This window comes from Haliotis rubra, unplaced genomic scaffold (genome assembly GCF_003918875.1).
Source record: "Haliotis rubra isolate DU_JTF1 unplaced genomic scaffold, ASM391887v1 Scf401, whole genome shotgun sequence".
Taxonomy (NCBI): Eukaryota; Metazoa; Mollusca; class Gastropoda; order Lepetellida; family Haliotidae; genus Haliotis; species Haliotis rubra.
In genome coordinates this window covers 865355-1009533 of record NW_025767082.1, presented here as the reverse complement: position 1 = coordinate 1009533, position 144179 = coordinate 865355, and the positions used below count along the sequence as shown (strand labels likewise).

At 42.0% G+C, this 144179-nt stretch overlaps 4 protein-coding genes and 1 non-coding gene across 5 annotated transcripts in view; 3 read left to right on the top strand and 2 right to left on the bottom strand.

Moving 5' to 3' along the window:
- Positions 1 to 8062: 8062 nt before the first annotated feature.
- Positions 8063 to 76795, top strand: LOC124287571 (midasin-like). The gene is given in 49 exon segments (XM_046724060.1): positions 8063 to 8232; positions 9096 to 9416; positions 10931 to 11058; positions 13144 to 13251; positions 13893 to 14064; positions 15015 to 15224; positions 15530 to 15676; positions 15678 to 15766; positions 15878 to 15992; positions 16421 to 16581; positions 17168 to 17345; positions 18190 to 18302; positions 24963 to 25114; positions 25614 to 25674; positions 26029 to 26143; positions 26976 to 27060; positions 27656 to 27759; positions 27849 to 27985; positions 29073 to 29177; positions 29802 to 29928; positions 29961 to 30022; positions 30755 to 30830; positions 32644 to 32909; positions 33602 to 33780; positions 34539 to 34630; positions 34980 to 35096; positions 35255 to 35401; positions 35615 to 35762; positions 36368 to 36647; positions 37762 to 37897; positions 38264 to 38539; positions 39160 to 39356; positions 40218 to 40384; positions 40954 to 41160; positions 41884 to 42089; positions 42410 to 42523; positions 42810 to 43007; positions 43600 to 43707; positions 44461 to 44649; positions 46319 to 46552; positions 47089 to 47217; positions 62111 to 62270; positions 66148 to 66267; positions 68428 to 68596; positions 68849 to 68965; positions 69309 to 69393; positions 74634 to 74906; positions 75464 to 75668; positions 76682 to 76795. Coding segments are annotated over 49 exon segments (7395 nt in total). The 5' UTR covers positions 8063 to 8124; the 3' UTR covers positions 76684 to 76795.
- Positions 76796 to 96628: 19833 nt separating this feature from the next.
- Positions 96629 to 105677, top strand: LOC124287570 (midasin-like). The gene is made up of 11 exons (XM_046724059.1): positions 96629 to 96639; positions 96808 to 97112; positions 97505 to 97812; positions 98525 to 98671; positions 98778 to 98983; positions 99255 to 99651; positions 100682 to 100867; positions 104058 to 104315; positions 104647 to 104706; positions 104831 to 105024; positions 105410 to 105677. Exons 1-11 carry the CDS (start codon positions 96629 to 96631, stop codon positions 105675 to 105677), a joined length of 2340 nt encoding a protein of 779 aa, XP_046580015.1.
- LOC124287569 (midasin-like) lies at positions 105553 to 136251 on the top strand. The gene is given in 40 exon segments (XM_046724058.1): positions 105553 to 105668; positions 106054 to 106341; positions 107622 to 107875; positions 108291 to 108481; positions 108948 to 109065; positions 109218 to 109362; positions 109580 to 109689; positions 110305 to 110409; positions 110788 to 110928; positions 111575 to 111778; positions 113401 to 113497; positions 113627 to 113729; positions 116875 to 116971; positions 117220 to 117335; positions 117642 to 117717; positions 118787 to 118978; positions 120171 to 120238; positions 121351 to 121709; positions 122048 to 122151; positions 123050 to 123286; positions 123570 to 123582; positions 123585 to 123706; positions 123992 to 124124; positions 124699 to 124841; positions 126825 to 127010; positions 127133 to 127280; positions 127452 to 127573; positions 127778 to 127882; positions 128168 to 128338; positions 128712 to 128810; positions 129198 to 129440; positions 129669 to 129878; positions 130325 to 130378; positions 130597 to 130712; positions 130968 to 131142; positions 131374 to 131562; positions 131719 to 131931; positions 132717 to 132764; positions 135600 to 135647; positions 135649 to 136251. Coding segments are annotated over 39 exon segments (5568 nt in total). The 5' UTR covers positions 105553 to 105668; positions 106054 to 106121; the 3' UTR covers positions 135742 to 136251.
- On the bottom strand, positions 133930 to 134036 carry LOC124287589. Its single transcript, XR_006901288.1, has one exon. It is a non-coding gene; the product is annotated as a U6atac minor spliceosomal RNA (small nuclear RNA).
- A 6608-nt stretch (positions 136252 to 142859) lies between the features above and the next one.
- LOC124287586 (vacuolar protein sorting-associated protein 13A-like) overlaps positions 142860 to 144179 on the bottom strand; it is a 26597-nt gene continuing 25277 nt past the window's right edge. The window contains exons 17-18 of the mRNA XM_046724073.1: positions 142994 to 143481; positions 142860 to 142914 (exon numbers count right to left, since the gene is read on the bottom strand). Of these exons, the coding sequence (XP_046580029.1) occupies positions 143362 to 143481 (120 nt within the window). The 3' untranslated portion in view covers positions 142860 to 142914; positions 142994 to 143361. The remainder of the gene's footprint in view (positions 142915 to 142993; positions 143482 to 144179) is intronic.

Sequence of the window (144179 nt, the reverse complement as noted above, 5' to 3'; positions counted from 1 at the left end):
AATCATCAATACGGAAAAATAAATTCATATAAAAATAATATAATAGATACTGGAGAGTATGGATTTATTTCTGTGACACTATGTAAGTCTTACATTTATTGGCAACATGAAAAAAACGTATTCGCTAATGATTTACATAATTTAAATATGTCATTAGCTTGAAGTTCAGATATATTAGAAACATTTATGTCATTGTGATTAATATATGTGTATTTATAAAGTTGATTACTGACATTTGTACATTGTCAATCAGACAACATCCTAAACATCTTATACAAATAAATAGACAACAATTTTACTCTGAATTCTTTCTGAAAACTGGTTCAGAAGGCTGAGTTGTCCAAGGCATCACAGTGCAGAGTTGCTTCCCCTTGGGCTTGCCAGAAACCTGTGTTCATTGGTTTGACTCCTGGTCATGTGTCTTGGTTTGTCAGCTTCATACCAGTCCTTGTGCGTTTAACCAAAGTCGTCAACAGCTGAGATATGTATCACTTCGGGCTTCCTCACACATAATACTGATACGGAATTATATATCTGGGTGAGTGAGTTTTGTTTTACGCCGCACTCATCAATATTCCAGCTATATGGTGGCAGTTTGTAAATAATAAAGTCTGGACCAAACAATCCCGTGATCAACAGCATCAGCATCAATCTACGCAATTGAGATACAGTGACGTGTGTCAACCAAGTCAGCAAGCCTGATCACCCGATCCCGTCAGTCGCCTTTTACAAGAAGTATGGGTTACTGAAGGTCATTCAAACCCTGATCTTCATGGGTATTATATATCTGGCGTACAAACAGTTTTGTTAAAACCCGACACTCACTCACCTACTCTTCTTGAACAGTACTGGATCAATACAATAAATAAACAGAATTACTTAAAACGCTTTTGATTTGATGTGCTGTTGACAAGTGCATTTCAACTACTTTGCTCTAACAAGATAAATGTACTGCAACCAGTACTGAATGTCCATTAAAAAAAACCCCCAGAAATCCATACCTTATCTGTCTTCACTGAAGCTCTTCTAAATACCACTGGAAGGCACAGTAGTTGTTTGCCCTGTATGTCACACTGAAGGTTCCCTGGAACTTGGTGAACAGATTGTTAAATAATTCACTGCTTCACCTTGGGGCTGACCTGTCCATACAGTTGTATCCTTTGGAGGAACAGCTATTTTGCCAAACACACAGGGAACTATTGGTCTCACAAGCAACAATGATTGTATCCCGTTCCAGACTGGCATTATGCTGAGCTTTGTATCTTATTATTTAGCACCAGCTTTGCAGTATGTGTCTGGAAGGGTAATGTCATTGGCTTCTGCACAAGCTGTGGCACTGTGTCTGATCAGGCCAACAGAACAAAACACCATGTCACATTGAAACCACTTTTGAATTCTGTTAAAAGGTATTTTTTCATAACATGAAACTGTTTTACTAAGATTTAAACCATGTGCAGTGTTTGTTTGTCAGTACAGCCTGGTTCTTGTGTGAGAGACATTCACGAATTTCCACACCTGAGCCCTACTTGCACTGGTTTTACTGTAATTAGCTCCAAGTTAGATGTGATGACGTTTCTCTGGGTCTGACCTAGGACGCTGATTAACTTTATATGTTGTTAACGTCTTGATTCCGAAGTTGAATCTAAACGTTAACCGGAAATCAGTAATAGAACTTGGTGGGAAAACAACCACATATACAATGTATTACACTTTGGATTTTCTTACATAATAAATAAATAACACTGCCACTTGATAGCAAAAGCAAGACACCATTATCGCACACACGAATCTTCAATGTGTCATGGCATGAACCTTCAGCTATCTTAGTTAAAAAGCATGGCTGCTAAAAGCTGATACGATTGCCGATCAGAGGTATGTGCTCAAATCTTTGAAGGGCATTTAGAAGTGGAATGCATAAGAAAAGCAAGATTTATGCATGTCAAATTCTTTATTGTGAATAACACAAACGTCGGAGGAAAAACAAGATGAATGAACAAGAATACACCCTGAAATGTGTTATTCACAATAAAGAATTTGACATCCCAACATCATGCTTTTCTTGGCTACATGCTGCCCACCTTTGAGTCTACTCAGACCTGTATTTCTTGAATGTCATCAAGACCTCTTAAATGTAATTGTTCAAACAAAACAGCAAATAATCTTACCCATGCATGGTAGTTATGGTCATTTTGTACAACGGCATCCAGGCCGTTAATGGCCCAGTCTAAGTAAACTTAGTCTCAGTATTATTCGTTACCCTACTGTACTGAGTAGAGGAGTGTAACGAATAGTACTGAGACTAAGTTTACTTAGACTGTTAATGGCCAAAATTATGCTAATCAGCTTGACAATATCAGGCTTTAAGTAATGGAAACGTCCCTTATGATGTGTTTTTCCACCAGGAGAATACATCCATGCAAAGTCTTGTTGCTATGCTGTTGCAAAGGATTATTTTGCCTTTGAACACCTTGAGAACCCTCTCATGCTGTCGATCACTGGATTGTCTGGTACAGACTCAAATACTTACACACTGCTGTTACTGAATGCGGCGTTAACAACAAACTAAAAGACTTGAACACCCTTCCTCTTCACCAGATTGGGTTGATTTCTGTCTCCCTAACCCCATGAAACTGTCTGGCCAGGATCGTTGTTATGACGTCATTTCTGCTGTTGTTTTCTCCACTTGTTTTCTCATTACTGTCAACCCATGATGACAAAATTTGGATGCTTATAATATTATAATACATTGTCATGATGCGTCGTAATAACAACGACAAACCCTTATCTTTGACGGTAGAAGAGTGACAGTCAATATAACAATTCAGTCCCGATTATGAGGATGACTTTATCAATCACCATCAAATATATTCATATATAAGCTATGAAGTGAAGCTCAACGCTCAGTCAGAATGTTCGGCCGGGAGTAGAAGACCTCTTTTGTCCTGAATACAATGCAATCCATTACAATTACAAAAAATGGAATATAGTTTGATCGCCATCATAGCAAAATGCATCATTAAACGTCATGGGAAGTGAGTTAACGTGTGCCCTTCTTCACTCCCCACAGTCTCAAGTGTATACTCAGACTTATATAAGGTCAGTCGACCCTCCTGACGTTGCCCACGTCGTCAGATCCACTAAAACAAAGATTCGTGGACTATTGTTACATCCACCCTGATAACACACGTGTACATTGCCCATATGTACTCCCTAGCCTAGTGTTTCACTTAGGTTTCGTGTCCTCACGGGTAGGTTCCGAGCCTTCGCTCTTGATCAGCCCCAAACTTTAGCCTTCAATGTTCAATGCCAGTGTCACTTAACAAGCCTATGCTCCATCCTGTACGTAACGCCAGAAGATGATAAGGCAGAATTTGCTGGCCTTGGTTAATGGAGTGCAGGGTTCAGGGCAAGAAAGTTTAATCATCCATGTATGGTATGGAACAATAACATCATGTTATAATATACAGATAAGTATGTTCTTATCTATCCTCCAACTGCTGGTTGTAACGCATATGTTCACTTGGCTCAATGTGTTCAACAACAATCAACATTGAAATGTGTAACCTCTTCAACCTATAAGTGATTTAATGGGCATCAACACGTCTATAAACACTCGTGATTACACAGAAATGATTTACTGTAGATTCTTCCATCTATTTAATTCTCACCTGTGCTTCTCAGACCCATATTGCAAAGCTGGTCAGTCGTTGCAGGTGCAAAATAATAAGAAAGGTCAACTTAATGCCAGTTAGCTGTCTGAGACGGGATACAATCATTGTTGCTTGTGAGACCAATCTGTTCAAATGAAATGACATTCCCTACATAACCACATCATTTGCACAGACGACCTTGGGATCTGAGGTCCACAGTCCGATATGGATGGTAACGTCCTCTCAGCGTGTCACAAACCTCTAATTGTGAGTTCGAATCCTAGAATCCGCTGATCACCTTTCCTGGACTGTCGGTACCATGCCCGTGCTCTCGAATCTCCTCCGCCTGAACCATCACATCAAGCTGGCACGCTTTCATACAACCGAATATTGTTCAAAGCGGTATCGAATTACACAATGCCAATAAAACTATATATATATTATTTTCAAACTCTCAGAAGTACATTGTACCCGTGAAGGTCCGGGTTAGAATGAACCTTCAGTAACCCATGTTTGCCGTAAGGCTCGATGGCATGGTTGACTCATGTCATCGGTTCCCAATTGCACAGGTCAATGCTCATGCTGTTGATCACTGGATTGCCTGGTCCAGACTCGATTATTTACAGACCGCCGCCATATAGCTGGAATATTTCTGAGTGCGGCGTAAAACTAAACTCACTCACTCACTCACTCAGAAGTGCATTGTCTATTTCTGAAGAAAATATAACATTCTCACTCTTAGTTTTCTTATTATTCAGTCACAAATGTAGATAATAGATTAATACGCTTTGTTTTTGTTTCATTGGTGGATATTTCTTTGCTCTGTGGTTAATGTCGACGTAGTTTGGTATGGGTCCGTGTAGGTTAGTTTCGGCGTGGTTCCGTTCACTACGTCCCAGTAACCAAGAATGTGAGGGGATCTAACTGGTTCCGGCGCGGATTTCTCTGCTATTTCTTTAAAACAGACAGAATGCTGCGAAGTCCGTTTGAGTCTGTATTCGTGGCAGAGTAGAAATACATACAGACAGAGATATTTCACACCAGAATATCTAAACAAGTAGATAGAGTAAATAAACTTAACAAGTAGATATAACATAAGCAAAATGACAAAATGTTATTTGGGTAAATACGGTACGATTAAGGTGACAGACTGGTACGTATGACTGGTATGAACGTTGTTGATTATTAGGAAAGTTACAGTAAGATAATTACACGGTGGATCGTGTGTGATAATAGACAACAGCTAATAACCAGTCATCGTCACAAAATCATCGACAACTAGAACCATGTGACATGTTATATTAGGGAGTACCCAACACAAGTAGCCTACTAGAAGCTGTACTATACTGAGAAAGTGTCATCCCATAACATATGTTACATTTGACCACTTTCTAAATGGCCGCTTAATTTAGTGTGCATTCATAACTAGAACCATACCCAGCAAAGTCCATATAATCGTGAACCGCCTCCGTGGTGTAGTGGTTAGAGCGTCCGCCCGGAGAGCGGAAGGTCGCGGGTTCGATCCCCGACCGCGTCATACTAAATGACGTTAAATATGGTACTTGTTGGTCCCTGCCTGGCGCTCGGCATTAATGGGTACAACAAGGACTGGTCGGCTCGGTGTCAGTATAATGTGTCTGAGTGGGGTATTCATGCTTCACTGCGGCATGGTATCTCAGTGGGCTAGCACTATAAAACCAGCTTAAGTCTGGTCGTCATATGAGCGAAATATTCTCCAGCACGACGTTAAACCCAATTTCACCTCACCATATAATCATGTGGGTACAGCAAGAGCATCATCAAGATCAAGTTGACCAGTGTCAACATTCTATTGAATGTGCTTCCCGATCTTTGTAAATATACTCTCCCAAAAAAGTAACGCATCATGAAAATAGCGATTTCATGTAGCAATGAATTAAAACGTGATTCATTTTACAAAAGGTTTTGGTCTGTTTATGAGTCCTATGGTGTTTATATTTTGAAACATCACAACAAAACGCACCATCCGTAAAATACCCGTATTTTACAGCATGATTTGCAATTTCGGCGTGTAGTGACACAGAATACACAATTCACATGCAATGCACGTGATAGTTGGGATCAGATAGTCTCAATGATGTGTATAAAAGGTTGATCGCTGTCTGTGGATTATTCACTGCATTTGGAATATTGTTGACGAACGCAAAATGCCACGTCTAAGTGAAGCCAACCGTCATATCGCCATTGGTTTGCTTGAAGCTGGCCAACGTGCAGTTGCCCGACGCATGAATGTTCGTCAAAGCACCATTTCCCGGTTCTGGGAGAGATATCGCCGGCAGAATGCGGTAGCAGATGCCCCTCGTAGTGGGCGACCTCGAGCGACCAATGCGGCGCAGGATCGCTACATCCGGGTACATCATCTGCGTCATCGAACAGCTACTGCGACCAGTACCGCTCGACAAATACCCGGATTGAGGAGGCATTCTGCACAGACCGTCAGGAACAGGTTGAGAGAGAGGCTGGTTTACGTGCCAGAAGACCTTATTTTGGCCCTGTGCTTCGACAACAACATCGTCAACATCGAGTTCAATGGCCTGAAACGTTCAGGCCTGGAACCTACCGAATTGGGGTAGAATCTGGTTCAGTGATGAATCACGATTTCTATTGGAACGACGCGATGGAAGAATGCGGGTGTACAGACGTCGACGCGTGAACGTTTCGCCGACGCTTGCATTCCCCAGGTGGACAGATTCGGCCGGGACAGTGTTATGATGTGGGGGACGATCACCTGCCGTAGGAGAAGTGATTTGGTGATGATCCAGGGCAACCTGACAGCTCAACGGCACTGTGACGAAATCCTACGCCCACTCCTCCTTCCAATCATTGATCGCCAGAGGGAGTTGTTTCAACAGGACAATGCCAGGCCCCACACAGCACGTCACACTAGAGACTTCCTCCAGAACCACAACATCAATGTGCTCCCCTGGCCCTCAAGATCACCGGACTTAAACCCGATCGAACATCTGTGGGATGCCCTGGACAGACGGGTGCGACGCCGTAGCCCTCAGCCCCAGACACTTCAGCAACTCGCACAGGCACTACAGGCAGAGTGGGCTGCGATTGGGCAACACGAGATTCTGAGACTTATTCGTTCGATGCCGAGGCGATGCCGTGCAGTTCTGGATGCCCACGGTGGTCACACGAGGTATTGACTTCAGCGCCACCACACGTCTCCATGTGACACTCAAACTGACTTTCCTCGAGTTGGTGCCAAAGACGGATAAGTCTGCATTCCCAGGGTGCAATTTCGCTATATTTCATTGACTCATAAAGCCTACAAGATGTTTCAAAATAAACATAAAAATACAGTTATGCTTTTCCTATATGCGTTTCTTTTTTGGGAGAGTATATTTGTTGGAACATAGAACTGAGAATATATAAGTTTTGGAAACCAGTTAGGCTCTTTCTCCACTACATATCCCTCGCTTTACGCATTTAGTGCAGATCCAAACTGTGTTTTATGATCTCTGGCAGTGTATGAAATAAGGCCCGTCCGACCGCCCGAGACGGGCTAGATTTCTGAGGACAGTCTAAATTTACAGCTAGCCAGCCCGATGGTCTGATAAATTTTTTTCGTAAATTTGAGTAAATTCACCATTTCTTGGTGTTTGGTCTGCTTAAATCCATTTTTGGCTGGTAACAATTTGAAGTTACCAGCCCTGACGTCTGGCTGGATTTTTGGCTTATTTCATACACTGTCTCTGGCACCCAATATATGATTCGCTAAAATATCTTCCATCCAGTTTCACTTGAATTACTTTTTTTTCGGTTTAGACGTTTAAAGTTGGTTAGGGATTTTCTTCATACCCATTCTACTTTTAGCACAGCCAAGCCCACTGGCCTGACACCCCAATCCCGTTAGTGGCCTCTTAATGACAAGCATGGACAATTGTATTCCGTAGCCTATCGCGGATTTAGTGGAAGCATGTCATTGTGATTGATGCTCATGATGAAAGTCACTGGACTGTCAAATCCAAACAGTCGTCATATACACAGAGTATTGCCGAGTGTGGTTATTAACAACAAACAAACAATCCCATCGGATCAAGTCCGTTTTGAAGCTGATGGTCGTGTTGGTATTTTATGTGCGCATTTAGAACTTGATTGCCAGTACGGAGTAGCCTCCCCTTTTCCTCACGTTGTCCAACCACTGATCTCATACGTAGTCTTTGCATGTGAAAACAAAATCATTGTTGCAGATAAATTCATTACAAGATACTAGAAATGATATTAAATCTTTAATGTCACGTCTAAATAACTCATGTCTCTTTTTGGTTAGTTATGTTTTTTTAAATATACATTTACTGCTGATCTCTACCCACGTGGTTAAGGAAAACACATGTGGGACTGAAATGAGTGAGAGAAGACGGTACCGTTACACTGTGATACCGTTATACATAAACTGACGATTCTGCTGAATGTGTCAAACGTGACGATGGAAGACAGCAATTGCTCAGAGTATTCAATGATCAATGCTGTTCATTCATTATGTCAAAAGAACGCAAAATGCAATTCCAAGTTGAAATGGCTACTGTCAAAACAGGTGAGCACTAGCTGTTAAAGTCAGGGAATATTTTGATCTGACATGTTGATATGTTTTCATGCCATTAGAGAGGGGGACTTTGGGGTCATTTGGTAATGCGAGAAAACCAAATCGATCTTACACCACATTGAATGCATACTGATATCAGCTTTATCAAATACGATAGTAATTTACGTCTTGGTTTTGTTTTATATTAATATATATATACACGCGCATATTGCAATCAGTGAGCCGGATGAGTTAATGATAACCCTAACTGCACAGAGACAGTGCCTAAGGTTCACACTTAACACAAATGACAAGGTTTAGAATTTGGTTCAATACATAACTGACCGCCTCCACTGGTCCAGTGGAAAGAGCATCCTAATACGGAGAGTCAGTGTATAAATGTGTCACCTCATCATTGATGGTACATACTGTTACGCTAGGTGTGCTTTTGCATTGAGACATAAAGCAAATACTGGCTGGTTGGATGTCTGTATGTGTCTGAGCTAGTATTACAGAAATTGACAAGTATGTAAGAAGACATACAAGTACCCCCACAGTGCAGTAATCTGAGATGTGTCATTTTACCTCATCTGTTGTCAATGCTCATGGCAAAACTGAAGTATATAGATAACAGTTATGCATACTACATCAGAGACCATGTAGAGATTATATTACATGGTCTCTGATTACATAGACTGACAGACTTACACCATGAGTAAGCATGTTATGGCATCAGTGGTAATATTTTGATAATATTGTATCCAAAAGTTAATCACTCAGCTTCCAGTATATTTATAGAAGTTAATTATAAGCAAGTTGACATATAAAACAAATAAGAATTCATTTAATTGTCTTTTTGTATTCCTACCTGACAGATTTGGCCCCCCTCTGATCGGACAGCCTTGTTGGAGGGTCTGTCACAGCTGTTCCTTGACTTCCAATGTTCCGCTGACATATGCACCAGTGTCCGACCTCTCATCCTCGATATAATTGAGAGATCCAAGACTTCAGTGCTTCTACATGGACATGAAAACAATATTTATATTACCAAATTTGCAGTTGCTTTAAGTTTAGGTATAGGCAGTACACCAGATCTCAGGAACTTTTCTGTTGAATTTTTGAATACATACAAGCCATTTTGTCAGTCACCTAATTCTGATGGAGAGCCAAGGAAGAAAAAGAAGAAAAAAGAAAAGGTAATGGTAGCACTTTTGGCAGACATTATTGACAGTGTACTAAAGGAAGTGTTCTGTAGGCAGACACTATATGCAGAGCACAGCACAGATTGTATATTTGATTTTGATATGGATATGAACTGTTTAGGCATCTGCAGTGATGCTTGTGCTTATGAAGAGAACCATTTAATTTTAGATTGTCATAAACATGATAAAGATTTCATAAAATTGCTCTGAAAGCTTACATGATGCTATTTGCGTCACTTTTGCAGATAGCTGATTTTTTTTAGACTGTTGTCTTTATATTTTAAACAATTCATGAATCATGTTCACAGAGTGCATGAGTACTCCTGGTTTCACACAAGTTGGAATATTTTGAACATATAACATTCATCCTAATAAGCACCCAGGACATTAGAAGTTGGCAGATGGGGACTTTTATCAAAATCATGTTCAACAAATTAAATTTGCTGTCGGAGATCAAGTAGTAGAGATAAAACGTTGTTGAAACATTAGTGAAACTAAAACTTTTGCAGTAATAGTATCTCAGCAAATATGTACCCCTTCTTTTCAGGTGTTTAGTATTTGTATTCAAATTCTCATCATGATATGGCTGAAATATTGCTGATGTGACATTCAATTTTAACTCACTTACTCTATTTGGGGACCGCCTCCGTGGTGTAGTGGTTAGTAGCGTCCGCCCGGAGAGCGGTGAGTACCCAACAAAAGTGGCATACTAGAAGCTGTACTATACTGAGAAAGTGTAATCCCATAACATATGTTACATTTGACCACTTTCTAAATGGCCGCTTAATTTACTAGAACCATACCCAGCAAAGTCCATATAATCGTGAACCGCCTCCGTGGTGTAGTGGTTAGAGCGTCCGCCCGCGGAGAGCGGAAGGTTGCGGGTTTGATCCCCAACTGCGTCATACCAAAAGACATTAAAATATGGTACTTGTTGGTCCCTGCCTGGCGCTCGGCATTAATGGGTACAACAAGGACTGGTCGGCTCGGTGTCAGTATAATGTGTCTGAGTGGGGTATTCATGCTTCACTGCGGCATGGTATCTCAGTGGGCTAGCACTATAAAACCAGCTTAAGTCTGGGCTAGTACAAGCAGCTGCACATACACATGCATGCATGTCGTCATATGAGCTAAATATTCTCAAGCACGACGTTAAACCCAATTTCACCTCACCTCACTCTATTTGGGTGTGTTTTCTGTGAAAGGCACAGTGCACATCTAAGGGTAATAGATTATTTACACATTGGTGAGAGAGTCCTTATTAGAGTAGGGCTCGTTGAATAAGATAATTCTGTTATTCACTGCAACCATTATAAAGAACTGGGCATGTTCATTGGTAAGCATGCCAGGAATAGGTTTGGAAGACTTAGTGGTATGGCATATGCATTGCAACAGTTCGTGGCTCAATGGCAGTGTGTTTTTGTGAAAGTGAAATATGTAACAGAGTTCATTGCCTACTTGAGCATGTTGAGTATCACTATCAGTAGCTTCATATATTATTATTTCAGTTGAGCGATCTTGAGTTGTGTCGGGCAATGTGGACCTTTGTAGACGTCCTGGGAGAAAGTGTGGAGGGCTGCATCACACTGGACCTCCTGGTGGCCTATCTGTCTCACCATGAATCCCAAGTCAGATGGTGAGTCTGTCATGTCTGCCGCACCATAAACCTCAAGTCAGGTGGTGAGTGTGTTGTATCTGTCTCACCATGAGCCTCAAGTCAGTTGGTGTCTGTTATATCTGTCTCACCATGAACCTCAAGTCAGGTGGTGAGTCTGTTGTATCTGTCTCACCATGAGCCTCAAGTCTGGTGGTGTGTCTGTTGTATCTGTCTCACCATGAACCTCGCATCATATGGTGAGTCTGTTATATCTGTCTCACCATGAACCTCAAGTCAGGTGGTGAGTCTGTTGTATCTGTCTCACCATGAGCCTCAAGTCATATGGTGAGTCTGTTATATCTGTCTCACCATGAACCTCAAGTCAGGTTGTGAGTCTCACCCGCCGAGACCTCCGATGAGATCTGTTGTATCCGTCTCTCCATGAACCTCACATCAGGTTGTGAGTCTGTTGTATCTGTCTCACCATGAGCCTCACGTCTGGTGGTGAGTCTGTTGTATCTGTCTCACCATGAACCTCAGCGTCAGGTTGTGAGTCTGTTGTGTCTGTCTCACCATAAACCTCACATCAGATGGTGAGTCTGTTGTATCTGTCTCACCATGAACCTCAAGTCTGGTGGTGAGTCTGTTGTATCCGTCTCTCCATGAACCTCACATCAGGTTGTGAGTCTGTTGTATCTGTCTCACCATGAGCCTCACGTCAGGTGGTGAGTCTGTTGTATCTGTCTCACCATGAACCTCGCGTCAGGTTGTGAGTCTGTTGTGTCTGTCTCACCATAAACCTCACATCAGATGGTGAGTCTGTTGTATCTGTCTCACCATGAACCTCAAGTCTGGTGGTGAGTCTGTTGTATCAGTCTCACCATGAACCTCACATCAGGTGGTGAGTCTGTTGTATCTGTCTCACCATGAACCTCAAGTCAGGTGGTGAGTCTGTTGTATCTGTCTCACCATGAACCTCAAGTCAGGTGGTGAGTGTTGTATCTGTCTCACCATGGGTCAGGTGTGAGTCTGAGCCTCAAGTGTCTGTCTCACCATAAACTCCGTGAGGTGGTGTGTCTGCCTGTCACCATGGTGGTGAGTCTGTTGTATCTGTCTCTGTTATATCTGTCACCATGAACCTGCATCATATGATGAGTCTGGTGGTGAGTCTGTTGTATCTGTCTCACCATGAACCTCACAGGGGGTGAGGTGTGTTGTGAGTCTGGTGAGAGTGTATCTGTCTCACCATCTCACCATGAACCTGTCATATGGGTGAGTCTGTTGTATCTGTCTCACCATGAACCCTCAAGTCAGGTTGTGAGTCTGTTGTATCTGTCTCACCATGAACCTCACATCAGGTGGTGAGTCTGTTGTATCTGTCTCACCATGAGCCTCACATCAGGTGGTGAGTGTTGTATCTGTCTCACCATGAACCTCAAGTCAGGTTGTGAGTCTGTTGTATCTGTCTCACCATGAGCCTCACATCAGGTGGTGAGTGTTGTATCTGTCTCACCATGAACCTCGCGTCAGGTTGTGAGTCTGTTGTGTCTGTCTCACCATAAACCTCAAGTCAGGTGGTGAGTCTGTTGTATCTGTCTCACCATGAACCTCAAGTCTGGTGGTGAGTGTTATATCTGTCTCACCATGACCCTCAAGTCAGGTGGTGAGTCTGTTATATCTGTCTCACCATGAACCTCAAGTCATATGGTGAGTCTGTTGTATCTGTCTCACCATAAACCTCAAGTCAGGTGGTGAGTCTATTGTATCTGTCTCACCATGAACCTCAAGTCAGGTGGTGAGTCTGTTGTATCTGTCTCACCATGAACCTCAAGTCTAGTGGTGAGTGTTGTATCTGTCTCACCATAAACCTCAAGTCAGGTGGTGAGTCTGCTTCCCAGCCTATAGGTGACTGCGGATGTCTGGTTGACGTTCTAGAGGAGATGTAGGAAAGGATACACTGTCACATGGAAACTAACTACTTTAAACATTTAAACTAGTTGAAATTTGAGCTAGTCCCCATGGTAGCTGCACCTAAATGTTTGTGTTGACATAACCAATGCTGTTATATGGCTATATGTTCCACTCTGCAATAAGACAGAGTAAGAGATGTGAGATGTGTTCCAGGTTTGCTGCGGAGGCTGTGTCCCAACTGGTCCGGATGTCAGAGAGTCAGAGGGAGATGTTCCTGCGGAAATACTTCACTGAAGAAGAGATCAGAGAACTTTCTGTTAGGTAATGCAACAATACTTGCCTATCATGCAATTCCTTCAACAGGTAACTTGACATTAGCTGTATTGATACCCTGTCCAAAGCTTTGTGTATTGTTGGACCATCCTTCATCTCCCCATTAACTTTCATATATCATTAGCTGCATGATGATATGGGTTGTTTCTTGTTCATTTCATCACTGGTTTGGCTGGTCCAGACTTGCCTGTTTACAGGCCAAACATATCCCCAGAAATATGTGCTGGTCGTTTGAGGTCACCTAATGGAATTAGTGACTCGGCAGATAGTGTGTCATCATACCTTGAAGGTTTGGATTGTTACTCTCAGATGTTGGATGTCTGGTTCGCCCTGATCGTGTATCATGCCTCCAGACTTGTGGTACTGGTAAATGTCTGACTTGCTTCACTTTGGGATTTCCTCACACATTAAGTGAGTGAGTCGGGTTTTACGCCGTTCTTAGCAATATTCCAGCAATGTTACAGCGGGGGACACCAGAAATGGGCTTCCCACATTGCACCCATCGCACATTAAGCTCACGCACACTGACATAACTGGAATACTGTTCAAATTTTGGGTGAACCAAACTCTCTCACTCATTTTGACTCAATTTGTTAAATGAAAATAATGCATATTTTGTTTCATTTCAGATATTTATTAGAAGATGGTCCTAAAAGGAAGGCTGAGTCTTTGGTTGTCGTGACAACAGATGTGAAGAAGTTGAGTCACACGATGCAGGGCCTGGTCAGCATGGACTTCAGTGACAGTGTTGTGGAAGTTGCTGGCCTCCTGTTGCCAAGACTACAAGGGGAGACAATCATGGTGAGTAAAATTTCACAAATGGCAACTTAAGAGCCCAGGGTATCACCCTTCAAATGTTTTAGCACTGGGGCTGTTTCCTGTGAGGTGAACAGACTTGGATGGTTAAAAGGTTTGACATAATTGATCAGGTGATAGACTCTGTGACTTAGTTGATTGCATGTCATCTAGTGAATTGTTGCTGATATCAATCACTTGCTTGTCTGGTCCAGACTCTATCATGTGCCATCATTGAGATAGACTATTGCTGAGTGTGTGGAGCTGGATCACAGCATGAAAGAGAAAAAAAAAAACATATTTTTTCTGGATTGCTGGAGGTGTACTGTGGTCAAAGTAGAAACTAAGGTGTTCAAGGTTCAGCATCCCATAATGTACCAAATAGGTTTAAGTCATTCCCTCTGTCAGCTGAATTGTTCATTAAAATTAGTACATTCCTTACATAGCTGAATAATTAATTCAGTTAACTGAATGCCTGACTATATCATTAAGTTTCTCCCAATACATAATCTTTCAAACCAGTTAGTTCCCTTCATATTCTGAATTATTTGCTCAATTCATTTTTGCTGTTCATTCATTTCTCCATAGACGGAATCATGCATTCAATTCATTTACCTGTATACTGCATAATTTATTCAGTTTATTCCCTCCGAGACTTGTAATTCAATTTAATTCATTCATCCATCCATCTCCATAGACTGATCATTATGTTATTATTATTATTATTATTATATTATTAGGATATCATATCCACACTAGTGCATGCTCAAGACTGGCATTTTTTCCCTCGATCATTGGATGTCAATATCAACTGCACATCGTATTAGCAATCTCAGCTCCCTGGGGAGTATACAACTCTTGCTGCTACTAGGTGCACCGAGTTATTGTGGCTTTCTCATCCTAACGAGGTTATTCCCTCCGTAGTCTTGAGCTGTTTCATTTCATTCCCTTTCTAGACAGCGTCTGTGGAGCTTGTTCCCGTGCCCTCCATGCTCAGCAACCTCCGCAGCCTGGCACTGGCGGTCGTGTCGGGGGCCCCGGTCCTGCTGCAGGGGCCAGTCGGCAGTGGGAAGACAACTCTTGTCCAGCACCTGGCTGGCCTGACAGGGAGACACACTACACCACACCTGATCAAGATACAACTAGGGGACCAGACTGACAGCAAGGTAGGCAGATAACACAGGGGTGTAACAGCTGTTGATAACTGTAAAGGTTGTGTGGAGATATTATGAAATGTCAATGTTTGAATAATGCATATTTGTTACTAAGCCTCCTTCAAAATGGGAATTAGTGAAATTTGATAATTATTTGAGAAAAATAAGTTTGAAAAAATATTTTGCCTGCATTAGTAATTGTAAAACTTGATAACAGGAGTGGGATGTCAGGAGATAAAACTCACTGTTATCTAAACGTAGTTGTATGTAGGGACCGATGTTTGTCTGGTTGATCCCACCTGTGTTCGTGTGTGCAGGCACTGCTTGGCACCTACAGATGCACGGAGGTCCCGGGGGAGTTCGTGTGGCAGCCAGGCATCCTCACGCGGGCCGTAACTGAAGGATTCTGGGTACTTTTGGAAGACATTGACTTTGCACCGATGGACGTTGTGTCCATACTCCTGCCCCCTGTTGGAGACCAACACATTGACCATTCCAGGTCATGGGGACAACGTCAAGGCCAACCCTGGCTTCAGACTGTTTGCCACACAACGGTGAGATTTACAACCATGTGTGAATAGTAAATGTGTCAATAAGCAAAGATTCAGTTGTCAGTCTGGTCTGAACCTCAACAACAGGTTCTGATGCTTCTCCCTCTTCTGTAGACTTGTAGGAAGCAGCAGTGGGTGGCATCGTCAGCGCAGCGGTAGTGCTCTCCTCCTGGAGAAGATGTGGACCAGGATCAATGTTGAACCCCTCTCACGCTCTGAGCTGGAAAAGGTTTGTTGACTGTAATCACCTCGAATATCAAGTAGCCTAGTGGTTAAAGTGTTGGCTTGTCACGCCGAATACCCGGGTTCGAATCCCCACATAGGTACAATGTGTGAAGCCCATTTCTGGTGTCCCCCGCCGTGATGTTGCTGGAATATTGCTAAAAGTGGCGTAAAACCACACTCGGTCAGTCAGTCGAATATCAAGTGTAGTGTATCTCAGTTCCACAGTGTCATATTGCTGGTAGTTTTGCGTAATATCAGATTAAATAACCTATAACCTCAATGAATTTACATGCACAATTATATCACCTTGAAGTATGTGATATGATACATTAGTTACACACATTGTGGTACATGCAGGTGATAGTGAGCCAGTTTCTTCACCTTGAAGTATGTGATACGATACATCAGTGATATACATTGTGGTACATGCAGGTGATAGTGAGCCAGTTCCCCCAGTTGGCCACCGTGGTGGAGAAGCTACTGGACATATACCTCATGTTGTCAGCCGGCAAACACGACTCCGATACGTCTATATCAGACACCGACAGTACAGGAAAGTTCCTGTCTTTAGCAGGGAGACTAGTGTCTACCAGGTGAGTTCAACATTACCCTCAGTGAACAAGGAGGTGATTGTTGGAGCGTCAGTTGAGTTGTGTGGATAGCTTCCATGGGTCTCTATGTTAGTCAACTGACATGCCTACACCGAATACGTGGTTCTTGATTTGACTCTTAGACATATCACTTTATCCGAAATATGCTTCGGTTCACTCAGCAGTGCAAGGTTCCTGGTACAATGAGATGGTAATGTGCCTGTTGATCTTCTAGTGCTTGACAGGCAGATTCTGCTGTGTTCACCCTAGAGAGCCAAGAGTAAAATCGAATGCATGCTGATCCATGTAGGATTCTAGAATGCCCCTTTATGAAATGGAAGTATAGAGCAATATACATGTCATTGTTATTGGGTTTGTTTGGTTTTTTTTGTTATCATTATTGATATATTTATACCTTTCAGTGAAAAATTTGTAATTCAAACAATTCATACCTGGCTTTGAAAATATATCTGCCTCATGTTTTGTTAGAGATCCAATTCTCTGAGCATAATCTTCAAATTATTGATGTTAGTTGAAAAAAACAACAATACTGCCTGTTTTCGATTTCACCGTCTGTGTCATGTTGCAGGGATCTCATGACATGGATCAACAGAGTCAGTTCCGAGTTCGATATATCATCCACCGAGGCTGGCACCAAGGTGTTCCAGGAAGCCTTGGACTGTTTTGTGTCCTGTCTCCCCAAACCAAGCAAGAGGATGCCATTAGCAGAGGCCATTGGCGCCAAACTCAATGTATCAAAAATAAAGGTATTATTGTTAATGTTATTGTGTGATATATGAAATATTGGCCAAAAGGTCATGTGATCACAGAGAATGTTTTGTTAATATTACATTGTGTTACTAGAAATTCATGAACAAGAAGAAGATGGTGCTCCAGTTCTGTTTTCTTTTATGAATAAGGATGTTGTTGATAAAACCTTCGGATCATTGTAATTGTGGTATAGATAACTACTTGACTTGGACATAAAGAAAATCAGAAGATTTAATACACTGCAACATTATTAGTGTAAATAAGTGGATGCAATGTGTTGTAGTTGTGGAGTGTGGTAACAGTTACTTATATGTAGCTGTTTATAACTCAAGGGATTCAAGGGGCGGTGGGGTAGCCTAGTGGTTAAAGCGTCACGCCACGCTGAAGACCCGGGTTCCAATCCCCACATGGGTACAATGTGTGAAGCCCTTTTCTGGTGTCCCCCGCCGTGATGTTGCTGGAATATTGCTAAAAGCGGCTTAAAACCAAACTCAGTCAGTCAGTCAAGGATTCAAATAAATCTTCATCAATGCAAACTGTACCAGTGCCTGTTGTTTACGTTATGTGAAGAACAGATGTCAACCCGGCCTTGGTGCATGTTGCATTTGTGGCGTGTAATGTGACCTCTCATGGACCACAGTGTATTCACAAGCAATAGAGGAATACATGAACCCAGTGAAGTATTGAGGTTGACTTGCCTGAGAATCATGACTGTAGTGTTGCTCCCCGGTATTGTTGATTGATACAGAGTCTGTAGCCATCATACTTTATGCCAGTATTACAGGCCACAGTCAAATATTTTCAATCTTCTCCTCTCACATGTTCCTGGTCCTGTTTCAGGCTGAGTTCTACATCTGTAAGTACAAGCCCAACATTGAAGTGAGTGAGTCATCCTTCACCGCTGGCCGCGTTGTCCTACCCAGAAAACCAGCAGACATCATGACAATGAACAGGTGAGTTTCCTCTCAGATGTCACCATATGGTGTTTGATATTGTAGGTTTAGGTTTTCTGTATATGACTTGAGAAGTTAAACTTGACAGGTAGTCAGTATGGTTCCCTGTAGCGTGGAGATCAGAGTGATCCTTTATTCTTCTTCATAGAGATCGTCCTTGGGGTACATATTATGCATTTTCCAAGCTGAAAATGTCCTGTGACAGTTGTATCAATGTTTTTTGAATAAAAAGATTGTACAATAAATAAACTCTTTTATTTACTATACGGCCCCTACCTCACAGAGTTACCTCCCGTTGAGCATGCGCACCAACTGGGTAAGCTCCTAGACCCGTATCATCATTCCTTCTGCTGTCACTGCCGTGAACAGACGTCCATGAGCATTACAGCTGAACTTTCTGAATAAGAAAACTATGTCTGATACTATACCACCTGTATGTATGGTCTTTATTTGCCTATGAAAGGAACAGTAAAGCTTTACAGTTGGTTGTTTCATAATTGTGACTTTGTATTAATTCTAATATGCTCACTTTCCCGTGGTTTACGCACATGTTGCTCTGCCATGGCGGGAAGTTTAGCGTGCCATGTGGTCGTAATATTGCGTATTGAACCCACTCTTACTTCCCGTGGTAGCCTTCACGTATTTTTCAATGTTTTCTCACGTGTATATATGTTGCTGAATGCGCCCGTTAGCTACATGCTTGCGTGTTTGCTTTCAGGCCTTTTCGTCCTGTTCGGTCTGTGGACAGAGTATTCCACGGGCCGACAGGCATGACCAATGTGTAGCCTGTCTGGAAAAGACCGGCCATGACGCCAAAGTGTGTCCAATATGTCTTGGGTTTTCCCCCCGTGCCCAAAAGAGGAGGGCGGCTGACACTCTCTTTTACAAAGAGATCTGCGAGGGGGGGGGAACTGACCCAGGTCCCCGTCTAAGGCCCAAAAGCGGTCGTAAAGGGAAAAATCCCAAAGCCAAGCCCCCTCTCCTGCTTCTACTGGTGGGTTTGACATGTCTTTAATGGATAAATTGTTTCAGCAACATATGGACTCCGTGAAGTCCCTCGTCCGTGAGTCTGTTGGAGGGCTCCGGCAGGAGTTCCTCGCTCACTCCGGACGGGGGGCGGAGAGTCAGGGGGTGGGATCGCCGGGCTCGGCTCGATCCCTTAGCCTTGGGCGTCTGTAGACCCGTTGCCTCTGGCCGGGTCGGGCATGCCTGGCTGCCCGGAGGGAGGTGCTCCCAGTCCCCCTCGAGAGTTGGGCGCAGGGACCGTTGAGTATTCCTGGGGTTCCGATCCCTGCGCCCTCCCGCCCCATGAGAGCGGAGGCACCAGTTCTGCCTGGTCTGCCTCCAGCGTCTTGATCCCTCAACCTTGAGGCGTCTGTAGACCCGTTACCTCTGGCTTCGGGTCCGGACGCCTCGGCTGCCCCGGAGGGGAAGGTGCTCCCAGTCCCCTCTCGGAGTTGGCGCAGGGACGTTGAGTATTCCTGGGGTTCCGATCCCTAAGCCCTCCGCCCCATGAGGCGGAGGCACCAGTTCTGCCTGGTCTGCCTCCAGCGTCTCCGGGACGGGGTCCGTGCACTCTTGCAGGCACTGGCGGGGCACTCTGTCTGCTCTTCCCTCTCTGTGGTTCCTGAGTGCTAGGCCACCCACGGGTCGGGGGTTAGGGTCCTCTTTCAGAGGAGACCCAGCCTCAGACTTCGGGCTCGAGGCCCGAGTCGATGGAGCTTGGGGAGGTAGAGGAGCATGGCCGGTGCTCGTTTTGCCGGCTCTGCGGGAGGTCCGGCAAAGGATTGCCAAGGGCCTACCCAGGCAGCGGTGCCTGTTGGCAGCTTCGGACTCGGCTGAGTTCCGCTTGCCAGGCGGCGTTTGCCCCTAGGCAGCCCTACGCGGAGCGCAGCTCCGCATTCTGCCCTCGTTGGTACAGGGCGTGGTTGATCCCCTCTTGTCTGGTTCCGTGTCGGTTCGACTTGCGGGCTTATGCGGAGATACCAGCTTGGGGAGGAATCCCTGTTCGTGGTACCCATCGTGGGCGAGTGTGTTTTCACTTCCGTCGCCCTGGGGAGGCTCGGCTTCCTCGGAGCAGCTCCGGCTGCTTTCGGCAAGGCGTGTGACTCCACCGTTTGCCCTGGCGAGGCCCCTGTGACATGCGTGCGGACCTACGAGGTCTACGGAGCGCAATGCAGCAGGTCAGGGTGGTGGTCCATGAGGCCTACCTCTCCCCTCGATTCAGAGGTCGGCCCTGGAAGCGGAGGGCATGCTGGTGACGTTTACGCCGCGTGTCGTGCTGCTCCGTCAGCTATCGGAGTACAGGCCCACCTCGCGCGACTCTTTGCGGTCTGCTGCGTCGGCGGTGATGTCGCGCCCAGTCATGGGGATCGCAAGCTGTGGCTGTCGGCGTCTCGGTGCTTTCGGCAGCGGCGCAGCAGACCTTGCTGGCCCTCCTTCCGTCTGGGAGTGACCCTCTTTCCAGGGGCACAGCAGGTCATTCGGGGAGGCTGCGCTGCAGCTACCTCCTTCAAGGACTCTAAGGCCTTGTTGGAGCACCAGCGGGTGTCGCCCCAGCGCTCCGTTCCACCTTCCTCCGCCGGGGTGCAGCCTACACCCGAGTCTGCCGGCTGGCCCGGCCCGCTTGGTAGGGGTAGGGCGGGAGGAACAGGTCCGCCAAGGGTAGGGGCAAGGAGCAGTCCTCGACTAGCTCCCAGCCTTTTCGCAGCGGGCGGCGGGAGGTCTGCCCGACCTCCCGTTAACCCATCAGGCTGTCGCTCAAGCCGTGTGTCCGCGCCCAGTCAGCTCCGCTGCTTTCGGGACAGCGCCGCGCTCCTACCCCATATCCCAGTGGGAGGCCGCCTCTCTCTATTCCTGCGGAATGGGAGAAGGCTACCAACAATGCTTGGGTGCTGGCCACCCGTCAGCATCGGCCATTTACCACTGTGGAAGGCGAGTCCGCCCGACTTCACGGCATCGCGCGCGCACTCGGTGCCGTCATGTCAGGCAAGGGGCGGACATATTAGCGGCGAAGTTCAGGCTCTGCTGGACAAGTCCGCCAATCGAGCGCATTCCACGGGAGAGGAACGAGGCGGGATTTTACTCCACGTGCTTCCTCGTCCCGAAGAAGGGCGGCGGGTTCCGTCCATTCTCAACCTCAAGGGGTTGAACCGCGTACTAGAAGTACCATCCTTCAAGATGGAGACACTGCGCTTCGGTGATCTCATCTGTTCAGCCCGGCGATTGGCTCCGTCGTCAATGCGACCTAAAGGATCGCGTATCTGCATGTGCCCATACATCCATCGTTCAAGCAGTACCTTCGGTTCTCTTACGGCGGGATGTGTTACCAATTCAGGGTGCTCCCCTTGGCATATCGACTGCCCCAAGGGTGTTCACCAAGCTCATGTTAGTCCCAGCTACCCTCGCTTTCGTTCCCAAGGGAAGGCGTTGTTACCCTTACCTCGGCGACTGGTTGCTCGGAGCACTAACACAGCCAGCGAGTCTAGATGCTACTCACACAGTGATAGACATTCTAACTTCGACTGGGGTGGATAATCAACCTCAAGAAATCCGACCTGGTACCCACCCAGGACTTGGTTTTCTTGGGCGCGATTCAAACAAACAAGGATCTCGTTTCCTTGTCGCCCGACGGATCACCAGAGTTAGGAGATGGTATCTTCGTTCCTCTCCCAGCCCCAGGCACCAGCGGACTTGGCTCCGTCTACTGGAGCCATATATGGCGGCGGCGATCTCTGTCGTGTGGCGGTAGCGGTTGAATCGCCCTATACAGCAAGCTTTGGCTCGGCTGTGGGCTCACGGAGGAGGATCTGGGCGCAGTCTCACAGTCCCAGTGGTTGACACCTCACCTTCAGTGGTGGACAAATGTCGGGGAATCTCACCAGGGGATCCCCTTGGAAATCCCGCGCCAGCTCTCACAGTTCAGACCCGATCGTCCCTCACGGGCTGGGGGTGTTCTGGGCAGTCTGTCGGCGTCAGGACTCTGGTCGAAGCGAAGCCCACCTTCACATCAAGGTGTTGGAACTGAGAGCTGTGCGGTTGGTTTTGGCTTCAGAGAGCATGTCCGTGGCCAGGTAGTCCGTCTTCAGTTGGACAACCAGGCGGCCATGTCGTACATCCTGAAGCAGAGGCGACGCGGTGTCCCCAAGCGCTCCTCCGGGGCGTGGGACTTTCTCCTCTGAATGCGACCAGTGCGACTGTCAGGTACTCCCTGTTTATCTCCGGGGCTGGAGAGCGTCGCGAGCAGATCGCTCTCTCGCGGATCCTGGCCCGCCGCAGTGGATGCTTTCGACAGGCAGATTTTCAGAGTAATCTCCCAGTTATGCGGATTGCGTTCCAGGTGGATCTGTTTTGCGTCCGGCGGGGGCGCATCAGACACCGATGTTCTGCTCGAATACGGACCCAGAGCGTTGGCTGCGGCGCCTTCCTGCTGGATTGGGCGGGCAAAGTGCTCTGGAAGCGTTCCGCCGTTACCACTCATTCCCGTGTCCTTTCACAGCTGTCCACCCAGCCAGCTCGGCTGCTTGTGCTACTGGCACCGCTTTGGCCATCCACAGAGCTGGTTTCCGGTAATTCTCAGGTTTCTGGCTCAGCCTCCTGTTCTATTACCTTTCTGACCGGACATTCTCACTCAGAGCGGGCCCACCCAAATCCGCGGATTCAGTGGGTGGCTTGGCCTCTGTCAGTTCTAACCTCGAGGACGCAGCGAATTCCTGCAGCAGTTGCAGACACAATTCTGGCCGGTGAGGATTCGACAAGCGTTCAGTATGAGGATAGGTGGTCCGCTATGCGCTGGTGTTCAGATAGGGGATTGCAGATCCCTTTTCTGCGGATTTAGTCCGGTATTGGAGTTTTTGCAAGCTCGTTTGGAAGAAGGCCTGGCGGCCCGACCATTAAGTGGCTACTCCACCACTATTTCCACTTTTCACACCTGTCGATGGTGCTCTTCTGGGGCAGCACCCTCGTCTGGCGCTTTCTTGCTGGCGGAGCGGATTCGACCTGCTCTCAGGCGAACCAGTCCACCTTAAGGATTTGTCAATCGTGCTCGATTGGCTGTCGATCCAACTTTCTCACACCTATCGGCTATTTCCATTCAGTTGTTAACTTGGAAGGCTGTTTTCTGGTGGCGGTAACATCTGGGCGTAGGGTCGGCGATTTACATGCTATGTCGTCCGACCGGCTCTGACTGTGTTTCACACTGATCGTGTCAGCATTAAGCCTCCCAGATACCTTACAGCCGAAGGTCGATCCGCGCTTTCCATGTGACAGCTCTATCGAACTTCCCACTCTTACCCAGCCTTCCACATCGGGGACCACTCCTCTGAGCACTCACCCGTTGGATGTCCGTAAGGCGGCTCAAAGTCTATATCAAGCGAGCGCGGGGAATCCGTCACGGGTACCCAGCTGTTCTGTTATTCGGTGGCGGGAAGGCTGGTCTGCCAGCGAGCAAGCAGACTTTGTCTGGCTGGCTAGTTTCGTGTATTTGTGCGGCTTATCAGGCTAAGGGCAAGCCTCCCCTGAGGGGTTGAAGGCTCACTTTCGGTCAGGGCGTAGCGCATCAAAAGCTTTTGCATCGGCACTCCCCATTGAAGAGATCTGCTCTGCGGCTATTTGGAGCCGGCCAAAGCGCGTTTATCTGGCACTACCAGCTCGATACACATTCCCGTAATCGTGCGAGCTTTGGCCGTTCTGTTCTCTCCAGTGGACAGTGTCCTGCCACCCTGACCGAGTGAGTCTTGGTTTATTGGTTTGTTTATTGACGCTGCTGTACAATAATTGTGTATTATTGACATGTCTGCTACAGTGAGTTAAACTACCCCCTTTCGATTCTCTCAGGAGTAATTAGTCGATTGTGGCGGTATTGACATTCCCCCCTACGGTGCTCACTAATCGACACTGGGTGGGTGGGGTTTTGTTGACATTCGTACATGTGCGATTGCCTATGCTAAACGTATGGAGGTCGTCTTTGAGCACAAATCCTCCCTGTCAGTTCCCTTCCCATAATGCCTCTTGCGGAAGCGCAACTGGGACAAGTGACAGGTGAGTGTTATGGCGTCTGTTCAGTTTTTTTCCATGATACGATCGCTATATTTTGTGTGTGCTTGGACAGAATTCCCTCCTCCCTGACCTCCGGTCTTTGGGAGTCTGTGTTTATGCATAATATGTACCCCAAGGACGATCTCTATGAAGAAGAATTAACCAAACCTGAAGAGGTTTTCAATTCTTCGAGAGAGTCGTCCTTGGGGTAGGGCCTCCCGCCTCCCCACAATTCTGTTCACTGATATATTCAGCAGAAGGAATGATGATACGGGTCTAGGAGCTTACCCAGTTGGTGCGCATGCGCAACGGGAGGTAACTCTGTGAGGTAGGGGCCGTATAGTAAATAAAAGAGTTTATTTATTGTACAATCTTTTTATTCAAAAAACATTGATACAACTGTCACAGGACATTTTCAGCTTGGAAAATGCATAATATGTACCCCAAGGACGACTCTCTTCGAAGAATTGAAAACCTCTTCAGGTTTGGTTAAGTTTTGATGGCTACTGTAAGACAGAGATGTGATCCTGTGGTTTTGTTGGTGATGTGTATTTGTATTTTCTGTAAAATTGAACATCTCTGAGTGATCTGTTCCCTCAACTACTGTGTTCCCTGCCATTTCAGAGTGTGCCTGCCGACATTTGCATACACCCGTCAGTCTGTGTGTCTGCTGGAGAAGGTGTCGGTGTGTGTCAGCCGGAATGAACCGGTGCTGCTTGTTGGTGAGACGGGGACAGGCAAAACATCATCCGTCCAGTTCCTGGCTCATCAACTGGGTGAGTAGATCATTGCTACTTGTAACCATCAGGGAGTTTAGTTTAGCCTTGAACAGCAGCCATTATGCTCATGACACACTTCATGGAAGATTACCGTGGAATCCACTGGCATGGGTGTAGGGAAAAATCTGGGATTCACACTCTAGCAGCTGGTACTGACATGGTAGAGAGAGGCAGTGTCTGTGGACACCTAGCCACTATGCAGATTACAGGTAAGACATCTCCCAAGAAAACCAAGCTGGCTGTATGGAGACTTAATGGATCCAGTGATCAGGCTTTATGACCTGTCATCATAATCTAACGGCATGGACTGCACATAATATTCAGGTTCATCTATCCAGCTGGACTGACTCTGTCAGGATATAGCTTGAATATTGCTGCGGCATTATCAAATGAATTACATGTTCATTGGTGTGCCTCGTTCTTCTTGATGCTGATTTTCTGAAATCACCTGATATCCTTGATGCCAATAGGCTGAGTATGGTGATTTGGTTTTCAGGACACAGGCTGCACGTAATCAACCTAAACCAGCAGAGTGACAGCACAGACCTGCTGGGAGGGTAAGCTTGAACACATGTTAGGACTTCTATTGTACGTGCCGTCATACAAGATAAATGATTTAGGCTTTTGGATGGAGATCTTTAATTCTGTATTGTTTTAGTTGAATAGCTGACTGTTACCTGAACGTTAATCTATGTTGTTGATTTGTGTAGTGAGACAACAACTCAAACTTTGACTAAATGCAGACAGACAGTTTACGATAACAATCAACCGAGCTTGGTCTGATAGAGGATGCTTGGTATTTTCGCTGGAGAGAATTCTAAATAAGCTTTTTATACAAATGAATTGTTCCACCAATATCTGTACTTGAGTTGTGCTGACCATATATAATATGGCCTCGTATATGTTTGCAGGTTCAAGCCGGTTGATCTGAAGTTTGTCATCATGCCCTTCAGGGAGGACTTTGAGATGCTTTTCATGAAAACTTTCTCCAGGAAACAAAATACAAGGTTTCTGGGCCACATACAGGTTTGTAGTTGTGATAAAACTAAATTACATCGTATAAAGCTGAAAATATATAATTTCATGGTTTGGTTATTCAAAGTGTGAGTGCCTCTGTTGGCCTGTTAGATAGAGCACCTGCCAGTGAGTGGAAGGTTGGTGGTTCAGTCCCAGTGTTATACTTTAAAATATGGTATGTGTTGTTACCCAGCCTGGTTCTTGAAAATGAATGAGAAAACAATTGTGGGCTTGGAGTTAGTGTGCTATGTTTGATTGCTGTTTCCGTGTAAAAATTGTGGTATTGTTCACCTTATGGCAAATATTCCTTGCAAACTGAAAACTTTAGACATCGATGTTCAACAAGTACATGACAATGAAACTTTCCTAATAATATATTTATAATGGGTATGTACTAATGATATGTATTAGATGATTACACAGTTGTATCTTGTATCTGTCAACCTCCCTCTTCGTTTAACAATTTACAAGGATATCTGGGAGCACTGGGCAAGTTTGTGGTCTTTCAGCCCACTCATTTTTCATGTCACATGATTTGATCCAAGATGTCTGACAGTCAAAATGTACAATCAATAATGAACTATGGTAATCATATAATAAGGACGGTGGGGGTGGCCTAGTGGTTAAAGCTTTCACTCGTCACACCTACGACCCGAGGGTACAAATCCCACCTGGATACAATGGGTGAAGCCCATTTCTGGGGTCCCCCGTCTTGGTATTGCTGGAATATTGATAAAAGCAGCGTAAAACCGCTCACTCACTCATATAATAACATGAATGGTCCCTCTGAGTTCATTGTAGCAGTAATGTCTAGTATATCATGTGTCATTTCCTATGCCAGGATTGTTTCTCTCGGAGAAAGTGGGGTGACTTGCTGACACTGATGGACCACACTCAGAAGTCTGCTGCCAAGAAGTTTGGCAAGGGTAGGACTTTCTCTAAATATGTTCAACATGTGTGAGCTGTTTTTGACCCCCAAAGCACTAGTACACCTGTTTCAAGGCTACCTGTAAATACAAAAGTTGCAGCCACTGCACAAGGGCTCTGTGTCTGTGGGAGTTTACAGTTCATTATGTGTGCTGTAATCTGATAGGTCACAAAGCTTTAAGTGAAGCTTAGAAAATGTCAAGATGGGAATTTGAAGATGAGGCTGTATGCTTTACAGAGTTGTCTCCCTTTTCCAGGACCAGCTTGTGGTGGGCGTTAGTCACAAAGGCACCTTGTTCATATGTATACATGGCAGGGCCATGGGATTGAGGGATTTGTTCATCTGATTCCCCTCTTGGGTGCAGTCTGTGAAGCTCAGATCCAGTGTCTGTAGGTGTAATATTGTTGGAATATTACAAAGTAGGGCAAAACACCATGCTTGTGAATGTGTGTTCCTAAAGTAACTACCTGTTCCACCTTTTGTTTGATTGCTACATTCATCTGACACATCTGTAACAGAAATACTGCTGTAAGTGGTATGTTGAGTCTAACTCCCTGGAAATGTTGTTGTCAAGTTGTGGTGGTTTGTGACAGGTACAGAGCATCACCGAGAGTGGAAGAAGATTGGCCGGCGTCTGCATCAGCTCAAGGTTCAGGTGCAGCAGATAGAGAATGCCCTTGCCTTCTCCTTCATTGAGGTATGTTATCTACTCCATCAATAGTGTGGTTGTTTAACTAAACCAGATTTTGTGTCTGTTGTGCCTACTATTGGTTGTTCTTTTTTAAGGGAACCTTGGTGAAAGCATTGCGTGCTGGAGACTGGGTTCTGCTGGATGAGATCAACCTTGCTGCTGCCGAGACACTGGAGTGTCTCAGTGGTCTGTTGGAGAGTACCTCGGGGTCGGTGGTGCTTACAGAGAGGGGGTGAGTGTCTCTATGGGTTGCTGGAGAGTACCTCAGGGTCAGTGGTGCTTACAGAGGGAGGGTGAGTGCTCTATGGGTTGCTGGAGAGTACCTCAGGGTTGATGGTGCTTACAGAGAGAGAGTGAGTGTCTCTATGGGTTGCTGGAGAGTACCTCGGGGTCAGTGGTGTTTACAGAGGGAGGGTGAGTGTCTCTATGGGTTGCTGGAGAGTACCTCGGGGTCGATGGTGCTTTGGGGTCAGTGGTGCTTACAGAGGGGAGTGAGTGTCTCTATGGGTTGCTAGGTTGGTGAGATGTACCTCGGGGTCAGTGGTGCTTACAGAGAGGGGGTGAGTGTCTCTATGGGTTGCTGGAGAGTACCTCGAGGTCGGTGGTGCTTCCAGAGAGGGGGTGAGTGTCTCTATGGGTTGCTAGAGAGTACCTCGGGGTCAGTGGTGCTTACAGAGAGAGGGTGAGTGTCTCTATGGGTTGCTGGAGAGTACCTCGAGGTCGTTGGTGCTTCCAGAGAGGGGGTGAGTGTCTCTATGGGTTGCTAGAGAGTACCTCAGGGTCAGGGTGGTGCTTCCAGAGAGGGGGTGAGTGTCTCTATGGGTTGCTAGAGAGTACCTCAGGGTCAGTGGTGCTTGCAGAGAGAGGATGAGTGTCTCTATGGGTTGCTGGAGAGTACCTCGAGGTCGTTGGTGCTCACTGGGAATGGAGGGTCTCTGTGGTCTGCTGGAGGGTAGCTCTGGATCAGTGGTGCTCACTTGGAGGGGAGGGTGTCAATGCTCTGCTAGAGGGTAGCTCTGGGTCAGTGGTGCTCACTTGGAGGGGAGGGTCTCCATGTTCCTCTGGAAGGTAGCTCTGGATCAGTGGTGCTCACTTAGAGGGGAGGGTGTCAATGCTCTGCTAGAGGGTAGCTCTGGGTCAGTGGTGCTCACTTGGAGGGGAGGGTCTCCATGTTCCTCTGGAAGGTAGCTCTGGGTCAGTGGTGCTCACTGGGAGGGGTGGGTCTCAGTGGTCTGCTGGAGTGTTCTCATCAGTTTTGGATGACTACTTATATTTAAAAAAAACAACGTACTGTATTAGGCCAACATTAAATATTTCAGCGATGTGGACCCCGTTGTCCGTCACCGTGAGTTCCGTCTCTTCGCCTGCATGAACCCGGCTACTGATGTTGGAAAGAAGGACCTCACTCCTGGCATCAGAAACAGGTGGGTGAGATGAGTAGTTCCCCTTGGCATCATGCCTTACAGACGTGAAACAAATACATAAACTTGCATATTTGACATGAGATCCAGACGTTCCTGGCATGTTGCATGTAATCTGGCTTGAATTGTGTGTTCAAATCCAGATTAGCCCAGTTTTTTGGTATGTGACCACCATACACATGCTTCATCAAAGTAATAATGTCTAATACCTGCTTCACTCCCTGTCAGTGGGACATACCTTTGTTAAAACCAACTGTTTCACCCAAGAAGAATCTTCAAACTAAGTGTTCATGTATGGCTGTCTAGCTGAGTAAATAATAGATAGAAAGGTTTGAACATACTCTAGATGTGTTACATTGAATGATGTACACTTTAATGGGATTTGATTTTGGAAAGCAGCTGGTCTGGAGCAGAATATGTCCCCATGACCAGATGCTTGTATTAGGAACCAACTGATGCAGATCTGATGTTCAGAATGTGTATCTGGGCCCACACATGGTCATTGCTGATGCTACCACCTATTGCCCTGCCTGACTTGGTCATACATAGGCAGATATGATGCTCTTGAAATATTGCTTCATGGCATAAAATAACACTCACTCACTGACTGTCTCTAACCCTCCCCAGGTTCACGGAGCTCTACGTGGATGAGCTGGAGGACACACAGGACCTGAAGATTCTGACCAATGACTATCTCCGTGGTTTGTCGCTGTCCTCCTCACAGGTCGACGGGATTGTCAAGTTCTACCTCACTGTGCGCAATGAGGCGAATAAACCTGATTTCAGGTAACAACCAGAAATATTTACAAACGACTTACTGATGGCACTGGGCATAAACCTCATTTCAGGTAACAACCAGAAGTATTTACATAATTACATATTTGGAATCGGTACATTGTAGTGAGAATATATCAGGTTGTATTTTCTGTTTAATATGTTGCTGTTGTTAATAGGTGGGGACATTCATGATTTTGCTTCTGGTATTATGACATAGCCTGGTGATGTTATGACATAGCCTGGTGATGTTATGACATAGCCTGGTGATGTTATGACATAGCCTGGTGATGTTATGACATAGCCTGGTGATGTTATGGCATAGCCTGGTGATGTTATGACATAGCCTGGTGATGTTATGACATAGCCTGGTGATGTTATGGCATAGCCTGGTGATGTTATGACATAGCCTGGTGATGTTATGGCATAGCCTGGTGATGTTATGACATAGCTTGGTGATGTTATGGCATAGCCTGGTGATGTTATGGCATATCCTGGTGATGTTATGGCATATCCTGGTGATGTTATACCATAGATTTGTGATGTTATTGCATGGCTTGATGTTGTTATTACATATCTGAATGGTATGAAAATAAAACAGCTTGGTGATGTTATTAGATAGCTTGTGATGTTATTACATAGCTGGGTGGTGTTATTAGATAGCTTGTGATGTTATTACATAGGTGGGTGGTGCTATTAGATAGCTTGTGATGTTATTACATAGCTTGGTGGTGTTATCAGATAGCTTGTGATGTTATTACATAGCTTGGTAACTTATGGAAGTCTGATTTGGTCTTGAATTTCAGTTTGCGAACCCTGTGCCGGGCCCTGAAGTTCGCCTCCAGTAACCCGTGTGGCCTTGTAGCACGATCTCTGTATGAGGTATGAGATGCGGGCAAGCTATAACATGACCCTCTTTCTTTTTCCTGTTCCATTAAGTAAATGCATTTTGGACTGGCCAGCTAAGATACTGTCTTGCATTTCATATTATACTCAAAAGAAGTTTTTATCCTCCGCAACAACGAAGTTGCAGGGGGTATAGATACAAGTTCCGTGCGTCCACGCATACGTCACACTTTGTCCAAAGCATATTTCCTAAACTATTCGTGATAGCTTAACCAAACTTGGTACACATGTCAACCATGATCTCAAGATGTGACTTTTGGGGGTTAGACCCCGATGCAAATTTTTATTTTTTGCGGTTTCCATGGAAACATGACTTATGCTGTGACTATGAAGACGTCATCTTGTCCGGAGAAGATCTCCCAAACTATACATGCTAGCTTCATCAAACTGGGTACATATATCAAGCATGATCCCTAGATGTGCCTTTTGGGGGTTAGACCCAGATATGAACTTTATTTTTTGCGGTTTCCATGGTGTTACAGTTAAATAATTGCCGAGACAAAAGGTTTAAGAATCCCCTTTGAACCAGCAAAATATAACACAGACAAGTCTAAAATATTCAATAATATATTGAGCAAACAATGAGCAAGATACAATGAATCACAATACAGATTTCTAGTGCAATGCAATTGAGTCACAAATCTAATGTTTTGAGTCACAAATATAAAATATCAACTCACCATGAGCCTTGGTAATTACAGTGAGATCAGATATCCTAAATGAAGCTTGTTTACAAATGAGAGCAGTCAGGCACAAAGTGTCAGACAATGTTGACAGACAGACGACGGCAGGTGACGGCAGAAAGATGCACTCAACTCCAGTGATATGAAAAGTCACGTGTAATTCTGTGTTAGTCCGTGTGTGATTCCGCAACAAGCAGCCTTTATATATACTGGCACAGAGTCTTGAACATTCTTTATCCACTGAGAACATTCGTGAAACGTGGAACATACGACCAGGAGTCAAAACATAATAAAGCCAAGGGAGGCAACTCTGGAGTGCTGTCCCAAAAGGCGTGCCGCTAAAATAGCTATATATATTGAACATATATGATGCGAAATGCGACCCACAACCCACACTCAAAACTTTAAACATTGTGACTCATGATAACTATCACCTAACCAATGTTATTACAAATTACAAAAAAAACACTCTCGTAACAATGGAAACGTGACTTAGGTTGTGGCTATGAGGATGTCATCTTTGTCTTGTCTTCTAATTTCTAAACTATACATGCTAGCTTCATCAAGCTTGGTACACATATCAAGCATGATCCCTAGATGTGCCTTTTGGGGGTTAGACCCAGATAATAATTTTTGTGGTTTCCATGGAAACATGACTTAGGCTGTGACTATGAGGATGTCATCTTGTTGCATTTCCATGGCAACAAGTTAGGCTTCAACAGAATTTGGTGGTAGTGCTCCTTTCTGGAGCAGATCTTAAAAACCTTTCGATACTCTCCTTCCACTTAGCTGTATACACTCCAAAACATTTGACATAATCATATCTAGTAGACATATTCATAAAGAGTATTTTGCCATTGCGGGGGATATTAATGACTTTGTCTTCTTGTTGTCAACTGGTTCAGTGCTATTAACTCAGATCAAATGAATTAGAGACAATGCTGTGATGTTTGTTGTACCCTTTGTACGGTATGGACCTAGGAGCTCCTACACGTATATTGCCCCCAAAATGCTTGTGAAGGATAATAACTGAGGAGGTTTTTTTTCTAACTTAATGACTAAAAGAAAAGTTTGAAATATAATTCTTCTACAAATTTGTGTTTCAGGGTTTCTGCCTTAGTTTCCTGACCCAGCTGGACCGGTCGTCCCACCCCGTGGTGGAGAAGCTTGTGTGTCAGCATGTAGTAGGGAAGGCCAACATCAAGGCTATTCTCAAACAGCCGCTGCCACAGCCCCACGGTGCCAAACACCTCAAGTTCGAGGGTTACTGGATATCCCAGGGTGCACTGGAGCCTCATGTGCCAGACAATTACATTCTCACACCATCAGTCAGAGAAAACTTGCGAGATTTGGCCCGAGTTATCTCAGCTAGGTAAGAATTGGTGATAATAGAAATTATTAACAACATTGTTCTATAGTACTAAAAATGTTAACAAGTGTAATTTGTCATTATAATTACCACGGCTCCAGATAAGGGCCGTATTGGCGTATGTACGGATAAAAAATATGCACGATACGGTAGGAAGTAATTTAGAAAACGTAGCACATACGCACCACAGCAATGCTGTACGGTCATGGAATCATTTACAGACGTATTTATCTGAAAGAGTGTCGTTTATTGTTTATTGACCTGTTTACACAAGAGTAGTAATGTTGTGGTGCATATATGAAACGAAACACAAGATTACTGATACGCCATTAAATTCCATTCAGTACTCAAAATGTACTCTTAAGTTTATCCAGTACTCCTATATTGAAAATATAAGGAGGACGTACTCCTGATGTTGAAAAATTATCTGGAGCCCTGAATTACCATTAAGCATTATCCATCTTCTTCAGTAACTCATGCTTGTAACAGGAGACAAACAGGATTGAGTGGCCAGGGTGACTGACTTCGATGATGCATTTTATGATATGCCTGTTTGGTAGATTGTTGCTCATGATGTCAATCACTGGATTGTCTGGGCCAGATTCAGTTATGACCTGACCATCATCATTTAAGTCAAGCATTGCCGAATGAGAGGTTAAACTACTACACATGGTGCCGTCTGCTTGTCTCCGCAGCCAGCACCCAGTGCTGCTACAGGGTGAGACGTCGGTGGGGAAGACGAGTCTGATCACGTGGTTGGCACAGTCCAGTGGGAACCAGTGTGTGAGAGTCAACAACCATGAACACACGGACCTGCAGGAGTACGTTGGCTGTTACGCAGCAGATGAGTCTGGCAAACTTGTCTTCAAGGAAGGTGAGGTTCTGTTCGGTATTGTCATGATCCTAGATCTATCTCACAACAATCATGGCCACTTAACTCTCCCTAATGTCTTAATTGTGGATGCAGTGCTGGCAGATATTGTTGCTTGAGCAGTTCTCAAGCATAAATTAGTATGCAAATTTCAACTGTGAGCTTATTAGCTGCAACTGTTGTTAAAAGAAAGAGAAACATTCTGTTACTTGTTGAGGGCATCACTTGCCCATATTGTCCCCACAATAGGCCCCAGTATCTCATGCTTGTTGTAAGAGTTGTCTAAAGAGGGCCGAGTGGTCTGACTTGGAGACTTGGCTGAATGTCTTTGTACACCCTTTGTTTTGTCTGTTGGTGAGCAGTGTCTTTGTCACTTGTTAGTGTTGGTGACAAAGTTTCTCAGTTGTTATCTGTTGGTGAGTTTAGTCAGTTGTTATCTGATGGTGAGTAGTTTTGGTGAGTTTAGTCAGTTGTTATCTGTTGGTTTATGAGTTTAGTCAGTTGTTATCTGTTGGTGAGTTTAGTCAGTTTTTATCTGTTGGTGAGTGTTATTGTTGAGGGTTATCTCTTTGTGACTGTTGCTTCTTAATATTTGTTGTCGATTTCTGTTGGGGACAGTTAGTGACTGCTGTTGCCTGTTGTTGATTGTTGTCTGGTGGGGTCTGTTGTCTTTTTTTTATGGTGAGTGTTACTGTCTGTTGTCTGGTGGTCAGTAGTATTGCCTACTGGTATCTGTCAGTGACAACCGTTTTCTGTGTCAGGTGTCCTGGTGGAGGCGATGAGACAGGGACATTGGATCATCCTCGACGAGCTGAACCTGGCCCCAACTGACGTCCTAGAGGCCCTCAACAGGGTGAGTGCATAGCGGCAGTTGCCATATTCCTTCCCATGTTCATTGGTTAATGTCAGTGTTTATTTATGTCACTACTGGTGGCTATGAATTGTCTCATTTTAAAAGTCTCCAGGATTTACAGTGACGACTGCATCTCTGACTGTCAACAGATCATAAAAGTCTGATTACAAATACTATTTCTTGGTGTTGAAAATTAAATTTGAGTGATTATTGCAGATTGAAAACAAAAGCTGTCTTGTTAGGTCAAACCAGACAGACTGCAGGAGTGTCTTGTGATAACATTCTGCTGTTGTGTTTTCCAAGAAGTTCTGTAGGTGATGTAACACTTTCAATGTTGATTCTTCCCCAGCTGTTGGATGACAACCGAGAACTGTTTATAGCGGAGACCCAGGAGACGGTGAAGGCTCACCCCAAGTTCATGCTGTTCGCTACCCAGAATCCTCCAGGAATGTATGGAGGCAGGAAGGTACGACATGTACAGGATCTGTAACACGTGTTTGTAGCTTGACAGATTTTACTCTCATCTTAACCATTCCAAATGATTTTCTGACATCTGTAGGAATAATGTTTGTAGATGGACTTATGTTAATGTGAGCATACCAATAACAAGATAATGTTTTCTAGATGCTGTCTCGAGCCTTCAGGAATCGTTTCATTGAGCTACACTTCAACGAAATACCAAGCATTGAACTGGAGACGATTCTCCATCAGCGCTGCAGCATCCCACTGTCCTACGACAAACGACTTGTCAAGGTCATGCTGGAGCTTCAGGTAAGACGGCCAGATAAACTAACGGGATTGAATAGATACATTAGTCATTTGCAACTATTGAACTCTGGTCTCACTGCTCGGTAGACATGACTTCTCAGATCGTAAGATCTACCTATTTTGTTCTTATATTTTTTATGAAAGGATCTCAAACTGTGTTAGTTTGGTTTTATGTTCTCAATTCTTTAACATGGCCATGTTGACCATCTGCTTCAGATGAGGCGGCGTGGATCAGGGGTGTTTGCAGGAAAGCAGGGCTTCATGACGTTGAGGGATCTGTTCCGGTGGGCAGAGAGGTACAGCAGTACTGATGTCAAGACAAGTGCCAAGTTCTACGACTGGGACCAGCACCTTGCTGATCATGGTATGACAGTAGCGGCTTTCTCAAATATCAGTTGATGGAAACAATGTAGGAACTAATCTTTGATTTCTGATCATACTGTGTAGATTCTGATAGAGAAATATTGTTGTTTACTGTATGTCTGTCATTAGTACCTAAAACTTGAGGAGAAGATCAATGGGTCCCAGTCCTGATGACTATGAAGTCTACATTTATCAGTAACCTAGTAACAGGGGAGAGCATCGCTGAGCAGTTTCAACAGAAAGGGAGATAAAAGTGTATTGTTCACAATTCCATGTAATTATTTCATTTTCAGGTTGGTATTGACTTAAGAAAAGTGATGAAAGCTGAATATCGAATAAGGATTTCAATATTATACTTTTCTAACATCTAAGTTTCAATAAATTGTCACTCACTGATTTGAAGTTTGTGTAGACCAGTGGTCGAACTGTATGATGTAAATGTCCTCTACATGTCCTCTACATGTCCCCTAGGCCATTTCTTCATCAGATCACACATGTTAATGTCACCTACATCAATTTGAGGAGTGTACATCTAGCCGTCCTGTACATGCCTACATTAGGTCACTGCTCACTCATGTCATATGCTGCCCTGTGCATGTTCTGTAGGCTACATGTTGCTGGCTGGCCGTGTGAGGAAGGCGGACGAGTCTGTTGTTATTCAAGAGGTCCTCAAGAAGCATCTGAAGCGGGATGTCAATTCCAGCCTGCTGTTTGACTTGACTGGCAAGACGTCCACATCAACAGCCCCCTTGTTGAAGGAGGTCACTGACCAATCAGTGGAGGGCTTTCAACACATAGTGTGGACACACAATATGAGAAGACTGGCTGTTCTCATTGGCCAGGCCATCAAGTTCAGGGAGCCTGTCCTGCTGGTCGGAGAAACTGGGTGAGTGTTTCTGTTTGTCTTGTTATAGAGGTTCAAGCATAAACACCAGTGTGGACACTGCAGAAATCCTGCTTGTTTCATCATAAACACACAGACACAGTTGACAACAGTACAAAACCAGTGACATCAGTCAGCGCAAATGTGCAACAAAAGCCCTTGCACTTCTGCTTTCAGCCAACCAGAAACAGTTGTTTATTAGTAGGTCATGGCTTTACTGTTCTTCAATTCACTGAGACAAAATCACAACTTATATAGTCTAACTTCTTTGAGTGGCATTTTAGAAGTTGGGAAGTACAATATAGAACAAACTTTATGGATAATAACTTCTTTTTATTCGTGAGTACCGTTGTCAAGCATAATGGAACATGAAGAAGGGGGAAGTGTATATATACTGGATGTAACAATGTAACATGTAACAATGTTTGATGTGGATGGCTTCGGTGAGCTTGCGTTTAGTGAATATAATAGAGTGGTCTGACATCACCATTCTCTCTAACAAACAAACAGACTTCACTAAACGCAAGGTCACCGAAGCCATCCACATCAAACGCCAAAAGCCCACCATCAACCGAGACCAAGGATACTTCATTCCATCCGCTTATGATGCACTCATCCACCAAGCCCAATCTACTGTATAAACTCTGCTGTATAAACATCTCATTATTTGGACATCATTGGCTTCCACGCCTGTCCTTTGTCTACTCTCTGGCTTCATCAGCTTTCTGCCTAGCCAATTATGTTAATTATGTTGTTTTCTTTGTTACATTGTTACATTGTTACATCCAGTATATATACACTTCCCCCTTCTTCATGTTCTATTACGTTGACAACGGTACAAGAATGTGTATCGAAACGTCGCACTCATGAATAAAAAAGAAGTTGTTATCCATAAAGTTTGTTCTATATTATATAGTCTATCAAATTCCATGGAATCACATGTCCTGAAACCATTGCTGTTTGTATGAGACAACTTACTCAGTAAGATGACTATTGTGTGAATGAAATGGTATAAAAGTATATCTGTGTTGTACTTGGTGCTTACTGGTTGACATGGTGCATATCTTGGCCTCGTTGAAATTTCCTGTTATGTATTTTGTACATATATCCTCCCCAGTTGTGGCAAGACGACAATATGTCAGTTGTATGCAGCCATGAGAGGGCGCCACCTGTACAGTGTTAACTGCCACCTCCACACAGAGAGTGCCGACTTCCTCGGGGGACTAAGGCCAGTTCGTTCTCATGCAGAACAGGTAGGTCATTATTTCTACAAAAGAGGACAGAAAGAATTATTTGTAATGTCTAAACATAAGACTCTGACAAACCCACAGATAATATTTTCACAGTTACTCAGAAAACATTGTTTGAGTTGCTCAGTCTCACAGGCTAACTCCCATAGCTGCTGTATTTGCCTCTCTTCTGACAGACATGTTTTTTCAGGTAGAGGTGACATGTTTTTTAATTGGTGTCTGTGGAGGCACAAGGCATTTCAGTTTGGAGGCTTTATCATTACCCTCTTCACTTCCCATACCTGGTGTCCCCTGCCATGATAGCTGGAATATTGCTACAAGCGGCGTAAAACCCTACTCACTCACTCACTCATCTCATTTGTATTCCAGGATGACCCGAAGGAGATGAAGCTGTTTGAGTGGTTGGATGGCCCGCTGGTGACGGCCATGAAGGAGGGCAGCATGTTCCTCATCGACGAGATTTCCCTGGCAGACGACTCGGTGCTGGAGCGGCTTAACAGTGTGTTGGAGCCAGAGCAGACGCTGCTGCTGGCGGAGAAGGGTGGCGGAGATGGGGGCAGCAACGTGGTGGAGCAAGTCAAGGCGGTAGCAGGATTCCAGGTGTTCGCAACCATGAATCCTGGTGGGGATTTCGGCAAGAAGGAGGTGAGGAAAAATCGTTCTATGTATTGGTAGGTAAAACAGATATGTCAGCCATAGGATTTGGGCAGCATGCTTGTGTTATTTGTATAAAAATTCACAAGTGTAGTGATATAGATTTCACTATGTATTTGAAGTATAGACAGCATTGATGTGACAATGTATGGTACCATCATACCACATACCACATACCTCATGTTTGCTGTAAGAGATCTAAAACGAGACCTTATAGGAACCACATTCTTCAGTAATCTGCATTAAAGTCCAATCTTACATTGTTGTGTGAGATTTGCTGTAATATACTGCTGGTTTAGATCCAATGATTGCATATATAGAAATTTGCTGAAGGAGTTGAACTTCTGAGAAATCGCAAGTATTTGTGTTTAAATCATCTTGGCAAGTTAAGGCATGAAACTTTCTGTGGACAATTCGTTATTGCTTGCAGCAATAGTTATTCTGGCCACTTCATTGATTGCATTCTGTGAAGTTCATCCATATAAATTCCATGACCTAATGTTCTTCCAGCTATTACCTATCAAAGAATTAACAACAAAATATGTGTGTCCTAACAAACATTACCGGCAAATCAATGACTCTTCACCTTGGATGACCCTGGCTTGTTGCAGCTGTCTCCGGCACTACGGAACAGGTTCACTGAGATCTGGTGTCCACCCTCGTGTCAGAGGGACGACCTTGAGGAGATCATTGAACACAACATCCGTGACGGCCTTGTTCTGGGCAACCAACAGGATGGCACCACTGGGTTTGGAGCGGCCATATTAGATTTCATTGAGTGGTTCTCAAATAATGAAATTGGAAAGAAGTAAGTACCACTGTCGTATTGGTGTGAACCATGGAAATGTAGTTGGTTTAGGTGGCAGTATGTTGAGATGAAGAGAAGTATATCGAATGAAAGATTTTATAACATTCATAAGATTTATCATCCAAAACTAGCTTCCAAAGAAGATATCACTTCAATGGTGTCAAGAGATATCTCCAAGGAGATAGGGCTACAGTGCAATTCCATCATTGTGCTTTTCAGAACTTTATGATATCTTCAGTTGTCCTACTGTGATTTCCCAGTCCAATGACTAACCTTGAACTAAATGTATTTTGATGAAGACTGAAAAGATATACTGGGATATAAATACTTGTGACCATATGACGATGATGTCAGTGTTGGATGCTTGTTGGACTCTGTGTTTCGCGTTTTGTGTAAAAAAAGTAATATTTTTAAGTCCATATGCTAATTTGGAGTCAAACTAAAGCCCTTTTTGGAACAAGATGTCCAATAGAAGGTCATACAAAACTGACACACCAGTTTTTGAAACAGAATGATTCAGTATTGATATCAACTTAGACTATTTGGTATGCAGTTTTCACTGGACATGTCTGCTGAATACGGGACCGTTAACCCTCAAAATGTCTGGTCGCAGTCAAACTTTACCAGTCAGTATCTTGTATAAACTAGAGAACAGAAACATGGGAGCTGGCCAGGAGTTACTGACTTCAAAACATAGATGTGTGTGTTTCCATGGTTACTAACTCTTGCCAGTTTTGCCTTGCATCATGCAACAGGTCCACATTACATACACAAGAAAAGACTTTGCACGTTACATTTGTGTTAAAACAATGTCAACATTATTCTCTGTTGTTGTTATGACGTCTTTCTACACCTTCTCAGGTGTACAGTGAGTATTCGAGACATCCTGTCCTGGGTCAACTTCATCAACACCTGTGCCACACCTGATTTTGGGGATGTTTCTATGGAAACCTCAGAAAGTGGCCTTGACCCTGTGAGGGCATACATCCACGGAGCTTGTCTTGTTTTTCTGGACAGTCTAGGAAGTGGTAAGTGGTCATTTACTCTTAGGCTGTATCAGATTAACAACACATAATTATCGCAATATTGTCAGTGGAATATTTCAGGTTTACGTGTTTGGCTCAGGCGTATTTAACCTCTATTTAGACTCATTAAGATCCAGGGTAGAATTGGTCTTCAGTAGCGCATGTTTGTCATTAGAGGCTTACTAATGGGATCGGGTGGTCAGACTCCTGACTTGACTTGGTTGACATGTGTCATGCTGTTGATCCCAATTGTCTGGTCCAGACTTGATTCGATGCTCATGCTGTTGATCACTGGATTGTCTGGTCCAGACTTGTTTATTTACAGACTGTCGCCATATAGATGGAATATTGCTGAGTGCGGCGTAAAACTAAACTCACTCACTCACTAATCTGATAGGGAATCAACAGACCTACAGCATGATAACTAGCTTCCTGCAGTACTTGTACAGTATGTTTTATGTTTATTATGAACTCGAATCATCTGAACCTTGTGGCTGTTCTTTGACCCTTCTCATTATCGTAATCATATTGTTTCAAAATTGCTCAATGTAGTGCTCCCTGTTGCCTCACAGGTACTTCAAGTCACACGGCTGACTTCAGTGTAGAGGTAGCCCGTGACACATGCCTCCAGTATCTCGTCAAGCAGGTCAATTCTTTTGGTGGCCATGATTACAACATGGCTGACTTGCATCTGTGTCTCCAGAAAGAGGCTGCAGGGAAGATGGATGTTGTCAGCACGGATGATGTGTTCTCCATACCTCCCTTCAGCATTCCGAGAGGTATTTACATCACCTGTCTTGTGAATGTTTTACTTAGTGATTCTGTAATCTGTCTGATATCAACGAACATACATCCTTGCATGATTCAGCTTTGTCTTGATTACTAAAGCTGCAATGCATACACTATGAGATGAATTTGGTGTGTAGTGTACAGTAATGAATACAAATATTTATTCATGATTACTTAATGCTTGTCGTAAGAGGCGACTAACAGGATCGGGTGGTCAGGCTCGCTGACTTGGTTGACACATGTCATCGGTTCCCAATTGCGCAGATCGATGCTCATGATGTTGATCACTGGATTGTCTGGTCCAGACTCGATTATTTACAGACTGCCGTCATATAGCTGGGATATTGCTGAGTGCGGCGTAAAACTAAACTCACTCATGTCATGTAATTTCTTAGATGGGAACATTTCAATGAGATTTTCTGTAATGCCCAAAAGCAGTACCAATAGCGGGACCAATAGCCTCCTGACATAAGTTATGCTGCTGCATGGCTGAAGACAGTCCATTTTGCATGTCTCACTTAGATAAACAACAAACAAATTGCAAGTAAAAAGCACTCTCTTAAGACTATTTTGTAAATATCCAGTTCTAGTAAACATCGAATAATGAATTAAATTGATGAAGGAATATGGTTCAATTCACCTAATACATCATAACAGGACCAATGATTATACCACAGTAATAAGGCAGATTGAATGCTTGTGTTTTCTGTCAGGTGACCTTCACCCTGAGTCCAGCACCAAGTATGCCCTGCAGGCACCAACCACCTGCATGAATGCACAGCGGGTTCTGAGGGCACTGCAGTTGCCACGCCCACTGCTTCTGGAGGGGTCACCAGGGGTCGGGAAGACCAGTCTCGTCACCGCAATAGCTCGGTCAGCCGGGCGTGAACTTGTACGCATCAATCTGTCCGAGCAGACGGTGAGTTTCAACATGACTTCATATAGGCCCCATAGGTAGCCCAAACAATGGGCCACCAGTTTTTGTAGAAAAGTAGGTGTATTAAGTAAAACAAAGGATTAGTTGATCACACTTTGTGCCCTCGTTTTTTTACCTCACATCCCAATAATTTGTATCATAAGCAGCCAGGATTGTTTCTTCAGAACATCAATCACTGGATCACTGTTCCATTGTTTAAAGTTTTCAAACCAAGAATCTATAAAACGGTAATCTTTTCCCTGCTCATTGTCTATTGATGCTCCAAGACCAACATGGATGCCTTATGTTGCAGGATGTGACAGGACTTGTTTGGTGCTGACCTGCCTGTGGAGGGTGCAGAAGGGGGGAGGTTTGCATGGAGGGATGGCCCCCTCCTGCAGGCACTGAAGGCGGGTCATTGGGTTGTCCTTGATGAGGTGAGAAGGTCATGTATGTTAACATTAATGTTTACTTAGCAAGTTATGACTGGCTTGACATTAACATGTTTGGTGACTAGATTTTTGATTGTTCAACTGGTCTTAACATGATCTGAGAATGCTTTTGAGTGATCATGAAGATTCACACTCTGTGCTGAAACATGTTCTGGCTAGAGACTTTTGTACCCATATTAATAGATACCATCACACAGTTAGCTGTTTTGATCAAGGAAGTGACATTGAGATTAGGTATAGAAGGATTTGAGGCTGTCGTTGGGTGTTTCAGTTGAACCTGGCCTCCCAGTCCGTGTTGGAGGGGCTTAACGCCTGTCTGGACCACAGAGCCGAGGTGTTCATCCCGGAACTCGGCAAGACTTTCACCATTCAACACGAGCAGACGCGACTGTTTGCCTGTCAGAACCCACTCAGCCAGGGCGGAGGACGGAAGGGGCTGCCTCGCTCATTCCTCAACAGGTTCACTCAGGTGAGTGTTTGGATTCATGTCACATGTCATCTTTGTTGTGAAGCCTTGTTACAGTATGTCTTTGTTTCTATCCATAGTAAACCTGTCTGTCACAGATAAGAGACTATATATATGTTCATAAAAACATCCTACTTGCTCAAGGGCCCAAGGCCAAGTAAATGTAGAAACTCTATTTGCCCAGTCTGATTTTCAACTTGCCTTGCAAAATCAGAGAAAAGATAAAATATTTTACTTGAAACGAAGCATTATGTCATTGAGCCAGGTAGTTACAAATTACTTTCAGTGCACACAATCTATCTTTTATGTTTCAACTGATTATTTTCATACTTGCTCAACACTTCGGGCAAGTCGGGTTTGGAAATCCCGCTCCCCTATCTTGTTGGTTAATTGTCTGTAACAGGTGTATATCTGGTTGTGTGGTGTATGTTACAGGTGTATATCTGGTTGTGTGGTGTATGTTACAGGTGTATATCTGGTTGTGTGGTGTTTGTTACAGGTGTATATCAGGTTGTGTGGTGTATGTTACAGGTGTATATCTGGTTGTGTGGTGTATGTTACAGGTGTATATCTGGTTGTGTGGTGTATGTTACAGGTATACATAGAGCCTCTATCGAGAGGGGATCTGTTGTTTATTACCACGGCCATGTTCCCCGTCATCCCAGAGGAAATCTTGGCAGCCATGGTGGACTTCAACATGGAGGTAAGTTGAAGCACACTGTTGGTGCTACTAATTTACTAGTCCCCCCATCTCCCCCCTAAAATTATGTCACATTGTTTTATGAACTTTAAGGTGGTGCTGGATTCTAAATGTAGGCCATTGAATGGTATTAAACTAATGTGTCAACTTTAAATGCATTTGAAGTATTTCTAGGTTAGAATGTTCCTTCAGTAACCCATGCTTGTCGTAAGCGGCTAATGGGATCACGTGGTCAGGCTCGCTGGCTTGGTTGACTCATGTCATCAGTTCCCAATTACGCAGATCGATGCTCATGCTGTTGATCACTAGATTGTCGGTTTAGACTCAATTATTTACAGACCGCCACCATATAGCTGGAATATTGCTGAGTAAACTAAACTCACTGAAAAGTTGAAGTTTAATGTATGATTTGGAATGATAAATGGAATCTCACCCTCATATCTCTTATGTATTAAAAATATTGGCAAGCTGCATAATTATAAGCCTGTTTTTATGAATGTTGAAGACACTTGGGTGGGATATTCTGTTAACTAGAGTAACTTTATGAGCTCTTTGTCATCTTCCTAAGTGCCACACATCTCTTCCAATGGTGATATGGTATATAAGGGTACAGGCTGTTGCTCTGATAGGTCACTATGAATTTCAGATATTTAAATGTTTTCTTTGTTATTCTTATTAACTCTTTAAAAGTATATTGATTTTAGTTCTTTGTGGATATTAATACTGAGATGTCTGTTTTTTGTGCTGTGATTCCAGCTCCACAACCAGACAATGAAACAGGGTTGGTGGGGACACCGTGGAGGACCCTGGGAGTTCAATCTGCGGGACTTGTTCCGCTGGTGTGAGTTGCTGCTGGCCAATCAGGTGTCCGGAGACTTCCACTCAGGAGAATATGTGAGGCTGGTCTACACTGATCGGATGAGGACATTGGCAGACAAGGCAAAGGTAGATAACTGCTAGGGGAAAACTGATTTGGATCAGCATACTTTCACTACATGAACACTTATTTTTCTGCTTTTGAATATTCTTAAACAAGATTACACAAATTTCCTTCTCAGAAACTGAGTATGCTAATCTGAGATAGGCTTTTAGTGATGAGTGAGTGAGTTTAGTTTTACGCCGCAATATTCCAGCTATATGGCAGCGGTCTGTAAATAATCGAGTCTGGGCCAGACAATCCCGTGATCAACAGCATGAGCATCGATCTGCGCAATTGGGAACAGATGACATGTGTCAACCAATTTAGCGAGTCTGACCACCCGATCCCTTAAGTCGCCTCTTACGACAAGCATGGGTTACTGAAGGCTCATTCTAACCCGTCATCTTTTAGTGATGACTTATGACGATTGATTTTCCTTTACAACTGGGTGTGGTTGGGTAGCCTAGTGGTTAAAGCCTTTTGCTGATGACGCTGAAGACACGGTTTCAATTCCCCCACATGGATACAATGTGTGAAGCCCATTTCTGATGTCCCCTGCCATGATATTGCTGGAATATTGCTAAAAGCGGCGTAAAAGTAAACTCGCTCACTCACTCTTTACAACTGAAAATCAAAGTTTGGATGAGAACATGGTATCTTGGATTTTAGACGCATGGTTGACCAGGAAATCCTGACAGAATCTGTCTTCTCACACTGTCATGGTTTGTTGGTGCCAGGCTTGATATCGTGGCTTCAGGAGATAATCCCATTTCTGGATTTTCTCACACAATCATTTGCTGTTTGTGATAAAGGTGTGAAATGATGTACAAACTTTGAACTATATCTGACACTGAAGACGTTTCAGGTGGTTGAAGCATTCATAATATATCAGTAAGATGTGACACTCCTCTTGACTAGTTTCCTTCATAGTTGTTTGTCATCTATCATTGTATGGAGGAATTTCTATAACATTCTAGCTAGGTAATAACATAATAACTTCAAGACAAATATTATTTACTTCCACAAAGATAGGAATAGAGTAACTGGACATTAAGTGTGGATGCAGTTTTCAGGAAGAGTGTGTGCACTTAAAATGAAAAAAAAAAAAAGAAGAAATGGGAAAGAATGTAGTTTGTTTTGCACAAATGAGTCAGTTTGTTGTAATTTTTGTAGGAAATGTGTCAATAAATGAGTTAGTTTATATATTTATAACTTATGCTTTGGAAAGGGGGTTTGGGAGAACTTGCTGACCCATATCCCCCCCCCACTCTATCTACATTTGGGAAATCTTTACAGACCTACATGTGCAAGCTTACATACACACAGATATTTAAATAGTGCTCTATGCTATGTAGGAGTGAGTGAGTGAGTTTAGTTTTACGTCACACTCAGTGATATTCCAGTTATATGGTAGTCTGTAAATAATTGTGTCAGGACCAGACAATCCAGTGATCAACAGTATGAGCATCGATCTACACAATTGGGATACGATGACATGTGTCAACCAAGTCAGCGAGTATGACCACCAGATCCCGTTAGTCGCCTCTTACAACAAGCATGGGTTACTGAAGATCAATTCTAACCCAGATCTTCATGGGTAGCTATGTTGGATGTTGTCATAACATTATGTGTAGCTTTAGATAACTTGTTTTTTGAAGTGTGAACATGACTACCTGCATTGATGTTTGACCCCAGGTGTCTCAAGTGTACAGGACCCACTTCTCTGGCCTGAACATGAAGGGTGTGTATGCTGGTTCCCGCTACGTGGGTGTTGGTGTAGGACACGTCCAGATAGGCCACGCCTTCCTGACGAGGTCAGCATGTGACCCCACATCCAGCAGACAGGTGGCGCTACAGGTGTTGCACCATCACCTTGAGCCGCTAGAGTCCCTCGCCAAGTGTGTCGACATGAACTGGATGGCTATTCTGGTGAGTTCTCGCATATTCAGTCTTTTTGATAGGTTTAGTATTTTTCAGCCATTGTGATTTTATGCTTCTTTGTATTCTTTTCCATGCTGGCATTAGTACATATTGATACCTACCATTCTGTATAACACGGATATAGCTTGATAGTCAATGTCGGAGACCTGCTTCACTGCAGGCATTGCTCACGCATCCAGCTGTCATACAGTGAAATAACTCGAACAATGTTAAAAGCAACGAAAAAAGCGAAAACCCAACTCACACACTCACTGAACAAAGATGGCTACTTTGGTGTATACTACTGGTTTATAAGTAGGAACAAGCAGTCATATTTGTTGGGGGTAACAAGTGGCCCAGTGGTGTAATATTTTACTATGTGGACTTTCACCCTTTAGACAAATCAGAACCAGTTCATTGTTTCAATCCCAGGTTTATAGTAACTTAATAGCAATCCTTAATATGTCAACACCCATATCCTGATAGGCAAGAGATGTCATACCTAGCCCCATGTTCAACTCAACGTGTGTCTGTCTGTGTGTCAGGTTGGCCCCCAGTCATGTGGGAAGTCCAGCATGGTGCGTCTTCTGTCGGAGCTGACCGGCACCACCCTCCATGTCCTACCTATGAACAGTGCCATGGACACCACTGAGCTACTAGGAGGATTTGAACAGGTAGGCCCACCTTTCTGGGTATCCAGTTTGTATCAAGATTTATGCCACTTTCATGCCATAATGTCCATATCAATTTTTGAACTGTTCCTTCCCATGTACATCAAAGGATTTGTGGCCCATCAATGCTACATTTAGTTTACATACAAAAAATTGGAATTAAACAAAGGAAATACTGTAAACGTACTTATTTTCACGTGGTGCAATTTTCGCGGAATTGACAGTTTAGACTACATCGCGCGGTCAATTATTCGCGCAATCAGTAATTGCCGGAACTGCCAGCTGTCTCTTTGGCCGCCACTAATAGCAGTGAAAACAAACAGAGTGGCTTAACCTGTCAGGCGGCGTTTATTGCTTACTCACAGGAAATCCCTATCTGTGCGATATACTAGTACACAGTAATCCGTTTACTCACGGAAGAGATGAAAACACATCAGTCTTATGTTCAATTCCGACGATCTGACGAATTAACTTCTACTGTATATGAAGCTCTTTGTGATTTCAATCAAGCGGGTTGTTGTGAATGAGATGATTGAGTGTTAAGTGACTATTCGCTTCATGATGTACTGGTAAATAAAATCTTAATGAATAAATAAAATACTGCTGTATTATTTCTTTCCGAGTCGTTTCATGGTAATCTGTTTTGTATCAAACCATCTGTCATGTGACCAATTTCCATGGCGGCCACAACAAACATTGCTGTTTTCACTAATTCGGCGATGGGATTTGGCTCATTATTTAATTATGTTTTGGGAAATCCATTACAGCGACAGTTAAGTATGATTCTTTATGCTACTATCAGTCGTCATTTTAAGATTCCCATAGATTTCTGTCTTCAAACTTGATGTGTTATGGTAACAACTCAGGGGCGAGCGTGGCTAGACTGAATGAATGACAGGTTTATTCGCGGTGTATAAATTTTCGCGCTGAAATGTTTTGCGCGAAAAGGCCGAAAATAAAACCTGCGCGAAATATAATACGTTTACAGTACTGTTCCCACTCTGATAAGTATCCCTTACATTGAGTGGAAAGCTGTGAGCACTCCCTGTAGATCGTCTTGACTTCTACATTCCATCTACCTGGGTAGGTCATTGATACAATATATCCAAGAGTCATGTAAGAGATGACAGTGTGTTACAAGTGCCTTCACCATGTTCATTATGTTGGGGTTACTGGCCACAGTGGTCGAGTCTGCTGGGTGCTGCAGTTACTTTGCTGAGTTGTGTCCCTTGGGCAGTTCTGGAAACATTCAGTTGTGGTTTCAAATCCATTTCCTCCAATTATGGTTTTTGTCCCCTGCTGCAACACGGAATGGGGGATTATGTATTCAGCGGCGTCTGCGGCACTTTGACCACTTTACAAACTTATTTAAACGTGATATTTCATAAAACATTGCACCCAATGTTTTCAATTATGTTGACAGCCTACATTGGGTGATTATGCAGACACCAGTCATTTCAGGCATCTTGCATGTGAACCAAAAATAAAAAGTAGTAAATATAGATATTCCATTCTTTAGTCTTTAGTGGCGGGGGACATTGCCATATCAGTGGCAAAAACTTGTTATTTTTGGGACCACCATTACCATAATCTTTGCTCACACAGTATGATATTGTAACAAATAGAGGGCCATCTTTGATGACAGCCATGATATTTTCTTCACCCACCCATATCCTGTGTTTACTCACCACCCATCCATATCCTGTGTTTACTCATCACCCACCCATGCCCTGTGTTTACTGATGTCACCCACCCATGTCCTGTGTTTACTCATCACCCACCCATGTCCTGTGTTTACTGATGTCACCCACCCATGTCCTGTGTTTACTCATCACCCACCCATGTCCTGTGTTTACTGATGTCACCCACCCATGTCCTGTGTTTACTGATGTCACCCATCCATGTCCTGTGTTTACTTACTGATGTCACCACCCATCTTTATGTCCTGTGTTTACTTATCATCACCCACCCATGTCCTGTTTACTGATGTCACCCATCCATGTCCTGTGTTTACTCATCACCCACCCATGTCCTGTGTTTACTGATGTCACCCACCCATGTCCCTGTGTTTACTGATGTCACCCACCCATGTCCTGTGTTACTGATGTCACCACCCATGTCCATGTCCTGTGTTTACTGATCACCCACCCATGTCCTGTGTTTACTGATGTCACCCACCCATGTCCTGTGTTTACTCATCACCCACCCATGTCCTGTGTTTACTCATCACCCACCCATGTCCTGTGTTTACTGATGTCACCCACCCATGTCCTGTGTTTACTGATGTCACCCACCCATGTCCTGTGTTTACTCATCACCCACCCATGTCCTGTGTTTACTGATGTCACCCACCCATGTCCTGTGTTTACTGATGTCACCCACCCATGTCCTGTGTTTACTGATGTCACCCACCCATGTCCTGTGTTTACTGATGTCCCACCCATGTCCTGTGTTTACTGATGTCACCCACCCATGTCCTGTGTTTACTGATGTCACCCACCCATGTCCTGTGTTTACTGACCTGTCACCCACCCATGTCCTGTGTTTGATGTCACTCCATCCATGTCACCACCCATCCATGTCCTGTGTTTACTGATGTCACCCACCCATGTCCTGTGTTTACTCATCACCACCCATGTCCTGTGTTTACTCACCACCCACCATTGTTTTGATGTCCTGTGTTTACTGTCACCCACCCATGTCCTGTGTTTACTGATGTCACCCACCATGTCCTGTTTACACACCACCCATGTCCTGTGTTTACTGATGTCACCCACCCATGTCCTGTGTGTTTACTGATGTCACCCACCCATGTCCTGTGTTTACTGATCACCCATCCATGTCCTGTGTTTACTGATGTCACCCACCCATGTCCTGTGTTTACTGATGTCACCCACCCATGTCCTGTGTTTACCATGTCACCCATGTCATGTCCTGTGTTTACTGATGTCACCCATCCATGTCCTGTGTTTACTGATGTCACCCATCCATGTCCTGTGTTTACTCATGTCCCCACCCATGTCCTGTGTTACTCATGTCACCACCCATGTCCTGTGTTTACTGATGTCACCATGTCCACCCATGTGTCCTGTGTTTACTCACCATCACCACCCATGTCCCATGTCCTGTCACCCACCCATGTCCTGTGTTTACTGGATGTCACCCATGTCCTGTGTTTACCACCCATGTCCATGTTTCACTCCACCCATGTCCTGCATGTGTTTGTCCACCACCCATGTCCTGTGTTTTACTGATGTCCATCACCCATCCATGTCCTGTGTTTACTCATCACCCACCCATGTCCTGTGTTTACTCATGTCACCACACCACCATGTCCTGTGTTTACTCATCACCCACCCATGTCCTGTGTTTACTCATGTCACCCACCCATGTCCTGTGTTTACTGATGTCACCCACCCATGTCCTGTGTTTTACTGATGTCACCCACCCATGTCCTGTGTTTGTCTGTGTTTCATGTCTGATTGTCACTCCATCACCCATGTCCTGTGTTTACTCATCACCCATGTCCATGTCCTGTGTTTACTGATGTCACCCACCCATGTCCTGTGTTTACTGATGTCACCCCCATCCATGTCCTGTGTTTGACTCATGTCACCCCCACCCATGTCCTGTGTTTACTGATGTCCACCCATGTCCCTGTGTTTACTGTCCTGTCACCCACCCATGTCCTGTGTTTACTGATGTCACCCATCCCATGTCCTGTGTTTACTGATGTCACCACCCATGTCCATGTCCTGTGTTTACTGATGTCACCCATCCATGTCCTGTGTTTACTCATGTCACCCACCCATGTCCTGTGTTTACTCATGTGTTACTCACCCATCCATGTCCTGTGTTTACTGTCACCCACCCATGTCCTGTGTTTACTCATCACCCACTCCTCACCCACCCATGTCCTGTGTTTACTGATGTCACCCATCCATGTCCTGTGTTTACTGATGTCACCCACCCATGTGTGTGTTTACTCATCACCCATCCATGTCCTGTGTTACTGATGTCACATCCTGTGTTTACTGATGTCCCCACCCATGTCCTGTGTTTTACTCATCACCCACCCATGTCCTGTGTTTACTGATGTCACCCACCCATGTCCTGTGTTTACTCATCACCCACCTGATGTCACCTGTGTTTACTGATGTCACCCACCCATGTCCTGTGTTTACTCTGTCACCCACCCATGTCCTGTGTTTACTGATGTCACCCACCCATGTCCTGTGTTTACTCATCACCCACCCATGTCCTGTGTTTACTGATGTCACCCATCCATGTCCTGTGTTTACTCATCACCCATCCATGTCCTGTGTTTACTCATGTCACCCATCCATGTCCTGTGTTTACTGATGTCACCCACCCATGTCCTGTGTTTACTCATCACCCACCCATGTCCTGTGTTTACTGATGTCACCCACCCCTGTGTTTTATTGATCACCCATCCATGTCCTGTGTTTATCCATGTCCTGTGTTTACTGTGTCACCCATCCATGTCCTGTGTTTACTGATGTCACCCACCCATGTCCTGTGTTTACCATCACCCATGTCCTGTGTTTACTTACTGATGTCACCCATCCATGTCCTGTGTTTACTGACCCATCCATGTCACCCACCCACCCATGTCCTGTTTACTGTGTTACTCATCACCCACCCATGTCCTGTGTTTACTCATGTCACCACATCCACCCATGTCCTGTGTTTACTGATCACCCACCCATGTCCTGTGTTTACTCATCACCCATCCATGTCCTGTGTTTACTGATGTCACCCACCCATGTCCTGTGTTTACTCATTTGATGTCCACCCATGTCCATGTCACTGTGTTTACTGATGTCACCCACCCATGTGTCCTGTGTGTTTGATCATCACCCATCCATGTCCTGTGTTTACTCATCACCCATCCATGTCCTGTGTTTGTCACCCATCCATGTCCTGTGTTTACTCATCACCCACCCATGTACTGATGTCACCCATCCTGTGTCCTGTGTTTACTGATGTCACCCACCCGTGTCCTGTGTTTACTGATGTCACCCACCCGTGTCCTGTGTTTACTGATGTCACCCATCCATGTCCTGTGTTTACTGATGTCACCCATCCATGTCCTGTGTTTACTGATGTCACCCACCCATGTCCTGTGTTTACTCATCACCCACCCATGTCCTGTGTTTACTGATGTCACCCACCCATGTCCTGTGTTTACTGATGTCACCCATCCATGTCCTGTGTTTACTTATGTCACCCATCCATGTCCTGTGTTTACTGATGTCACCCATCCATGTCCTGTGTTTACTGATGTCACCCACCCATGTCCTGTGTTTACTCATCACCCACCCATGTCCTGTGTTTACTGATGTCACCCATCCATGTCCTGTGTTTACTGATGTCACCCATCCATGTCCTGTGTTTACTGATGTCACCCACCCATGTCCTGTGTTTACTCATCACCCACCCATGTCCTGTGTTTACTGATGTCACCCACCCATGTCCTGTGTTTACTCATCACCCACCCATGTCCTGTGTTTACTCATCACCCACCCATAGTCTTAAGCTTGTGGTTTATGTGTTCGCTCACCACAGTGAAGCCTTTGGTTTGATTCTTACATATGTAGAGTATGTGAAGCTTGGTGTCTCCACGGGACTTTCTTACAGAGTGTGGTTACAACACCTTACCAACTGAAATAAGTTATCACAGAGACTGGATAAATATATAATACTTTAAACTTTATTCATATGATCTACCACACTTGCTGATCAGCAGACTATGGCCGCCATGTTGCTCAATATCCAGAACAGGCTGCTCACACCTAATACCTTGTAAAGGTTCAGATGGGGTGTATGGTTTCTGACAGACATCAGAACATTGTTGCCAGGTTGATATGTTAATGTTTCTGTCACAAGAGGACACATAGGAGTCCAGTACTGCGTCATGGTGTGTGCTGCTGTCTGTGTGTTAACTTTCAGTTTAATGCCACTGAAATATCCAAGAAATAGTACTCTGTTTGAAAGTCAACTTTGGCTTGTTGTGAGTTAACTGGTACTACAGGCTTGTTGTGAGTTAACTGGTACTACAGGCTTGTTGTGAGTTAACTGGTACTACAGGCTTGCTGTGAGTTAACTGGTACTACAGGCTTGTTGTGAGTTAACTGGTACTACAGGCTTGTTGTGAGTTAACTGGTACTACAGGCTTGCTGTGAGTTAACTGGTACTACAGGCTTGTTGTGAGTTAACTGGTACTACAGGCTTGTTGTGAGTTAACTGGTACTACAGGCTTGTTGTGAGTTAACTGGTACTACAGGCTTGTTGTGAGTTAACTGGTACTACAGCCAGGATGTTCTGTCTGTGACAACGTTGGGATGTTTTCCTTCATGTAAGTCTTTCTATGTACCGGAACAACTGGTCCAGCTGATGGTTTTACCTCCTTCCATTTGTTGTTGAAGACAGTGAAACTGTAGGGCCCCAGCAGCATCTGTCACCCTTTGTTTGTTTGTTTGTTTTATAATGCCACACTCAGCAATATTCCAACACTCCTGTAAGTCCAGGCGGAACAGTCAACTGATGGATGCTGTGTTGATATTACTTTGTCTACAATTGTGATGAGAGTTTCAAGTGTCTGAAAATAGTTTGTTAAACTTCGCCAATCTTCTGCAAAGTTTGCAACTTGTAAATGATTAATTCCACTGTTATATGTCGTACTTTTTCCGTATCTGACCATTGCAAACATCACGATATGTGGCAGAAGTAAGCACTCTATTGTCTAAGCAAGTCGCAAGTACATTCGCTCGTGTGCATTAATCTTTCTACCAAATAATCAACCGTTACTGAACGCCAGTGCTGACTGGTGTCACTTCATGCTGGCATAGTCTTCGCTAGCAGGTCACCTGGTTTTTTTTTCCACTTTCTGCATCTGGAGACCAGTTGAGAAGAATTAATAGATGAACTGACACTATTCATATTTTCCGCCGCACACAATTACAATCAACAGATTTATCACATCTAACCAACCTAGTCTCACCATTTGTATCGACTGATTCCTTGATATGTATTGATGGTCCCCATGACTTCCAGGTTTCACTGTTTGTTTGTTTCATGGGAAGGAATGTTTATAACAATTCACTGATTCCAACAGCTCCTCTCACCACATTAGTATATCAGTGTGGATCCCTCGTAGTTTAAAGTAAGGGGTTGCTCGGACGATGCAAACCTCTCATTGTCACTTCCATCAGGATCGTCGTTCATGGCGCCACCTCGAAGTGGCTGATGGGATGGCGTAGACTCAAAGTTCTCATTCATGAATCCTGTGTCGTAAGCTTTGTACTTCTGATGTAGTTTGTGTCGGAGTGCTTCTTTAGATCGGGACGTCTTCATGGGCAGCGAGTTGCTGTACACCTCTCTTGTGAGAGTCTGACGTTGAAAAAGGTCGTACAGTATCATGCCGCAGAAGACAGGTGTCGTGAGTGGATGAGTCCATGCGAAGATGGTGAGGTATCGGTACACGTGGGCAGGCTGGGCGTAGTGAATGTCAAACAGCGTGAGGAGGAACAGGGGATACCAGAACAATGTGTACGACCCCACCATCATCACCATAATGATCACACGACGCATGTAGATCTTCAAGTTCTTTAAAGCTTTCTTTTTGGCGATGTCATCAAATTCTATGTGATGTTCATCGTCTGAGGAATCGGTTGCATTCATTTCCATGGAAATCGTTTGATGGATCAGTGTCCATCTGTGACATTTAGACTGAGAATGTAACTTGCGATAAAATTGCACGAAGCTGATGACAGACACCATCAAGGCTCCTGACACCAACAGCACCCACAGAACATGGATCACATAGTTGCTTGGTTTGCCGTAGAGGAAGACACAGCTACCGATGTCGTTGTTGTACTCAGTGGTGCCAGGGATGAACACGACACCAAGGTGGAGGAGGATGGTGGTGAACCAGATCATGAAGAGCCCGAAGATGATACAGCAGTAGTCTCCCCTTGTTTGACGTTTGCCCTCCTGCAGCTGGTACTCTTCGTTGATGAGGATGGCGAGAAGGTTGTAGGCAGTAAGCGTCATCAGGAAGATGTACGAGGCCCCCAGAGTGTTACAGTACTGCACATGAGTGTTCATTAGTAAACTGTAGCCAAATGGAATACACATCAGCGACTTGATAATGTCCAGCAAGCAGTGATGACAGAGGAAAGCAGAAGAGGACTTTCGGAAACTACGGATAACAAAGATGGCTGCTATTGTTACCAGGTTGCCAAGGCCACCTATGACTGCCACCATAATCAAGATGGCTCCCTCTGTACGTTCGACTGGGGTCGGTGGCAGCCATGTGTAGTTCTCCACCGACACAGGCCCATCGTCATGGGTGGCGATGATGTACTCTTGTATCATTATGAGGAGGGTGATGAACTGCTGTCCTCGAGTCAGTCTGTGCAGATGTTATAATTGGATGTGCATACTTCTTGTAGAGTCACAGGATTGAATAGTTTTTAAGTAGATCTCAATTCAGTTATTTGATCCTGAGCATTGATTCATTGAGCTTATAACCATTCTTTTTTTGTCAAGGTACTATTTTCCATCATCTTTGTTCATCAATAGCGGACGTTTCACCATCTTGTGAAAACTGTCAAATCAAGGATGCTTGGCTTCAAGTACCACCTGCAAAACAACAATAAAGTCATTTAGGAATATGAAATTATAACATTTTTCAAAGTACTTTCAAAAAACATTTTCTCAAATATTCACTTTCTTTAGCAAATTTTCTTAAAATGTGTATGTTTTTTGCTATGAAGTGTGTGTTGACATTTTACCATCTCCAGTAACTGTTGGTTTGCTGTCTGTTAGTAGACGAGGTATGTCTGAATGGGAACATGGTCAGAGCAGCTCTTGTATAAATAAAGTGTTTTTGAGTGTGTTTTATAGATAAGTTAGTTACAGTCTGATAGCTCTATTTCCCAGGCACGTGATGCAGAGTGATGCTTTTCAGTCAGTTTTTCCCAAGCGTTTGCAGCGAGCTGATCGACAGGTCTAAGTGAAACAAATTCATATCAGTGTGTGATCAAAACTCATGATTCCGTGATTTAGCTGTGAAATTCTGGCAAATTAATAATCTGTCCATTTGTCAATACCGCCATGTGAGATTGATGTCTCCTGCACAGTCCACGAGCAAGCATCTCAGGCTTCACAAATGTGCACGGCAAATTACAAACGTAATAAGGTTTCTCTTCATCGCTATACGCTCCTTTACGATTCACTCGCAACATGCCGTGTGCCTCAGATAATTAATTTTTCTCTTGGAAGTGATAGTAGAAAAAACGTGAGGACTGTTTTATCTTATAAACCTTAAATCAATGTTTGAGTCGAGTGGGCTCTGCTGGGCTCAACTTGTGGCTCTGGCCGATTATGGCCCGTCTGGGCCATCACTCTCAATAGCCAACTTGGCTCGCTACAGGGGCAGCCTCTCACAATAATGTCTTTTTGATGGGATATAACTTTCTAAATACACACTTTTACATCTCACTAACTTAGAAATATTTCACTTGTTTCATATTTTGTGAAATAAACTAGACATTTTTCATCTCAGGAATGTTGGTTGTTGATCAAAAAGAATCAGAGCTGTGTTTGTTTTATGGGATAACTTCCTGAAAATGAAAGATTAGACAGAAAACATAAATAAGACTGGATCAAAAATAGAATTGTTTCAAGATCCTGAAACAAAGGAGAAATAAATTTGGTTAACGAAATAGCTGGTAGAAATGATTGAAATCTATTAGGTCATGTTATGGTATAATGATAGTTTTGGCCACATTCAACTGAGATTTCTTCAATCATGTTATAAAGTATTGATTTTGTAGACTTTTTCATTCATCTTTATTACGAAAGCAGGGAAAATGGATGCTTATAGGATACTATCGACCTGACGAATAATTTAGACAAACTACATTGACATGCATCTCCTTTTCTATAAACAGAATGAAATATTTTGGGCAAACTTTTGAATATTTGAATTGTCCAACTGTGTAAGACTGTGTACTTTTTTACTATACTTCAGAGCTCTAAATCTAATTTTTGTTGGAGCAGTGCTGAAAAGATGAAGCATGTCTATGTCGTAGTGACCCTCAGTTAATAACTGATATACGAAGACCAGAATGGAGTGCCCCTTACTGCAGTAATGAACTAGATAAGTGCAGCACAAACAATGTTAGTATTTCCCCTTATTTCATATTGTGTGATCAGGAGCAGTTAGGGCCACAACAAGAGTGAGCGTGTATCACACCATCATGTATATATATTCATATATCTGTGCAGTAGGCATCATGAGAATCCCTGAATGAGCCAAGTGTTCCTTGTGTTCCTAGGGTGATGGTATTTGACCCTATCTGGCCAGGTTATAGATGGAAGTTTACAACCAGACATTAACTGTGTGAGTCTTCCTATCTGGTGAGCTCAGCTGAAGTCGACATGGCTGACAATAAAACGGCAGCACCAGAACATCAGCCAATGCTTCACAGCCTTTATGCCTTACTTTTATGTATTGTTGTGCAACATTTCAAAATGTACGCGACTTTCAAGTGTGGAGTCCTTTTACTTTTATGTCCTCCTTTGTTGAAGATGTGAAGGTTGTATGGGGCAGACGGAGATTGAAATAATCCTGTCTGTGAGAGATGTCACATGGGTTGTCTGCTGTCTCTAGATCTGCTAGGGACACTGGGAGGTACAGAAATCCTAAAGAGCCTACTTGGCGATGGCTATTAACAGTTTCAAAAGGCAAGCAGGATGAGTAATGCCCATTGATTGACTGTATCTCACAAAAGACAAACAGTCACCATCTTTCTGAGGACATTTGAAGCTGGCCATCTTCGGCCATATTGAAATGATCAATAAATTGTAAATTGTTAAGGGTTTTTTTAGTACCAAGGGTGATAATTTGATATTAATTTGATGCAAGTCACTGACCCAGCGTCTATTTAAGGCCTGCCTCAGTTAGAGATCCATGTCTATTCTGTCTACTCTTGCGGCTCCGTACCTCACTAAATCCTAAATTCAACAGCAATGCAAAGGGTACATTTCAGGAAAATGTAATGAAGTTTAAGTTAGTAATCATTACGTGCTGTAAGTGAATGTAACAGGGATAGTTCATTTCATCAAATGATCGATTCAACCTCATTTGATGACTTAGCATCTAACAGACATAACAGAGGCCCAGGTTCTTTTTTGGGGCCTTGTATGACCAGCATCAGGCTGGTGTGCACTGGAAGCTCAGTATCTTCATATAAGAAAGATTAAAATTCTAGTCACCTCCAGACAGTATTCTTGACGGTCTTCATTAATCTTGGTGTTCACTTTCATGATGATGTGGAAAATACAGAACAATTCATTGATAGTTGTCAATATTTCATGTAAGTTCGATAAGTGGCATTGTTTAGGTAATACTATGTAGTTGGGTGAATAGCACTGGGCCACTGCAAACGCAGTTCATTTTGAACGTTGATTTTAAGCTTATATGGATCCATTGTGTGATTGGCCTGGGCTCGCAGCTGGTAGATTTCCCTCCGGAAGACAAAGTGTGACAGATGACATCTTAATGCATTCCGTGTCTATACTTCTTGTGATTGAACTTCCCCTCTCATGATGACTTCAGTCGCCCCCGGACTTACAACTTTAATATGGATGTGGAGATTATCAGATAACATTCTGTTATCCTTACCACTTACTTTACAAATTTAACCTACTTTCAATTCTGTGGTCTTGTATTTTATTTTGAAGTTAAAGGTTTATAGTAACTAAAGGTTTGATCTCAGTTCAATCATTAAATCCCTCCTGCTGATGATGTCTCATGTTGAACGTAGCCAGTATCTTCGTAACATATTAATTCCTTGCTTTTAAAGCATTAATGTCTCTTTGTTTGAGGAACAAACCTTGTGTGTTTAAGCTTGTGATGAAAGTGTCGCTGTCTTTTAAGTGTGAAGTTTAATGGATCATGTCCTTTTGAAGCGCTCCTTATTTTGCCTGAGACTCATCGTTTCAGATCAACACCTGATATTGTGGTAGATTCATGATGATTAAAGCCAAAAGCTGTCAACCTTTTCCTCACAAAAACACTAAATACACAACAAGCCTTTGAAACAAAGTATAGAGTAAGCTCCACATCTTGTCAAATCTAGAGAAAATGAGCTCTTTAGCACAGAGACGTCACTCTTCCATGGGAAGTAGTTTTTATCAATATTGGATCTCTCCGATTGATGTGTTCTTACTTGTCTCCACAATAGCGGTATCTGGCCAAGGATGAAATGTCAGTGGCTACACTGCAGTGCTAGACAGGATTGTGGCTCCTCTGTCGCTTAGTATCATCTAGTGGAACCGATCAGTCTCCTGCAGACAATCAGTCAGTTTGTATTGTGTGGAGATATTTGGCTCTTTAAGGAGATACACTGATTTTTATTTTAGGGTTCTCGTTCCATTAGCTCTGTTACTTGATGGTAGCAGGATTGCCTTGTCAAGAGAGGCCGTGTGGATAAATCATCACAGCTGCTTCGAGGCTTTTGAAGATAAAATAATAGGACAAATATTTCAGCTAATTTCCTTGTAACTGGTCTCAAACTACTTTTTACTGTTTTTCAATTTCCTATTTCATAGGTTTTGTTAATATTATTTACAATGGATGATACAAAAATGTTTGGTTTATTTGTAAAGAAAGAATATTTTCATTTTCAATCCAGGAGATGAAAGATATCAAGATGGAATGATTCTGCCTTCAGGGAATGGTTGTGTTAAAAATGGGGATTCTCTGAAATACCAAATTTAATCTGAAAACAAAATAAAAGCTGCAAATCTTAATTTTACAGAAGTTCTGCAATGAATGTGTGACGACCAAATGATGAGGATGACTTCTAACATCGTCTATGAGTAGTTGTCATGTTGATTGTGAGGAGTTCTATATTACTGAAAAGACTTTAAGGGACACAGATTCTTTCATATTACCTACTATGGTTAATCTGTCAGGACCCACGAAGACCCGAGTTAGAATTTGTCTTCAGTAACCCATGCTTGTCGTAAGATGCGACTAACGGGATCGGGTGGTCAGGCTCGCTGACCTGGTTGACATATGTTATCATATCCCTATTACACAGATCGATGCTCATGATGTTGATCACTGGATTGTAGAGTCCAGACACGATTATTTTTCAAACTGCTGCCATATAGCTGTAATATTGCCGAGTGCGATGGAAGTAATTAAACTCACTCACTCACTAATCTGTCAGGGCATCAAACAGTAACTGTAGAAATGTGAAATACTAAGTATTCCTTAGTTTCTTTTGAGTGGTATATATCCATGTAACCGAGTGTACCATGGCAAGTGAGGTATGTCTTTGATACGTCTCTGGTTTCCAACATTGAAGTGGTACCAGAACTCCGCTATCCAATACAACATTGTGACTGCCAATAATTGATTCCTCAGCTCAGAAGGCTTGACTGATAGATTATAGGAGGATTATATCGACAGAGTCACAAAGAGGTTGAATAAGTCTTTTGGTAATACAGGTTAAATTTGACAGATATCCTCCAGAGCAAACATGGGAGAGTAATGATGGTGTGATGGTAGCGCTGATAGAGCGAGTGTGTGATGAGCGCGGACAGAGAATTAATCAGGCCCCCACACTATCAAACACATCTCTGCCAAACTCAAAATTAAGTTTGTTAAATGCACGCCAAAATGCAGGGATCGGGGAGATCAATTTATCCGAAAAGCAAGTAATGTATGGTGTTTAAGTGGAAGGCAAGGTGGCTCAGTGGAGGTAGTGTTGGTGTTGTGTAACTCCATAGCCCTGGTTCAGATACAACTCTCATTGTATCATTTTGGAAAATCAGGGACTCTGTCATAACTTACACAACATAGGCCCACATGGTTAATTCAGAAACTGTAGCAAACACATCTCAAATGGTACAGGAGACAGAAAGCAATGAATGGTAAAAAATGGAGTAATTTATAATCATATGTCCTGAAGGGTCATTTGACTATGCCAACCCAAGGCTGCTGTCATAAGTCTTTTCAACATTTTCAACTCCTCCTGAAGGGATTGGCAGGAATTGTCTGTTTCTTACTATCTAGGAGTTCAAGTTTTTCAAGGCATCAAAATTGATTTTTCAGTGAACCCCCAGTAAGTATCTTTTAACGAATGAATAAATCAGAAAAATATAAATTCAATAAATTTGTTTTCCCAAACTTAAAATGCCAGAAGCCTGAAACATTCTGCATAACAGGGTCACCATATGTTGTTCCCAGTTCAAGTTATCTTCATCACAGATCAGGTATGGCTGTGATCAGACATATTGAAAATACTAGGTCATTGTGAATCATCAATCATTAACCTCAGAAACCACAGTACCAATGTCAGTGAAACTTTGCAAGCTTGTTCTACTCAATGATGACACCTAAAAACCATTCATGGATTCATATCTGATTTTCAATATGGCCTCCATGGCCATATTGAAATAGCTATATCTGACCCTTTCTTGGTCTGTTTTGCTGAAGTTTATGTCATGTGTAGTAAGTAGTGGGTCTCAACATATAAGTTTATTATAGAATTAAAGTGTTGTTCATTAACATTGCATCAGTTTATACAGTAATACATCAAGCATTGTGGAAGTTTGGTTCCTTGTGCAATACTTGTTTATACCTTCATTCATATTTTATGCAGGAAATATTATAACAGCATTCTTTACAGTATCTTTCATTGAGATGCCATGTCTGTTGACATTTTGAACAGCTGACTACTACGGCTGAGCTCTTGTGCCAGAGTGCTGTATTGTATGAATTAAACTTTAGATTTATCAAATCCTTTTGATATACTGGTATGTTTTCATCCAATGCCATTTCTTTTGTTAGGCGGATATATTTCGCTATGTGGAAGAAGTCGGAACTGAGGTCAAGAGGTTTGTGAAACATATACAGAGGGAGCTGTTGTGTCAACAGACGACCCTGACCTCTACTACAGTACAAACGTTGGATCGTGAATGGTCTGTCTACACCAACTTAATCACACAAGGTAATGATAAACATATTGTTTTGACTTCTAGATACAAGTTATATACATTTATCAATGGAAGCATTTCTGCTCCACACTTATGGTCATGTATGATTCCAATGATGATGATGATGATGATGATGATGATGATGACATTTATATGATCATATTATGTTATTAGCCAAAACTGATATTGCTTGTGAGAAATCAAATGAGATATCGTTTTGACAGTAGATTTTGTACAATGCCCTGAGGTCATCAGTTACATGACTTACAATGCTATGATGTCATTGACTTGATGACATCACAATGCTATGACATCGCTGCTCTGCAAGTCTAATGGCAGTACCGTGTTCAGCGATGTACATTTTTCATTGAAAACTAATGAAAAGTAATTTTTGATGATAAACATAATCTCACCCCCGGCAAGCCTCTGATATGTGTAACTTTGTCAACTTGTGATATATTTGATATCAAAAGACACTCAGGTGAGATTCTCTGTTCATCTGGGCAATGGTCAGTGCTTGATTATCCTGCTACCCAGTGAGAATGAATGAATGAATGAGTGAGTGAGTTGGTGATTCACTTTTGACAGTGTCAGCAGGTTTGCCGCTGTAGCTGCACTAACAGTGTATTGAGCTGGCCATGTTGTTTTTGATGGTCCTAACAGTGTATTGAGCTAGCCATGTTGTTTTTGATGGGGACTCTGGTTATTATCTACAGCTTTAACTGATGACAATGTAACAAACTCACTCACTTATAAAAATCTGATATAATTTGACACAGCCGTTATTGAACTTGCTGACTGCAGGCCCAGCTTGGTTCGTAGCGAGTGGTTGACATCGCTTTGCAAGACATTCTTGACAGAAGAGTGTTTAAGTTTTTTACTTGATCTCATCTGAACTGCTTGATGCATGAAAGCTGGTCCAATTACTGCAGAAAGCTCTCAGTGTCACTATCTGTTCCAGGTGAAGTTGACAAAGTAGAAAGGTCACAGAGTATAAAAATTTGCTGGAGGAAATTAGACTTTGTCATATGTTGATTGTCTCCAGATATGTATTTGAATCTCGTTAAGGGTTGCAAACAAACCCATGCTTTTATCCTACGTGCGTCGTCTGTCTGTCCGTGCAGCGTATTAAAACAGTTCAATATTTCTTAACCAAACTTGTATTAAAATGGACTCCGTCCGTCCGTCGTCCTGTCTGTCCGTGCACATTTATCTTTTCGAGACAGAACTCTAAAACCGTTCAATATTTCTTAACCAAACTTGGCACATAGATAGATCTGGTGGTGTACTGGTGCCTTTCTCTCCACTCTCACTTTCTCACTTTCACTTTCCTCTTCCACTCTTTCACTCCACTTTTCCTTTCACTCTCTCTTCCTCCTCTCCTTTCCTCTCCATCTCTCTCCTCCTTTCACTCCGCTTTCCACTCTCCTTTCACTTCTCTCACTCTCTTTCCTCCTCACTCCTTTCATCACTTTCTCTTCCTCACTCCTTTCCTTTCACTCTTCACTTTCCTCACTCTCTCTCTCCACTTCCTCCTCTCTCTCCTTTCACTCCTCTCTTTCCTCTCTCACTTTCCTTTCCTCTCACTCTCCTCACTTTCACTCCTCTCCTCCTCTCTCTCTCACTTTCACTCTCCTTCACTCCTCTTCCTTTCACTCCTTTCCTCCTCACTTTCCACTCCTCTCTCTCCTTCTTTTCTCTCACTTTCCTCCTTTCCTGTCTCCTCTCACCTTCACTCTCTCCTCTCTTTCTCTCACTCACTTCCTCACTTCCTTTCTTCCTTTCTCTCTCACTTTCCTCCTCACTCCTCTTTCCTTTCCTCTCTCACTCACTTCCTCTTGCTTTCCTTTCCTCTTTTTCCTCCTCTCACTCCTCACTTTCTCCTCTCCTTTCCTTTCCTCACTCTTCACTCCTTTCTCTCTCCTCCTCCACTCTCTCTGTCACTTTCACTCTCACTCTTTCACTCCTCTCACTTTCCTCCTCGCCTCCACTCTCCTTTCCTTTCACCTTTTTCACTCCTCCTCTCCTCCTCTCTTTCACTCCTCTCCTCACTTTCCTCTCACTCTCACTCTCTTTCTCTCTCACTTTCACCTCTCTTTCCTTTCCTCTTTCCTCTCTCTCTTTCACTTTCCTCTTCCTCTCCTCTCTCCTTTCACTCTCTCTCTCTCACTCTCACTCCTCTCACTTTCACTCCTTGGACTCTCTCATGCTCACTATCACTTTCACTTTCACTCTCTCTCTCTCCTCCTCCTTTCCTCCTCTTTCACTCTCCTCTCTCACCTCTCACTCACTTTCTCTCTCTCACTCACTTTCTCACTCTCTCACCTCTCCACTCCTCACTCCTCCTCCTCACCCTCCACTTTCACTCTCTCACTTTCATTCCTCTCTCCTTTCCTCACTTTCACTTTCCTCTCTCTCTCCTCTCTCACTCTCACTCTCCTCACTCCTCAGGCTCCACCTCCACCCCTAAAAGACAAAAAAAGCAAAAAACCCTGCTCACTCCCATAATTTGACCCCACCTTCTGTTTGTTTGTGGATGGGTCATGGATGATATGTTAATACTAAAATAGATGAGTCATGAAATTGTTATACACTAAGTAAATGTATTATTTTTTCCAAAATTGTCTTTCATCATGTGAGAGACACAAATAAAACACATGTGACAATCAATATTGTGATCTTCACATCCTGTGTGATATGATGGCGTTTACCCGTGGGAAGTAAACAGACCTGCAGGTTCCAGTGTACGATCACAGAGACAAGGATGGGCTCTGACTGTACAGATCAATCCTGCCATCACTAGATGTATAACACTGACAGGATAACACTGACAGGACCAACATGCCGCTGTGGACCACATGGAATATTGCTGGAGTGTGGTATTTAACAACAAACAAACCCTGGGTTACACCACCATATTGGTGGAATAGCAATGTCAGGCAAACAAACCCTACAAAGCAATGTCAGACGTAAGGTGATCGTGACTCACATATCTATAATAATCTGAAGACAGTCGTAGCACTATGTACATGGGTGGTAGGACTGAATCGCAGGGATTATTGGTTAAAATTTATCCCAAGCAACCATTGTTTGTCAGACAAGATGATGAAATAAGGTGGGGAATATTGCTCACTGAGTTGATTGTTTGTTATTATACCTCAGGGGTGTAGATGATTGCAGTTGATATCAATCACAGGTTTGTATGGTCCAGATGGGGTCAAACCTGGACCTTCAGCATAAGAGGCAAATGTTAACCACAAGACTGTCCCATTATAATAAGGTCACATCATAAAATATAACTTCCAGAAAGTCAGATAGGTATTTGTCTTTACAAAAGTAGGAAAATCCAGTACATATGTAATCTCAGTGAGTGAGTGAGTGAGTGAGTTTAGTTTCATGCCGCCTTTAGCAATATTCCAGCAATATCACGGTTGGGGACACCAGAAATGGGCTGCACATATTCTGCCAATGTGGGCAATAGAACCTGGGTCTTCGGCATGCTAAGCAAACACCTTAACCACAAGGCTACCCCACCACCCCTATATGCCATCTAAACATAGATCATCTTGAATTGACTTAATGCATCCCAAGACTATGAAGAGTGTAAACAACCAGAAACCAGTTATATAACAAGAGATTAATTTCATCACTTGAGCAATCAATTTCTTTCAGGAATATAGCATCATGGATCTTATGGTTTTCTTGGTACTACAGTTTATTAGTAAGATGAATGGACTGGGTGTTCATTGAGAATTATAAGGAGACTTCCTTCAGTAAATATGTTAATATTCAGGAAGCTTATCATCATAAAAGTGTTATTTATTATTTTGAATCTATAGCAACTTGGCGAAATGACTTTCAGTATTGTGACTTTCCTTCTCTCCTATTCAGGTTCAGGTCATGTGGTTTCCACTGTTGAAGAATATGAGTGTTTGAAGACCAAGGTGAAGGCCATCTGCTCAGTGTTGATGCTACTTCACAAGATACACGACCAGAACAAACTGATGCAAGGTGGGTCCCGGGTATATTACTCCCCAGCATTATGACTTTTGGAGAACTCCTCGACATGACATCAAACTTTTACATTTTCAAACCCGGTATTTTGCAGATGTTAAAGAAAGTAGACTTGACAGGAATCTGTCCCCAGCCTGAATGTCTGATTGTGTTCCTTTGTGGGAGTTGGTTTGGAGCTTTAGTCTGTCAGACGGTTAAATCTGGGAATCACTGCAAGATTTAAAGGTTTAACTGTGGAGTCAGCCAAAGTTTCACCAATTCACTCAGCCATGTCTTCAGATTAATGCTTGGATGTTGGGGAGGTCATCATGACACTTGGTAAATCGTTACTTTGACTTTGAAAATTGACTTGTTTATCTTGTTGTTCTAAGTAATGTTTTTTATTCTGTCCGTTAGTGTTATATGCTGGGTACCATCACTAGTGTTATATGCTGGGTACCATCACTAGTGTTATATGCTGGGTACCATCACTAGTGTTATATGCTGGGTACCATCACTAGTGTTATATGCTGGGTACCATCACTAGTGTTATATTCTGGGTACCATCACTAGTGTTATTGCCCCTTGACACTCCCCACTTGTGTTATAACCTGGGTCACTATCCACTAATGCTGTACCTTGACACTACCCACTTGTGTTATAACCTGGCCACTATCCACTAATGTTACAACCAGGGTACTATCACATGTGTTTTCCTGGACACTATCTACTAGTGTTACAACCAGGGTACTATCACATGTGTTTTCCTGGACACTATCTACTAGTGTTACAACCAGGGTACTATAACATGTGTTTTCCTGAACACTATCCACTAGTGTTACAACCAGGGTACTATCACATGTGTTTTCCTGGACACTATCCACTAGTGTTACAACCAGGGTACTATCACATGTGTTTTCCTGAACACTATCCACTAGTGTTACAACCAGGGTACTATCACATGTGTTTTCCTGAACACTATCCACCAGTGTTACAACCAGGGTACTATCACATGTGTTTTCCTGGACACTATCCACTAGTGTTACAACCAGGGTACTATCACATGTGTTTTCCTGAACACTATCCACCAGTGTTACAACCAGGGTACTATCACATGTGTTTTCCTGAACACTATCCACTAGTGTAATAAAGAAGTCACCAGTGTTGTAAAATATGCTCTATCCATTGGTCTTATAACCTGGACACTATCCACTAGTGTTACAACCAGGGTACTGTCACATGTGTTTTCCTGGACACTATCATCTAGTGTTACAACCAGGGTACTATCACATGTGTTTTCCTGGACACTATCATCTAGTGTTACAACCAGGGTACTATCACATGTGTTTTCCTGGACACTATCATCTAGTGTTACAACCAGGGTACTATCACATGTGTTTTCCTGAACACTATCCACCAGTGTTACAACCAGGGTACTATCACATGTGTTTTCCTGGACACTATCCACTAGTGTAATAAAGAAGTCACCAGTGTTATAAAATATGCTCTATCCACTGTTCTTATAACCTGGGCAATATCCACTATTGTTATAGCATGGTCACTATCCACCAGTGTTATAAAATATGCTCTATCCACTGTTCTTATAACCTGGGCAATATCCACTATTGTTATAGCATGGGCACTATCCACCAGTGTTATAAAATATGCTCTATCCACTGTTCTTATAACCTGGGCAATATCCACTGTTGTTATAGCATGGTCACTATCCACCAGTGTTATAACATATGCTCTATCCACTGGTCTTATAACCTGGGCAATATCCACTATTGTTATAACATGGGCACTATCCACCAGTGTTATAAAATATGCTCTATCCACTGTTCTTATAACCTGGGCAATATCCACTATTGTTATAGCATGGTCACTATCCACCAGTGTTATAAAATATGCTCTATCCACTGGTCTTATAACCTGGGCAATATCCACTATTGTTATAGCATGGTCACTATCCTCCAGTGTTATAAAATATGCTCTATCCACTGGTCTTATAACCTGGGCAATATCCACTATTGTTATAACATGGGCACTATCCACTAGTGTTATAGCCTGGACAATATCCATTTGTTTTATGACATGGGTGCTACCCACTAGTGTTATAAAATGGACACTATTCACAACTGTTATAGTCTGGACACTGTGTATCCTTCATATGTGCAGGTGGTCTAGAGGAGCTCCAGTCACGGGTCGACCACCTCCGCGGGGTGGTGGAGAGTGAGAGGATGAGCAACGCCGGCAGTGGCGGCACGTTCGAGTGGGTGGACAGTCTGCTGGTGAAGGCTCTACAGAATGGAGACTGGCTCCTCATTGACAATGTGAACTTCTGCAGGTAATTCCCTAGTAATCAACATTATCATATCTAACAAATACTTGACAATACAGGTATTTTCTTTCTTGAAATGGGTGCAGTGGAGTAGTCTAAGTTATGCTGTGAAACCTGTGTTATTCCCCAATAGGTATGATATAATCATTATGTTTCTATGGGGTGTTCTTCAACTTCTGTCTTGGGTACTTTAACTTCTTATGAGTAGTATATTTAATTTCATAAACTTCCTTAGTCAAGGCTATGTTTTCTGTTCAGCCCGTCTGTGCTGGATCGTCTGAACGCCCTACTGGAGCCGGAAGGTGTCCTGAGCATCAATGAGAGAGGTGTCATTGACGGACAGATCCCAGCAATCAAGCCGCATGCTAACTTCAGGTAAACAACAATGTTGATCCAGAAATGAGTGAGTGAGTGAGTATGGTTTTACGCCGCTTTTAGCAATATTCTAGCAATATCAAGGCGGAGGAAAATGGGCTTCACACATTGTACCCATGTGGGGAATCAAACCCTGGTCTTCAGCGTGATGAGAGTGGTTGCTACCCCACTGGTAATACAAAAACACTTTTTTGCATTTTTGCTACTTTTGTTTCATTGTATTTTATAATATGATGTGTTAGTACTGTCCTTTCTGTATTTATTTGGTTGAATGCTAATGAAATATCAATTTAGTAAGTCGATTAGTTTATAATGTTATCAAACAAGTGTCATTAACTTGCAGGCTATTTCTGGCCATGGATCCAAAGTTTGGTGAAATTTCTCGGGCAATGAGAAACCGTGGTGTTGAGATATACATTCCGGGAGAGGTGAGTGTGACTCTTTGGTCTGACTGTCCTGGATTCAGGTGTGATTGTCATCAGGTGCCATCAGATGGACTTCTCTCAGATATGAGCATTGTTACACACTATTCAATGTTCACAGAGTGCTATTAGTTGATACCTGTTCATATGGAAGATCTCGTACACAATGGCCTCGTTAAGGTACAAAAGCTCACCTTAAGATCAGTCCTGTCCAGGTACAAATGATCTACTCTATGATGCTAGAGTACCTTTAAGTGGCTTTTGGAAACTGCAGTGTCAATGATGAGAGTCACCGACACTGATTTTTATCCCCCTCAACACGTTTTGCGGGGGGTATTAAAATGGACTCCGTCCGTGCGTCCGTCCGTCCGTCCGTCCGTGCACATTTGTCTTTTCCGGAGCAGAACTCTAAAACCGTTCAATATTTCTTCACCAAACTTGGCACATACATGGATCTGGTGGTGTACTGGTGCCTTTTGGTAGTATTGGAATTCTGAATTAAATATTTTTGGCATTTCCATGGCAACAAGTTCGACTTTGACTGAAATTGGTGGTAGTGCTCTTTTCCGGAACAGAACTCTAAAACCTTTCACTATTTCATCTCCAAACTTGGCACAGAGATAGATCTGGTGGTGTACTTGTGCCTTTTGGTAGTTTTGGAATTCTGAATAAAATATTTTTGGCGTTTCCATGGCAACAAGTTTGACTTAGACTGAAATTGGTGGTTGTGCTCTTTTCCGGAGCAGAACTCTAAAACCATTCACTATTTCTTCACCAAACTTGGCACATAGATAGATCTGGTGGTGTACTGGTGCCTTTTGGTAGTTTTGGAATTCTGAATAAAATATTTTTGTCATTTCCATGGCAACAAGTTTGACTTAGACTGAAATTGGTGATAGTGCTCCTTTCTGGAGCAGAACTTTCAAAACCTTTCAATACTCTCCTTCCACTTTTCTATATACACACACCTAAATATTTGACATAATCATACCTCGTAGACATAATCATAAAGAGTATTTTGCCATTGCGGGGGATATTGATGACTTTGTCTTCTTGTTATATTTGTTTGGTGCAGTGTTTCATTACAGGTGCTTGTACCTTTGCCAAGCAAGTTTCACTGGGCATCGCTGTCTTGATAAAGGTACAAGCACCTGTACCAAATGGCATTGGAAGAATAAAGAATTATTATCCAAAAAAATTATGTGAAACTTTAAACTTACTGATCTATGTGTAATAATGTTAACCCATTTTTGTTTTGTTACACTGTAAATGATTTCAGTTTCAAATGTAAATGGTTTAATGTGCAATGGTAAATTGTTTAATGACTCATAATGTTTAAGTAGTATGTTTAATGTTTTGCTGTAAATTGTATGATAATGTTTAATTTGTATTATTTATATGTTTTACTGTAATTGGTTCAATGTTTATCTGACATTGGTTAAATATTCATCTGAATTGGTTCATTGTTTATCTGGATTTGGCTTTATGACTGGAATTGGTTGCATGTATATCTGGAATCGGTTCAATATTTATATAGAATTGGTTTTATGATTATCAGAAATTGATTCAATGTGACTTAAAAAGATTTGGGGATCACCCTCCATATCTATAGGAGAGGTGAAGTGCAAATTTCTATTTTGATATACTTTAATTTATATAGAATTATCACACATTACATCTCTTGAACACAGGGGTGGGGTGGGGTAGCCAAGTGGTTAGAGCGTTCGCTCGTCACACCGAAGGCCCGGGTTCAATTCCCCACATGGGTACAATGTGTGAAGCCCATTTCTGATGTCTTCTGTCATGATATTGCTGGAATATTGCTAAAAGCGGTGTAAAACTAAACTCATTCACTCACTCTTGAATACAGGCGAGGAAAATACATGTCAGATGTGTTCAACCAATAATTTTCAATCATTTAATGGATTATTTTCAGATTTTAGTAATGGCTTCTTTGTTAATAGGAAACATACAGAACAAAGTTTGATACAGATCTTGTACTTTTCTCAAGAATAATCATTGTTAATTGTTGTACAGCTGAAGTTAGTGAGCCTTGCTTTGGAACTGGTTCAATGTTAAACTTGAATTGGTTTAATGGTGTTTCACTAGAACAGGTTTGAAGGTTTAATGGATTCTGTTTAATATTTAACTCTAATTATTGGAACCTGATAACCTTCTGTAAGATATCCTGCATTTTGTTTTAAATCAAAGATCAAATTGCTTTTACCATGAATATTTATGATTATACTTAAAAGTTTCTGAATGTTTCTGGCATAAGAAATCTATTTCCTCTTAGTGCCTTGACCGTGTGCACTAGAATTATGAAGACAGAAATCAATTTGTTGGTGGACATCAGGCAGTTTAGTTTAAACGATGAAGTGATGAATTGTGAGCTGAGGAAGAATTTATCTTGGGGATTTAGGAACAACTTAGCTAATACTTTAATTCAAAAGACAGAAAATTCTTTTTCTTTCATAAAGCTCTCTATTGATACGAGACCCAGCTTTGAAGTGGTCATGTGACTTTGAAGAGTAGGATGATCAAACAAGTTGATCATAAGTATCAATATCACAAAACACTGGATTTAAATCAGCTGATTCTCAAACGCCCAAAAGATTATATGCATAAATTTGGATTTTCAATGATGAAAGACAGGATTATTGTGTCCAAATATTAAAAACTTTCATATTTAATCGAAGATATTTAAGATGTGCTGAAAATATCGTGTTGCAATTTTAAAGCAAGGGGATGAGGTTGCTTGGATTCAAAAGAAACATTGTATATAGCTTCGACTTAGTTTTCCACAATGAAGTAATGCAGTACAAGAAAAGTTGTGTGAATTTTGAAATTTGTAATTGACAGGGATAATTTTGATACAAACTATCACTTAAAAAGATGAAAAACTGTTTGAATATGGGGCACTCACCTATGCCACTTGGCTGAACGAGAGCATGGATGTGTAACTCCTGTTGACTTGAGCACAATGATACAGTAAACTCTAGGGTATCTCAAGCTGTATCAGCTGGTATGGCATCCATGTCAGTACAATACTCACATAGCAGCTCCCGCTTCAGCTGTCTCACGTTGAAGGTTGTACAAGTTCCAGTACATTTCAGAACAGCCATTGCATATTCAAAAACAAGAATTTGCGTTTTCAATGAATACTGGTTCCATCTTCGTTCATCCAGAAATGTAATGGCAATTTGAAAAAATAAGTTTGTGAAACCTGGTTCTGTAATTACACAATCATGGCATGTGCCGGACTGCTTAAGATGCGTTGGTTTTCTACCCTTTGATCATATCTGTAGGAACGCAGGGTGGCAAGAAATGCATAGGTTTGACCCTCACAGATTGACTTCTACCTCAACACTGTGCTTGATTTGATAATACGACATCTAACGAGCCTTGTTACTTGCTTGATTAATTTGAGGAGTTGATGTGTTCAGCGGGGAATTATGGCGGGGCCCTGTGATTGGCTGATGTTAGGGAGCCATTACCTTGTCTGCTGTGGGGTTAGTGGAGCACATATACTGATATGATTGTCCATCGGATTATGTAAGACTATGGCTGCTTGGACGAGAACTGCTTAGGTCTCTGATGGTTCTAATTCTTTGCAAGCTCCTCGAGTGTTGATGGAGATCATGCTGTTGCTAGACAACAATGCCCACATCACGGTTACATGTTTTTAACTTGGGATAGTACATGGGTTTAGTGTCAGGATGAGTTAATGGATGAGTTGGGCTTTTAGAAGATGGATGGAAAATATGATATTTTAGTAACAAGGGATGAAGTGCCGGTTTGGGTTAGTGGAAATTTGTCACGTCATCCATGTTTTGTATTCTGCTCTGCTGCTGGCACTGATTCAGGAATAATTGAGTAGATGGGCAGATTATGAAATCTGAGATATCTAGTCATCATTGCACTGTTTTAGACAATATGTAACAGTAATTAATTTCATTTCATTGACTAGTTACGAGGTTTATACAGTATTAGCTTGTGATTATCTGGTCACCTTGTTGGTCTTATTGTGAAAGAAGCTCTTCATTTCCTCATATTTCAGCCAAGTGTGTATTTTATCACCCAGCACTGGCTTCCACTGGAGCTCTTGCTTGTGTGAGATAAGTGATATCTCCTAGGAGATAATGTTCCGTGAATTTCTCTCACAGTTCTTGCAGATCATTGTGACATCATTGGTTACAATGACATGACAATGAAATGACATCATGTATTTCTCTGCTACAGAAAACTAGTTGTTTTGCTTCTACACTCAAGACACTGGTTACTACAGCTTGAGGAATGAATCTCAATGATAAATAGATTCTCACCCTCCTGTATTTTGACATCAAACATATCATATCTCTATCATGTCTAGCTGATTAATAGGCCATTCAATGGGGAGATGTTTTCCAGGTCACGTGTAACCAATGTGTGTAGTTATTGTAGCCTTCTATGGAAACTAGAAACAGTGTTACATAATTGATCCAGACAACAAATGTTGATTTGTGATGTTACATACACAGTGTTTACAATAATGTACTACACGACCTCATTACACCCTCTCAGGCTATTCCATGGCTGAAGAGATCTTTTGATCGTCAGTGTTTCTAGTTGGAGTTCAGTAATATGGAATCAATGGATCATTTATCTGATTGTGAAGTCATCGTAACCTAGCAGCCACGAATAGATGCATGGCAGTGTTTAGCTACTCACTCACTCACTCATACTACAGGGTTTATGCTCATGCCCTTGACCATTGGTTTTGCTAGCCCAGAACTTAAAGAATCTGATACTTTGTGACTGACTTTGAAATATTCATTTTGGATTGTTAGTATCTCTTCAGCTCTTTTCTCCCTAACACATCTATTTTCAGGACAGCTTACTTTTGTGAAAAATTGTAAAACCAGTGCATTGGTGTTTTTTGTTCTAAGTAGTTTCTACAATTACGGTCTGTTTGACAAAATATCCTGACTAAATTGTCTTTCAATAGGACCAACACTACTCATATTGATACGATTTTGTCCGGTGAGCTACAGGACCTATAGCAAACATATTGAATATCCATCTACATCTGAATAGTGTTGATGGTAGTGACTTGATGTCACTCTGGGATGAATGGATCCAAGAATACATGACTTCCAGCACAAAACCCAACTGGGAGTAGGTTCTACAGTGCACTACCCGCTGTGCCACAGGAACCTTCACATGTTATACTGCAGTATATCAAACTGGTATATCTTCCACCACAGGATGATGGCTGCCCATATTCAACGTATGACACAAAGAGGATGATGAAAGGTTTGGGCCTGAATGACAAGGTCTTGTGTGATTGGCTGATTGATCTCCACACCACAATGAAAGAGAGGCTGCCTCGCCCTGACCAGCCAATGCTAATGGACTTGCTATGTGTGTCTGCCATGGTGGTACAGCAGGTAGATCGAGGTGTCTTGTGTGACAAGGCACTTTACCATGCAGCCAATGATGTGTATGTAAGGAGTCACAAGACATCATTGTCCAAACAGGTGGGTTCAGTTCAGATTTGTTTGGTTATGTTTGTTGTCAAATGCTGCTCTCAGCAATATATCCAGCTATATGATGGCCGTCTATAAATAATCAAATCTGGACCAGACAATCCAGTGATTGACATCATGAGCATCGATCTACATAATTGGGGTACAATTACACCCAGATCAGTGAGCCTGACCACCCGATCCTATTTTTCTTTCAACTAGCATGGGTTTCTCAGAACCGATTTTAACCCAAATCCTCTCAGGTAGTTCAGTTTGGAAGTGGCAGTCATTAGATATTTGTGGTGAAAACTGTATTCAACATGCGGCAACTGGGTTCTATTCCCTACTTGTGTACAACCCATCCGACTATTGATAAAAGTATCCTCTTCAATCCAAATGATCAATTTACAAAATGATTTGAATTACAAACGCCTGGACATATGTACGTCTCAGATGAAATATAAGATCCAATAATTATTAAGTAATTTCAAAACATATTAAAACCATGTGACGTCAGACTTGCTTAGATTGGTTTAACAATACTTTTTACAAATTGTTAAATTTTCTAGGCTGCCAAGGAGATACTGACAGAACGCATCAAGACTTTTCAGGAAAATTGTGTCACTGGACAAGTTGATGATTGCGGCTTGGGCTATGGCCCTTGTCTCTCTGTGGAACACAGGACTATGGGCAGAACACGACCCTGGCTAATGTACAGAACCCAGCAGGGTCCCTCGTGTACCTTGTTGGATGGATCAAGTCAGGCTGGACCATGTGAGTTCTGGTTTAATGTCATTATATCTTAGATGATTACATTTAATCACAAAATTTAAGCGATGATGTTGTTTATGTTTTAGAAGATTATGTATCTCTCAGTGTAAATGTTGCTTTGAATACACAGTGCCATTTAGAAAGTGGTCAAATGTAACACAAATTATATTTTGGATCACGCTTTCTCAGTAAAGTACAGATTCTAGTACTTTTGTTGGGTTGAGCCCCATCTGGGATTCAAATCCACACCCTCAAAGTCAGGCACCTAATTGCCAGCACACAAAGTCGGCCGTCTAACCCACTCAGCCACCTGCGGCTTCCACCAAAATTGAAGTCGGCCATTGCTTTGCCATTACACCATTTATGTCAACTAGCTATAAAAGTTTTTTGAACTGACTGTAAATATTGCATGAAAAGAATGATGTTGCTTACTTCGATTGAAAATAATCTTTTAGAGGGGATACAACAAGAATAACAGCATAGAAAGGCTGTTTTCACACAAATTAGAACATTGATTGGTTTGATAACAAATATGCTCAGTATCTGCAACACTATGTTTTTTGGAAAATACCAAATTGGGTTGCTTGTACAATTATACTGATCAAGTTAGATTTGTTGTCTAAGATCAAGCGATAAAGAAAAATACTGAAACTTTTCAGGTTACAAGGCAATTATATTCTTCTGTTTCTGTGCAGTATGTGTAATATTCACAAGAATATGACTCTCATATGTTGGCCTTAGTACAGGTGTTCATGAAGATTACATAAAGAATGGTCTAAAGCCAGGGAATGATAATTTGAGCACAGTGCTTAATGCAAAAAGTGTGGTATTATGCTGTGACATGCTGTTTTTGAACAAAGTGTGACCAGTTCTTTCATGTTTTCAAATAAGTTGTTCTTCAAATAGCTCATTGTTGTAAATGTCAAGAATGAATGGCTTCTCGGACAGTGTGGAACCACTGAATGCAAATCTCCTCTCGGGTCTTAGTATAATTGGGGAACATTGCGCTGTTTCAGAACTGAAGACATCGACAGCTCTATCATAACAAAACTGACAACCAAGTTGAGAGGGGCAGCAGAGTTGTACATGTCACTCCTGCCAGAGAGAGGCTGGCAGACGGCATCAACATGGCTTCAAAGGCTCATGGGACATCTGCAGATAGACATGAGAGAGCTGCCATCTATGAAGGGGAGACATGGATTGGCACTGGGGAACTACATGAGAGCGCTGCCAGGAATGTTGGCTCAATGTCTCAAGCAGCTTTCTGAACAGCCAATCAGCTTGCAGTATAGAAACGCTCTCCATGCCCTGTGCAAGGGACAGATAGAAGGTGTGTGGGCCATTTTGTCACTCATTGTAGTACAAATTGATTGACTGATCCAACTAGAAAGTCCTGTCAGGTCTAGTGACAATGGAATAACAAGTCTCGAGATGAGAGGGTCCGACGTGACAGTTTCCCAATGTGGAAAGTTCAGATCGTTCGTTATTATGGGTTGTTCCTCTACCGTGGCACAGTTCCTCACTTGCTACTGTTTTCCTAAAGTGTTGGTAGTCTGAAGGTAGTTTGCCAGTAGTCTCTTGTAGTTAGTTACATTCATCACAATTACACTGAAACATATACAGTGTAGTACTTACAAATGAGGAGGTTGATTATATATAGCTTGGTGTTTCATATACTGATGCCCAATAAGTGTACGACAATCTCAAAGTATTGTTCTCTTTTTATCCCCCTGGCATGTAATGCAGGGGGATATAGTCGACGCCTCGTCTGTCTGTCTGTCTGTCCGTCCGTCCTTCCTTCCTTCCATAATCATTTTGTTTCCAGAGCATATCTCAAAAACCGTTCACTATTTTTCAACAAAAATTTGTAGATATATCAAACAGAACCTAAGGTGGTGTCTTTTGCTATTTACATTTTTTTGTCATTTTATTTTTCTCGGTTTCCATGGAAACAATTTGGACTTAGTCTCAAAAGGGAGGGGTGAGTTTCATTTCCGGAGTACAACGCGAAAACTTCTTAATATCTTTCAGCAAAATTTGGCAGATATGTTAGGCATATCCCAAAGTGGTGCCTTTTGCTCTTTACAGAATTTTGGCATATTTATTTGTCCCGTTTCCATGGAAACGATTAGGACTTAGTCCCAAAAGGGAGGGGTGGGCTTCATTTCCAGTGCACAACTTGAAAAGCATTCAGTATCTTTCAACAGACATTGGCAGATATATTAGACAAATTTTGAAATGGTGCCTTTTGCTATTTACAGATTTTTGGCATTTATATTTCTCATGATTTCCATGGAAATGATTTGGATTTAGTTTTAAAAAAAAGTCAAGCTGGACTTTAAATAACTGTCAGATGATTTGTTCTTTCAAATATGTGGGGGCCGGGGGGATATGTCATCTTCTGATTAAAGTAGGGTATTGAAATTTGTTCAAAATGTTTTTAAATGTTGTGGTATTCAATATTCACAGGTTGTATATGATGTCCTATAATGTCCTATGGTCGTGGTATATGATATTCTATGGTCGTGGTATGTGATGTCCTGTGATGTTCAATTATTGTGGTATATGATATTCTGTGATGTTATATTGTCATGTTCTATGATGTTCTATGGTCGTGGTATATGATGTTCTATAGTCGTGGTATATGATGTTCTATGGTCATGGTATATGATGTTCTATTGTTGTGGTATATGATGTCCTGTGGTTGTGTTCTATGATGTTCTATGATGTTCTATGGTCATGGTATATGATGTTCTATGGTCATGGTATATGATGTTCTATAGTCGTGGTATATGATGTTCTATGGTCATGGTATATGATGTTCTATTGTTGTGGTATATGATGTCCTGTGGTTGTGGTATATGATGTTCTATGATGTTCTATGGTCATGGTATATGATGTTCTATGGTCGTGGTATATGATGTTCTATAGTCGTGGTATATGATGTTCTATGGTCATGGTATATGATGTTCTATTGTTGTGTCATATGATGTCCTGTGGTTGTGGTATATGATGTTCTATGATGTTCTATGGTCATGGTATATGATGTTCTATGGTCATGGTATATGATGTTCTATTGTTGTGGTATATGATGTCCTGTGGTTGTGGTATATGATGTTCTATGGTTGTGGTATATGATGTCCTGGGGTTGTGGTATATGATGTCATGTTCTATTGTTGTGGTATATGATGTTCTATGATGTTCTATGGTCATGGTATATGATGTTCTATGGTCGTGGTATATGATGTTATGTTCTATTGTTGTGGTATATGATGTCCTGTGGTTGTGGTATATGATGTTCTATGATGTTCTATGGTCATGTTCTATGATGTTCTATGGTCATGGTATATGATGTTCTATGGTCATGGTATATGATGTTCTTTGGTTGTGGTATATGATGTTATGTTCTATTGTTGTGGTATATGATGTCATGTGGTTGTGGTATATGATGTTCTATGGTCATGGTATATGTTCTATGGTCATGGTATATGATGTTCTATGGTCATGGTATATGATGTTCTTTGGTTGTGGTATATGATGTTATGTTCTATTGTTGTGGTATATGATGTCATGTGGTTGTGGTATATGATGTTCTATGGTCATGGTATATGTTCTATGGTCATGGTATATGATGTTCTATGGTCATGGTATATGATGTTCTATGATGTTCTATTGTTGTGGTATATGATGTTCTATGGTTGTGGTATATTATGTTATGTTCTATTGTTGTGGTATATGATGTTATGTTCTATTGTTGTGGTATATGATGTCATGTGGTTGTGGTATATGATGTTCTATGGTCATGGTATATGTTCTATGGTCATGGTATATGATGTTCTATGGTCATGGTATATGATGTTCAGTGGTTGTGGTATGCCATATGCGTGTTCTATCTTTGTGGTATACCATGTTCTGTGGTTGTTGGATATGATGTTTTATGGTTGTATTTATGACTTGTACATGTGTATCAACTGAGTGTTTGGATAATGTATTAAAGATGCAGTAGGGTGATCCCTAGTTATCAGCAAAGAACAACTCTCTCTCTGTCATCACGTGTGTCCTATCTGCCAGTGAACAACAACGGAAATGGTCAATTATGTCAGACAAATGAGTTGCATTAGGAATGTCACTTCTAGAATTTGGTTGTAATTAATATTGATTTCATGGAGATAGCTGGTGATGACTAGGTATGTCATCTATAATACTTTCCCAGTTTACTGTTGATTCCTTCTCGAAAATTACAATTTAGATGTTCTTGTAACTTCACAAACTTTCCATGATAATTTGAAAACAGCACACTTCTAATTATGTCACCCTGTGTTGTAAGTCTTTACAGTGTTTTGTGATGAAGAAGTTTTCCGCTATCCTTTCAGAGACCAATATTTTCTGAAACAATGTCAGTAAAATTTAACAGATTGTAATTAATTTTATTAAATTTTTAACAAATACTGTGAAAGAGCCAAGAACGTTAGTTGTATATGAAATAATTTTGAATATAACAATTTTAAATGTTTTCACATAATTATGGTTTTCTTTTCTAAGTTTTCTATGTAAGGCACATATTGCTTAATGCTAGATGGTCATAGTATTAATCTGCAAGATGTGTACCTTTATCAGATTTTAATGGTTAGGGTGTCTTTGGGACATTCAGAAAACATTTCTGTTAATCACTCTTTAACAAAACAGCACATTATCATCTGGCTTAATGATATAAAAAATCAGGAAATATTTTCCCAACATTTACCTCCTCCAGTTGATTGGATTTTTCTTGAGCTTCAGTCCTGCCCAAAACTGAAACACAGGTTACAAAACTTGTTTCCTTTGTCGAGTGACTATGTTTGAAAAACTTGCCTTTAGGGACCGTTCATAATTTATGGCTGTGTGTGTGATGATTATAAGGCATGGCACCTATTTTGCGCGCGAGCTATGATGATTTTTGGGAGGGGGTCACCCATTTTGTTATCAGGAGCTAGGGGGTCACCAATTTTGTATCGGAGCAAGGGGGATCAGCAATTTTGTACATTCACCTTGTGCATGCTTCTCCTTAAGAATCATCCCAACCACCCCTAGCCATAAATTGTGAACGGTCCCTTATTCAGCCATCACTGAATGGGTACATGGAAGGATATATGATATGCATAATCTTCTAGTGCCCAGAAACATCATCATCTGTATCCTCCTCAGGGAGCTGAGAAATTGATATAAATGCTTGACCAGGCTAATAATTAACATCATTGTGCCTTGACTTCATAAGCCGGTCAACATGAACGTCATTGTCATCAGAATAACATAATCATTTATGTTGTCAACACTATAATCATCTTAATGTGACAGTAGTGTACAGTCGTTTGTGTTTCTGTAACTTCAGTGGAGTCTGTACTGGTTGATCAACCGTGGCATGTTGTATGGAACCCCCATCTGATGCAGCATCTTCAACGTCGACTACACCCTGGGGAACATCAGGACTGGCACCACCTGTCTGACAATCTGCAGAGTTTGTCGTACAAGTGAGTGTAACCTCTTCCATGAGCAGTTGGGCATATATCATATATACAATGGGGCGGTGGGGAAGTCTAGTGGTTAAAGCGTGCTATTTCGCACACCGAAAACCAGGGTTCAAATCCCCACATGGGTAGTGGTTTCTGGTGTCCCCTGCCGGATATTGCTGCTATATTGCTAAAAGCGGCATAAAACCAAACTCTGTCAGTCAGTCATGTATACTCACGTTTCCATGCACATGTCATTGTCTATTCAGACAGATATCGTTTATCAAAATTTATTATTGAAATGTTTGTTGGAATAATTTGTGTTCAATCAATCAATCAATCAATCTTTATTTCAGTTCTTAAAAAGGCCACAGGCCTGTAGTACATTTAGAGTTTACATGAGTAGATAGAAGTCATTTATAAATTCTTTTCTGTAGTAATAAAACAAGAGAGAGCTATACAAAACTTCTTTACGTCGATTTTTGCTGAATAGTCTTCAAAACGTATGTCTGATTTCCATTGATTATAGTATAAACATTTTGTGGATAGAAGTAATGATTCCGACCGAGATTGGAAATACATATCTATTTGTGTTCACAATGTTGAAGCATGGTGGAATCTTGGATTCCTGACAAAACCATATTTTCAATATCAAAATTTCTTCTAAATAATCCATATTTGTGTATATTATATTGAAATGTTTTGGTGTACATTTGAAGGACAGAAATTGGGAGCATATTGCAGGTATACTTTAAAACTCCTTACAATTTTTATAAATTGTAAAAGTTTACACGGAAAGAAGGAATGAAATTGAGAACATGTTGCAGATTATACTGTTAAACTCCCTAATATTAATATTAATTATAAAAGTTTCTACAGAAGACTAATTACACCAGATAACCTGAAGCCATTTTGTGTCACGAAACTGTTTTCTGGATGTCATTCAATATTGCATGATGGAGAACTAAGAGAGTAGCACTACAAACCATACACCGTCAGATGTGTAATAAAGCAGTGTGACTTAATGACAGCCGTCCAGACAACAGCGCTTCATAATGACATCAGCGGGAGAGAGCTCGGAGTGGAAGGGACGGCCAATTAGATTATATTTGTCTGTGGTCAGGATGTAGTTGATTAGAATCTCTATTTGCCACAGTCAGATCCAGTAGCGTGTCAAGGAATAGAACCAGTCAGCAGAAATTACGACTGAGATACCTGATTTGTCTCAAGTCGAGTCGGGAAGAAAACGCTGTGAACAAGAGGCTATGTGTTATGTTAAGGGTGTCTTGGCAAGTCTGGTAATTAAGCATATAGTGTCCAGATTGAAGCATAGCAAACGTCCAACTCTGCCATCACACAGATTCACACAGACAATCTCGTCAGATCTGTGCCACGACATTTAAACTTTGGGTGTTTGTGGAACTGTTTTATGATAATAAAGATAGACAAGACAGGTAGATGGTGCTGATTTCTACACTGTTAAGGATTAGTCTGAATGATGGAGGCACAATACATAAATGTCAGCCAATATGATTTGGTAGAATCTTTACACTATTTTAAACCCAGTGAAATTCTATTAATTGATGCATATCATATAAAAACTTGTGAAAACCCAGAAACATTGCATGTAATTGGAGCTAAATATTTACCTTGCACTAGTTAATGTCATATATATAACCTGTTAATAACTAGCCGTCAGTCTCTTGTTTTGCATTATGGGTAGGTTCTGAAGAGTTTGGTTGATAACATGTAGGTCTGATACCTGTTACAATTACAAATTGTTTGTAGTTTATTTATTTTAAGATGCCTCATTGTCCCAGGTATTCACAGTTGTATTGTATATGGTGTATGTGTTAATGTTTGAGTCCCTGTGGTATACGCTACGTATTGCCTCCTCCAGAGTGTGCCTACTGCTGCACCTGACGCTGCTGTTCCGAGACCTGCAACCCATGGTGGAGAGACTCTCCAGCCTCACACACACAGGTGAGATACACCCTTCATGTGGCAACACTGCAACACTGGTTTGTAATATACTTAAATCTGTCTGGACAATAATCATTTGATACACACTTTATGTGTCAACACAGCAACACTGGTTTGGAATATACTTAAATCTGTCTGGACAATAATCATTTGAAAAAGTGGCTTAAATAGTAGTTGCAGAATCTGTAGTATTCATGAAGATGAACTTTGGGCCAATGTTGAGTCTGCCTTGTTCTAGTGTTTCAGCAAAGCATGCATGTGTGCCTTGTTGGAGTGTACTACCACAAGTTTACACTGAGATGTCGGCACTATTGTTTCCCTGTCCTTATTGGTACCTTGGTTTAACACTGCACATCTTTGTCACAATCTTCAAACATTCCTGAACTGAGTTTCTCTGCTGATGTTTCTCCTGCTCTGCTCAGAAGGAGGAACTGTGCTGTCTGATGCATTCAGAGTCTGATTTTTTTAAGAGTGAATGAGAACATAAAAGATTCATCCTCATGTATTTGACAAGCCTGAGTTTTAATCTAGCCTGCTTTGTCCAAATCTTTCTGCCACAGGAGTTTGTTTGCACATCCTAAGGTGATTTGGGAGAATTTTTCTACCTCTCAATGCAGCATGAAAATGAAAATGATGAATAGCCTGTAAAAGATCCTATGCATGATATTAAGGTGATTAATACTTTTTCTGTGATTTATATCATGTTATAAACCAACTAGATGAACAATTTGACACAGCGACAGCTAATTTGATGGCAATTATCTGGTGAATAAATTTTCAAGAACACACACGGGAGGGGTAAGCAGGCGACAAATTTATGAATAAGTTCTACAGGCAATGTCCCGAGGTCTTTCAACGTTGAAGGGGCTATTGATTTCAGCTTAATGGACGCTGTAGGCCTCAGCAGCGATGAGTTTACTGGGGCCAGGGGCGCTTTTACCTTGTCTTTTATGAAAGTTGAAGTTTTCTATGAATAGTGAACTAGAAGGAATCCCTGTAATGATGGTGTGTGTGATTACTGAGGCCGAGTGGCGACTGTAAACTGCATGACAATCACGCATCAATGGAACTTCAAGCTGTGTACTTTGCAAATGATCGGTCCACAGTGGGCACCTCGTTTCTATGTGGGGTTGTATGGGGGTTATTTTAGGGTATACATGTATTTATATCCCCCATTTTCTACTGCTTTAGTAGTCATCATGGCATGATTGACGTCCATAAAACAGAATTGTATTTTTTTATTTGCATAATGACAAAAAAATACTGTATGGAAAAAATTATTTTGTTTGTCTATTCAGCTTTTCTATTGGATTGTGAAGTATGAAAAATATCGTGTTTGTTAGCTGGTGTTGCTAGGGTTTGCAGAGTTCTTTGATTTCTGTTATTCATCACACTTGTGGAATGTGGAGCAAACTGATTTTGTAGAGAAGCGAAGAGGACTTGCTTTTCCGTTTGTTTTAATATGAGATTTATGAAATACAAAATGTCAGTTTCCTGCTGTCTGACTTTCTATTTTTGTCTTGGCCTTATATGTTCTAAACCATGGTGGCATAGCTAGAAATACAGGAGGCTTATATTGTTGGATTCAACAAGTGCAACAAATGAGGAGACCCTCTGCTCTTACTGATGCTTTTACTCACTCACTCACTCACTCACTCACTCATTCATATGACTTTGGGTTTTACAACCACAGAAAATTCACTTTGGTTCCTAAATTAACATTCCATATCGGAGCTTTTAATCACTTAAAATAATTTTTCTCTTATAATTTGTCTGATGTGAAATTTGCTTTTACTTTTGCTGAAATATATTTGGGAAACTTGCTGCATTAGGGCAAAAATACAATATTACTGTTTGAGACATTTAAACAAATTGCTTGGAACATGTTCACTATGTTTAAGAGTCTGCTGACATGATACGCAAATCAATACATTGAAAAAAATACTTAAAGTGATCATGAATGGCCGTGTATGTTGATTTGCAGTGGATATTGAAAAATTGCCTTCAATTAAAATATCATTTGTCATTATGATTTTATATGAATGTTTTCATTTCTGTTGAACTTCTTCAACATGGCTGTGAAAATAATTTGGGTTCCTATTTAACCTTCATGTGAAAAACCACAAATTGTTGGAAGATTGATTTGAAATGTCTGACTGAGAACACAAAAAAATTCACGTCTGTAAATTCACGTGACATTCTGATGAAAGTCGAGGTTGAACTTGGTGACTATTTATTGCATGCTATCAATTTCAATTAAGGTTAAAAGGGTGTACTTAAGAGGTTGATAAGATTAGATTGAAGAAGCAAACAAATCTCTGGTTGGTCAGTGTAATTTCCTCCACGTCGACTAGTACAGAATGAAGATTGTGACAAGACTCGCTGCTCCCTTGTAACAACAACGACTAGTCCCTTCACACTCGTACATAAACCAACTTGTGAACAGCCAACTCACCAAATTGACTTGCTGCCAATATTGGGCACAAGATTAACATCACGCATTCATAGCTCTAGTCACTACACACAAAATCTTATCAGTCTAAAAGCTTTGTAGCAAAAAATATTAAGAATTGATATAAATGTATGGCTTTTGTCAGTGATTCAAATTAATCCTGATGCTAAAGAAATATAACAGAATGCTTTATGAATGGAAGAACAAGTTGTTTTCAGCTGCAGTCCTGCTCAATATGGATAATTGGACACAAGGGCTACGCTGTGCCATTTATGAAGTTAAATCCACATCTCTATTGTAAATTATTCAATATGTAAGATAAAGAACAATGGTGATTATGTACTAAGCACAGATGTAGGGTGGCTGGGTAGGTGAGCAGATGCATCCACAGCTTATCCCAGCCTGGTAAAGTTTGAGTCACTGCTGTTGTGGGTGCAGCTTGTGTGCCAGGGGTTGAACAGGAACAATGTCCTCAATTACATACAGACACTCTGGACATTTTCTTGATAATTTTGTTTTATCTGCTTGTTCCCTTATGTGTGATAATTAATACAATTCTTTATATATTTTTTTTTTATTTTTTATATATCAGTCCCTATATATTTTTAGTATATTTTGACATACCATTCTTCATATTCATGTTTGGTATATTTGGCATATTATTTATGTATGTAATATATTTTTAATAAAAATGAGTAATGACATGTATTATTACATTGAGCAATATAAAGTTGATGTGATAATGTGTACATCTAAAACAAAGTAAAAGAACACCCACTGCTTTTTATGTTACAATAGTTGATCAGTAGTATAAAGTACAACAACAGACCAGCTATAAAATCTTCATTGATCCCATTCCTCAAAAGGTCAAGACAGTTCTTATAACCAAAGCCTCTACATTACACATAACATGAGTCTGTACACTGGCCCAATAATCTAGTTATTCCCTGATGACTGTGATATATCAAGCTGTATCACATAGATGCCCAGTGATATGACTAGTTTGTAACTTCTTGGTGAGATAAGAGGTGTGAACTGGACTTACCTGCTGGCTTGTGGTACAAAGTCATGGCTCTGGTGGTACTCCCCTTCTTGGATCAAACTCCTGGAAGTCCACTTTGTTGCAAATCACGGACAGATAAGCCTATTGATTGTCGAAGTTCCTCAAGTTGCCCGTGTTGAAGTGATTTACCTTTAGCCAATGGTGTCTTAATACATGTTCCTTGCGATCTGTAATGAGATTGGTGGAGAGAAGGGCTGTTGGCTGGAACTTCGCTTGTGATACCACTCAATAAACGTGATTACACGAATGTGGCGCAGGTAATCTGGCCAACTTACGCATGGTGCTATTTGCATTAATGTGGAATTTTTATTTTGTTGCCTGCGTGCCATCGGGAGAGGAGCGTGTTGGCATCGTCGTGAAGACATCCGTACCTAATCCTGATTGAGCCATTGTTGTATTCAATTTTCTTCGAGCCATCTCTCGCCTTCCAAGTCGCACTGATGTATACAAGTTTAAATATCGGCTATTCACTACCTACTGAATTGATTGCAAAACGTCAATAAGTTCGTAATGACTTGAGTGGGCAAGATGAACCAATCACACGATTAGCAAGATTGAATTGAGCACGACTTGGACGCAGCTGAGTTTTGAGATCATGGAGAAAATCAAATTGTTTGCCATAAAAGCTGGGCACTCTAGAAGAGATATTCTTGTTCTCGGCAAATTAGGCTTTTCTTTTACTGGAATTCAGAACTTCAGCGCCAGTGGATATGTTATTTTCAGCATCTTCCGGAATGCAACAGTCCGGCATTGTAAGAAGGCGTGTATTTGGAAGTGGTGTATAGAGATCATTAAAGTGGGGCAGTGTCCTCGGGCTAATTGTCTCGCTTGTCCCTCTTCCCCCTTGTCACTTGTCACATGATCAATGTATTAATTTCCTCACTCCAACAACCCTTCTCACGTCCTTGCATCAAGGAAGAAAGAAAACGCTATAATATTGATAGAAACTATTTGTAGGCTCTTCAAAGATGCTTCACTTACTGGAAAATATTTTTTGGCGTTTGTCAATTTGAATCCATTGAACTAATGGAAATGACATTCCGGTAGTGAAAACAGCTTCCCTGCAGGTTAGGATCATGTAGAACATGGATGTTAATTGGTCCGATCAGCATGTGCCAGCTGTACTAGCTGGGGCAGCAGTTGGTCAATACGGCTCGTACTTTCCTCAAGTACTTGTGTGGTAACAGCTCACCTGCCGTCCGTCTGACAACTAATGTTGTTGGGAAAGTTTACTGCTCATCAGAGGGAGGGAGAAATGGTCTCCTTTGATGTTTGTTCAGCATCAACGGTGTGCTCACAAGATTAGGCAGCAGATGAGGGGGAGGATTGATTTCCGATTCAGCTACAATGATTATAGAATTCAGTGACATGTCGCTTTTCGGGGGTTAATTGAAAGAATATTTTAGAAGATAAAATGAGGAATCGTGGAGATGATTGTGATTTGTCTAGAGAGTCCTTCAATTGAAGGCGGTCTCGTAGTATCAGCTGAACGCAAGATCCACGACTGCTGTGGAGTATCTGGGGGTTGGGGGAGGGACTTCACGTGATGATGGTCATGTAGTATCAACTGAACTCAACATCCACGCCTGGTGGAGTATCTGGGGGTGGGGAGGGACTTCATGTGATGATGGTCATGGAGTATCAGTTGAACGCAACATCCACGCCTGGTGGAGTATCTGGGGGTGGGGAGGGACTTCATGTGACGATGGTCACGTAGTATCAGCTGAACGCAACATCCACGCCCTGGTGAAGTATCTGGGGGGTGGGGGTGGGACTTCATGTGATGATGGTCATGTAGTATCAACTGAACGCAACATCCACGCCCTGGTGGAGTATCTGGGGGGTGGGGCAGGGGACTTCATGTGATGATGGTCATGTAGTATCAACTGAACGCAACATCCACGCCCTGGTGGAGTATCTGGGGGTGGGGTGGGGACTTCATGTGATGATGGTCATGTAGTATCAACTGAACGCAACATCCACGCCCTGGTGGAGTATCTGGGGGTGGGGAGGGACTTCATGTGATGATGGTCATGTAGTATCAACTGAACGCAACATGTACGCCTCTGGTGGAGTATCTGGGGGTGGGGGTGGGGAGGGACTTCATGTGATGATGGTCACGTAGTATCAACTGAACGCAACATCCACGCCCTGGTGGAGTATCTGGGGGTGGGGGTGGGACTTCATGTGATGATGGTCATGGAGTATCAGCTGAACGCAACATCTACGCCCTGGTGGAGTATCTGGGGGTGGGGAGGGACTTCATGTGATGATGGTCACGTAGTATCAGCTGAACGCAACATCTATGCCCTGGTGGAGTATCTGGGGGTTGGGGGAGGGACTTCATGTAATGATGGTCACGTAGTATCAGCTGAACGCAACATCCACGCCCTGGTGGAGTATCTGGGGGTGGGGGAGGGACTTCATGTGATGATGGTCACGTAGTATCAGCTGAACCACAGACCATGTAATACTGACTGACTGACTGAGTGTGGTTTTACGCCGCTTTTAGCAATATTCCAGCAACATCACGGCGGGGGACACCAGAAATGGGCTTCACACATTGTACCCATGTGGGGATTTGAACCGGGTCTTCCGCGTGCCGAGCCAACGCTTTAACCACTAGGCTAACCCACCGCCCTAGACCATGTAATAGATTATTATATGGTCTCTGGCTGAACGCAACATCCAAGACTCGGTCGAGTATTAGGGGGGATGGAGCATTTATTACAATGCAAGTTGCAGACAAAGTTTCTAATAGTTCTGAGCTACACTTTTACCTTTCCATGGCAATATTGTGATTAATATATTGTTGGTGCCTGTGGAAGCCATGTATGTTTTCCAGTCAGTATTTGATGATAGTTTTTCAGTGTTCTAAATGCTGACACAGTTCTATACATGTATAGCAAGTTTGACTTGGTGCTGTTTGATTTGGGGAAAAACCTAAAGTGATGCAGGCTTTAAGTGATTACCACTTTGATTAATCCTGTCTGCACGGAATGGAGCAGACAAACTTAGAAAGATAGTGATGGTAATTTAACTAATAGAATAACTAATTAATCCTCAGTGTTCCTACTGAAGTTTCAGCTAGAAGCAAAACGATGTTTGAAAATTTGAACCATTCATCTCCCTCTGCCTATTGTGTCATAAAATCATAAAATATGCCAAAATTGTAAAAACACTAAATAAGGTTAGACTTAAATCTGAACTTGCCTTTCCTTTGAAAAATCAGTAACGTACTAGAGTTAATAATGTATTCCCCTCCAAAGATATTAAGTAATAGGACTAACAATTTTATTGTTAATGTGAACAAATAGTCCTGTATCATCCTGAGCTTGTTGAGGAGACAATGGCAGTTGTTTCCTTGATTTGGCATACAACCTACTGAGGTTGTTCTGTTCTTCAATCTGCCAGTACCCACACTTCTGGTCTGACTTCCAACTGCACAAGCAGTGACAAAGTAGTTTTTTGCATGGAGGTTTACAATTGCATCATCTCCTTCAAAAATCACTCCACTGATGGTGGCAGCCATTAGAGCTGGTTATCGTTACATTTTGTCAGATCGATAATCGCTAGTGTCAGATCGATAATCGCTAGTGTCAGATCGATAATCGATCGATTATATTTGTTTGGACGGTCATTTCATAGCCAACTAACTTCCGGCATGTTGTCAGCACGTGCCAATTGTTAACGCTAGCAAGTTACTTACATTTGCAGCGTCTTTGGATCATCAAGTATCCTATCGTCTTACGTTTCCAAGTGTTATATGTTTTTGATCGGCCATTACAATTCCCGTTTATAGCGCAAAAATGAGAGAAAATCCATGAGAAGCATTCTGAATAACAACAAGGTGATCCCCGCTATCATTCTGCCATTGATATGCTACAAATCAAGTTTCCATGCGTAGGCAACTGTATAAAAAACCCACAAAAGATTAATTTTAACTCAGGGATCTCAACTCAATATCTACCTCATAATCAAATGCACAAAAATCCTAAATCTTTACTCCAAAGATGCCATTAATGTTTCGTCTGCTTAATTGACATCCCACCTTACAAGATCACGCTACTAGTCATGTGACCTCGTTGGTAGATTTATTTTCATGGCATGCCATTTTTTTTTAAACTTTTAGTTTATGTTGAAGGGTGAACAAAGACATTTCCTTAAGGTTGAAACACAATTTATTCTGGGAAGTATTATGATTAACCACTGTAACGAAAGTTCAAGAGAATTCATGAAACTGAAAATAGCTCTATTTTACCCGCCTTCCGTAAGTCACGTGTTTGTATGCAAATGCAACTCAAGGAATTCCCTCTTTCAGCCAATTAGAAAGTAGCATACCTGTAATACCTGGGTCGTATTGTGACGTTTTGTTGCATGATTGGACAAATGAGTTTTTCTATAAACCACTTTACAACTCATATCTAAATATACCTAGCATTGCCATTGGCTGACAAGTGAGGCGTGTGCACTTGTGTACTACACAGCTTCCGTTTAAGAGGTAAACAAGCAGTGACAACCAGAGTGTTCAGTATAAGAAAACATGACATGGTAGAATAAAATGTTTTAATGTATGTGCATCCAAATAATGATTATTTCCAATTATCGATCTGCAGTTTATTTGTAATCGTTTATTTTGACTTAGATCGAACGATTAACCGATTCTACGATTAATCGCTCCAGCACTAGCAGCCATGTTGGATAAAAAAAAAAAGAATGCTGTTATGCATGGAATCGATGTCCCAAGTTTTATAAAATCTTCAGTGTATTTGGGAAATAGGTAAAAATTTAACTAAATCAACTAATCGAATCCCCAAACTTGACAAACTTGATGACTTCAACTTTGAGTTCCATATTCACAACACTATTTGTCACCTATTTCAAACTGAACTTTCAAACGCACGAACGTTCTGTACATAGCTAAAGGTTACCCAAAGTTGTTATCAGTCATGACAGTTGTACTCCTTGTCAATTTTGAGGACCTTTCACATTTGTTACATTAAAGTAACGTGGCGTAAACACGTAAATGGTTTACTTTGAGAACACATGAAGAAATGACGAGCAAAATGGCAAAAACAAATTGATTTTGTTTTGTTTGGTCCACCAGCCATCACATGTGTAAACTGTCATTATGAGCGGTTCAGCTGTAGTCTCAAGAAACACAGTTGGGGTGGTGGGGTAGCCTAGTGGTTAAAGTGTTCACTCATCACCCTGAAGGCCTGGGTTTGCTTCACCCCATGGATACAGTGTGTCAAGCCCTTTTCTTGTGCCTTCTAAAAGAAGTAAAACCTTGCTCATTCAAGAACCACACAGTCTGATTGGATGTTAGAGAACTTGCAAATGAAAATGAAACATTTATATCAATTACAGCAATGAATTCTATTGAGAATATACTCCCTTTCTTGGAATACAAGAGTGGTAGTTTCATTTCTCCTGTTAATAAAGAGTTCCAGGTTTAAATTCTAATTTTGATCTGTCCTTCAATCCGTGAGCTTTATGTGATTCTATGTAACAGAAGAAAAAAAAGCCAGAAAAAAACCAACTGAATGGCAGCTAGAAATCTGTGAAGTGACATTATTTTCAGTATCAGTAAACGTGTTGCTTGGTAAATTTCCTCCTTTCATTAACATCGTCCATAATTTTACAGTGTCGCAAGGATTCGCAACATCTACAGCTATTGTCCATTTGAGCTACATGTATGAGGAGATGGAGACAGAGTTGTCTGCCCTTATTGAGAAGATAGACCCTGTTTCGGAAAGCACATTTACAAAGGTAAGTTTTTAAAGTTGGTGTTTGACACGCCTAATGTGTGAAGCCCATTTCTGGTGTACCCTGCAGTGATATTGCTGGAATATTGCTAAAAGCAGTGTAAAACCATACTCACTCACTCACTCACACTAAAAGTTGGTAGCACTACATTGAGTGAGTGAGTGAGTGAGTGAATGTTTTTCAACAATGTTTGCTATACAGCAACTCATAACTCTGCATATTGCTGAATGTGGAATGTTTTTTTGTGATTGTTTGGCACTCACTCACTCACTCACTCACAATGGGTTGATATTTCACGTATCAGTTATCATACTGTTCATTAGGAGTTTAGCTTATACCCCTCTGTTGAAGACCTGAGTTGCGTGTTCCATGACCAGTGACTCGCTGACCAGCCAGGAACCATGTGACCTCTATCATGGGCAAATCAATGAATCGGCAATTTAATTAGGTGAAACAAAGTTATTAATAATCAATGTGAAGGAAAATCTTTATGGTATTTTTGCATGACATTTAACAAAATGCCATTTATTTGATGAATGGCGGTTCTTGTTAGCCCCAGTGACCCTGAAGCACTGGGAGAGGTTCGCCTGCTATTCTACAGACGCTGATATTTTCATTGTCTGCATCAGGGAGATGGGAAAATATCTCATGCCAAGATGCTGAATTACATTAATAAAAATTGTGCACTGATATTTGTTTCTTAATCTTGTTTAATTTGTTGCAGGATTTTTTGTTGTCCGTTTGCATTACATTTTCACTTACAAGGCAGAAAAAAGAGATTTTGGTTTACAGTCAATGCCCATATGAATTATACACCCACACATAACGGCTTTGTAATATCAGCTCGCACTGACCAACTCGGCTCATTTGGAATTAAGGTCCAAACCACACCATTACACACTGCCCACCCATCTCTTGTCAGATTGTATGTTAGATATACTCCTCTTAACTGGCTAAAGGAATCATTCTGAAACTTTCGGAGAATGTCCAACACTAGATTTGTCCATGGAATCCAAACAAAGAGTCATTGTCATAGAAAACATGCAGTAATTAAAATGTGAAAATAATCTAGTGAAAAAATAGTTACAAAAAGCTGTGGGGAAAATATCTGAGATCCTTTTTCTATGAAACTAACCAGCTCGGCACAGATTTGAAAATTTAAGGAAGATGTAGTGGAACAAAACATGACTTGAATTTTAATTGAAATTATTCCTCAAACTGTGCCATTTGTTTATAAACCACATTGCCTAGGAATAGGAAGCATTTAATCAGATTTAGTCATGCCAATTGAAAGGAATATCTAACTGTTGTGCTTATAATTTAATAGAAAGAAACTTTTGGATAAAGGATCAATAATATTATAATGATCAACCATGTGAAGACGACATAAGAGGCTTGATCATCTGCACTATGCATTGGCCATCACTGATATGTTTCAACACGACTACAGTGCAGCACAGCATGGTGCCTGGTGTGGGTGTCCTTGTACTGAGGTGGAACCATTCCATTGGTTTTGGTGTTGACACTGTACTGGATACACACTTCAAACAAACCACATTACACAGGCAGTAAACATTACAGATATTTAAATGTTATATCACAAGAATGCAGACTTGGAGCCAATACTGATGTCCTTTTTGTTTTGATATTTATTCTAATCATTATCAACAGTTTATATCAAATTTGATGAAATCTTTGAACACTACCTATTATACTCATGTTTAGATGACACAGTTCGGTTGTTAAGTGTGTTTGAATAGTGATTAACATGAAAAGTTGCACAATATTGCATGGATATGGTTCACATATCTTTAAAATTAAGAAATTGTTTTATATTAATTTGATATTTTGTAATAAATACCTGCAATGCCAAGAAAAGTCAGTCAACAATGTAAACATGTACTGTTTTAAACAAAACAACACAGGGCATTCCCAAGCCTTCCATTTCGTCTTCACATCCGTGTATCCCAACATCCAGGACCTCCATATCCCTGGTTTCTTCTGAGCCTCCACATTCTATGCCTCCATATCCCTGTTTTTTCTGAGCCTCCAAGTTCTATGCCTCCATATCCCTGCTTTCTTCTGAGCCTCCACATTCTATGCCTCCATATCCCTGCTTTCTTCTGAGCCTCCACATTCTATGCCTCCATATCCTTGGCTTTCTTCTGAGCCTCCACATTCTATGTCTCCATATCCCTGGTTTCTTCTGAGCCTCCATATCCCTGGTTTCTTCTGAGCCTCCACATTCTATGCCTCCATAGCCCTGGTTTCTTCTGAGCCTCCACATTCTATGCCTCCATATCCCTGGTTTCTTCTGAGCCTCCACATTCTATGTCTCCATATCCCTGGTTTCTTCTGAGCCTCCACATTCTATGCCTCCATAGCCCTGCTTTCTTCTGAGCCTCCATATTCTATGTCTCCATATCCCTGGTTTCTTCTGAGCTTCCACATTCTATGCCTCCATAGCCCTGGTTTCTTCTGAGCCTCCACATTCTATGCCTCCATATCCCTGGTTTCTTCTGAGCCTCCACATTCTATGTCTCCATAGCCCTGGTTTCTTCTGAGCCTCCACATTCTATGCCTCCATAGCCCTGCTTTCTTCTGAGCCTCCATATTCTATGCCTCCATAGCCCTGGTTTCTTCTGAGCCTCCACATTCTATGCCTCCATAGCCCTGGTTTCTTCTGAGCCTCCACATTCTATGCCTCCATATCACTGGCTTCCTGATGAGCCTCCACATTCTATGCCTCCATAGCCCTGCTTTCTTCTGAGCCTCCATATTCTATGCCTCCATATCCCTGGTTTCTTCTGAGCTTCCACATTCTATGCCTCCATATCCCTGGTTTCTTCTGAGCCTCCACATTCTATGCCTCCATATCACTGGCTTCCTGATGAGCCTCCACATTCTATGCCTCCATATCCCTGGTTTCTTCTGAGCTTCCACATTCTATGCCTCCATATCCCTCCTTTCTTCTGAGCTTCCATTTCTGGTGTCTCCCGCCGTCATATTGCTGGAATATTGCTAAAAGCAGCGTAAACCCAAACTCAGTCAGTCAGTCAGTCAGTCGGAGCCTCCACATTCTATGCCTCCATAGCCCTGGTTTCTTCTGAGCCTCCACATTCTATGCCTCCATATCCCTGGTTTCTTCTGAGCCTCCACATTCTATGCCTCCATATCACTGGCTTCCTGATGAGCCTCCACATTCTATGCCTCCATATCCCTGGTTTCTTCTGAGCCTCCATATTCTATGCCTCCATATCCCTGGTTTCTTCTGAGCTTCCACATTCTATGCCTCCATATCCCTCCTTTCTTCTGAGCTTCCATTTCTGGTGTCTCCCGCCGTCATATTGCTGGAATATTGCTAAAAGCAGCGTAAACCCAAACTCAGTCAGTCAGTCAGTCAGTCAGTCGTGAGCCTCCACATTCTATGCCTCCATATTACTGGCTTCCTGATGAGCCTCCACATTCTATGCCTCCATATCACTGGCTTCCTGATGAGCCTCCATATTCATTGCCTTCGTCAGGCCTTCCCATGCTTGGCCTTCATTGTGGTTCCACATACTCTGCCTTCACTTGAGCCTCTTCATGCTGGACCTCCATATCCCTTGCATTCACCTGAGTCTCCACATTCTGTCTGTTCTTGGGCTCCATATCCCTGGCCTTCATCTTAGCTTCCCCATGCAAGAATCCACATCCTGGGACTCCATATCTTGGACCCCAACTCCACAAAATAGTTGGCCCCTCAGTGACAGGACCAAACTGTGGAGAAGGTCCAGATTAGTAATATAGAGATTTCACTCCTCTTATGCAAGAATGGGCTCTGGGGTAGGCTAGTTGTTATATTATGCCAAAGACCTGGGTTTGATGCCCTGCATTGGTACAATATGTGAAGTCATTTTCTGACTCCTGCTGTGATATTGCTGCATAAAATCATAATCACTCTTATGCAAGAACGTACATTTCATTACATGATAGTTTCAACTCCATATTATTTTGTTAGATCCTGTCCTGCCTGCCCTGGATGTGTCGTCTGCTATGTTTGGCCCAACGCTTGCAGCATATGACACTGCAGAGCTTCACTTGTCAACTCGCCCTACACTGGAACTGGTTCAACAACAAAACACTGGCTGTCTTCTCAAGCCTCGGATCCACTGGGTATGTAGGTGTCCAAGATGGTGGGTTAATGTTTCTTGATAGGCTGGTTTTAAAGATGAAACTCATGTGAGCACCATACTAGTTACACTATTCTTCCAATTCAGAAAAAGATTATCATGTCAATTGACAATGGTCTTCAGAAGAATGAATTGTCAAGATAAATAAAAATCTTTCAAATTACACAGTTTACATTAATCATTAAGAGTTCAATATAACACATGTAATTTGTTTCAGCTCATCCTCTAAACTTCAATCAGCTGTGACTCAGCTCCAGCGAACTCTCGGACAAGACAACCAGTCCGCAAAACAGTTTGAGAGAATCTGGAATGACTTTGGTCACCCTGCTGCTATGATGTCAGAATGTGAAACAATGTTGACAAGGAGGTTGCAGACGTTAAGGAACCTTGTGAGCGTGTATGAGGAAGTGCCCTCTGGTGTTGTACTGAACAAGGTCAAGGCCATGGTTCACAGTGGTTATTTAGTTCGGAAGCAAATACTGGAACTCTCAGGGTTGATTAAAGAAACAGAAACATCAACAGGTTCGTTTAAAGTTTTGATAAATTATGAAATAGATAAAATAGCCAGAAATTAGGCTTATCTCAGTTGACTGAAAGCCTTTGTGCACTCTTTGTCCATTGGTCTGTAAAGTTTGACTTTTGGTTAACTTTGACAATCTCTTTGAATATTTGGAAGGTATGAAATGTACCAAGAACAAGATTTCTATTTGTGGTGTCTATTTGTTCTATTTCTAAAGAGGCGGTGGGGTAGCCTTGTGGTTAAAGTGTTCTCTCGTCACGCCGAAGATGCAGGTTCGATTCCCCACATGGGTACAATGTGTGAAGCCCATTTTCTGGTGTTCCTTGCCATGATCTTGCTGGAATATTGCTAAAAGTGGCATAAAACTAAACTCACTCACTCACTCTATTTCTAGATGGCATTGAAGGCCTGTTTGAGAAGGTGACGACTTGTCTTGGGTTGTACAATCTGCATCTGACCTCGGACACTGACATGTGCACATCTGACCCTGTCGCATCGGACCCCAACACCACTGCTGAGGAGACTCTGCCAGCTGGCTGTGTAGAGTTATGGCCCTTGTTTGAACACTTGAGTGTGGTGGCTCATCTCAGTTTGCTACCAGGTGTGCCAGCAGACTCGTCACACCTGTCTCACCTGCAGGATTATTGTCTGCATTACACACCTGACACTTTGTTGCACCTGGAGCTGATGAAGAAAACACAGGTGAAATGGAAAATTTTATAAATGAGAAAATACCCTGATGTGTCACAGGATTAATATTTCTTTGAAACCATAACATGATTTCATACTGTATTTTGACTAGTGGAACTTTCAAGTAGATTCAAAATCGTTTTTTTAGTTTTGATTCTAGCACAGAATAGGTCTTCAGTATCCCATGTTTCTTTGAAGAGGCTTCTAATGGGATTCGACTTGGTTGATGCATGCCATCATATCCCAATAGCATAGATAATGCCCTTGATGTCAATGCAGATTAAATGTTGCATATCATAGCAACACTGACTGTCTCTTGTAAAGTTCTTGTAAATCAATCTTGTGATTGCATAAAGGTGAAAAATGTCTTTGGAATTTCAATGCTTTTTGCCTGTTTTAAAAGTAAGATATCATCAAATTAAAAAAAAAAAACAACTTTGTAACCATTGTATTCTATTCTGATGTCAATCACTGGATTGTCTTGCCTTAGTCAGTGTTCATCCAAAATAAATCTTGTATGAGCCTCGACAATATAGATTAAATGTTGCTTATCATAGCAACACTAATTTTCTCTTGTAAAGTTCTTTAAACTTTGTGATTGCATAAAGGTGAAAAATGTCTTGAATGTCTTGAATGAATTTGAATGCTTTTTGTCTGTTTAGTAAGATATCATGAAATTAAGAAAAAACTTAACCTATAAACATTGTATTCTATTCTTTGTCAGGAACGAGATGCAGGACAAGATGTTACATTCTCCAAGAGTGTTCTGGATATGCTGTGGAGGTGCACAGCTTCCAGGAACTGTTGCCAATGGCTACAGTGGAATAAAAGAAAAGATGATCATGCGGAAACAGAAACAGAACTTTCACTGGTGAGTCTCATTGGAGAGTGTCTGTCAATACTGTTTCAACTTCCTCTTTATGGTTTCTGAGTCAAATGATTTGAAAATATTAACATTTTTAATCTTGTCTATTCAGGGTCCCGGAATGTTCCAGACTTCGTCCGTGTCCTATTTTGCATTCAGTCTGTTGTCTCGTGACTACAGACACCAGAGTGAGGCTGAGTCCCTCCCTGTAGATGTCCCCCTAAAGCACTTCGACCATCAGTTGAGAGTGTTAGAGTTGATCCGGCACCATGTGTGGAGTCATGCTTCTGTCTTGAGCAGTCCAGAGAGGAGTATCAAGTAAGTACAGAGTGTAGAAGCTCAACTTGTGTCCCGGACATGGATTGTCTATGTCCATGCATTGCAGGTACAACTATGACAATAGTTGCTTGACATCTTATTTCATTCTGACCATTCTCCTGTACCTAAGTTATTTTCAAGATTTGAATTATTCAAATCAATTGTTCAGTCAAATTGCATAGTAGTAGACACCTTTGTCTATACTCATAGTAATAAATCTTGTTTTGTGAACTATGGTTTGAGTAAGTTACTGTGTATACATTTATTTCAGAAACCAAACAAGTAAATACTTATTTAGAAGCTTCATTCATCTTTTGGACTCCATCAAGTCGCTACTGACCCCTGCTGACCGAGGGCAATATGCAGCAGTTTTAGATGACCTTCACTCATCAGATAAGCAGACGCCACTGACGTCTGCTGCGATCAGACAGGCACACAGCTGGCTCCAGTGTGTGTCTGACTCCATCGACTCGGCAGCTGTTCCTGTCCTCCACAGAAGCTGTGAAATCCTGCATGACCTGAGCCAGGAAGACACGGAGGACAGTCTCAGCAACATCGGGCGGGGTCTGGTGTATTTGGGGCTGTCACACATGATCCTCTTGGCTCCCAGAGGACCTGTTGATCCTGTAGAGAAGCAGGCAGTCAAGCTGCAACATATTCAAGATGAGGTACATGAATGTCAAAAAAGCAAAACACCTGTAAAGATCGGGTTAGAATTGATCTTCAGAAATCAATGCTTGTGGTAAGGGCGACTAACGGGATCCGATGGTCAGGCTCGCTGACTTTGTTGATACGCATAATCATATCCCAGTTGGATAGATAAATGTTCATGCTGTCGATCACTGGATTGGCTGGTCAGACTCGATTATTTACAGACCGCTGCCATATAGCTGGAGGGTGGTGGGGTAGCCTAATAATTAAAGCGTTTGCTCGTCACACTGAAGACCCGGTTCGATTCCCCACATGGGTACAATGTGTGAGACCCTTTTCTGGTGTCCCCTGCCGTGATATTGCTGGAATATTGATAATATTGGTGTAAATTTAAACTCACTCACTCACTCATATAACTGGAATATTGCTGAGTGATCACCTCACTAACTCACTCACTAAAAAAACCAACCAGATAGGTGGAAAATATCTAGGAAAGAAAAATTGTCAAGGAAAATCTTTAGAAAACAGACAGTGTCAAGGATTCCAAGATGGCTTTCTAAATTGCTACTCTGAAAATCTATTGCATTCCTGAGGTACTTTTGAATTTGTAACTGCTGGGCAGATTGTGTCACACAGACAAATATCTTTAAGTACCATGGTTTTGGAACTTGAAATCAGTGAGTTATGCACATGGTGTATTTATTAAAACACTTTCTAAAATTCTCTATGACTTGCATTGGATATTGCATCCTTTGTTCATTTTGCTGCCTCTGTATACATGAAAGTGATTGAGGAGCTGCAGTTCCCATTACCTGTACAGAGTTACCTCCCTTGATGATGGTTTCCAATGCCAGAGTAAGCATCACTGTGTTCCTTGGTTTGCCAGTGCCAGGTCTTGACTTCACAACAGTGGCGGTAGTATCACGTTGAGATTCAGCCAACATAAAGCTGACTCATCATCATATTGTTGAATTGTCGGAGCATTGTTAAGCTCATGTCAATGTAGGTAATTTACATTTTCTCACAATTGCTGCTTTCTCCCTGTAGTTGAGTGATGTTGAGGCAGAGCTGGAGGTGGTGGAGCTGCAGCTGCAGCTGTTGACAGGGCGGGGACTGGCTGAGTCCATTTGTCCCCACCCCCGAGTGCGCTTCCTGCTGCAGAGACAGCAGACGCTTACCCAGAAGGTGACTGACCTGCAGAAGAGGAAGGTGTACAGGCCACAGCAGTCACAGGTGGGGATGTGTGTGTGTCACAGGTAGATCCTAGGTGTACAGGCCACAGCAGTCACAGGTGGGGATGATGTGTGTCACAGGTAGATCCTAGGTGTACAGGCCACAGCAGTCACAGGTGGGGATGATGTGTGTCACAGGTAGATCCTAGGTGTACAGGCCACAGCAGTCACAGGTGGGGATGATGTGTGTCACAGGTAGATCCCTAGGTGTACAGGCCACAGCAGTCACAGGTGGGGATGATGTGTGTCACAGGTAGATCCCTAGGTGTACAGGCCACAGCAGTCACAGGTGGGGAGTGTGTGTGTCACAGGTAGATCCTAGGTGTACAGGCCACAGCAGTCACAGGTGGGCATGATGTGTGTCACAGGTAGATCCTAGGTGTACAGGCCACAGCAGTCACAGGTGGGCATGATGTGTGTCACAGGTAGATCCTAGGTGTACAGGCCACAGCAGTCACAGGTGGGGATGATGTGTGTCACAGGTAGATCCTAGGTGTACAGGCCACAGCAGTCACAGGTGGGGATGATGTGTGTCACAGGTAGATCCTAGGTGTACAGGCCACAGCAGTCACAGGTGGGGATGATGTGTGTCACAGGTAGATCCTAGGTGTTTTGTGGCAGATACAATGTGTGTAGTAGTGGGAATGATGTGTGTCACAGGTAGATCCAAGGTGTGTTGTGGCAGATACAAGGTGTGTAGTAGTGGGTATGATGTGTGTCACAGGTAGATCCAAGGTGTGTTGTGGCAGATACAAGGTGTGTAGCAGTGGGTATGATGTGTGTCACAGGTAGATCCAAGGTGTGTTGTGGCAGATACAAGGTGTGTAGTAGTGGGAATGATGTGTATCACAGGTAGATCCAAGGTGTGTTGTGGCAGATACAAGATTAGATCCTAGTGTGTAGCAGTGGGTATGATGTGTGTCACAGGTAGATCCAAGGTGTGTTGTGGCAGATACAATATGTGTAGTAGTGGCAGATGATGTGTGTCACAGGTAGATCCAAGGTGTGTTGTGGCAGATACAAGGTGTGTAGCAGTGGGTATGATGTGTGTCACAGGTAGATCCAAGGTGTGTTGTTGTGGCAGAATCACGATATGTGTAGCAGTGGGTATGATGTGTATCACAGGTAGATCCAAGGTGTGTTGTGGCAGATGCACGATATGTGTAGCAGTGGGTATGATGTGTGTCACAGGTAGATCCAAGGTGTGTTGTGGCAGATACGATATGTGTAGCAGTGGGTATGATGTGTGTCACAGGTAGATCCTAGGTGTGTTGTGGCAGATACGATATGTGTAGCAGTGGGTATGATGTGTGTCACAGGTAGATCCAAGGTGTGTTGTGGCAGAATCCCTAGGTGTGTTGTAGATATCTGATATATGTGTAGCAGTGGGAATGATGTGTATCACAGGTAGATCCTGAGGTGTGTTGTGGCAGATACATATGTATGTAGTAGTGGGTATGATGTGTATCACAGGTAGATCCTAGGTGTGTTGTGGCAGATACGATATGTGTAGCAGTGGGTATGATGTGTGTCACAGGTAGATCCAAGGTGTGTTGTGGCAGATACAATATGTGTAGTAGTGGGAATGATGTGTGTCACAGGTAGATCCAAGGTGTGTTGTGGCAGATACAAGGTGTGTAGCAGTGGGTATGATGTGTATCACAGGTAGATCCTAGGTGTGTTGTGGCAGATACGATATGTGTAGCAGTGGGTATGATGTGTATCACAGGTAGATCCAAGGTGTGTTGTGGCAGATACGATATGTGTAGCAGTGGGTATGATGTGTATCACAGGTAGATCCTAGGTGTGTTGTGGCAGATACGATATGTGTAGCAGTGGGAATGATGTGTGTCACAGGTAGATCCTAGGTGTGTTGTGGCAGGTACGATATGTGTAGCAGTGGGTATGATGTGTGTCACAGGTAGATCCTAGGTGTGTTGTGGCAGATACGATATGTGTAGCAGTGGGTATGATGTGTATCACAGGTAGATCCCAGGTGTGTTGTGGCAGGTGTGGGCAGATATGTGTAGCAGTGGGTATGATGTGTATCACAGGTAGATCCTAGGTGTGTTGTGTTGTGGCAGGCAGATCCGATATGTGTAGCAGTGGGTATGATGTGTGTCTGGGTAGATCCTAGGTGTGTTGTGATGGGTGTGATGTGTGTCACAGATAGATCCTATATGTGTAGCAGTGGGTATGATGTGTCACAGGTAGATCCAGGTGTGTGTTGTGGCAGAGTACGATATGTGTAGCAGTGGGTATGATGTGTATCACAGGTAGATCCAGGGTGTGTTGTGGCAGATACACGATAAGTGTAGCAGTGGGTATGATGTGTGTATCACAGGTAGATCCAGGGTGTGTTGTGGCAGAGTGCGATATGTGTAGCAGTGGGTATGATGTGTGTCTGGGTAGATCCAGGGTGTGTTGTGGCAGATACAAGGTGTGTAGTAGTGGGTATGATGTGTATCACAGGTAGATCCTAGGTGTGTTGTGGCAGATACAAGGTGTGTAGTAGTGGGAATGATGTGTATCACAGGTAGATCCTAGGTGTGTTGTGGCAGATACAAGGTGTGTAGTAGTGGGAATGATGTGTATCACAGGTAGATCCAAGGTGTGTTGTGGCAGGTACGATATGTGTAGCAGTGGGTATGATGTGTATCACAGGTAGATCCAAGGTGTGTTGTGGCAGATCGATATGTGTAGCAGTGGGAATGATGTGTATCACAGGTAGATCCAGGGTGTGTTGTGGCAGGTACGATATGTGTAGCAGTGGGTATGATGTGTATCACAGGTAGATCCAAGGTGTGTTGTGGCAGATACGATATGTGTAGCAGTGGGTAATGATGTGTATCACAGGTAGATCCAAGGTGTGTTGTGGCAGATACAAGGTGTGTAGTAGTGGGAATGATGTGTATCACAGGTAGATCCTAGGTGTGTTGTGGCAGGTACGATATGTGTAGCAGTGGGTATGATGTGTGTCACAGGTAGATCCAAGGTGTGTTGTGGCAGATATGATATGTGTAGCAGTGGGTATGATGTGTGTCACAGGTAGATCCTAGGTGTGTTGTGGCAGATACGATATGTGTAGCAGTGGGTATGATGTGTGTCACAGGTAGATCCAAGGTAGCATCATAAACCAACTTATTAACTCAACTGTAGACTTGAATGTGTCATCCTTGCTGGTATTGCAGTTCCCTCTGTTGGTACAAGACATCTCCAGTTTCCTCCAGAGCGTGGGATCGACCAGTCATGTGACAGACCTTCTCAGCAAGCTTCTCTCAGCCAATCAGATGCTGCAGGAGCAACTCCAAGGTGACATCACAACAACTAGCTGTGTCCGAGAGGAGAGAGTGTGGCAGACGACACTCCACAGGTTCCTGCAAAGACTGGAGCAGGAATACCCTTGCTACCGGGATCTGCTGGAGCCTTTCACACTGGCCACACTACAGGTACTGACAGTCCGTGGGTCCCACTTGGGCAACCATCTTGAATTTCATGTTGAAGAATCTCTGTGTTTTTGAGTAAATCTTGAGCATTCTTGAATCATCACTGTATTTCATGAGATGATGATAGAAAGTTGATGCTTAAGCTGCAGAAATATATGAAATCTTTGACTTACATGACTTATTTAAGGACAAGGTAGAAATCTAATTATTTCCACATAAGATGTGTTTCTATCTCTCAGATACAGCAATCTGAATATATGATCCAACACTTACCAGGTCACTGCCAGTGAAGTCTCTATCCTTCACAAATGATGACATTCTTTTGTTGTTTCAGGTATCCCTGGGTATGAGGATGATTGCACAACAGGTGGATTTGTTGGCTCACAAAGCGAAGGTATGTCTAATATTCCAGCTTGACATGACTTTTATCAGAGACTATTTACTACATCAGTAGCTTACTTAAGATATATTGGGCTAAATGTCAATAGAAATATGAATACATTTTTGTTTTATTGCAGTTTGAAAGTGTGAGCACCGCTGAGCAGACAATTACATGTCTTAGCAGATTCCCAGCAATCAGCCCTCAAACTCCCAGCATGCTTCAGCTGGCTGATGTTCTGGTAGCAGACGTCACATGGCGAGCAGTCGGCAGCTTCACCCAGCTGCAGGACACGGACACAGCTGTTGTACAGGAGAAAGAAATGTGTGCCAAGTAAGTTTCAGAAATATTTGTATGTTAAAGTGAAAGAATTTTGTAATGTTAATTTGTATTATAAGGAACACAATGTTTTCAAGTGCATACTTATTCCTTTATTATGCACCATTCAACTGATCAAGTATGCAATTATGCTGACTCCTGCTTCTTGCAGAAGGAGTTGACATCTATAAATTCTCCCCTTTGTGTGTATCACCTCTTAATGTAATTCCCATTCCTGGTGTCCCCCAGGATGATATTCCTGGAATTGTGCTAAAAGTGGCGTAAAACCCAACTCACTCACTCACTCACTCTAGATGCTATTCAAAGACTTGATTTGTGTGTCTGTTTAATCTTTGCTTATTCTATGTCCACAATGCTAACTCAGATTTATGTTCCACAGGTTTCTGAAAGATGCTCTCTTGTTGGTGAAGACCCACTGCCTGATGTCGGGTGAACTTGCACCTCAGCTGACCTTCACCTTGTCCCGATTGTTTGAGCTGTTTGTGAGAGCATGGCAGGAGCAGGAGGAGGCGAGGCGGAGGAAAGAGGAAGAGGAACAGGCGTTGTTCCGCTACAAGGCTCAGACACATGGAGACGACCGCAGTGAGGAGCAGAAGGAGGAGGAAGACTTCCGTGCAAGTTTCCCTTCCTATGAGAAGGTGAGATGACTTCCTTCCTTTCTCAGTGGGGTAGCCTTTGGTTAAAGTGTTCAGTCAGTGACACCAAATGTCTGGGTTTGATTCTGAACAAGGGTCTCCGTCCATTGTAGTGATGGAATGTTGGTGAAAGCAAAAAAAAACATAACAGCTTATTCCTTCGTCTTATCTTTGTCAATCTTACTGGAACATTTATTCATTGTTGGAGTCACTTCACTGACATGTAGGGATACTGTTTGTCAATCTTTAGACATTTTTACAACTTTTCTGGAAAATTTATTCGTATCTGTTAATTATATCTATATTCTGTATTCACTGATTGAATGAAGCTAGTGGGCATCTAGAGTTATAACCATCAGGAATTCACCTGTGTTATAATCATGTACAGGATTATGTCGTCATGAAGATGTAACTGGGCAGAAGGCCCTGGGAGGAACAGACGCTGATCAAGAGGAGATGACTAAAGATGAAGTCACTCCAGGAGTGGACAGAATCAGTCCAGCAGAGATGTCCCTCATCCTGAACTGCCACCAGAAGATCTTCACCACCCTGACCAGCACCGAGTGGATCAGAAGGCCGGAACTCCCACAGGTCTTGCCCCAGGACCACGTTCTACCTGCATTAATGAGGTACTCGGTTGCCGCACAGCTGGGCAAGATGGGATGGAAGGCTCTAGGTTGGTTCTTTTCATTGGCTTTGTTGCATCACATGTAAGAATTGTTCGCATGCCTGAATGACATTGAGTTGTGTCACCATTGCAGTTGTCAGTAATGAATGTTAGCTCCAAACGCTTGCTTTTGGGTTTCCTCAGTGTGGTCATTGTCAAAGATTGCATCACTACAGGTTTTCCTCCCAAATTTATATTATTATTATTGTTATAGGATATTTATATAGCTATAGCGCACATATCCACGCACTAGTGCATGCTCAAGGTGCTGGTATTTTTTCCCTTGATCATTGGATGTCAATCTCAACGGCACATCGCATTATCACTCTCAACTCCCTGGGGAGTATGCAACTCTTGCAGCGACTAGGCGCACCGAGTTATTGTGGCTTTCTAATCCTAACGAGGATTTATATCAGTCGTCTTTACCATGAGGAACTTCTTGGGCAGATAAAAGAAACAGTGTACCACTACAGACATAACTTCTTTGAGTGGCATTTTTTGGAAGTACAAAATAGACAAACTTTATAGATAACAACCTCTTTATTTTGTGAGTGTGATGTTTCGACACAGAATCTTGTACTGTTGTCAAGCAGGAATGTAAACATGAAGTGGAAGCAAAGTATATATACTGAGTGTAACGTTGCACTCATGAAATAAAGAAGTTGTTATCCATAAAGTTTGTCTATATTGCACAACAGCCATGTCAGTTATTTGTCAACATCAGTGCGTCATTGTACCCCCCTTGAGGCCCTGCAAGGGGAAGACTTGACTAAACTGAATGGAGTGATAGATCTGGCCCTGATTTCTCAAAACAAACTAAAGTCTGAGTTTTGACTGAAGTTAGAGTTTTAACTCAAAGTTGAGAAAATGCATTTCCCAGAATGAACTGAAATTGATATTAAACTCAAACATAGTAGACAATTTGAGTTTGGTGGATATATTACTTAAGTTGTTTGGGCTTTTGTATTTAAAAAATGCTGTTGAGTTAAAAATTCAGCTGTTTTAAATTGTCAAACTCAGTTTGAAATTTGAGTAAAAACTTAAGTTTGTTTCGAGAAATCGGGGCCTGGGCTACCTGGTGTATTGTGCATCATCGTATCCTGACAGTGGGTTTGTCAGACCCAGAGTTTTTGTACTGATATGGTTGGAATATTGTTGACTGTGGCAAAAGTAGCAACCAAATAGACAGATGTTGTTCCTCCATGTTGTTACCACTTGGTGTACCTTCATGGCGTAGCAATGTCCAGTGTCTGGGTTATTGTGTCAAAGTCATCTTTTCTTGCTTCCAGGCAGTGCAGCAGATTTGGAGATGCTTGGAGGCCACCTGCTGGTGTGTGGTGCTGTAGAGACATCAGTCCGTGTATCTCAGTCGGCAGATAGTGACCACAACAATCCACTTGTACCGAAGGAATCGCCAGTCTACAACATCTATACTGACTCCAACGTGGCTGAGGTGATCCAGTGTAGACCAGTTCTGACCAGATTTTCAGCCCGTGTGTCCGAGTTACAGCAGGAATGGCCAGACCATCCCACCCTGAAAATAGTAAGTAAAGGTCAACATCCCTGTAGTATTCCCAGGATAGGTCAGGGATCATGTGCAACGTGTTACAACCAGGATGTCTAAAACAATATCATGAACATCAAGGGACTGATTATTCTCAATACCAAATATTTCCATTTAAAAGTACATTTTCATTACTGTTACTGATCAACACAAATCAGATTGCAAGCATTTAGTGCTGATTTCTTTCCTTGTAGTGGTTGGTACAACACAGATACCAAACAAAATAAGTAAGGGATCATGAATATGTTTTTAGATATTTTTGTGAAATTGTGTTTTCCATCTTCATGCTCCCAAATGTTTTTGGCTCTGAATAGTTATCCCACAACTCCTTTCTGCCAGTGTCTTCATCACTGTATTTGTAACTTGCATATTTAATGGTGTTGTTTTTGTTTAGCTGCAGACAATCGTGGACCGAGTGCTGTCCTTCCCTGTAACCTGTCCCGTCATGAAGTTCCTCACTGGGCTTGAGCTGGTGTTGGAGAAGTCCCAGGACTGGGAGGCAAATGCTGCTGCACATGTCTCCATGGCAACACAACTAGCAGACGTCACCTCTATGATAATACAGTGGAGGAAACTGGAACTTAGGTGGGTGAAACGATCCTATATTACACAGCAAATAAACTGTTACATGCTATTTAACTTCTCAAGTCAGCTGGAGATGGTAGCTAACTGGATTTTTGTTACATGATTGGCAGTTACATCATCTGCAAAGTTCATGAAAAATTTATCATAGCAGAATAAAGATGAATGTTTTTGTCAATGGTGTTTGTTCTTAGTATACTGACACACTATGAAACTGCATAGTGGATTTTGGGAAATATTTCTCAGCGCTTTGACAGAAAACAAAGAAATTGGCATGTGGTAGAGAGGCCTGAAGGTATGGAACATTGTAATGATGTTGTCTGAGTTTGAATCCTAACTGACAATGTCACACCATTATATGGTCTTCCAGTCAATTGTTACTTATCAAGGAAAATTCTGTGATGTATCTTGAAGTGTTTCTGTATATATTGAGCAGGTCTGTAATTCAATCTTACTTATTCATCCACAGCTGCTGGAACCGGTCACTCGACACACAGGCCGAGAAAGTTAGGAATAAAGCTGCACGATGGTGGTTCCACATCTACCAACTGATTGGCTCTTTCTTGTCATCACAGCAGAATGAGGATGTAAGTAGACAGGAGAGTTTACTGAAACAGACAATTACCAGATTCATGTCTGAATATTATATTCACTCTTGCTTTTACACCTGACACCCTCTCATCTCCTCGATATACCTCTTACCACCTCTAACTCAAACTCACCTTTTCTCTTCACCTAGATCCCAGAGCCAACTGCAGAAGATATCCTGAAGTCTCTGGAACAGTTCCTGGAAACTTCCAGCCTGGGAGAGTTCCGCTGCCGCCTAGAGATGGTGTACACTTTCCACTGTCAGCTGACTCACATGGACAAGTCTCCCAAGCAAGGTGGGTCAGTTCTGTAGTTAGTGGTTGGTCCATAAGTGATGGTTCATGACTGGAGTTGTCAGGCTCACCAGCCTTTTAAAGAAGAGTGAATACTTTCTTGTTCAGATGAAATTTTGTACACATTGTCACTTGCTCAACATTGTTTTTGTTTTATACTCTAGTAGAACAGATGGATGTTATTGCACAGATGCAGAGTGGTGTCCTTTGACTGTTTCAGATGTATTGTTGAACCTCCTGTGGAATGTGTACCAGTTTTATAGGCAGTTTCTGGCTGTGGTGGAGGCAGACGTCACACGGCAGAGGACGCCTATTGAGAAAGAGCTGAAGGTATGGCGGAGCTATGTAGGAAGTCCTGTCTGTTTTGTGTGGGTGATATTCACAGGACTGCGAGATAACAGTGATACCATCACACGTGGTGTAGCCCACAACTGAACCAATATATATCGTCTGTGGATTTGGACACTGTAATATAGTCATATACTCGTTTGTGGGTCTTTTGTATGTTGGTGACCTGTCCCTATGAAAGTGAAACTTTTCCTTAACAATGATTCTTCTAGGGAAAAGGTACAGATATTCTTTAACCAGGCGCGTAGCAAGCCAACTTTTTTCTTGTAAGCCCGATAGGTTGCAAAGCTTTATATTTAGATAGTATTGATTGCTTGCCCAACTTTCATGGTGATCTTTAGCAAACATCATGTGTAAGCCCGGTCTTTTTTATATAATGGTAGCTAACATGACTGACGGTCCATGTAATGCATTATTATGCCTGTTAACACATATGTAAGCTAAGTTTCCATGTTCTAGTTACGTAGAAGACACATTCTGATCTCTATACCTCAATGTTTACATATGTAAGCTAAGTTTCCATGTTCTAGTTACGTAGAAGACACATTCTGATCTCTATACCTCAATGTCTACATGCTACATTGCATGTTATTCCAGGGCTTTGTGAAGATAGCCCGATGGAATGATATGAGCTACTGGGCTTTGAAGCAGACGACGGAGAAGACCCACAAGACTGTACACAAATACTCCAAGGCATTTCAGGTGCGTGTCGGGCTGCTCAGAGGGATTGAATCAACAACAGTTTCAAGATTTCTTGGGGTGTTTTTTGGACACATCTTGTCTGGTCAGACTTACTTACACCAGTTAAAGACGTTATTTAAAAGCCCCAGTCACCAGTACATGCTTATAAACAGTGTCTAATATAGGTCTAGTGTATTCAGATAATGATCAGTGTTTAAACTTTTGATGCATTTTGTAACATGATATTTGAGTTTAAGGTAAATTTTGACATTCAAATGGAAATGTTTTACTATTACTCCAAAGAGTCACTGGCAGTATTTTTGTAATATATATATCCTGAAGTATTTATTTATATAACAAGTATGTGTTCTTATTGGTCCTGATCATTTGCTCGTCCAGACAATATTAGAAAAACCAGTTGGCGATCTCCTGACAGAGAAAGGAGATAACTCAGACCAGGCAAGCAATCCACATGTCAGCTGTGGAGACAGACTACAGGAATACTGTCGTAAAGCTGCTACCAAGATGCTCGTCAAACAGGTAGGCCAGGAGCCATGTTCACTTTGTGTAATGCCATCATGTTTTTGGTTTGAGATGGAATATTATACCAGTTGGCACCTCCAAACATTTTGTTCTCTGAAAAGACAGAGACATTTTGGGGCTTATTTATCTAGGGTATTACTGGATGTCTTATCCCACAAGTGCCTCTGGTGTATTCTGGCTATGATGTAATAGTGGTAGGGCATTCATAAGAATTAAGAAACAATACTTGTAATTGTTAATGAGTCAAAGTATCTAGATTTATAAGACTATGGAAAAGAGAGGGGTTTCCTGACTCATGGTCACCTATGGGTAGCATGATACTATTGCTTGGACAACTGATTATAGATAGGTAACAGGACTTCTGTTGATACTCTAAGGATTTTGTTGTGTTCTGACAGCCAAAATACAGAAGCTATTGATATGACGTAGAAGAAGTAGTCATCTTTGATACCCTTTGTTTGGTTTTATCAGAACACCTGTAATGTTCTCCATGTCTGTGGTTAATTAATATCACGCATGTGTTTACACAGGAGGACCTGTTGTTTTATATTAACATTTTATTCACAATAAAATCACTGTGGAAAGGTTTGAGAATCACAGCCATTACACATATAGTTTACTGTAGTTAATGATTTCTGCCCAGAAACATGAACCTGACTTGGCTACAGTTCCTGCGTCTGCTGGCAGCCTGCAGTCCCGTCTGCCATCACTGACGATGCGGGTCCAGAAACACTGGAGAAGAACTCTGTCCAACATGCGCTACACCAAGCTCATCACTGTCCTTGATGAGTTCACAGGGGAGATAATTGAGTCTGTCCATGAGCTTCAGGCTGAGGAAGTCACACCGGTCAGTTGGAATGCATCCCATAGAGTTTTTAATTAAGAAATACAGTTCGCTCTACCACCATGTATAGTGTAATAAAGCACACTTCCGCCCTGAACTATTATAGTTAAAGTACGAGGACGCTTGACAAATTTAATAGTTTCTAAGGATAATTACGATTAATTTAAGGCAGAAAACAAACGACGGTGTCGGTGACCTAAATTACGAATCCTCGCACAGGGCTAACTGGCGCGCTGTTCTATTGATGTGTCTGCCCCCCTACGTTAAGACGAACGTTACCAGAAAAAAACAAATGATAACAGTTTAATGACAGTTTACCTTCGTATTAATTATCTTCTCTAAATTATTTTAATTACATCTGTGATTAACGTAAACCATATGGAGCAATATGAACGTCGTATTTCTACTACCAACTTAAGTTTAGATCAGTACATCCAGATGAAGCTGAGTAGTCAAGCGACATTCCACGATTGCATTGTGGGAATGTAAACATTGCGAACGTTACCGTGTTGCTGAACACTTGTTAGTCGAATTGAGACATTTTAACCGTCGGAAAACATAAACGTAATGTTTCCACCAGTGATGTTAGCTGCATGAAGCAACTGCAAACCAAGAAACGGGATGCAACGGAGTAGTTTACTGCAGGAGGCGATGACAACTGACATGCATCGTGACGTCGCTTACATTGTGACGTAATGCAAAATTATTCGATTACAAAGGGGCAGACTAGAATGTCACAGTGACGCCAATACATTGTGACGTAATGCAAAAAGTGCACATTATCGTCTGATAAAGTACTGTTGGCACATCTTAGAAGACAAAATAGCATCAGACACTGGTAGTTGTCAAAAGAACCAACAACACTACTCATGACAGAATGACTTTACTGCTATGGAATAATCAGGTGTTCTTTGACTTCATTTGAGTAATATATACTGAGAGAAACAAATAAAGGATCACAGGAAAATTCAAGCGTTCTTTTTATTATTTTCCAGTTTTCATCACCACAGTGTTATTTAAAGCTGGTGATGAAAACTGGAAAATATTAAAGGAATGCTTATATTTTCCTGTGCTCCTTTATTTGTTTCTCTCAGTATATATTAAATATGGAGGTTAATCTTATGCTTGACGTCCTGATTCATTGTGGGTCTCTGATCCCATAAAATTTTTCTAAATCTGTCCTACATAGACCTATAGAGGCTACTACTACTTTGTATTGTGAGTAATAAGCTGATGTGAATTTTTCTTTTCAGAAAAGCACCTTCACAAAGGTTAAGATTTCCTTGTGTTAAAATTGTACTTTAATTTTTCAGGTCAAAACTACTACAATACACATAACCTTTACATAAACTTGATTTCTTAAGAAATAAGCTTGCACAATGAATGGTTTCAAAATAAGCTGATGTGAAAATCACGTGAGAAGCACACTCAAAAGGGGGCAGGTTTCCTTGTGTTTTGATTTAACTTCAATTTTTCAGGTCAAAACTATACCAATACACATGAGCTTAACATAAACTTTATTTTTAAAGTAAAATGGTATTAAAATGAATGAGTTACTGGTAGATGATGTAAGTTCTGTTTTTGGTCAAGATGTGTATTACCTCTTCTTGTTGCCATGGTTACAGGGTCTGGACAAAGAGCACCAAAAGTCAGAAGCCAAGCTGATGAACCTTCGAAAGAGGAAGAGTCTAGCAGATCTGTTCCGGCATCTGACAACAGCAGGTGTGTAGCAGTCCAAGAACAGGATCTTTTGGTCTTGTAATGTTATGTTGATGGGTCTTCTATTGTTTATTGATGACGTCTGAGTCTAAGTTGGTTTGTGTTGACAGTCATTGTTTCTGCTGTGTACAGGGTTGTCCTACAGGAAGGGGTTGACAATGGTGGACGAAGGTGAAGGGAAAGTCATGCTGGTGTCGCCCATTGATGTTGTTGCTGGTGTTGGTGAAGAATCAACGTAAGTTGTCATGTATGAGGTGTAAAGCCCACTGCTAGCAGGTTAGATAGGGGATGTATTGACTCATAGGGGCTTGAGTTCTATTTCCGCCCATGGTTACAGAATGTGGAGCCCATCCATTTCTAGTATGCCCCATTGTAATATGGCTGGATTACTGCTAAATGCTGTGTCAAACTGCTCACTTGGACGGACATAGAGAATCTCACCCGAGTGTCTTGTGATATCAAATATATCACCACGAGTTGATAAAGTAACAAATATCCAAGGCTTGCCGAGGATATTTTAACATTTATCAACGAGTGTTGATATATTTGATATCAGGAGACAGGAGGGTGAGATTCTATTTATCATCAAAAATCACTCTTCATTAGTTTTCAATGAAAAATGTACATCTCTGAACACAGTACTGCCATTAGATTTGCAGTGCATGATGTCATAGCATTGTCAGGGCATTGTGCAAAATCTACTGGCAAAACGGTATCTCCTAGGAGATATCGTCTGATCTCACACAAACGATATCTCCTGTGGAACACAGTTTTGGATGATAAACACACTTGCTCACTACATCACTCACTCTGGCTGTGATCAGAACCATCCGACATCAAAGTTTACTAGGTGACAATAATGCAGACCATATTCCCTACTCATGTGATTAACCGTCCACAATCGTATGACTGGAATATTGATGAGTGTGACGTTTTAACAACAAAATAAAAGAAGAAAAAAAGAATGTCAGTTAGTTCATATAAGATAATGGATATGAGATGGTTGATACAAGATGATAGATGTCAAATGGTTGATACAAGATAATGGGTGTGAGATGGTTGATACAATATAATGGATGTGAGATGGTTGATACAAGATGATGGATGTGAGATGGTTGATACAATATAATGGATGTGAGATGGTTGATATAAGATAATGGATGTGAGATGGTTGCTACAAGATAATGGATGTGAGATGGTTGCTACAAGATAATGGATGTGAGATGGTTGCTACAAGATAATGGATGTGAGATGGTTGATACAAGATAATGGATGTGAGATGGTTGATACAAGATAATGGATGTGAGATGGTTGATACAAGATAACGTCTGTCAGATGGTTGACACAAGATAATGGATCTGAGATGGTTGCTACAAGATGATGGATGTGAGATGGTTGATACAAGATAATGGATGTCAGATGGTTGATATAAGATAATGGATGTGAGATGGTTGATACAAGATAATGGATGTGAGATAGTTGATACAAAATAATGGATGTAAGATGGTTGATACAAGATAATGGATGTGAGATGGTTGATACAAGATAACGTCTGTCAGATGGTTGACACAAGATAATGGATCTGAGATGGTTGCTACAAGATAATGGATGTGAGATGGTTGATACAAGATAATGGATGTCAGATGGTTGATATAAGATAATGGATGTCAGATGGTTGATACAAGATAATGGATGTGAGATGGTTGATACAAGATAATGGATGTGAGATGGTTGATACAAGATAACGTCTGTCAGATGGTTGACACAAGATAATGGATCTGAGATGGTTGCTACAAGATGATGGATGTGAGATGGTTGATACGAGATAATGGATGTCAGATGGTTGATATAAGATAATGGATGTGAGATGGTTGATACAAGATAATGGATGTGAGATAGTTGATACAAAATAATGGATGTAAGATGGTTGATACAAGATAATGGATGTGAGATGGTTGATACAAGATAACGTCTGTCAGATGGTTGATACAAGATAATGGATGTCAGATGGTTGATACAAGATAATGGATGTCAGATGGTTGATACAAGATAATGGATGTGAGATGGTTGATACAATATAATGGATGTGAGATGGTTGATACAAGATAATGGATGTGAGATGGTTCATACAAGATGATGGATGTGAGATGGTTGATACAAGATAATGGATGTGAGATGGTTGATACAAAATAATGGATGTGAGATGGTTGATACAAGATAATGTCTGTCAGATGGTTGACACAAGATAATGGGTGTGAGATGGTTGATACAATATAATGGATGTGAGATGGTTGATACAAGATGATGGATGTGAGATGGTTGATACAATATAATGGATGTGAGATGGTTGATACAAGATAATGGATGTGAGATGGTTGCTACAAGATAATGGATGTGAGATGGTTGCTACAAGATAATGGATGTGAGATGGTTGCTACAAGATAATGGATGTGAGATGGTTGATACAAGATAACGTCTGTCAGATGGTTGACACAAGATAATGGATCTGAGATGGTTGCTACAAGATAATGGATGTGAGATGGTTGATAAAAGATAACGTCTGTCAGATGGTTGACACAAGATAATGGATCTGAGATGGTTGCTACAAGATAATGGATGTGAGATGGTTGATACAAGATAATGGATGTCAGATGGTTGATATAAGATAATGGATGTGAGATGGTTGATACAAGATAATGGATGTGAGATAGTTGATACAAAATAATGGATGTAAGATGGTTGATACAAGATAATGGATGTGAGATGGTTGATACAAAATAATGGATGTGAGATGGTTGCTACAAGATAATGGATGTGAGATGGTTGACACAAGATAATGGATGTGAGATGGTTGACACAAAATAATGGATGTGAGATGGTTGACACAAGATAATGGATGTGAGATGGTTGATACAAGATGATGGATGTGAGATGGTTGATACAATATAATGGATGTGAGATGGTTGATACAAGATAATGGATGTCAGATGGTTGATACAAGATAATGGATGTCAGATGGTTGATACAAGATAATGGATGTAAGATGGTTGATACAAGATAATGGATGTGAGATGGTTGATACAATATAATGGATGTGAGATGGTTGATACAAGATAATGGATGTGAGATGGTTCATACAAGATGATGGATGTGAGATGGTTGATACAAGATAATGGATGTCAGATAGTTGACACAAGGTAATGGATGTCAGATAGTTGACACAAGATAATGGATGTCAGATAGTTGACACAAGATAATGGATGTGAGATGGTTGACACAAGGTAATTGATGTCAGATGGTTGATACAAGATAATGGATGTCAGATGGTTGATACAAGATAATTGACGTGAGATGGTTGATACAGAGGTTGGTGTTTCCAGAGAGCTGTCGGGACTGTGGAGTGACTGCCTCAAGTACTACTACCGCTGCGTGGCCAGGAGGGCCAGGCTGACAGTCGCTCTACACTCACCCTCCAAGGTAAGCCTGTGATGCTCTCTGAAATGTGTTTTAGTTTCAATTTGCTTTGTCACAACATTTAGCACATTGATGACTTCTACAACAAGCAACCAGTATCTCCCCCTTGGTTACCATTTCTTGCAGTGGAACATTAAGTTCATGTTGTGTGTTGCTGTACAGGTATAGGGTGCATCGATGTGAGTATCAGTCACTGGATTGTGTGGTCCAGACTTGATTATTAAGTATGGTGATTGTGATGTTTGTTTCAGGAACTTGGTATGGGTAACATTAGCCGGTGTCGAGGGTTTGTGGAGCACCTGATGCACATGTTGACAGGGCAGCAACAGGAGCTGTCGGCCATCTTTAGTCAGTACCTCCAGCTTAGGTGAGACTGCTCATAGATGAAAAGAAGAAGACAGAAGCTGTGATGTTCTGACTTCTTTGGAGCTGGGAGTTGTCCCTGAAATATAGTGTCCAATTAAATTCAACCCTCCTAAAGAATAATTTGACCCAGTTATTAAAATGTTTGATTTACCATATGTAAGCAGTCAGTTGATGCTTTGATTAGATGTAGAATAGATGGGAACATTTTATTTTTGCAGACCAAATTGAGCATGATTCCTAGTTTCCTGATGATTGCTCAGGGTTTTGTGTATGTCATAGAAGTAGATCTAACAAGTCTATATTACAGGAAACTGATGGCATCAGTGAACAAGCTGCAGGTCAAAGCCAGTCTTCCTCCACAGAAGACGACCCAAGAATGGATAGTGAGTAACTGTTAGATTCCTCTTCCTGACTTCCTTGGGCAGTGGGGTAGCCTTATGGTTCAGCGGCCACTCGTTTCGCTGAAGACCCAGGTTTGATACCCCACATGGGCACAATGTGTGAAGCCCATTTCTGGTGTCCCTCGCTGTGATATTGCTGGAATATTGCTAAAAGCAGCATAAAACCATACTCACTCACTCACTCACTTCTTACTTCCACTGCATGTCTGTAGTCTGTTGACAGTACTGTTGTTGTAAGTGCAATGCTCCATTATGTGCATCTTCAAGGTCAATCTGTTATCTTCAAGGTCAATCTGTTATCTTCAAGGTCAATCTGTTGTCTTCAAGGTCAATCTGTTATCTTATAAGCAACATGCACCGGTAGTACATGTACTAAGATCAAAACAGCTGCATTTTCTACTGTATACTGCACAGTTTGTTACAGGACAGCATGGCACATCGGTCTAGTTACTCTATGTATTATTGATAAGGGTTTAGTTGGTTTCAGCTGCTCACAATTTGAACACAATATTTAATGCATGCTTCTTAGCACCCAGGCTGCTTGTTACAGCGACTGACACAGCATAATGATATCATGAAGTTGAGTATCACTATAGGACGTTTGTGTGAGATGATACGTCCAGTGGTGACTCATGCTTGCTGTAATACGTCTGGCACTTGTTCAGCAAAGAGAATTGATCACTGTAGTAACTCTCTTTCTTGAACACTGAAGAAGATGTTGTGATAATATGATGTTGTGATAATATGATGTTGTGATAATAAGATGTTGTGATAATATGATGTTGAGCGGGAAATCAAGGTAGTGACACCAGAATGGAATGAAACTGATCCTTTTGCACCATTGCTTTGTGAAATGAGGCACTGGCACAGATCATTGCTTGTTTCTTAGAGGCTGTCACAATATAGATGTACTGGCTGACTATAACAACATCCCCTCAGTGACTATGATGCACCAATATAGATGTACTGGCTGACTATAACAACATCCCCTCAGTGACTGTGATGCACCAATATGCCGAGGGTCTATGAATCTCTCTGTTTGTCTTTACAGGACAAACTGAAACATGTGTCAGTGCAGCTGCTGGAGGGTTTGAGCCAGTACCTGGTGTTGCTCTACACATGTCCCAAGGAGGCAGATGGAGCTAGGCCGTACCCATCCCCCTACCCTCCAGAAGAGTTGTCTCCCATGGCGCTACTCCACCAGGGGGATGAAGGGTGGACCAGATGTGTGCAGACGGTCAGGGTAAGTTGAATCAACTGGTGCATTGTATGATTATTAATGAAGAAAAGATTTGACTGTTTTCGCTTGTATGTGATAGTTGATGTGATATTTGATATTTGACTGTTTTCGCTTGTATGTGATAGTTGATGTGATAGTTGATATTTGACTGTTTTCGCTTGTATGTGATACTGTAAACGTATTATATTTCGTGCAGGTTTTAGCGCGAAAATTTATACACCGCGAATAAACCTGTCATTCATTCAGTCTAGCCACGCTCGCCCCTGAGTTGTTACCATAACACATCACGTTTGAAGACAGAAATCAACAGAAATCTTAAAATGACGACTGATCATACTTAACTGTCGCTGTAATGGATTTCCCAAAACATAATTAAATAGTGAACCAAATCCCATTGCCGAATTAGCGAAAACAGCAATGTGTGTTGTGGCCGCCATGGAAATTGGTCACATGACAGATGGTTTGATACAAAACAGATTACCGTGAAACGACTCGGAAAGAAATAATACAGCAGTATTTTATTTATTCATTAAGATTTTATTCACCAGTACATCATGAAGCGAATAGTCACTAACACTGTGATGTGTTTTTCATCTCTTCTGGGAGTAAACGGATTACTGTGTACTAGTATATCGCACAGATAGGGATTTCCTGTGAGTAAGCAATAAACACAGCCTGACAGGTTAAGCCACTCTGTTTGTTTTCACTGCTATTAGTGGCGGCCAAAGAGACAGCTGGCAGTTCCGGCAATTACTGATTGCGCGAATAATTGACCGCGCAATGTAGTCTAAACAGTCAATTCCGCGAAAATTGCACCACGCGAAAATAAGTACGTTTACAGTAGTTGATGTGATATTTGACTGTTTTCGCTTGTATGTGATAGTTGATGTGATATTTGATATTTGACTGTTTTCGCTTGTATGTGATAGTTGATGTGATATTTGATATTTGACTGTTTTCGCTTGTATGTGATAGTTGATGTGATATTTGATATTTGACTGTTTTCGCTTGTATGTGATAGTTGATGTGATATTTGATATTTGACTGTTTTCGCTTGTATGTGATAGTTGATGTGATATTTGATATTTGACTGTTTTCGCTTGTATGTGATAGTTGATGTGATATTTGATATTTGACTGTTTTTGCTTGTATGTGATGTTTGATGCACTGAAGACGTGTGGTTCATTTTGTGCAGGATATGCTGAAAGTTGCTGAGGCAGAACAGGGCAAAATATTGAAGATAGATCATGTGTGCTATCAGTGGTGAGTGTTTCAGGCTCAGTTTAAGGCTGGTTGTTACTGTAAATCATGAAATAAATGCGAGCATTTTATTAATGCGAAAAATGCGTCTGTACTCTTCTCACATTATTATAATGACGCATTTCAGTCTGACCATATCTACTTAATAAAAGACAGAAAATGTAAATCTGTTGACACTACACATTACACCAATACAGGTCGCTTCCTCATTACAGGTATCTCAAACCACATGTAATTATCACTGATCATTGTTTAAAGTCACTCAAGCACGTCAGCCAGACTGGACATTCTCCAGCCACATGTTTGTTGTACCTTGGTAGATGACTTGTACATGTTGTCATAAGACAAGTAGTAGCAAGCAAGCTCGTGATCAAAAATGGCAGCGTAATCAAAATATCTTCAGATCATTTCCATTCATTGCTTAATAAGCTCCATTCAGGTTATTTGGTAAAGAACAAGTGTGAAAAGAAATAGAACAACACCAAAGATTCAGTGTGTCACATTTTATCATCAACACAGATTCCTGAGCTCGCATTCATTCCGTGACGCATTTTAGACTAGACCCTCGCAATCGCATTAAATTCGTGACGCATTAATTTCATGATTTACAATATCTTTATTGTATTGGCAGATCGTTTTACAGAAAAAAAGTTTTGTGAAAATGTATTGTTTACGAATTAGAGACAAAATTATTGTTGATAATTATCTTTCTACTGAGATATCAAGGGTATGAAGAATAATGCAGACATCAAGCCTGTACTTTGAACATTACGAACCAGCTGATTGATGGATGAAGACTCTAGAAATCTTCTAAAACTGTACTTTTGAAAGTGAGCACATGGTTACATGGATGACATGTTGGAGAACTCCAGAGTTATACCCCTTTGGCCAAGGATACACATAGGCAATCAGGAGTTGTTTCCCTTGAACCTTTACCTACCCTGGGCAGAAGACATGACACCATGATGTAACTGACATAAGACACAGCTCCAGGATATAGCTGAAATAGTGTTTAAGACGACATTAAGCCCAACTTACACTAGTCATTTCAAGTTCAGGTAGACACATACTAAATGTTATGAACTTTAAATCTGAATGTATGTTTTGACCTACAGGAGTGACCTTGAAGTTCTAGAAGACACTGTCGCTGAATACAGGAAGTTCATCCCACTTCTGTCCGAGCTGTCATCCAGGTTTGATGACCCCATCTCCAACACCGGCTGCTGCCTCAACCAGACTCTAGTCTACCTAGGAGAGCAGCTCCAGTCAGTGTGCCATGACTTCCAGACCTGGGTGGCAGACGCTGACAGTCTGAGACAGATGGATACTGATGCACCCAGCCCTGTCTCAGCACAGAGGGAGAAGTTCTCTGATGGAGTGGAGGGCATCATTGCCGCTGCTCTACTTGCTGTACAGAACCTGGTGAAGGCCCATGGCAACCCTGATGATGTGGACACGGAGGAGAAACAGGAAGGTAGGTGCAGTGGCTGTTTGACCTTTGGGATAGTCAAGGTTAGACATGATCCTGGCACCTGGTCATAGGAAGCAGCTTCATTGATCAGGTGGTCAGACCTGGCCATTTAGTTCATAGCATCATACCCTGATGGCATGTATTGTTGCTGACCATACAACTCACTGGCTTGTCGGCTCCAGACTTGATCATGTACAGGAAGACATGAAATAGCTGGAATATTGCTGAGTGTGACATTAATTACTAACCAACAATTCTGTGTGGGATAGTCCTGAAATGCAAGACCTCTGTTCTTTGTCCAGCCACATAGATCTGTAATCTGTAGTGTGTTTCACTTTCAGGTTCAGGAGGAGAGCAGGAGGAGTCATCCTTCAGGAAGGGTCACCTGACCAAGCTGCTGATGGAGCCGATGTCTGCTGACCTCCAGCTGCTGCAGTACAACAAGGTAATGTCTCAGTGTGAACATTCCAGGTGTGGGTGGACATTCCAGGAGTGGGTTGGCATTCCAGGTGTGGGTGGGCATTCAAGGCGTGGTAGGACATTCCAGGCATGGATGGACATTCCAGGTGTGGATGGACATTCCAGGTGTGGATGGACATTCCATATGTGGGTGGACATTCCATATGTGGGGGACATTCCAGGTGTGGATGGACATTCCAGGTGTAGGTGGACATTCCAGGCATGGACAGACATTTCAGGTGTGGGTGGACATTCCAGATGTGGGTGGACATTCCAGGTGTGGGTGGACATTCCAGGTGTGGGTGGACATTCCAGGAGTGGGTGGGCATTCCAGGTGTGGGTGGGCATTCAAGGCGTGGTAGGACATTCTAGGCATGGATGGACATTCCAGGTGTGGATGGACATTCCAGGTGTAGGTGGACATTCCAGGCATGGACAGACATTTCAGGTGTGGGTGGACATTCCAGATGTGGGTGGACATTCCATGTGTGGATGGACATTCCAGGAATGGGTGGACATTCCAGGAGTGGGTGGGCATTCCAGGTGTGGGTGGACATTCCAGGTGTGGGTGGACATTCCAGGTGTGGATGGACATTCCAGGTGTGGGTGGACATTCCAGGTGTGGATGGACATTCCAGATGTGGATGGACATTCCAGATGTGGGTGGACATTCCAAGCATTGGTGGACATTCCATGCATTGGTGGACACTCCAGCCGTGGATGGACATTCCAGGTGTGGGTGGACATTTGTTGGATTCAACAAACAGATTGTCAGAAGTTAAAGAAAGAAATTGTTGGATGTGTTTGGCATAAAATTGTTGCTACGAACTGTAGCATGAAGCTTGACTGACAAACTTTACTGGGATGATGTGGTTTTTTTCCAGGTGACAGAGTTCCTGGCATCTCTGGTGAACATCCTTAGGATTATGGTGGACTCTGCCTCTGATGGAGGTTGCCATGACAGCATGGCCTGTCTGCAGCAGCTGGTTCGATGCTGCCCCATAATGCACCAGTATGTGCATATGGTGGAATATTTTGTAGCTCATCAGATTGGGTTGTTTCGGACGACAGGCAAACTTTTATCAGTGCTGCTTGGACTGTTTACGGAACTTGCTACCAAGGTAACATAGACAGAGTACAAAAAGACTGTAATGTAATTCAGCAATATTGTAATTATTGCTTTTTAGTTCAGCTACTAAATGAAGAAAAAGAAGTTGATAATTATGAGCAAAACTTGTGAGAAAGTGAGTGCAGTATGTTGAGCAACTTCAGGAAAAATAACTGTTATTAAGTTACAAGACAAGAACCTTCAGGACATGAACAGTTCTGTGATGTAGAAGTTAATCTTGTCAGTATTTGATGTCCAGTGTAGATCCCCTATACATGAGTGCTGTATGTTGGCAGGGTTTCTGCATCCCACGGAGTTGTCAGATGAGTTGGGAGGAGAGGGAGCCACCGAGTTTGAGGACATCACTGGAGGAGGACTGGGGGACGGCCAGGGAGCCAAGGACGTCAGTGACCAGATCGAGACAGAGGACCAGGTAATACGGGGTCAATACTAGCCAGAGGGAGGTCCAGGTGATACGTGGCCAATACTCACCAGTGGGAGGACCAGTTAATACATGGCTTACACTGGCTAGAGGGCAGTCAAGGTTATACATGAACAATAAAGACCTGGATTGAATAGGGTTCAATGTAGGTTATGGTTGACAGTTTTCACCTTAACCAACGTGATAAACGTTCATAACATTTGTTAAGTTGGATTCCTCCTACATTATGCTGAAGTTCTGTGATTCTACTGTATCAGTCCTGTTTTCCCTGTGTAGTTGGATGAAGCTCAGCGCAAGGGAGAGGAGCAGAAGAATGATGATGCCAACCAGCCTGACGTGGCGCCGGAAGACAAGGCCATAGAGATGTCGGAGGACTTCGAGGGTCAGCTTGATGATGCAGAGATGAAAGGTGAGTGTGCATATAGTGGGCAATGTTGCTTTTTCAATATAGGAGGTTAGTTAGGTAGAGAAACAGGTTTTATGGACAGACAATGTCCTTATTGCAATGAGTATGGATAAAATGGGCAATGCTTTTTTTTTGTATGCAGGAGATTGTTTAGGATGAAGAACAAAAAATTCATACATTGGAGGAGGTTGATGTACATTGCGATTACATTGCCGATATATAGTATTTTTCCTCATCCTGACTCATGCTTAATTGCTTGTCTTCTTGCGATTAAACATGAGTCAGGATAAGTATAAAATATCAATTTTAATCAGAAAATTACATTATTGTGATGATAGATAATAGGTATGAAGCAAGATGGTCAAGTAGTGGGAAAGAGTTACTGTTGATTGGCTTTGATTAGATGATGGTAAGCTGTTGGGGTGTAATAGAATTGATCTCTGTTAATTGTTGGTTTGAATTGTTTGGCATTGATTGCCTCTAAGAGTTCTTGATCTCCTTTGTCATACCTGTTTCTAAATGCTTAAAGAAATGGTTTGTTGAAATGTGTTCATGTAATCTGGAATGTTTACTCCAGAAGGAGATGACTCTGATCAGGAAGAACCAGACACAGAGGACCTTGACAAAAAGATGGGGGACGTGGACTCCAAGGACACTGACCGTCTGGATGAACAGATGTGGGGCAGTGATGACGAGGAGCAGGAGGAACAAGAGAAGGAGGTAGGTGGGAGGGGAGAGGTGGACACTGTCTGACGAACAGATGTGGGGCAGTGATGACGAGGAGCAGGAGGAACAAGAGAGGGAGGAGGTAGGTGAGGGAACAGAGGTGGAGAGAAGGAGGGAGGGAGGGAGGAGGTGGACACTGCCTGACGCTCGAACAGATGTGGGGCAGTGATGACGAGGAGCAGGAGGAACAAGAGAAGGAGGTAGGTGGGAGGGGAGAGGTGGACACTGTCTGACGAACAGATGTGGGGCAGTGATGACGAGGAGCAGGAGGAACAAGAGAAGGAGGTAGGTGGGAGGGGAGAGGTGGACACTGTCTGACTAACAGATGTGGGGCAGTGATGACGAGGAGCAGGAGGAACAAGAGAAGGAGGTAGGTGGGAGGGGAGAGGTGGACACAGAGAAGGAGGGAGGGGAGAGGTGGACACTGTCTGACGAACAGATGTGGGGCAGTGATGACGAGGAGCAGGAGGAACAAGAGAAGGAGGTAGGTGGGAGGGGAGAGGTGGACACTGTCTGACGAACAGATGTGGGGCAGTGATGACGAGGAGCAGGAGGAACAAGAGAAGGAGGTAGGTGGGAGGGGAGAGGTGGACACTGTCTGGATGTACCAAACGGTACATGCTCCATGATATTCTGTTGTGCATATGCAGTGTGTCTGTGTCACCAAACACAAGCTTGGCCATCAGTCATGAACAAAGGAAATCCACCTTCATAGACCCTTCACTGTGACGTCAAGTTAGTGATGTTGAGCCTCACACTAAGCTGGTCATGCTGCTTTGTGCTCTGGATATGAAAACAGACGTTTGATAGGTCATCTGACTCTATACACAGCTGATTTGTGGTGATTTTGAACCTTTCTGTTGGAGAAAAGATGATGAAGAAGCCACTTTGTTTTTAACATTCTACTTGACTGAACGGAAGAAGTCTTGTGATTCTGAGAAGGGCTGTGCCTTCACTGGGGGTGCATGACATGAATGCTGATCGACATCATTAGTTGCTGGATGCAGATCTTTTCTGGACAATCAGCCTACACTTGATGGAAGACAACTCACATCCTATGCAATAACCCTCAATTACGTGCTGTCATTCCACATATGAGTTACTTGACATCTATGAGCAGTTGTCTGTGTTGGAGGCACCATTATTGCTCATCAACAATGAAATAAATAAAAACAGTTTACAGAAAATTTATGTTTGCTTAATGATACAAACACAGGATATGAAAATATCCTGGCTATATGTGGGTGTTCCGGTCTTTTTTTTTAGCGAAATGTTTGGATTTTCCAGCAGGACAACGACCCAAAACATCGTTCAAAGCATTCACAGGCCTGGTTTCGGACCCAAAATATGACATTATTAGATTGGCCAAGCTATAGCCCTGACCTAAATCCAATAGAAAATGTTTGGGGACTTATGAAGGAAAGTGTCAATAAGAAAAATCTGACAAATATTGCTGAAATGAAAGAAGAGGTGGTCCGATATTGGGACAGCATGGACCACGACTTTCTAACTTCTTTGATCAGTAGTATGCCCCGCCGCATTGAAGCCTGCATTGCTGCCCATGGTGACTTGACAAAATACTAACTGTTCACCTGTCTTTGAATCTGGAGTTATGTTCTGCTCATATTCACATTTAATACGTGAGTAATGAGTGAAAATTGAAAAAAAAAATTACAATCTTAAATTCTCAATAATTTCTGGTTGTACTGTACTTCCTGTGTGAGATGTAAACATGAGAAGGATGGTCCCTTTCAGTATTGCGATACCCGTGCATCACACACATGTGACACTGTGAGCCAATCAGGTCTGAGTCTTGTCAGTGGGTCGTCCATGCTGCATGTGTACATCAGTCTTGTCTTGTCTTCTGTTCTGTGTACTTGTCACAAATAAATGTTTTGTGTGCCGGTCAGACACCTTGATTGTTATTCCTTACACCTGCTCATCTAGATGTCCTCACAGCGTTCTGATTGTTTCTAGGACAGTAAGGAGGAATCCGGGCCTGGTGCTGGACAGGAGAGTGAAAGTCAGGTGGTTGCCAAGGACGACAACCAGGACAAAACAGAGGATGAAGACAACCAGAAATCGGAAAAGGATGATAAAAAAGATGGAGAAGAAGAGAACAGAGAAGAACAGAAACCACATGAGCTGGAAGAATTTGACGAGGTGAGGAAATGAAACAGCCTTTATCAGCATGGTTTCCTAGTAAAGGTGACAGGCACATTTCATGGCATTTAGGCTGTGTTGGTAAAAGGTGAATAGAATCTAAATGTCATGTTTGCTTGTAGAATGAGTATGATGAGGACAAGATAGATCCTAACCATGGCAACCAGGGCCCTGAGCAGGAACCTGAAGCTCTCGACCTCCCTGATGACCTGAAACTGGATGAGAATGAGGCTGGCAAAGATGAAGATGAGACTCAACCCCCAGAGCTTGGTGAGCAGGCAACAGATGATTAGATTGTTGGATTAAATTCACTTTTGTACCTCCTGGACAAATCTTTGTTGTAATTTGTGTGAAGTCCTGTTTGTTATATTTTAAGTTGTTTAGTGAGATAGCTTTTTAATTATCTGTATCTTCTGAGAGAGCTCTTATCTATGTCTTCAGACCTGGACAACCAAGATGGCGGAGGAGAGGATGTGGAGGAGCAGAAGGACGTCCCTGACACAGAGGAAGGAGAGAAGGAAGGGGAGGAAGAAAACATGGAGGAGGAAGAACAGAAGGATGAGGTAATGGAGCATTAAACGTTGAACTTAGGTCCTGAATCTTCAGGTGTAAATGTCTTGTGTGGAAGATTCATTTCTTCAGCACATACATATTACTCTATTAGTATGTCAACCTAAGGATTCCAATGACCTTGGTGAAAGTGGATTGTGCGAGACACTGCCTTTGCATCTAGAGGAGGTGAACCATTTACTGATCTTCTGTTGCAGACTGATGGAAAAGAAGGTGAAGACAAGCCTCTGTCTGCCGAACAGGACCAGGAGAAGACGGCCGAGGAAGAAGAAGGGAAGGGGGAATCTGGAGTCTCCCCACAGGTAGGACTGACTGGTACACTTTCCCAGTGTGACAATTCACCCTGTTGTGAGAGTGATTTTGATAACCTCCCTCAAGCAGGATGGATTCTTAAGGTCATTACAGATGTAAGAGCTTCATTGATAGACTTGATAAAAGAATGGACTGAGATTGATTCATCCCAGATACAAGGGACCTCACAGGTGTACTCAGAGTATTCGAAATGGTTCTTCAGACAATAGACAGCAGGGGTCAGGCTTAAGTATCATTTCTAGATGAGTTCCTTGAATCCCGTGATATGTTACAAGGATGAGGATAACCTGGACACTCCCGAGGAAGAGGCACAGAAGGATGGTGAGACTGAGGACAGTGTGGAGGCTGTGGACGAGAGGGGCAAGACAAGTCATGACACAGACACTGCCCAGATGACAGACACAGCACAGGATGAGGCAGCCACTGGGGATAACAACCAGAAAGAGGTAAGATTAATGAAACAGATGATATGAGGTGTGGGCCTTCACAGACCATTGAGTCACTTTTCCTCATAAACTTTTTCTGCTGTTTTGATGTAATGTTTGTTATGTATTTCTGTAATGTTTACCCTGTTTAGCATGACCTTTATTATCTAAACATGCAGAGGGGGGAATCAGGAAGGCTACACAATGTATGTAAAGGATCAAAACTGACTCCGAGGTTTTGTTTGTAAATAGTAAGTCCGGGGCCGAGGAAAATTGGGGAGGGCCGATGCTTGTAAAATCTCACCTTGGAAGTGTCCTAAAAATTGTACCTTATAATGAACCCACCATGTGTAAATATTTCTGTGGTTAAAATGGACTGTGGTTGTTGTTCCAGCAACAAGGAATGGGTGTTTCTGTGACCCAGGAACAGGAGGGTCACGAGGGGGAGTCCTCGTCACAGGTGACAGATGGAACAGCCCCACAACACAAGAAGGTAAGCCATCTCCACATATTATTGAAACATGGTCATTTTCAGTTTAGTGACTTCAGACAGTCACTTTCTCCAGAAATGTAAGACATAACACAGCCTAGAATTGAATGATTTGTCTGGTCTGTTTGCAAATATTGTTTGTTGTTTAATGCCACAGGTGGTAGTTTTTAACTAAATCATGCTGGTGTGTAACTAATCAAATCTGGACCAGATAAACTGGTGATTGATGATATAAGCACCTCCTTGATGGATGTATTCTAACAGCTATCATTTCGAATTGGCCAATTTTGGCATAAAGCACAATCCACTTTCTGGTTCTGTTTTCCTTTTCTGAAAAATGTAATACCAGCACAACTTCTCAGTTTCTTATAAGGATGCTATGATTCTCAGCAACACAAACGCCGGCCTGGCCAGTCAGACCAAGAACGTAGTCTAGGGTCCCGAGAAGAGAAGTACAAGAAGTTGAAGACGGTGGACAGAACGCAGGAAGATTCACAGGAACAGGAAAGCAAACCCCAGAAAGAGTCCGACCTGTACGAGCACATCAAGGAGGCCACCTCCCAGCATGATGCCCAGACCCTGGATGTTGCTACTGCTGAGCAGCAGGAAGAGCAACCAGTAGCCAATCAGAACTGAAGAGGAGGCGGAGCCAATGGGAGAGGATGATGACTTGGAACTGCAGGAGAATTTGCAGGAAAATGTAATATTTCAGAATTTTCATTAATTAAACACAGACAGTTGTCAACTGGTAAGCAGATATTATGTTTACACAATAATGAGTTGAAAACAATACTTTTTTATGAGCATGTTTGTAGTTTGTAATGGATGAGGAAATCAATTTTATCCTCATCTGTATTTCAGAAAGATGAGAAGACTGAGTTGAAGGAAGCCTCTAAGATGTCTGGGAAGGACACAAAGAGGACCACAGAGGACAGGGGTGAGGAGGACATGGAGGTGGAGGACGAGCAGAAAGTGGAGGTCGAGGGAGAGAAGGTCCTGACAATGGGTGCAGCAAGGGGCCCAGAGTCTACCATACATACAGTGCTGGAACATCTACATCTGGATGCTGGGGTGAGTATTTACAGACAGACAGAATCAGTGTCTCTCACATGATAATATTATCCACACCTTCGTTGCTTTAAGAAACTTGTGGGTTGGTGGGGTAGCCCAGTAGTTAAACCGTTCGATTCCTCGCATGCACACAATGTGGGAAGCCCATTTCTAGTGTCCCCTCACCGTGTTATTGCTGGAATATTGCTAAAAGCGGCGTAAAAACCCAACTCACTCACTCACACAATAAACATGTAAAAAAGATGCACCACATGCAGTTAGAGATACCACTGTACCCATGAACCACACATACACCACCATCCACCTACACCACCATCCACCTACACAACACTGGATTCCCTCATCTGTATATTGCATCCTAACTAAGAGTAAGGGTTAAATGGTTGAAGTCATATTTTTCTCATATTCCAGGTTGGTGAGTTTGATGAGGAGAAGCTTCGAGGGAGTTGGAGGAGAATGTAACAGCCTGGTCCCATCAACAGGCAGCCACTCCTCAAGAGGTAGGTGTTGTAATGTCGTAGCCTGGATCTAAGCATACACCTAATTTCTTGTCATATGGCCTTTAAGAGCAAAATTGAAAATTCTTGTACACAAATTTCTGGCAAACGTAAAATATCTTCAAATTCTTAACATCAGTTCCCATACTTATTTATGTGCTGACGTATAATACATTGTGAGAGACATGTTGTTGAAGAATGTAACCGTGATTTCCTCTCAGCAAGCAGCAGCGGCGGAGGTGTGGCAGCAGTATGACACCCTGACCGCCAGCCTGGCCCAGGATCTGTGTGAGCAGCTCCGTCTGGTGCTGGAACCGTCACAGGCTACCAAACTCAGGTACATCCAGACGGACTGTAGCCCACTTGGGGATGGGTATTGAGTTTGACATCATGACAACCTGTAACACAGTCATGGATAGTTAGGGAAGTTTTGCTCAGAAAGTAATCTTTAACAAGAGAACATTACCATTTTGTTATAATTTTGAATGAGATAATGAGAAACTTGTCCTTGAAGCGTGAGAAATTTAACAATCGCTTGTGAGTCTCATAGTTGATGATACCTGCCCCCTACCTTGGAACTGGATCATTTCAGGGGAGACTACCGTACCGGGAAGCGCTTGAACATGAGGAAGGTTATCCCTTACATCGCAAGTCAGTTTCGTAAAGACAAAATCTGGTTACGCAGAACAAAACCAAGCAAGCGCCAGTACCAGATCATGCTGGCAATAGACGACTCTTCCAGTATGGTGGACAACCACTCTAAACAGGTCAGTACCAGATCATGTTGGCTATAGGTGATTCTTCCAAGGTGGTTGACAACCACTCTAAACAGGTCAGTACCAGATCATGTTGGCTATATGCGATTCTTCCAAGGTGGTTGACAACCACTCTAAACAGGTCACCCTAGCCAGATCATGCTGGCTATCGACTTCTACAGTCATGTATTTTGTTGTGTGCCTTTTGTTAGTAAACCTTCTTATATACAATGTTTGTTTCAGCTGGCGTTTGAATCACTGGCCATGATCTCCAACGCCCTGACCCTGCTGGAGTCTGGGGAACTCGCTGTCTGCAGTTTTGGTGAGTGTGTTCGTCAGCTGCATCCATTCTCCGAACAGTTCACCAACCAATCAGGAGCCAGTATCCTGCAACACTTCACATTTGAACAGAAAAAGACAAAGATTGCCCAGGTAAGTACATTTCAGGGATGGCTCACATACTCCTCTTTTGCTATGGATATATTGATCTATAACTTGAATACGTCAACCTCACTCACTTTCACTGAATCAAATCCACACTTACTTAGATGTGCCCATGCAGTAACTGACATGACACATCTACTGCAGTTACTACAACAAGCAACCTCCATTATGGTGGACGCACGGCAACGTCAGCAGGGCACCGTCGGGCAGCCAGAGACGTCACAGTTGCTGCTGATAGTGTCCGATGGCCGAGGATTGTTCATGGAGGGAATGGAGGTTGTCCAATCAGCTGTAAGACGAGCTCGGGAGGCTAATATCTTCCTGGTGTTTGTCATCATTGACAATCCACAGTCGAAGGTAGGCAGAGTTAAACACATAGCAGGTTATCTAGCAGGACATAATGGATGGTTTTAAAACTGTTGGTCATTTTGTCAATCCTTCTATACCTGCTGCAGATTTGATATTGGACAGACTGTTGTTATACAGATGGAATAGTAGTGGATTACATGAAACAACATCCACTGTCCTTTTCAGTATAGGTCCAGGCATGAGGTTTAAGTAGATTTTAATATATACACAATGCTTGGTCGAGATTACGTCTATTATTTGTATCAAGAAGTTAGATACTTCTGTAAGTGTGGTTATTTAGATTGTTGAATATTAGTTGGCTAACAGGTGTTGTCAGGGTCAGAGTGGTCCTGCTCATACTGCTGGGTATTCTAGAACTTGCTTATGAAGAATTGATGGATATAGCAAAAGGTACATTCATTGCCCTCCACTTGCTATGTATTATAGATAACATGTGTATGTATCAAACTACAATGATGATGAACTAAAGTTTCTTTGTGAAGTTTGTGGAGTTGTTTACTACATGTTTCCCTATAAACTATGTATTTTTATTCCCCACCACTTTCTGTATATTATAGATAAAATGTGTATCAAACTAAGATTTGTGGTCCCTTTGTGTTTGTTGTAACTGTAGTTTACAATACATGTTTCCTTATGACTAGGTACCAGTTCTCATGACATGACAAAATTGATCTTTTCAGAATAGGTGATGCTGTGAGTGAAAATACCAGGTTTCCAAATACATTTGCATTAATGCACAATATCAACAATGTGTTTTATTTTCTTGTGACCAGGACTCCATACTTGACATCAAGGTTCCGGTATTCAAGGGGGCAGGACAGGTGAGTCTCCAGTCAGTAGGTCTGGTCATGGGGGCAGAAAGTGTTGTGTTGCTGGTATAGTCCGTTTGGCTCAAAATCGGACTGATGAATTGCAATCTAACTCGAAAACTACTAAACATAAAATACTCAATGAAACACTGATCATAATCAAAACATCAGACCAACTCTGTGATTTTTTTGCAGAATTTATGTCCTAAAAATAAAAAAGTTGTTTAACAAACTATCATTAAGATTTTGACATAGTTCACTATTTGTTACGAGAGAGGGGTGCAAAGAGATAAACAGCCAGGTGTGTGAGAAAGGATGGAGAGGGCACAGCACAGGTTAATGATTCAATAACTTTGTCGGCACTTGTGCACGTGCTCCGCGTACATCTGGCTGTTCCATCTTGCTGGTAGTATATATAACAAAAGTTGATAGAACATTCAGGAAGTAAGACAATATTTACACACATATTTCATGCATTCATTAAAAGAGAATAGTGACAGTTTATGGCTGTTTAGCTTGAAGATTATAATACTAAATCATAACCTATCTTTATGTTATATTACCAACATTTTGTTAACTTTTAACATACTGAATTATTTTAATACAACACAATATATAAATAATGGATATTTAACTGACTTGAGAGGACAAGTTCACTCTGATGATCTGGGCCCTGTTGTACAAGACGAACTTATCGCTATGACTGTTAAGGTATGGGACTTACAATCATCTTAGAGCTGGGATCACTTTGTACAGTTACATCCCGAGCAGTTCTGTGTTGTGTTGAGAGATTAAGCAGGTGAACAAAACACAGTTTAACACTAGGTGTTAGCTTGGCCAATCAGTCTCTTGCTTCTGGGCAGGGGGCAAATAGATGTCAACACAGTACAGATTAATTGTGTTAAGCTGACTGCTTAAACTAAATGAAACTGACAACTAAGTATACATAGTAAATGTATGTGAAATATTTAGACTGAAATGAAAATAAATCTGACATGACATAGGTTTTTTTTGTTACCAATTACCTCCGGGATTAAAAAGAGAGAAAAAAAACCGAGAGAAAAAAAACCCCAGCAAGATGATGTATTTACAGTTTATGAAAGTTGTATTTGCCAACCATTACTGTTTAAAGATTTTAGTCAAGAAGACCACTCCGTAAACATATTAACCTTTAAAAAAAAAAAAACAAGTGTGACCCCCCCCTAAATAGAGAGCCACTGACTTGTTTGTGTTGAAGCCGTCCTTATCGGGGGAGCGCTAACCTTCTCTCCTCTCTAACAACACATACAAGAATGGCAGTCATGCACTATATATAGCACTGCCGGGTGCCAGTCCTCACAGGTGAGGTGTGTTTGATTTGCATGTGATGTTTAATATTGATGTTAATAAATCATATATTGATGATGTTGATTAAATAATTAGCTATATATCATCAGTATACTTTGTTTATAATTGTGGTTGAAATATTTTATTAATTAGATGAATTTGAAGTTGTTTTTTTGGTAATTGATTTATTGTCCAACCTTTCGCTTTTGAGATATGCCATGGATTGTTTTTCATGTAGCTTGTTTAATAGTTTATGTTGAAAGGTATTCATAAGGCGTTAGTTATGTAAATATTACTTTATTAAACAGGTATGTGGTCAATGTACTATGCAAATTTTATCCTCTATCAATATTACAGTAAGAAAAGTTTGGTAAACTGTATGGATGAAGGTTTTAATGTCCTGGCAAATCAAACAAGTGTAAATGTTCTGATGACATGGATTTTAAAACTGAAGAAAATTATAGGTGTGGTTTTTCCAGACATCTGGGAGATAATTCATAATTTTTTTAATATTAGTGGTGGGATAATACACTGATAAATCAAGTTTCTCTAAAACTACTTGACGTATTAAACTTTTCAGAGCTTTGCAGCATTGAGTGCCGTCATATTATATCTTAGAATTTCGCCCAAACAGCACTGATCAAATAATTAGCAATATTAGCAAAATTAGCACTGACTTTGGACAAAAGGCAGGTTCATTTTACATTAAAATTCATCGGCTTGTATCATTAACAGAGCTGTGAAATGAAACAGCTGGACAGTGTTGTGTGATGGTAGTAGTGAAACAGAACAGCTTTAAGGTTTTAGATAGCATGTTTTGTTATTGACTACTTTGCATAGATTAATGACATTAGAGGTTATTCTTCTATGGGCTTCTTCCAAATGTCCCTAGGGAATTCTTTTGGTAGCTGTCATAAAAACGTCAAATTTCAAGGTAATAAGATAGAAATACTCAAGGTTTATGGTAACATTTAGTTAAATTAACAATGTATGTATTATCAAACTTGCTACATACTTTCTGTAGAATGGTTCTGTGCTTTGGAAAGGTTTATTCAAAGTATGTCAAAGGTCATGCAACATAAGCGCTCAGCAGGGTTTTTTTGAAAGATGGCAATGCAGTACCGGGGTAAACCATTTTGTAGGAACACCCTATATAATGAACTGACAGATACATGTACAATGCATAACCAAAATATTATCATTATATTTTCTTCATTCATCATCATTTAGTGTCTCTCTTTCTGTATCATATGCTTGGGTATCATCTTAGTCTTGGGGGCGGTGGGGTAGCCTAGTGGTTAAAGCCTTGGCTCGTCATGCCGAAGACCCGGGTTCGAATCCCCACATGGGTACAATGTGTGAAGCCCTTTTCTGGTGTTGCTGGAATATTGCTCAAAGCGGCGTAAACCAAAACTCAGTCAGTCAGTCAGTCTTAGTCTTGGGTATTTGTAGCTTACTATTGCCATTGGATTTGTACCCAGCAAATCTGAGATACTGATCAACTCTTCTATCCTGTTTCAGCTGCCGGAGATCAGGTCGTACATGGAGAGCTTCCCGTTCCCATTCTATTATCATCCTCCGTGACATCAACTCTCTCCCACAAACCCTCAGCGATGCTCTCCGTCAGTGGTTTGAACTTGTCACAGCAGGGGACAGGGTGTAGACGTCAAAATGAGACCATCTCTGCCCTGGGATATATTACTGTGGTTAAGTTGCTATATTTACAAACATGATACAGCACCAACCAGAAACCATGGTGTAGAGATCAAAGTGCCACCCCCTTCTACCAACTGATACTCCAATGTATGACACTTCGTTCTCATTGGCTCTGCCAGCCATCAGAAAACTGACTCTTTGTCACCTATGACTGTATTACGATACAGTGAATTTGAAAGTTTGTCATGAATGGAAAGGGACCAATTCTAATATTGTGACTGTATGTGTGTACATAAGCTTCCCAAAAATATGATGTATCTGGTCGAAACAGCAGAGTTGGTTTGGTGATACCAAAATTGTTTATGTATGATTCTTGTTGAAATGTAAACATTGTTGATGCCCTGTTAAGATGTAAAAATTATTTGTTGTTGTCAGACCATTTTTTACAAGCTCACATGGCCGATGAAGCTTGAATTGTTTATAAATGATCCCTGTGTCAATAAACATGCTGACAGTTTTCTACCCTTGGGTTATATTTTACCAATTACTCGGCCACAGTATAACACAGGGTGAAGACTTTTGACTCTTGATTATTAATACATTTCTAAGGTTTACTCCACCCAAAAATATTCCATATACCTCCAAGAGGCCTGTATACATTGAGGTCTGAGTCAGGCAAACCCGTGACTGGAAGCATGAGCATCACTCTAGGCCATCTGGAAGCAACATGTTGACAATATTTAGTCAGCTTCTTTTTTTATTAGAATCTCCTGAATCCCAAATGTGTCCTCTGTAATGAACCATTAATAGTTGCATAAATGAAGTAATACTGAACATGACCTCTTTATGTAGGATGTCTGTGTCCTACCAATCTGTAGACACAAATGACATCTGGCCACATTCCCCCGCTTGGATGTATGGCCCTTGTGTTGAGACAAGTCTTTTTTTCACATTGCACGAAACTGTTTCTGTGCATTATGACATTTCTGCAGTAGGCAGTTGCATGTAGTTGACCTCAACAGTTTTAGGTTTATCTTTTCCGTGAAGTATAAACATCACTTTAAAACAACACACTCCTGTAATTGCATGAAAATGGATGTTTTTATTCCATCTTCAGAAAATATGGTATGTACCAGCACAGAACTGACCAATCATTGTGCAGCTAGCTCACAGAAACATGTTGAATACAATCATATATCACACAGAGATAACACAGCCATACACAGAACAGCAGGGTGGCCGGCAGGTAGGACGATATTCAACACTGTAGAATAAAGTATCAACAATACTCAAGATACACACACATACATGGGAGACTGACACAACATAGGTCTTCCCCATCAGGTAATACAATACTTGCCCAGAAATACAATCAGTTGTGCTAAATCCATTGAAACACTGATGGTTCAACTATTAATAGATTAAAATAAAAATAATCTGAAATAGATAACTTATTCGACAGATTGTTGTGATATAACTAGGATAGTGTCAGCAGTGGTAAAGATAATCACACACACAGTCCAGCAATATCACCAGTGCACAGCTTGTTTATATCAGTACACAGTCCATTTTCCCTAGGCAAGGTCCAGTCTGCAACCTTGCTGAAATAGGCTGGAATTACAGAGTGTTTGCTGGATATGCAAATTTCACATTCAAAAGCTTCTCAAAGTTGGTCCAGTACTTTTTTCCTAAAAAAACGCCTGTGAGCAGACCTTCATGAACTGGAAACAGGTGCTACATAAATAACTAATTATTAATTAATATTATTCAGTTCCTACCATCAGCTGGGCATCGGCATACACTTTCCAAATCTTTTCAAGATTTTAATCAATGTTCTCAAGTGATCTCTTGCACTCGCCAAGGCAAGATCAGTTTGTTTGCAATAGAGATGTTCATAATCAATCAAATAGTCTTAACATTTTGTTTGAAGCCAGTTTTAGTGATGTGAGAAGTTGACTCCAATTAGTCAATAAGAGGGACATATAGTGTGTCAATAGCCACTGGGACCGTTATGTCAAGCCCCAAACATGCAGCCTTGTTCGGGTGGAAACTAGACATTTACAGAGTGTTACTTTCCTTGCCTTGTAAAGACATATGTTGTCATCAGACGGACTTCAACATGTGATATGATGACATTCAGCTCCAAAAGGTTACGAATGTGTTCCCATTTCAAGGACTGCATGATGCTTCTAATATTGTGCTGTGCTATTCAGCATGGCCAAAACAGTCATCTTAAGTCAAAGGTGTGCTCTTTAGCAAATGTCAAGGAATAAAGTTTACGATTGAATGTTTATACACGAGTCTTGTAATTATAACTGACCTATCCAAAACCATATCTCGGCCCATTCCTTATCAACAGAGCCAGACACACCACCTGATCTGGTTTGTACCAAACATCCTTGTTTCGGTTACAACCAATTGTGATGTGACTACACTTTTTGTACATAGAGATCCCTGGAAACAATAACATAGATTACATCAACCTATGGCATGGACTGTGATGGCTCTGTATGGTTGTACAGGTGATATTTGTAAGTCATCTGTTTATTGCCACACTCCGCTATATTCCAGCTACATGATAGTGACCTGTGATAGTTAAACCTGAACCAGACAATCAACTGACTGATATTGTGGAGAACGATCAACGCGGTCACACACCATGACCTGACCCTGACCACCTGGGTCCCGATCCACAAAGCCTTCGTGGCGCTACGACATTCGTAAGCTTATAGTAAACTATAGAGTTACGACATATCGTAACGCTACAAACGCTTTGTGGATCGAGGCCCAGGTCCATTTGGTCTCCCCTGACGACCTGCACAGTTTGCTGAGGACCACCTGGACTCCTGACAGTAGATGAAGCGGAGGCATCTTCCTGTGTTTGTAGTTGATTACAGGTGTACAGCAGTTGGTATCACAGAATGCAGAGACAAAACAAGCAGGAAACAAGCTAAATCAAACCATGCCCTCAGCACCAGGAACCTTCAGACAAGCACATAAACATTATAGTCCAGTACAACTAGTGAAGAACGATATCATACACAACTTGACACTTGTAGATCTTGGGTCACACAGACAATGCAAGTAACAGATAGCAAAGGTATGCAAATGTTTTGTGAATGCTGGATTATGCTTTTTTGCTGCATCAAATAGGTGTCTACAGTCTTTGGACAGACTTTGTTTTAACAAAACTGCCAAATTGTGTACTATTTTGCTGAGCAGAAATACTACATGATTTTATATATTATAATTAAAAGTTGTTGAAAAATTCTTTCATTCTAAAAAATCAGAATGCTTTATGAAGAATCAGGAGGAAAATAAGGTATGTATTTGAAATTGGATCCTGAACATGATTTCTTTCAACTTAAATTTGCAAAAAATTGTAACTCCCCCACCACCAGCCCCCTCCCAATTACAAAAATGTCTGACCATTCTTAAGTTACCAATTTCACTAGATGTAATATATATATATATTTATATATATAGTGTTTGCATGCTTAATATACTGAAACAAGTAAGTTGTGGTGTGTGTGTAGCATATGGAATGACCTGCATCATCGCTTGAGAGATGCTTGGTGCCACTTTAGCAGTATTGCATCCTCCTCCTCCTCATCATCATGTCCATTATTGAACTGGGCTTCCCAACAGCATTCAGCTCCTATGTAATATTGACCAATTCAGAGAGCTGCATGAATGTCCTGCACAGAGACATGAGTAGCTAGATCTCCAGGTGGGTATACAGCTGATGTACTCCCTGGTCTAATGGATGAGTGTGTATTCACAACAGATAATACTCCAAATGAAACTGGAATGTTTACAAGTTAACATCATGCTTCCACAGCATGAAACCATGCCGTCAAGTGTACACAACATACACATACAGTGAGGAAGGTTGTCAATGAAACTAGTGACAACTGGTGAATGAAAGATTGTCGTAAAACAATAACAATGTAAAACACTAAGTGTAAAAAAATATTATGCAACATAATTATAAGCTCCTGCAAACAATTGACATTGAATAGAGTAAAATATCAACGTTGGATTATGTAACATGAGGAGTGTGTTATGGTAATTTGTAACCTGTAAATACTGTAAGTATGATTATCTCTTGTATAATGACATACATCCCCACAAGAAGTTGAAGACAACCTGACCCTTTCGTATATCATGCCATGTTCTATTAACTATGGCGACATGAAAATATCAGGACATATTTACCTTCTATTGCGGTCCTGCCATGGAGATTAGAACCTGGGCACACTTAATGCAAACTGACATTACTGATCTATCACTATCAGCAACAGACTTGGACCCATGGAGAATAGAACCTGGGCATTTGACACTTTAACAACTGGGCTACCCAACTACCCATAATTGCCTTAACATAACAGTAAGCTGTATTTGTTTCTATCCAAAGGTCTCTTCCTTATGACTAACTCTGTCTGTCTCACACTGTCCTCAGCAGGAAACAACACAACAGTAGCATCGACAGCTATCTTGTGACACATCTCTACAGCCATTTCAGTGACGTTCCATATATTATTTGGCATATATTACATCTTCTAATACCATGATAATCTATATATCTGCCTCTACACACAGAGCCTATCGAGTGGCAAGTGTTTTGCACATGACAAGGGTGGGATAGCTCTTTCAAACAACACATAAATATACAATAAACACATACGGTAATCTTAAGCTTTGAAAAAGCTGAAGAAGAAAATATCACATTTATGTATATTGATATAAACAATATGTATAGTGGATGAGCACAGTGAAACAAGCTATAACTGGATAACATGCCATAACTCTCTATATCACACAGGCTGCTAATACTGACTAACAATCAACACCGTGGTATATAACATATATATATATCAACATGACTTGGTAATATCACATGAAAGCTTGTCATGGTGACTACGAGTCCAGCAAAATATCCCGCTGCTGGTGTCGGTCAGGATGACGGAGAAAGAAACGATAGGAAATGTTCAATATTTGGATGAAGCAAATATTGGAGATTTCTAAGAATTAGATGTTCTGTAAAGCTCATACAATCTGATAGATCTATCACTAAACAAAGGTGTATTTTTAAGTATCAACTGCCTTTAACACATAAATTTGATATTAGCCAGACTAAAGATGACAAAATAGGACATGGGTTCTATGATAAGCAGTTCCACAAAGTAATTCTTGCTCCATGTCATTGGTTTAAATAGTTACAATCATCGTAACATTATGAAGGTTCTGCAGAACTAGCCCCTCGGTCACAAAGTGCTTGTAGTGCACAAATTGTATGTCCATGTTAACGTATAGCTATGATTGTTTTGAGAAACCGGCCACAGACATTGGTCCATGAGTTGGATTAGATTCCACAGTAAATTGTTGGAATGAATAATTCACCACTGAAATTGCATTGTCAGAAAACGGTTGTACAAGTCTGCACATCTTACTGGTCCTGCTCACATGGAAGCAGTATGTAGTGGACATGAGCTGCCCACTTCTTGGAATTCTTATCATGTAGAGAGTCAGCCAGGGTGGTTTTAGGCTTGTGCAGGGAAAGCGTTACATGACCTCAAGGTCAGTAGCTTTATACAATAGAAAGGACTGGGGGACCTCACACCGACAAATGTTTACTGGAGTTGACACAAGAAAAATTAGTGCAGCAAGTAAATTATTGGTACCTTCCATAGGCACAGCTGCATACATGGATGAGTGAGGATAAATTTAAATACCAGTAAGCTGGACAACACCACAGCAATAAAGTTTTGAGACATCTAGGACCAAGACAGTTCCCCCAGACAGAGCTTCATAAATTAGTCAGAAGTTACGTATCTACCAGAGCTGTATTTATCAGCCAGGACCAAGGCAAAGCCGTATATATTTGCTATGACCAAGGCAGCACTGGATCTCTCGGCCAGGAGCAAGAAAAGCTGTATATTTCTGATAGGACCAAGGAAGAGCTGTATATCTCAGCTCGGACCAAAGCAGATTCTTATCTCTCAGCTAGGTTAGTATCTCAGAACTAAGACCAAAGCAAAGCTGTATCTCTCGGCTGGAATCAAAGCCAGGGGGAATCTCAGCTAGGACTAAGTCAGAGCTGTATCCCTCATCAGGGACGAAGGTAGCTAACACAGACAGAGCTAGTTCATGTAGTGCCATCTGGGAAACTAGTCACAGAAGGATAACAACATTACTACCACCACATGTCAATAAAAATATATTAGTAATATATTCTAAAATGTCTAATTTCAGTGGCTATAATTCTGAAAGAATGTGAGTAAAGTTGTCAACAATATGTGTGAACAACAAATGATCTTTTCATAAATTCTACTCAAAACGATGATAAAATAACAAATTACTAATGCTATAATTTAGTCTGTAGGGTGACTGACTCCTTGGAATCCTCCAGACATGAAGTAAGGGGAGAAACGTGTCCTGACAGATGAGTTGTGACCAACACTCAATGCTTATACAGATACATGGCTTCAGTGTTGAGGAACTAGATGGCTCCACTCTAATGCCTGACTCAGCATGTCCTGTTCACTGTCCACAGGTGTCGCCACCGTCCTGGTTATCTGGTCCCCAACCAGCTGACTTGATGTGATGGATAACTTGCCATTAGACACAAGGAACGGATAACTTGACATTAGATATGCATAACAGACAACTAAATACAAATAATGAATACACAAGTCATAACTTCCTCCAACATATCCACTCTGTCCGTAAGAGAGAGGGACACTAAAGCTCTGCCATGAAGACGTCAGCCCAGCAACTGTGGAACCCATACCATCACACAGCTGTAAAGTCAGATTACTGTATGAAGAAGTATTGATGAAGGATACCTGTAAACATGGGTTGGCAGTGTGGCCTGTCTCAAGGTCCTCACAGGCACATCCTGTTCTTGTTGTAGTGCTTGTTGCCTTGGAGTTGTGGAGCCTCAAAAGAACATCCTCTTCTATGAACAACTGAACACACAAGAGGTCCTGCTGCCCCTTGGCTCCACCACAAGAGGACCTGGTGCCTTGCTTGGGTCCCGGGGAACAGAGAGAGGAGGTGGCTGTGGGGACTGCCCCTTGGCTCCACCACAAGAGGACCTGGTGCCTTGCTTGGGTCCCAGGGAACACAGAGAGGAGGTGGCTGTGGGGACTGCCCCTTGGCTCCACCACAAGAGGACCTGGTCCCTTCTTGGGTCCCAGGGAACAAAGGGAGTATGTGGCTGTGGGGACTGCCCCTTGGCTCCACCACAAGAGGACCTGGTCCCTTCTTGGGTCCCAGGGAACAAAGGGAGTATGTGGCTGTGGAGACCTCACCACAGGTCTGCTTCCTTCATCTGCTCCTGAAGGACTGGTGTAGATTGGGGACCAAATATTCCAGATGTCATCTACTGAGGTTGCCATCAGACATCATCAAACCTTTACCATGTCAGGTTCCCACTGTAGCACAAAGATACCAACACATACATGTGTCTTTGTCTGATACACTCTCTCCTTAGAACAGGTCACGATCATTGCACATTATTTATATCACGAAAAGTTGAAAATACAACTGGAAAGTTTGCAGTTCCAGGTCCAGTAAGTTCAAGGTGTCATAAGGAGGCTCAGTACGGCCCAGGATACATCAGTCACTGCTGACGGAACTGAATGACATTCTCTATCTGCTTCTGTACCCAGGTGAGGATCTCGGGCTCTGGACTCCGTATCTCCATCTCACTCCCCGAAAACAGGTTCACACTCGAGTCATTCTGGGGAAACAAACACCAATGTTAGAATCAGTCACATGCCTCACAACTACATCACATATTCTTCTGGTACAATCATCCATAAAGTACATACCTTTCTTATTACTCATCAACTTCTAAAATGCCAATCATCCAGATCAAAGGTCAAGATTATCTGTGACTGCAGCACTGTTTCTATGTAGGGTTATCCTTACTTTCTAATAGTAGGTAGTTTTGTAGTGACTACTAGGAAGGTTGGAAGTGAAGGGTAAGATGGCAGTAGGTGGTTTTGTAGTGACTACTAGGAAGGTTGGAAGTGAAGGGTAAGATGGTAGTAGGTAGGTGGTGGTGGAATTGGGTTTAACGTCGTGCTTGAGAATATTTCGCTCATATGACGACGTGCATGCGTGTGTAAGTGTATGTGAGTCTGCTTGTACTAGCCCAGACTGAAGCTGGTTTTATAGTGCTAGCCCACTGAGATACCATGCCGCAGTGAAGCATGAATACCCCACTCAGACACATTATACTGACTCCGAGCCGACCAGTCCTTATTGTACCCATTAATGCCGAACGCCAGGCAGGGACCAACAAGTAGCATATTTTAACGTCTTTTGGTATGACGCGGTCGGGGATCGAACCCGCGACCTACCGCACTCCGGGTTGACGCTGGTAGTAAGTAGGTACTTGGTAGGTGGTTAGGTAGTGGTAGGTAAGAAATGTGT

Coding starts and splice junctions, on each gene's coding strand:
- LOC124287570 (XM_046724059.1), top strand. Junction 98,672..98,777: donor CAGAAACAGAACTTTCACTG/GTGAGTCTCATT, acceptor TTGTCTATTCAG/GGTCCCGGAATGTTCCAGAC. Junction 104,707..104,830: donor TGTTGGCTCACAAAGCGAAG/GTATGTCTAATA, acceptor GTTTTATTGCAG/TTTGAAAGTGTGAGCACCGC.